Source organism: Hemitrygon akajei, unplaced genomic scaffold (genome assembly GCF_048418815.1).
Source record: "Hemitrygon akajei unplaced genomic scaffold, sHemAka1.3 Scf000197, whole genome shotgun sequence".
In the NCBI taxonomy this organism is placed as follows: Eukaryota; Metazoa; Chordata; class Chondrichthyes; order Myliobatiformes; family Dasyatidae; genus Hemitrygon; species Hemitrygon akajei.
This window is the reverse complement of record NW_027332082.1, coordinates 382,214-510,322: the sequence shown is the minus strand read 5'-3', so window position 1 is coordinate 510,322 and position 128,109 is coordinate 382,214. Positions and strand designations below refer to the sequence as shown.

Sequence of the window (128,109 nt, the reverse complement as noted above, 5' to 3'; positions counted from 1 at the left end):
TTTGGGTTTGGACGCCTGTTACGTACCCCGTAACGGGTTAAAGAGCCAGCAGAAATGGGCCTACACGGAGTCTGAGTCTGCCGTTATAAACTCTATTTTATTAGTAAGTACGTGAATAAAGGAATATAAAACGAGATAAATTAAACATGTTAGCAGAGCTTATGCACATATACAGGTGAGTAAATAAGCTTCCCCAGCTCAGGTGATTGGGTGATACAGTCTCACGGTGGGATGGTAAGTAATCAGTTCATTTCAGGAATTTGGTTTGAGTAGAGTTGGAGAGAGAGAGTTAGGGTGTTGGTTTGTCTTCCAATGCCGATGTCGATCCTCACGTCCTCCTCCTGCTCCCGAAGCTTACAGTCACCGACTGTGACCGCAAGAAAGGGTTGCCGTCTTCTGTGGTGAGTTTATCAACCCCAGACCAGGGTTAAACACACTGATAGCTCCCGACCCGTCACCCCTCTGTCCACACTGCGAGCAAAAACCCCACCCTTGTCGTGGGCACACAAAGCTCACCAGCGTCCTCCTTGCCTCAGGGGTCGTGTGTCTCCTGTGGTGTGTCTTGTGTGTCTCTGGTGTGTGTCTGCTGTGGTGTGTCTTGTGTGTCTCTGGTGTGTGTCTGATTAAAAAGTCAACGACCTTGTATATATCTCCAAGTGCTGAACACGAGCTGTCCATCACATAGTTCCACCTTTCAGTTTCCAAGGCAACTCACAGACTTTCTGTCTCCCTGCTGCTGATTTAGCACACAAGCTGTTCGCTCCCCCCTCTCTCTTTTAAAGGAACAGTCCACTTTACAATAATCTTTCGGATCTCGTCACAATCTAAACATAGCTACAAGATCTGTGATATATTCGCATATTTTTAAGAAAGCTTTATTGATTGAATCTCAGCTGATGGCGGAAATTTCAAAACCTTGCAACATTTCATGGACGTACATGCATGTGTAAGTCACGTGAACCTTTTCCCCGCTCCCATTTTACCGCAGATCTGCCTTGTTTCCGAGGCTCCGCCCCCAGCTCTGATGACATGAATTACAGTCCTGCCTTCCTTCAGTTCTGTGTTGAAGCGGGTCGGCGGCGGCGGCGGATCGTCTGTAGGATCCGGATTGGGAGACGACCATCACCCCCAGAGTCAGGAATCCGGGGGAGGGTTCACCGTCCGGGCGTGAAAACAAGTTCTCATCGGTGAGTCCCGAGTGTGGACGTCTGATGTAAGGTAATGCACCAGGTTAACTTCCCCGATCTGGTGGCCTCCCTGCGCTTGCTGGACAGAACCTGCCGGGGTCGGTCACAACGTACCGACTGAGATGATCCACCGCTCGGCCCCTCTTGCCCTGGTCCTAGGACCGTGATAGGGTGGTGATATCGAGGCTGTACTCATTCATTGAGGTTTATCCCGGGAGCTTTACCTTCATCACCCGGCCCCACATCGGGTCCAAACTTCACCTGGATCGATAGCCAGTGTCTACATTGTTTTACATCATTCCAGGGCGCGGGAAGCGGCCCTTCCACCTGTTGTGTTCTTCCAGACATAGAAGTTAAACCGAGTAATCGCCCCTTCGGAACACTGCTCCATCTGTCTGAGTAGATCCATCTTTCGCCCATTCAGACAAGGCAGTGAGATCCAGATCTCTCACGGCCTCTCGTTTTGGGTGGCCATCGTTGTGTTTATCTTTGTTGAATCCATGCCACTGTTCCGACTTGCTGAAGCGCAGCCAATAATTCCGGTTTTATAACCCCAATAAATGCAAGAAATAAGCCTTTTCCTGTGATCTGGGTTTCTCAAACTTGTACAGCACATTACAACAGCACATTGAGGTGATAACATATTGTTACAAATCCTTATGGTTACAGATAGAGTGCAGTGTATATCGAGTTAGACTGGGAGATCAAGAGTCCAACTTATCACGTGGGGAACATTCAATGTGCTTACAACAGCAGCCTGGAAGGTTTCCTGGAGCCTGGTGCTCTGTGTTTTCAATGTTATTCTAAATCTCCGACCCGGCTGAGAAGAGAGAATAGCGAGGGTTATGAGGATCTTTGATGCTGCCTGCTTTACTGATGCAATGGGAAGTGCAGTCACAGTCCAGGGAGGGGAGTCTGGTTTCTGTCATGTCCTCAGCTGTGCCCACAGTTTTCTGCAGTTCCTTGCAGTCAAGGGTAGAGCGGTAGCCTTATGAAGGCGTTATGTATCCGGATGGGATACTTTCTGTGGCGCTTTGATAAGGTTTGGGGTGGGGCAATGTGCCTAAGCCAAAGTTATTGTTGTTTGATCTAGGCTTGTCATTTTAGAATCTTTTTATAACGTTTTGTTCAGTGCCCGTGTATTGCTGAATGACCACCAGTGACTGTCCTTGATCCCTCACCCACATGGTTCCATCTCCTCATTCACTCACATCTTGTGCAACCTCTCTCCAGCCCGTGTGTACCCACCTCAATGATGTACAGTACATCAGTAAAGTTTCCTTGTAACATTTGACATCATTGTGAGTTTTCCAGGAATCGTTTTTTTTGTTTTTGTTAGTTAGAACTACCAGAGGTTTAGTTGAATGCAGTACCTGGTGAGGTAAGAGTTACAAGCTACGAGCCCAGGGTATGGCGGGAAAGATTCCAGCATGTATAGAGCAGTAGTTGGTGATGGAATGTATACCTGCTTGTATACATTTTTTTTATAACAGTGCACTTGATTGTATCCGTGGAAATTTGGTAAAATGAGGGGGAACTTCGATGAGACATAAAGTATGCCGCGGAGTTTGACAGTTGACAGTTTGATAGTTCCTGTTGTGTGAGGGTCTGAAACCAAGCACCGCCAGCTGAAGAGAGCCGAGATGTTTTTCTCTCTCCCTCTCTGGGTCTCGTGTGTCATGGGAATGATCGTCCTCAATATTCAGCAGAAGGAGAGTCTTTCAGTTAATATTGCAATCCTGCAGTGTAGTGATACATAAATGAGTGAGATTTTACAGGTGAGATGCAGGAGTGATGAGCCGAGATCACAGTCAGATCTGCGTTGGGCACAGTGAATACGGGATGCCAATTAAATTAAATATCCGCGGATACAATCCAGTGCATTGTTATTTAAAAAAAACTGTACTGTATATAAGCAGGTCTCCCCTGTTGTCAAGATCACAACAGATTCCTCATAGAAAAACTTGCAGGGGCAGATATCTGTCTGGTAAACCTTCCTCTGGTTTCCCACCTACCCACTCTTATCTGACAGAAAGGAAACAACACTGCAGACGGTGATCCACAACAGGTCCCACCAACCAACTATATAATGGAACAATCAACTCCTTACACCGCCTTCCCCCACGACCACCCCCCGCCCCGGCTGTAATCTCCAATGTGGGTGGTTCCATACTTCTGACCACCAACCGAAATGCCGTCTAGGATGGACAGATAGTATCAATCCCGCCAGTGAAGGAATAAACAAAGCGAATCCTCAGTTCCCTCGGTCGGGGATCGGTAAAGCCCCGAGTGTGGGCGGATCGGCTTCCTGTTACTGCAAGCAGTAGCCCGGGGACAGTTCCGAGATGCGGGAAGCTCGCACCTCCCGAGCCTTTGCTGATGATTCGGAGCTGGGTTGAAAGTGCGGCGATTCCAATAGCACTATCAGCTGCCCCGGTTCCCCGCGGGACCTGCACAGGAAGTCGATGCGTTCAATTCGATGAAGGGAATTATTAATTCACTTAAAAGCGATTCGCTACAGTTCTAATGTCGATCAACGTTATCAATTCCATTCGTGTTCATAAAAGTGTCTGACTGCCTTTGTGATGTTTATATTTCAGTATATAGAGCTTCTTACCGTGTACCGCGGCTCCAGGTTCTGTTACCACCCTGTCCCAGTAAGGCTGTGTTACGGGTTCTGTAAGTAATGAACACACGCTGGTTAGTGCTCAGTCAGCTCCTGGTGGTAATTATTAACTAAACCCACAGCGTTACCAGCGGGTCACTCCGTGACCTGTTCCTTAGCACAGGGTACGTTCTGACTCCAAACAAACATCACCATGGAGATGAAATGTGATCTCAGTGATTTTGAGAGTGGAATGTTTGTCGGTGCCAGAGGGTGCAGTTTGAATATCGCAGGAACTGCTGAACTCCTGGGATTGTCAAGTTTAACAGTCTCAGTTTATGGAGAATTATGCTGTGATTAAAATCAGATAGCGGCAATTCTGAGAGATAAAAATCGTCTTGGTAATGAGAGAGATCGGTGGGTAAAGGCGGACTGATTCAATCTGCCAGGAAGACGACAGTAACTCAAATAATCACGAACTACTGCACTGTGCAGAGAGGTATCACTGGACGCGAAACATGTCGAACATTGGACTGAATGGGCAACGGCAGTAGAAGACCATGGATATACAATCAGTGGCCGTATTATTAGGTACCGGAGGAGCATAACACAGTGCACATCGACATTTGTTATCAACAATGAGATTTAACTCATAAAGTTTAATTTTCAATATCACTGACACATACTTGTTGTCTTTGCTAAAATAGCACACTCACTCCTGCAAAAAAAAATCAGAGGGATCCGCAAAACCACACAATGTTAAAATCAGTATTGAAATGGTAGAAATGTCATAAGGGGACATGGAATGGACCCAAATGCAGGACGCAGGCACTGAAGTACTAGGGGCAGGACAGGGACAACTAAAGGATAGAACAAGGTGGAGTGACCATGGCGGGAGGAACGTGGCATTCAAAGGTGCTCCTGGGGTTCAGAGATAGTTCAGGCAAAGCAGGGTCTTGGAGTTCATAGCAAGGCAGGGTCCTCCGCCAGGTAACGGCAATCTGGCCTGACTTACCTGACGGAGGCGAGGGGTAGGAAAGGGGCAGAGACCTTCGGACGGGCCGCATGACTCCTTGGCCCTTCCGCCTCCCAGGCGTGAACACAGAGGCCTGGGCAAGACGCGGTAAAACTGGGCAGGTGCGGGGTACCACCCGTCGGGAGCGAGGGGTAGGAAACAGGCAGAGTCCTCCGCCAGGTAACGGCAATCCGGCCTGACCCCGACGAGGGGTGGGAGGGGTAGGAAAAGGGGCAGAGCCCTCCGCCAGGTAACGGCAATCCGGCCTGACCCCGACGAGGGGTGGGAGGGGTAGGAAAAGGGGCAGAGCCCTCCGCCAGGTAACGGCAATCCGGTCTGACCCCGACGAGGGGTGGGAGGGGTAGGAAAAGGGGCAGAGCCCTCCGCCAGGTAACGGCAATCTGGCCTGACCTACCCGACGGAAGCAAGGGATAGGAAGGGGACTAAGTCCAGGATGACTCCGAGACTGACTCACAGAACTAGTTGATTAGCGGTGGGTACTCCAAGACAGGGCGAACAGGAACGAAGATCGGCTGAACAGCACCAGCAGGACAAACATGACGCACGGGTCTGCACAGGGAAAACAGGGCGACCAGCGCAACACAGGACGAGGAAGTCAATACGGGATGGACAGTCGGACAGCGCGACAGCGCCAGCTGGGCAAACCGGACGGAACCGCGGGACCAGCGCCTACCAGGGAAGCAGGACAAAACAGGTTCAGAGCAGGACGACCCCCATCTAAACTCTCCCTCTCGCTCTCTCTCTCTGTCTTCTTTTACGCCGGTTGGCACCCAACTTAATGGTGCATTGCCGCCTCCTTCTGTTCCAGAGTATGCGATGGGCTCCCATTCTAAATCCCTTCACCCAATCGCACACATACACATACCCTAACCTACACTTTATCCTCCCCATCCTAGTACCCTATTTCTGTTTATCCATCATATCCTATAAAAAAAACCCTGTACCCCTTAAGCTAAAATTACCCTGACCTATGTTCTCTCACCCATGCCCAGCAACACTTTAATGTGAATTCCTGCACCCCCAATTCCCTTAGATTAATTCTCATCATCTCTCTCTGTATCCCACCCCAACTAGACTCAGTCTCACAGCCCCTTATATCCACCAACCAGCCGATCGGCATCAGGTGCGCCTCCTTGAGTCCAAACAAGCCACAATGATCCACAGGTGTGACTTATTGACTCAAAGGGTGAAAGGAAGGACGGCTACAAGACCCGGAGTCCGGAGTCCGCGGTCCAGATCAAGACCCGGAATGGGGGGCCCGGACCATAAGAAGAAACACTAGAAAACCTGCCGTCACAAATGGACGTATTAGCTCATCATAACGTCGCCCACCCAGTACAATCTCTGTGTTTACTCTGTGCTGAGCTCCTGATTCTGTTAGCAGCGAATCCGAGCACCGGAATTCCGTGGGACCAAACAGTAAGTGAACACAATCAGAGTAATGTTCAGTTGACAACACACACATAAGCCTGCACTCACACTCATCAGCCCGTAACTCCAGACCCTGCTCCACAGCGCAGGAACTAAACGACACAAAAACTCCTTCGAGCCAATGGTTCTGATGTGCTGTTCGATCCAGTCTTAGTATTGTACCTCAGTAGACGGTGACAATGATTACATACAGTATCTCACGACAAATCGATCTGCTCCAGGGAGCAACCGCGACCTGCATCCTGGTTCAGACCGTGTGATGTCATCGCATGAAATAATTTTTTACTTTGGGACCAATTTACTGTCAGACTATAAACTTCAGTGACAGCTGAGGGCAGAAATCGCTGTGGGCTTATAGGAAAGACACAGTAGCAGGATGGGACATGTGAACTCTGGTGAAAAGTTATGATTTTGGAATAATCTTTTCTTTTGAACACAGGACATTCCCTTTCGCCAGATTTAACTCCACACTGCAATCTTAAATATTTGTCCACAATTGGGCCATTACAATGAAGGACAACAACTATGTGGAGATTACAAACTGGACATAACCACGTCCAAAAGAGTACAACATATTTCACCATCAGATTCGTGTTGACTTATTGGAAATAAATAACCTTATCAATCAGATGACTTTCCTGACTAACGGGTCTATTCACGTTACTCCCGTCGGTGTGTTACTCCGCTATCACCTTTACTTTACAAATACCTGAGCTGTTTAAAGAAGAGGAAGTACTGGCTCTATTAAGGGTTATACAAGTAGATAAGTCTCCGGGAACTGACAGGATATTCGTTAGGACCTTAAGGGAAGTTAGTGTAGAAATAGCAGGGGCTCTGACAGAAATATTTCAAATATCATTAGAATAGGTGGTGGTGCCGGAGGATTGGCGTATATCTCATGTGGTTCCATTGTTGAAAAAAGGTTCTAAGAGTAAACCTAGAAATTATAGGCCTGTAATTGTAACGTCAGTGGTGGGTAAATTAATGGAAAGTAATCTTAGATATGGTATATATAATTATGTGGATAGACAGGGTCTGATTAGGAGCAGTCAACATGGACTTGTGCCTGGAAGCTCATGTTTGACAGAACATTCAATTTTTTGAAGAGGTTAAAGGGAATGTTGACGAGGGTAAAGCAGTGGATGTTGTCTATATGGACTTCAGTGAGGCCTTTGACAAGGTTCCACACGGAAGGTTAGTTAGGAAGGTTCAATCGTCAGGTATTAATATTGAATAGTAAAATGGATTCAACAGTGGCTAGATGGGAAATGCCAGAGTGTAGTGGTGGATAACTGTCAGGGTGGAGGCCGGTGACTAGTGGTGTGCCTCAGGGATCTGTACTTGGTCCAATATTGCTTGTCATATGCATCAATGATCTGGATGATGGGGTGGTAAATTGGATTAGTAAGCATGCAGATGATACGAAGGTAGGTGGTGTTGTGGATAATGAAGTAATGAAGTAGATTTTCAAAGCTTACAGAGAGATTTAGGCCAGTTAGAAGAGTGGGCTGAACGATGGCAGATGGAGTTTAATGCTGATAAGTGTGAGGTGCTACTTTTTGGTAGGACTAATCAAAATAGAACATACATGGTAAATGGTAGGGCATTGAAGAATGCAGTAGAACAGTGTGATCTAGGAATAATGGCGCATAGTTCTCTGACGGTGGAATCTCGTGGATATGGTGGTGAACAAAGCTTTTGGTTTGCTGGCCTTTATAAATCAGAGCATTGAGTATAGGAATTGGGATGTAATGTTTAAATTGTACAAGATATTGTTGAGGCCAAATTTGGAAGACCGTGTACTTTTCTGGTCACCGAATTTTAGGGAAGTTGTCAACAAAATAGAGAGGGTACAGATGAGATTTATTAGAATGTTCCCTGGGTTTCAGCTCCTAAGTTACAGAGAAAAGTTGAACAAGTTAGATTTTTATTCTTTGGAGCTTAGAAGCTTGAGTGGGGACTTAATTGAGGTATTTAAAATTACGAGGGGGATAGATAGGGTTGACGTGGATAGGCTTTTTCCATTGAGAGTATGGGAAATTCAAGGTAAAGGACATGAGTTTAGAGTTAGGGGGTAAAAGCTTAATGGTAGCAGGAGGGGGAACTTCTTTACTCGGAGAGTTGTAGCTGTGTGGAACAAGGTTCCAGTAGAAGTGGTAGAGACAGGTACAACGTTATCATTTAAAGTAAAATTGGATAGGTATATGGGCAGGAAAGGAATGGAGGGTTGTGGGCTGAGTGCGGGCCCGTGGGACTAGGTGAGAGCAAGCATTCGACACGGAGTAGAAGGGCTGAGATGGCTGTTTCCGTGCTGTAATTGTTATATGGTGATATGTGGGATGACAGACATTCAAATGGAGTAGGATTTGTACAGTGAATGGCAAGGCACGAACAAATGCATAGTTCACTGAAAAGCAAGATGGTGAAAAAAGCGTTTAGCATGCTAGCCTTCATCAGTTATGGTGTAGAGTTTAAGGGCGGGGCATTATTTGCAGTTACATAAGTTTTTGTTGAGACCACTTTTGAAATATTATCTTCAATTTTGGTTACCCTGTTATAGGAAAGACGCCGCCAAGTTGGAGAGGGTGCAGACGGGATTTACGAGGATGTTTTTTGGACTAGAGGGCGTGAGTTACAGAGAGGCTGGCCATGCTGGACCTTTATTCCTTGGAGAATGAGAGGTGACCTCAGAAGTTTAAAATCATAAGGGGTATTGATAAGGTGGATTATCATTATTGGAAAGTTGGAGAGTCCAACATGAGAGGTCACAGATAGAAGAGAAGAGGGGAAAAATTGAAAACAGACCTTGGTGATAACTTCTGCACACAGAGGACAGTGAGTACCCGAAAATTGAAAAGAGACCAATGGGTTAACTTCAGTACACAGAGGATTGTGAATACCTGGAAGAAGCTACCAGTGGAAGTGGTTGAAGTGGGTTCAACTGCAACATTTAACAGGCATTTGGTCAGGTACATGGAAGGGAGAGGCTTGAAGAGTTGTGGGCCAAACTAGACAACTGGGACTAGCAGGGAGGATGCTGTGGTTGGTATGGACCAGTTGGGCCGAAGGGCCTGTTTAGATCGCATTACTCTAGGATTCCATAATTCTAAAGTGACACAAGTTGCATCCCAGTGCAAATAGTTTTACTTGTACACATCGTTCTGCTATCAGTCACTGGCGTCTTTTCAGGGCTCCTGGCATCCAAGGTTTTACTCATACACATTGTGGATCATGCTAACTATCTGCCCTGTTCTGCTATCAGTTATCTGTGCTTTCTCTGGGCTCCTGGAGTCCAAGGTTCACTGCTCTTCATGAAGCGTAATTTCCTGCCATCGGTGATGCTGGTGCCATTTTCCTTCAATAGATGTGGGCTTGCGATGGCTTCGCTGTCTTGTCACAATTGCTTACTACTGAATATCTGAGTGGAATTAGCCTTGCCTTTGGAACTAGTTATGCCTTAGTTGCAGCCTTTCATAAAGTGGCTTGACCAATGGATGGCAGGGTGGGTGGGCCACTGCTAATTTAACTTTGAAAACAATTCTCTGGTTAAAATAGAAGCAAAAAGCCAAGGTCCTTGAGTATACTTCACTTTGTTTCTCATATTGTAGGCATACATAGACCAGGTTGAAATGCCATGAAAATCAGATGTTTTCAGTAGCTATGCTAACACGTTACCTTCCCTGCACTGCCATACATTCAGTTACTAATCAATGGTCAATAATACATCATCTTCCATAGTATCAGTAACCTGTGAACTCAACCTGAATGGTGAGCGAGCTGGGACCTTCCTCTTTAGAGCAAAGTTGGGGGTGGGGAGGTGGGGAGAGGTGATTTGATAGAGGCGTATAAGCTGGTAAGAGGCTTAGGAAGAATGGAGAGCCAACAACATTTTCCCAGGGTAGAAATGACTAGTATGAGGGGGCATAATGTTAAGGTGATTAGAGAAAAGTATAGGGGTTTGTCAGAAGTAGTATTTTTTTAAAAAAAGAAAATGGTGGCTGTATGGAATGCACAGCCTGGGTAGAGATAAGGGTAGATGCATCAGTGAGATTTAAGAGGCCTTTAGATAGACACATGGATGAAAGAAAAATGGACAGCTATTTGAGAGAGTAGGAATCAATTGATCTTGGAGCAGGTTAAAAGTTCGGTGCTACATCATGGGCCAAAATGTCTGCATTGTGCTATATTGCTCTTTGTCTCAGTTCAGTTTAAGCCCCGAGAGGAGTGATGAGACCTGTGAAGCGAGGTGGAATAAACCCTTTGAAATCATATACCTTTAAGGCCCAGAAAGAAACTATGCGATTTTCAGTTTAATGACAGAGTTGGTATCCTATAGGTAAATTTGTCTTTCTGCTGGGATGGACTGCTTCAGGTCAATTAAAATTTCAGCAGGGCGACGGGCCCTGCCTATTCCTTACCTCACCACCATTTTGAGGTCAATATTACAAAGCATTAGTGAACCTCATTATAGCTTAACTTCTCATTCTTCTCAAGCATCATGTAAATGTAAAGTTTTCTCTGAATTAATCCATATCTTTCTCTACTTCAGGTGAAAGATGGGAGGACATCGGCGATTCTATGAGAAAGTAGTGCCGGGTGTTCTGATTACTCTGGGATTGTTCTTCATGTTCTGGGATAATGACAAACGTCGAGAGACTGATGATGTTGCAGAAACTGTTCATCGCAAAGATCTGCCCAAGGTTGTTACTGCTGATGCAACTAAATCAGTGCTCAAGCCGAAGTGCCACGCGAACAGGACATTGTTGCACCTGCCCTCATTTCATCAAGAGAAAGAGCACATAAAAAACTTCTTGATGTATAAACACTGTCGAGAATTTAACATGATTCAAAATGTGCCAGACAAATGCGGTGGTCGAGAAGGATCTCAGAATGTCTTCCTGCTCCTGGTGATCAAATCTCACCCTTTCCACCAGGATCGGCGGGAAATGGTAAGGAAGACCTGGGGCAGAGAACGCGAATTCAATGGGATCCTAATTAAGAGAGTCTTTATCTCTGGTGTCTCTCCTGACCAAAAAGAAAGTAGGAAATTGAATCAGCTGTTAGCCATGGAAAACAGAGAACACAGAGATGTCCTACAATGGGATTTCTTGGATACCTTTTTCAACCTCACCCTCAAACAATACAAGTTGCTGCAGTGGGTCAGTGAATTTTGCCCCAGTGCTAAATTCATCTTCAATGGAGATGATGATGTCTTTGCCAACACCGATAACATGGTTGATTACTTGCTAGGCATGAAGGTTCACCAACACCTGTTTGTGGGCCGTCTCATTTATGGGTTTGGGCCCAAACGCCAGAAGTCGAGCAAGTATTATGTGCCAGAAATAGTGACCACCATCAGGTCGTACCCACCATACATTGGTGGAGCGGGCATACTTATGTCTGTGTATACAGCTCATATCATTTACCACATAGCCCAAGACCTTGAACTATACCCCATTGATGATGTATTTTTGGGGATGTGCCTGGCCAAGGCTGGACTAGCCCCACACTCCCATAGCGGATTCAGGACAGCTGGAATCAGTGTTCCTTCAACCCAAGATGACTCTTTCAATCCTTGCTATTACCGTGAGTTGCTGCTAGTGCACCGTTTTCGGCCTTTCGAACTGCTATTGATGTGGGATGCAGTGCATGATGCCAATCTGAAGTGTGCTCGTGCTCCCCAGAAGTCTGCACCCACGAAAAGGACCACATGAGTCATGAGAGAATGTAGCAACTGTTGGCATGCAATGCAGTTTGTAAACATGTGTTAATCAGTTGTTTATGCAATGTAAGAAGCTCAATTCCTAAATTATATTGGAGGATACATTAATTCATAGAGTTGGTGCCTTTCTACCTTCCACAAATGTTTGCAAAGCTGTCAGGTGTCATCACTCAGCCTAATTCTTACTGCACCCATAATGACATTACAATATTGTCAGGAGCATCACAATTTAAGTCAATTGTAAAGTTATTCCAAGTGAGCAGTCCGTGTTGCATTGCGTGCAGATAGGTACAGCATGTTCACTTGGGGCATTTGTATAATAAGCCACCAATAAAATCTTTAGTAACAGTTATATCTGTGTATTTTCTTCTTGCCGTTGCTTACATGTCCCTTGCAAAATGTGGAAGAGACAAATGCATTTATGCGACTGGAACTGTGAGAACAACAAAGAATCTAGATCTAAAATTGTCTCAGGGTTGGAGGAATAGATAAACTTATGGTCATCACTTCTGTACTCAAATGTCAGCCTGCATTGTGTCTGTGTAACTACATATCAAATAGAAGCACACACGCAGGAGATGGCTTTAACTGGTGTATTCACATTGCAGAGAGGGAAAGAGATCAATGAACATGTGGGGACAACAGATCAATATGCATACATAGACGGCAGTCCATATGTAGTGCGAAGGGGAGTGGCATTAGATTTGGCAGGTGTCTTGTCTAAGACAATGTACTCGGTTGCCAGTGTCATGTTGCTGGTATTGACACGGTCATCACTGAGAGGTAAGTCCGGTAGCTTTGACTAGTGGCCAACCTGGACATCGGAGATCTGGAGAGGAGGGGACTTCAATAAGGCTCATTGTCCGAGGGGCAGCTCACGGCAGTGCAATAGAGCAATCGGTGACCAATCAACTAGTGGCCAATCGGCATTTGGGATTGATTAGTAAGAGCAAATTAAAGGAAGGTTGGACAAACCCAGTGGCCGTCTTCTGAGTAGAAACACAGAAACCCTACAGCACAATATGGGCCCCTCGGCCCACAGAGCTGTGCCGAACATGTCCCTACCTTAGAACTACCTAGGCTTTACCCATAGCCCTCTTTTTCTAAGCTCCATGTAACCATCCAGGAGTCTCTTAACAGACCATATCGTGTCCGCCTCCACCACCGCCGCCGGCAGCCCATTCCACGCACTGACATCACACTGCGTAAAAAAAAAAAAACTAGCCCTGACATCTCCTCTGTACTTACTTCCAAGCACCTTAAACTATGCCCTCTCATGCTAGCCATTTCAGCCCTGGGGAAAGCCTCTGACTGTCCACAAGATCAATGCCTCTCATTATCTTGTACACCTCTATCAGGCGACCTCTCATCCTCCATCGCTCCACGGAGAAGAAGGCCGAGGTCACTCAACCTATTTTCATAAGGCATGCTCCCCAATTCAGACAACATCCTTGTAAATGTCCTCTGCACCCTTTCTATGGTTTCCATGTCCTTCCTGTAGTGAGGCAACTATAACTGAGCACAGTACTCCAAGTGGGATCCGATCAGGGTCCTATATAGCTGCAACATTACCTCTCAGCTCTTAAACTCAATCCCACAATTGGTGAAGGCCCATGCACTATATGCCATCTTAACCACAGAGTCAACCTGTGTAGCAGCTTTGTGTGTTCTGTGGACTCGGACCCCAAGATCCCTCTGATCCTCCGCACTGCCAGAAGTTTTGCCTTTAATGCCATATTCTGCCATTATAGTGTAGGGACTGCGGTCTGCAGTCAGGTACTCAGGATCACTCAGCATAATGTTGCACGAACATTATTAGCAAAACACTCCGACACAAGACGGGTTTCATTTTGTTACAGACAGAAATGCCAGTTTGGTACTACAAGTAAACTGCATTTCCACATTGGTGGAGAAGTGTGCTGACACCCCTCGCTATCTGTAAAAACTGTGACGAGATGCTAAGGTGTATTCAATATGGACTGTGCCTTTAAAAAGAGAGAGAGTTGGTGTACAGCGATTCAGAGAGAGAGAGAGAGCACAGAGCAGCTCGTGAGTCACCATGGTTACGGAAGGGCGGAGCTATAAATGGGCAGCTGGCGTTCAGCATGTTTGAGATATATTCAAGGTCAGCTGGCTTTTCAGACAGACACACAGACACGGACAGAAATGCAGAAGAAATAGACACTGGATGAACTTTCAGTGCCCACGAAAGGGTGGGTTTTGATCGCAGTGTGGGAAAGGGGTGACCGGTGGAATGTTATCGGTGTGTTTAACCTTTGATAGCTTTACTGCGTGAAGGCGGTACTCTTTTGTGTGATCACAAAACTTTAACAGGACTTCGGAAGGCAACGGAGAGATCGACGACATCAGCTTACTTGGAAAACAAATCACCTCTCTCTCTCTCTCTCTCTCTCTCTCTCTCTCTCTCTCTCTCTCTCTCTCTCTCTCTCTCTCTCTCTCTCTCTCTCTCTCCTCAATTCTACTCAACTTAATATCACGAACTGAACTGACGTCATTCCTATACCATCGTAAGACTGTATCATTTACCACCTAAGCTGAAGAAGTTTGGGGTTTTATATTTACACATATACATAAACTCTGCTAACCTGTTTGATTTATCTGGTTTTATATTACGAGATTACGTGGATACTGATAAGTAGTGTTTTGTTTGTATCAATACCAGACTCCAGGTGTGTTCCATTTATGCTGATTCTTTTAACCCGTTACGGGGTACGTAACAAAACCGTTCCAACCTCTACATCACACCGCATTTCTGTAAACCCCTTCGACCCCTACAGCACACGGCATCTCTGCAAAACCTCCATCATCCACCCCTGTGCATTCAGACGACAGCAGACCCGAGAAAGATACCGTCGTGTCAGATTGAATGGCTCATAAAACGCTGTTGGCCAGAAGAAACTACAGACTGATCAAGGACAGGGGAAGCAGACAAACCCGTTCTCTCTGTTTTCACCCATTTTGTGGACTATGAATTGATTCTTGCACTGGACAATTTAATCAGAGGAACTGAATGTGGACACAGGAAGCTTCAGGTAATGATCTGCTAAACCTGAGAACATTCTCAAACAAGTCGCCATTTGTCATGTGAAGGGCGTGGACTCTGAACTGATTCTTGACTCTGGGACAATCTAATCAGAGCAATAAACCTGAGACCATGCTCAGTGGAGCAGCTACTTGTTATGTAAAATGCCAGACATATCAAAGAAGCAATCTGTAGTCTCGTTAGACTCTGTCTGGGTTGCCTCATTTAACTGGTTTGGACCGGTCAGGGTGTAAAGATACGAATACTCAAGGCTAGGCTGGGCAGAGTCACGTACAATATGTTGGTTGTAGCTCTGTACAATGATCAGTAACCAGGTGACTCAGGTAGGTCAGGTGACCTTGAGCCAATGGTTCAGAGCTCCAATGGTTCAATTGATGAGGAACAATATAAGATTCCGGAGCTTCAGATATGCAGGGGTGATAACTCTCCAGCGGCCAGACGCCAACCATTGCCGAAAAGTAGGACCACACGGACACGTGGAGATTGGGAACATGAGGATCGGAAGATGTTGAGAGGCATTGATCGTGTGGATATTCAGAGGCTTTTTCCCAGGGCTGAAATGGTTTCCACAAGACGACACAGGCTGAAGGTTCTGGGGAGCCGGTACAGAGGAGATGTCAGAGGTAAGTTTGTTTTTAAACTCAGAGTGGTGAGGGCTTGGAACAGACTGCCGGCAACAGTGGTGGAGGCGGATACGATTGGGTTTTCGTAAGAGACCTTTGGATAGGTACATGGAGTTTAGAAAAATAGAGGGCTATGGGGAAGCCTAGTCATTTCTAAGGCAGGGACATGTTCGGCACAACTTTGTGGGCCGAAGGCCCTGTATTGTGCTGTAGATTTTCTGTGTTTTCTATGTTTCTATGGAATGTCTTGCCAGCGTAGACTCTTTTCCTGGGTAATACCTTTTCCCTTCATTGACTGTTCATGGAGTGTTAGTGTTTCCTGTAAGGTGCGCACAGGAGATAGCGTGTAAATCTACGTGGTTTTAGTATAAATAATAAAATATACTTGTTGGTAAATACAGATTATCTGTATCTCATTGTTCATTGTTACAATGGATGAATCTTGTCACAGTGGCGTCCATCATTAACATTGCCCACTAACAGGACGCGCCCTCTACACAGTGTTACCATCGGGAAGGAGATACAGAAGCCTGAAAGCTCAGGCTCAGCGATTCAGGAACAGTGTTTCCCCGCTGCCACCTGTATCTCAGTTTTGTTTTCTCTATATTTATTTATCCTGTATTTCATTGTACTGCTACCGTAAAGTTAACAATTTCACGACGTATGTCTGTGATATTAAATCTGGCTCTGATTCTTTAAATGCACCTTTGAAACCTTTGATTCTGATTCAGATGCAGGGGGGATGTGTTAGATCGAACTTCCATTAGTTGAAAGCCTGTCAGAACCTCGTGTACTGTGCTGTAATATTCTATGTTCTGTGCTCGGTCGAGTGTACCGTATCTTGCTATAGTTAAGTAAGTCGATTAATTATTTAAAGCTATCACGCCTTGCTTTTCCAGACGACTCTCAATGAGTCGGATAATAAAGTGCAGCAGAATTTTTTAAAAAGACCATAAATATCAGTACTGACCGCTAGATGATCTCGATATCTTTGATCGGAAGGGACTCGCCAAGTATTATGTAATGATGAATTGATCTCGGTGTTCAGACTACGCTGGTCATGGGGTATGAAAAGAAGTATCTGGACAAACAGGAACATTAGCGACAGTCAGTATGGGCCAGTGAGTAGTAGGTCATGTCTAACCAATCTCACAGAGCTTTACGAGGTAGTTACCAGGAATGGTGTGGAAGGCAAGGCAGTGGATGCCGTCTACAGGGACTTCAGCAAGGAATTTCTCAAGGTTCCGTAAGGGAGGATGTTCGAGAAGGTTCAGTCGGTTGGCTTTCACGATGAGGTAGTAAATTGGATTCGTCATTGGGTACGTTGCGGAAGCTAGAGTGTGGTAATGGATGGTTGTCTCTCTGACTGGGGACCTGTGATAAGTGGAGTGTCCCAGGGATCGTTGCTGTGCCCGTTGTTATTCGTAATTTATATCAACTATCTGGATAATAATGTCGTTAACTTTGGCGACGTATAATTTGCCGATGAGAACAACATTACGGGTGTAGTCGACAGCGAGGAAGAGTACCGGAGCATGAAGCGGAATCTGGATCAGCTGGAACAATGTGCTGAAAATATCTGATCGGATTTAACGCAGACAAGTGTTAGATAGATAGATAGATAGATAGAGAGATAGATACTTTATTCATCCCCATGGGGAAATTCAACCTTTTTTCCAATGTCCCATACACTTGTTGTAGCAAAAACTCATTACATACAATACTTAACTCAGTAATAATATGATATGCATCTAAATCACTAACTCAAAAAGCATTAATAATAGCTTTTAAAAAGTTCTTAAGTCCTGGCAGTTGAATTGTAAAGCCTAATGGCATTGGGGAGTATTGACCTCTTCATCCTGTCTGAGGAGCATTGCATCGATAGTAACCTGTCGCTGAAACTGCTTCTCTGTCTCTGGATGGTGCTATGTAGAGGATGTTCAGGGTTTTCCATAATTGACCGTAGCCTACTCAGCGCCCTTCGCTCAGCTACCGATGTTAAACTCTCCAGTACTTTGCCCACGACAGAGCCCGCCTTCCTTATCAGCTTATTAAGACGTGAGGCGTCCTTCTTCTTAATGCTTCCTCCCCAACACGCCACCACAAAGAAGAGGGCGCTCTCAACAACTGACCTATAGTTGCCCTTTGGGCGGACCAGCCAGGGTTTGTCTGACACAATGAGAAATAGGGCACTGAGGAGTACGATAGAACAAGCGAATCTGGGAATGCAGGTCCATAATCCAATGAAAGTTGCGGCACAGTAAGACAGGGTCGTAAAAACAGCTTTTCGCACTTTGGCCTTCATAGAGGAAAGTACTGAGTACTGGAGTTGGGATGTTACGTTGATGCTATTTCCGACTTTATTCAGGCCTAATTTGGAAAACTAAATGTGTACGATTTTGCTCAACTACCGGCTATTGCCGAGACTGGGCGTTTTGAATAAGAAGGAAAGATGACATATGTCAGCCCTTTATTCCCGAGCGTGTAGGGGTCTGAGGGGAGATTTGATAGAGGTATACAACAATATAAGGGGGATGGCGAGTGTAAATGCAAGCAGGCTTTCTCCACTGCTGTTGGGCAAATACAACTAGAGATCTGGGCGAATGGTGAAATGTGAAATATTTAAGGGAGACATGAGGGAAAACATCTTCACTCAGAGAGTCGTCAGAGTGTAGACAGCGTTGCCAAGGCAAATAGCAATTGAGAACGTTTAAGAGATGATTGGATAATTACTTTGGAAAATGCTTTGGAAGGATAGATTACAGAGCTCCTCTAGGGCGGCTATTTGGGTGGAATTGAGGAATGGGAAAGGTGTAGTAACACTGATAGGAGTGTATTATAGGCCACCTAATGGGGAGCGTGAGTTGGAAGAGCAAATGTGTAAGGAGATAGCAGATATTTGTAGTAAACACAAGGTGGTGATTGTGGGAGATTTTAATTTTCCACACAAAGATTGGGAAGCTCATTCTGTAAAAGGGCTGGATGGTTTAGAGTTTGTGAAATGTGTGCAGGATAGTTTTTTGCAACAATACATAGAAGTACCGACTAGAGATGGGGCAGTGTTGGATCTCCTGTTAGGGAATGCGATAGGTCAGCTGACAGATGTATGTGTTGGGGAGCACTTCGGGTCCAGTGATCACAATAGCATTAGCTTCAATATAATTATGGAGAAGGACAGGACTGGACCTAGAGTTGAGATTTTTGATTGGAGAAAGGCTAACTTTGAGGAGATGCCCAGGGATTTAGAGAGAGTGGATTGGGTCAAGTTGTTTTATGGGAAGGATGTAATAGAGAAATGGAGGTCATTTAAGGGTGAAATTATGAGGGTACAGAATCTTTATGTTCCTGTTCGGTTGAAAGGAAAGGTTAAAGGTTTGAAAGCGCCATGGTTTTCAAGGGATATTAAAAACTTGGTTCGAAAAAAGAGGGATGACTACAATAGATATAGGCAGCATGGAGTAAAGGAATTGCTCGAGGAATATAAAGAATGTAAAAGGAAACTTAAGAAAGAGATTAGAAAAGCTAAAAGAAGTTACGAGTTTGGTTTGGCAAATAAGGTGGAAGTAAATCCGAAAGGCTTCTACAGTTATATTAAAAGCAAGAGGATAGCGACGGATAAAATTGGTCCCTTAGAGAATCAGGGTGGTCAGCTATTTGTGGAGCCGAGGGAGATGGGAGAGATTTTGAACGATTTCTTCTCTTCGGTATTCACTAAGTAGAAGGATATTGAATGGTGTAAGGTGTGGGAAACAAGTAAGGAAGTTATGGAACCTATGACAATTAAAGAGGTGGAAGTACTGGCGCTTTTAAGAAATTTAAAAGTGGATAAATCTCCGGGTCCTGACCGGATATTCCCCAGGACATTGAGGGCAGTTTCTGTAGAGATAGCAGGAGCTCTGACGGAGATCTTTCAGATGTCATTAGAAACGGGGATTGTGCCGGAGGATTGGCGTATTGCTCATGTGGTTCCATTGTTTAAAAAGGGTTCTAGAAGTAAGCCTGGCAATTATAGACCTGTCAGTTTGACATCAGTGGTGGGTAAATTAATGGAAAGTATTCTTAGAGATAGTATTTATAATTATCTGGATAGACAGGATCTGATTAGGAGTAGCCAGCATGGATTTGTGCGTGGAAGGTCATGTTTGACAAACCTTATTGAATTTTTTGAAGTAGTTACGAGGAATGTTGACGAGGGTAAGGCAGTGGATTTAGTCTATATGGACTTCAGCAAGGCCTTTGAAAAAGTTCCACATGGAAGGTTAGTTAAGAAGGTTCAGTCGTTAGGTATTAATGCTGGAGTAATAAAATGGATTCAACAGTGGCTAGATGGGAGATGCCAGAGAGTAGTGGTGGATAATTGTTTATCGGGATGGAGGCCGGTGACTAGCGGGGTGCCTCAGGGATCTGTTTTGGGCCCAATGTTGTTTGTAATATACATAAATGATCTGGATGATGGGGTGGTAAATTGGATTAGTAAGTATGCTGGTGATACTAAGGTAGGAGGTGTTGTGGATAATGAGGTAGGTTTTCAAAGCTTGCAGGGAGATTTATGCCGGTTAGAAGAATGGGCTGAACGTTGGCAGATGGAGTTTAATGGTGAGAAGTGTGAGGTTCTACATTTTGGCAGGAATAATCCAAATAGAACATACAGGGTAAATGGTAGGGCATTGAAGAATGCAGTGGAACAGAGAGATCTAGGAATAACAGTGCATAGTTCCCTGAAGGTGGAGTTTCATGCAGATAGGGTGGTGAAGAAGGCTTTTGGAACGCTGGCCTTTATAAATCAGAGCATTGAGTACAGAAGTTGGGATGTAATGTTAAAATTGTACAAGGCATTGGTAAGGCCAAATTTGGAATATTGTGTACAGTTCTGGTCACCGAATTATAGGAAAGATATCAATAAATTAGAGAGAGTGCAGAGACGATTTACTAGGATGTTGCCTGGGTTTCAGCACTTAAGTTACGGAGAAAGGTTGAACAAGTTAGGTCTCTATTCATTGGAGCGTAGAAGGTTGAGGAGGGATTTGATCGAGGTATTTAAAATGTTGAGAGGGATAGATAAAGTTGACGTGAATAGGCTGTTTCCATTGAGAGTAGGGGAGATTCAAACGAGAGGACATGATTTGAGAGTTAGGGGGCAAAAGTTTAAGGGAAACACGAGGGGGTATTTCTTTACTCAGAGAGTGATAGCTGTGTGGAATGAGCTTCCTGTAGAAGTAGTAGAGGCCAGTTCAGTTGTGTCATTTAAGGTAAAATTGGATAGGTATATGGACAGGAAAGGAGTGGAGGGTTATGGGCTGAGTACGGGTAGGTGGGACTAGGTGAGATTAAGAGTTCGGCACGGACTAGGAGGGCCGGAATGGCCTGTTTCCGTGCTGTGATTGTTATATGGTTATTATATATGGATGAAGCGATCGAAGGTAATACTGACCGTGAACCAAACTGAACAGTCCCGCTTCACAGCCGCAAATGCAAGTGTCAGAGCGCATACAGGAGTGATGAGCAGGGATCTGGAATAAATGTAGATATTGTTGGTCTGTTCCACTGAAGCAAAAATGATAACCACCATCAGATCCGCTGTCGCCATTCCAACCAGGTAACGGGTGATGCATTTAGACAGTCCGCATTTTCCCCGAGAGAGGATCACAATCGCCGTGAAGTTAACTGGAAGAAATTTGAAAGCATAAAAGAAATATGGTCAGCAGCATCTCCGTGAATGCCCACATTCTTTCGATGCTATGGAGGGTATGGTCTTTTTGGAAATGGAAAGCGGGAGTACAGTGTGTGCGGTCTCCGTCGCTGCGCTCCAGCTGGACAGTTTAGAGCAAAGAATCTGAGTTCCACGACTCACGGACCGGTGATGGGAAGATCGGAAGCAACACCATTTCCATTATTAGGGGCGAAACGAAGGGATTGTTTGCAGCGGTGACAAAGTGGAATCAAAAGGTACAGAACAATTTATCATTTACTGACTTGTGTCAGAACAAATCTACATATCGAAAATAGACTGGACATTGATTTAAATAAGCTGTCACGTTGTTATAAGTCCGGACTGTCAGCACTGATAGAGACTCGGACCTAGAAAAGCAGGGACAAGCATCACTTCAGAAAGCCCAGCGTGGTGAAACTATGAAGCAACGACAATATCGGCACATACGTAATTGACAAAAGAATAATCACTTCGAGCAAAATACAAAAATGAAAAATCTGTGATTAGTAACAGTGCGGATACCGCAGCAGACTAACTACGGCAACATAAATAAAGTGACCAGCTCCGGCATCTTACCGGGGGCACCAACCACTTCAAGTGTGGGATAGAAAATGGCCGCGATGTAATAAATCGCCGCATATTCCATATTCCGTCAGAAGCAGCTTTCAGTTTTGCGGACCGATTCAGCTGCTCAGATGGACTGGTGGTCAGTTTAGCAGACTTTTATTGAGAAGAGAGCAATTCCACTGAGGCAATTAGCGTGGCTGTCACGTCAGGGACATTAGTGACATCCAACTACACAAACATTTAAAGTTAAAATATTTTTACTCACTCAATCCCCTTGTCATGAATTTGACTCCTCAAGGGATTTTGCAATGTAATTACTTTAAAACAAAATATGATGTGTTTTTTTTCCCCCATGTTATTTTACATGATACCAGGCTTCAGCTATTGAAATGAAGATATATTTTGTCATTGATGCTTTTAAATCAGGCATTCAGCTTGAAGTCGATTTCTTTGGAACATTTGACGGAGCACAGTCGCTTCTGAAATTGAGGAAAGGAATTTGTTCTGGCGGGTGAAACGGAGAACACTTCTTTATTAAAGGGGAACATTCATCATCTTTAAAAGATCCACAGCGATATTCCAGAGACCTGTCGTCAAAAACGAAGAGTGTCCTCGGGAGATTAGCGAGGGCTGTGGACAGTTTGAAGAACAATGTTTTCCAGCGCACACATGGGCCGTTTGGCAGGAACTTGACCTCTGCCAGTGAATGACTTGTCCGCCCCATACCCGTGACTTGCGATGCAGTCTGTTTAACTTTAAAGATATTCTCAGACCTGCCACAATTCTACCACTATTTCTCCATCCATTCTCTGTTTGAACAAATATAGTAAGCAAGATCTATGATCAATCAGCAGGTTCTCAGGCTGTTGTATCATTTGCCGCGAAGTTGTATTTTTTTCCTCTTGATTTACTGTCAGGTATATTGCCTTTCGAGCGTCACTATGAGCATGTGCAGAACAGCGGATGTGTTCAAGCTCACCTGTCAATCACACTTCCTTCTGCTCCTGCAGTGCACCGCTCCGTGCTGATTGTGATACTCGTACCGATAAGCGGCCATCGGCTTATTGGAGAAAGTCTCACCACACTGTTTCCATTGTGGAACTCGTACTAATGTGCGGCCCTCTTTTGACTCAACAGAGTATCACCTCTGACTTCAAATGTATCCGTCCAAAGTGAATCACTTCGTACCTTTCAAGGTTGAGCACCATCTGTAACTTCTCAGCACTGCTCTGCGTCCTGTCACTGTCCTGTTGTAAACTCTGATTATCTTCTATACTATCCATAATTCCTCCAACTTCCACATCATTGCAAATACAATGAACCACTTATTTATTCCACTTCCACTTCCACTTATTTATTCACATCATTTTAAAGCACAAATATCCTGGGGTCTCAGAACAGATCTCTGCAGGACACCACTGGCACCAGCATCCGGGGAGAAATTTCTCCATCCACAACTATCCTCTGCCTCCTGGGGCGTCAGTCCTGAATCCACAAGCCAACATTCCCAGGATGCCAAACCTTCTGAAAGGTCCTGCCATGGTTAACCGTAAGTATAACCGTCACATCCTCACAGAATTGAACCAGGGTCGTGAGACATGATCTGCCCCTCACAAAGCCATACTGACTCTCCAAAAGTAGGTAATGTGTCTCCAAATTCTCGTAAATCCTGTTTCTAAGAAAGTTCTCTGATAATTTGCCCATCACTGAAGTAGGACTCACCGCTTCCCGCAGTCACTCAGGCTTTCTCCCGACCAGACAAGAAGACGTATTTAAACTTCTGGTTTTTTTTTCAAAAGTTCCAGTATATCCTCTCCCTTAACTTCGGTATGTTGTCGCACATCGGCCTGTTTAACGCTTTCCTCACAAATGTCCCTCTCACTGATGAATACTGAACTAAAGTCTTCATTCAGGACCTTCCTTTCTTCCACTGACCTCAGGGGCTTGGTTCATCTTCTATCCCCGACAGGTCCTACACTCATTCCAGTCATATTTTTTTCTTCACATACATCTCGAATGGCTTGGGGTTTTCCTGAAAGCCACTGCAGACCTTCTGCAGACGTTTCTAGCGAACCTAATTCCATTCTTCAGTTTGTCCCCGGCTACTTTGTAAATCTACAATCACGTCTGACCCTTGCTTTCTAATCCTGAGGTCAGCTTCCTGAAACTTCTTTCTTCCTCTTGAGCAGATGTTTCACATCTCTTGTCAACCATGGTTCCTTCACCCTACAGTCCTTCCCCTGTCTGAATGGGACAAAACTCTCCAGAACCCCGTGTAAGTGCAGCCTAAAATATATTCACATTTCCGATGTGCATTTTCCAGGACATATCCGTTCCTGATTTATGCTTTGATGTTCCAGCCTAATATCTCCATAATTTCACTTACACAGTTAATTACCTCGGGAAATGACACAGAGCTGTGGGACGAGAGCGGGTAGAGTGATTAACTTGAACCCTGACAAGGGGCAGTGGGCAGAGAGTGTGGCAATGGGATGGGTATGGGGAATGACACGAGGTTGTGGGGACACAGCGGGGCATTGAGATTACTTGGTGACTGACGCGGGCTTGTGTCATTAATGTATGTAACCGTTTTACGAAAGGAGGGTGCTGAACCCTTTATGATTTCCCTACCGACACAACCGATCGACAGACGGCACAATAGACACTGCTCTACACACCGTCCTTATACATCTGGAGAAGAAGAATGCTTATGTGGGAATGCTATTCTTGGACGACAGTTCGGCATTCAACACCATTATTCCCCCCAGGCCCGACAGGAAGCTTTGAGATCTCGTCCTTGACCCTGCCTCTCACATCGCCAGCAGGTTGTCAGAGTGGGTTCCCTCACCTCCACCCCTCTGACTTTCATCACAGAGGAGCCCCTCAGGACCATGTACTGAGTCCCCTCCCTTACTCCAGGCAATACCCATGACTGTATCGCCACCCACGGCTCTAATCTGTTAATTAAATCTGCCAACGATACTATGTTCATTGGACTAATCTCAAAAACTAACGAAGTGGCCTACAGGGAAGGAGTTATCTCTGTGACACAGTGCCGTCAAGTAAACAACCTCTCCCTCAGTGTCGCAAAAACAAAAGGGGCTGGTTGTTGATTACAGGAGGAATGGAGACGGGCTAACCCTGTTGACATCAATGGATCTGGGGATGAGAGGGTGAACAGCTTTAAGTTCCTATCATCCACATCACCGAGGACCTTACGTGGCCTGTACATACTGGCTGTGTGGTGAAAAAGGCACAAAAGCTCACTTAGAGATTATAAGCTGTTATAGGCCCCTTTTCTTAGAAAGGATGGGCTAACACTTGAGTGAGATTAACAGAGGTTTATGAAAATGATTCCAGGATTGAATACCATGTCATATAAAGGGATTTTGATAGGTAATACAATTTAAACCTATCGAATGTCCCTGATGGGCTGGATGTGGAGGGGCTGTGCCCTATGGGTGGGAGAGTCTAGGACCAGAGGAGACATTTTCTGAATAGCATGTCGTCCATTTGCAACGTTGATGAGTTTAGCCAGAGAGTGGTGAATCTGTGGAATCCGTTGCCACAGGCAGCTGTAGAGGCCACGACTTTGTGCTAATTTAAGACAAAGGTTGATAGATTCTTGACTTGTCAGGACATGAAGCGATACAGGGAGAAAGCTGGAGATTGGGTCTGAGAGGAAAGTTCGATCCGCCATGATGAAATGGCGGAGTAAACTCGATAACCTAACTCTGCTCCCATGTCTTTTGGTCTTATGTTTAATATCCATCTCTCAGTTACATTGTATCTGGCTGATCTGGTTCATACATTGCAACCTCTATTACAACGTTCATAATTTTGCTCTGCACTGATCCGGTCTAAAGTTCATGTCTTTTTCTTTAAAATATAGTTCTACTATTTATTTAATTAATTCTTCTACCTTTAATGATGAAGGAGTGAGCGACTCTCTATACAGGGTTAGTCAACCTCTAATAAGAGTTATTATATTTTACTTGTTTCTCAGCTCAAGCTGGTATAACTTGAGGTACAGCCATCGCGAAGCACACTCATGTCTCAGTTGGCTAGGAACTTGTGTGCTCAAGTTGCTGGGATGTCTTCTATGGACGGACATGAGTGGTTCACTTGATCTTCCATAGTGACCATTTCTTCATGTTTCCGGATTGTGCTCTCATTTGAGTTTAGTGGTGTGTATTTTGTATTAGTTTTACACATGCCGGCATGCAGTGCTCAATTCTGGTTTAGTTAAGAAAAACATATCCTCAGGAGGTTTTTTAATTAACACCCCTTCCCATCTCCCAGTTTCAAGGATGAAGTACCTCCTTGTTATTCTTCCTCCCCTGACCACTCCACTTCTTACTCTTACATATCATCTACTTTTTCAAAAATGCCGATAACTCAAGAGTATCGTGGAGAGAAGTGAGTATAAATGCCATTACTAATGAGAAGCTGGAACGCCTGCTTCTGTATGTAGATAAGACTCCTGGACCTGATGATGTACACCCCAGTGTTCAGAAAGAGGTAGTTGAAGAGTTTGTGAAGGTATTAGAGTCATGGAACATTACAACGCAGGGAATGCCATTCGGCCATTCTAGTCTGTGCCAAGCCATTAATCTGCCATGTTCCAGCATCATCTAACGGGACCATAGTCATCCATTCCTTCCCATCCGTATACCCATTGAAACTTCACTGAAATGTTGAAAATCGACCCTGCCACTTGCTTTGGCAGCATATTTCACATTCCCACCGCCTCTGAGTGAAGACCTTCCCCCACATGTTTCTCTTAAAGCATGAGTAATGATCCTTCAAGAGTGTCTCGATTTTGGAATGTTTCTGGCGAACTAGGAAGTTGCAAATGTCACCCCACTCTTTAAGAAGGAAGGGAGGCAGAAGAAAGGAAATTATAGAACAGTTAGTCTGTCCTCAGTGGTTGGATTCCATTAAGGATGATTTTTCGGGGTACTTGGCGCATGCTAAAGTGGGCCAAATTCAGCATGGTTTTCTTCAGGGTGTATATTGCCTGACAAATCTCTTGGAATTCTTTGACAAAATAACAAGCGGAATAGACAAAGGAGAGACGATGGATGTTTTTCTCTTGGATTTTCAGATGGTTTTAACGACTTGCTGCACATGAGGCTGCCAAACAAGATCACAACTCATGGTATTACAGGAAAGATACTGACACAGATCGAAGATTGGTTTACCGGCATGAGGCAAAGATTTAGAACAATGCGAACCTATTCTGTTTGCTACCAGTAACCAATGGCGTTCCTCTGGAGTCGGTAATGAGATTGCGTCTGTTCATGTTAAAATCAACGATTTGGATGATAGAGTTGGTGGCTTGGTGACAGACTTTGTAGTTGCTACGAAGGTCGATGCCGGATAGGCATCTTAGGGCAAAGTGGGTGTCTGCAGAAGGACTCAGACCGGTTTGAAGAACAGACAATGAAGTGTCAGATGGAATACAGTGTAGGGACTGCGGCCTGCAGTCAGGTACTCAGGTTCACTCAGCGTAATGATGCACGAACAATATTAGCAACACACTCCGACACGATACGGGTTTCATTTTGTTACAGATAAACATGCCAGTTTGTTACTGCAAGTAAACTACATTTCCACATTGGTGGATAAGTGTGCTGACACCCCTAGCTATCTGTAAAAACTGTGATGGGATCCTAATGTATATTTAATATGGACTATGAATTTAAAATGAAAGAAAGTGGGTGTACACCGATTCAGAGTGAGAGCACGGAACAGCTCGTGAGTCTCCATGGTTACGGAAGGGCGGAGCTATATAATGTACAGCTGATGTTCTGCATGCTTGGGATATATACAAGGTCAGCCAGATTTTCAGACAGACACACAGACACACGGAAGACACGGACAGAAATACAGAAGAAATAAACACTGGTTGAGCTTTCAGTGCCCACGAAAGGGTGGGTTTTGCTCGCAGTGTGGTAAGCGGGTGACCGGCGGAAAGTTATCGGAGTGTTTAACCGTTGCCTGGGTTGACAGCTTTACCGCGTGAAAACGGAACTCTCTTTTGTGTGGTCACATTCGGTGACTTTAACGGAGACTTCGAAGAACAACGTGGGAAGAATCGACGGCATCGGCACCTGGAAGACAAAGCACCTCTCTCTCTCCCTCTCTATACACATATACTCTGCTAACCTGTTTGATTTACATGATTTTATATTCAGTATATTTCGTAGATACTAATAAAATAGAGTTTGTAGCAAAAGACTCAGACTCCAGGTGTGTTCCGTTTCTGATGGTCCTTTTAACCAGTTGCGGGGTACAGAACAAAATTAGGGCCTGCGTCCAGGATATGAACAAATTGTTGGGAGCTATTCTGAAAATTTGGGGGCTTGTTGATTGCCTGATTATCAATCTTATTGATCACTCTGCTTTGATTGGCTTGTGTGTGGAAAGCAGCTGAAATGGATGTTGAGCAATTTCTGGAAATTCAGACCCTGAGGCTTTGAAGAAAGCTACAGAGGATGAATTGTGGAAAGCTGTTAATGAATTGAAACTAAGGTAAAGAAGGGTATGACAAATGGAGAACTCCGAAGGTTAATAGCCGAGCACTATATTTCTACGAGAGAATTTAGTGCGGAGGAGTTAAAGGTGTTTCCTTTAGGTAAAGAGGATATCCAGTTGCGACTGGAACAAATGAAGTTAGAGAGACTTAAATTAGATAGAGTTCGAGAGAGACAGAAATGGAAGCGACAGGATCAAACGCCAGGTAGGGGTAATGAGCTGGTGGTGCCGTTTAATGTCAGCCAATAAATTAAGTTAGTACCACCATTTGATGAAACTGACGTCGACAGGTAATTCCTACACTTTGAAAAGGTGGCCCGGAGTCGGAAATGGCCGAGGGATCAGTGGGCTGTCATGGTACAAAGTGTGTTGAAGGGGAAGGCTCAGCAGACCTATTCTACCCTGACTCTTGAACAGTCAGACGATTATGCCACAGTGAAAGATGCTGTGCTTAAGGTTTACGAGTTGCTTCCGGAGGCGCTTAGACAAAATTTCAGAGAATTGAGGAAGTCTTGGAATCAGGCCTATGTGCAGTTTGCCCATTAAATACGGGTGTACTTTGATCGTTGAACTACCTCAAAAAGGGCGAAAGAGAATATTGACAATTTAATAGAGTTGATATTGATCGCAGAATTTAAACCGGTGGAATGCTGTCAGAGTGTTTAACCCTTGCCTGGGTTGATAGCTTTACCACGCGCAGACGGTATCCATTTGTGTGGTCACAATCGGTAACTTTAACAGGACTTCGGAGGACAACGGAAAGATCGACGGCATCGGCTTACTTGGGAAACAAATCACCTCTCTCTCTCTGCTCTATTCTACTCAACTTAATATCACGAACTGAACTGACGTCATTGCTATATCATCGTAAGAATATTATTTTCCACCTAAGATTGAAGAAGTTTGGGGTTTTATATTTACACTCGTATATATGCATAAACTCTGCTAACCTGTTTGATTTATCTGGCTTTATATTACTATATTATATTGATTCTAATAAATAGAGTTTTGTTTGTAGCAATACCAGACTCCAGGTGTGTTCCATTTATGCTGGTTCTTTTAACCTATTACGGGGTACGTAAGAAAACCGTTCCAACCCCTACATCACACCGCATTTCTGTAAACCCCTTGGACCCATACAGCACTCGGCATCTCCGCAAAACCTCCATCATTCACCCTGGAGCATACAGACGACAGCAGACCCGAGAAAGATACCGTCGTGTCAAATTGCATGGCTCATAAAACACTGTTGGCCAGAAGAACCTACAGTCTGATCAAGGACAGGGGAAGCAGAAAAACGAGTTCTCTCTGTTTCCCGCTATTTTGTGGACTATGAACAGATTCTGGCACTGGAATAATTGAATCAGAGGAACTGAATGTGGACACAGGAAGCTTCAGGTCATGATCTGCTAAATCTGAGACCATTCTCAAACAAGTCGCCATTTGTCATGTGAAGGGCGTGGACTCTGAACTGATTCTTGACCCAGGGACAATCTAATCAGAGCAATAAACCTGAGACCATGCTCAGAGGAGTAGTTACTTGTTATGTAAAATGCCAGACATATCAAAGAAGCAATCTGTAGTCTCGTTAGACTCTGTCTGGATTGCCTCATTTAACTGGTTCGGACCAGTCAGGGTATAAAGATACGAATACACAAGGCTGGGGTGGGCAGAGCCACGTAAAATGTTTTGGTTGTAGCTCCGTACAATGATCAGTAACCAGGTGACCCAGGTCTGTCAGGTGACCTTGAGCCAATGGTTTGGGGATCCAATGGTTAAATTGATGAGGAAGAATATAAAATTCTGGAGCTTCAAACATGCCGGGGTGATAACTCTCCAGCGGCCAGAGACCAACCATTGCCGCAAAGTAGGACGACACGGACACGTGGAGATCGGGAACATGAGGATCGGAAGATGATGAGAGGCATTGATCGTGTGGATAGTCAAAGGCTTTTTCCCAGGGCTGAAATGGTTGCCACAAGAGGACACAGGTTGGAAGGTGCTGGGGAGTCGGTACAGAGGAGATGTCAGTGGTAGGATTTTCACTCAGAGAGTGGTGAGTGCGTGAAATAGGCTGCCGGTAACAGTGGTGGAGGCGGATACGATTGGGTCTTTTTAAGAGACTTTTGGATCGGTACATGGAGCTTAGAAAAATAGAGGGATATAGGTAAGCCTAGTCATTTCTAAGGTAGGGACAGGTTCGGCACAACTTTGTGGGCCGAAGGCCCTGTATTGTACTGTAGATTTTCTATGTTTTCTATGTTTCTATGGAATGCCTTGCCAGCGTAGACTCTTTTCCCGGATAATAACTTTTCTCTTCATTGACTGTTCATGGAGTGTTCGGGTTTCAAGTAGGGTGCACACGGGAAGATAGTGTGTAAATCTACGTGCTTTTAGTAGAAATAATAAAAAGATACTTGTTGGTAAATACAGATTCTCTGTATCTCATTGATCATTGTTACAAGGGATGATCCTTGTCACAGTGGCGTCCATCATTAACATTGCCCACTAACAGGACGTGCCCTCTACACAGTGTTACCATCGGGAAGGAGATACAGAAGCCTGAAAGCTCAGGCTCAGCGATTCAGGATCAGTGTTTCCCCGCTGCCACCTGTATCTCAGTTTTGTTTTCTCTATATTTATTTATCCTGTATTTCATTGTACTGCTACCGTAAAGTTAACAATTTCACGACGTACGTCTGTGATATTAACTCTGTTTCTCATTCTTTAAATGTACCTTTGAAAACTTTGATTCTGATTCAGGTGCAAGGGGGGTTATGTGTAAGATCGAACTTGAATTAGTTGAAAGCCTATCAGAACCTCGTGTACTGTGCTGTAATATTCTATGTTCTGTGTTCGACCGAGCGTACCGTGTCTTGCTATAATTAAGTAAGTCTATTAATCATTTAAAGCTACAACGCCTTTCTTTTCCAGACTACTCTCAATGCGTCTGATAATACTGCAGGAGAATTTAAAAAACAATAGGCCACAAATATCAGTGCCGACCGCTGGATGATCTCGATATCTTTGCTCGGAAGGGACTCGCCAAGTATTATAAGTAATGAATTGCCCTCGGTGTTCAGACTACGCCGGTCATGGGGTATGAAGGGAAATATCTGGACAAACAGGAACATTAGCGATAGTCAGTATGGGCCAGTGCGTAGTAGGTCATGTCAAACCTATCTCACAGAGCTTTACGAGGTAGTTACCAGGAATGGTGTAGAAGGCAAGTCAGTGGATGCCGTCTACAGGGACTTCAGCAAGGAATTTCTCAAGGTTCCGTAGGGGAGGATGCTCGAGAAGGTTCAGTCGCTTGGCTTTCATGATGAACTATTAAACCATTGGCTACGTTGGGGAAACTAGAGTGTGGTAATAAATGGTTGTCTCTCTGATTGGGGACCTGTGACGAGTGGAGTGCTGCACGGATCGTTGCTTTCATCATTGTTTGTTGTTTGTCATCTGTATTAACAATCTGGATAATGATGACGTTAACTGGATCAGCAAACTGCCGATGACAGCAGCAATAACTGTGTAGTTGTCAGCGAGGAAGAGTCCCAGAGCATGGTACCAGAAACGGGATCAGGACCAGCCGGAACAATGGGCTGAAAAAAAGCGGATCTGGTTTAACGCAGACAAGTGTTAGATGTTGCACTCCAGGAGGACCAGCCAGGGTTGGTCTGACACAATGAGAACAGGGCACCGAGAAGTACGATAGAACAAACGAATCTGAGAATGCAGGTCCGTAATTCAATGAAAGTTGCCGCTCAGTTAGATAGGGTCGTCAAAACAGCTTTTCGCACATTGGCCTTCCTAGATCAAAGTACTGAGTACAGGAGTTGGGATGTTACGTTGCTGTGGTTTCAGGCTTTATTGCGGCCCAATTTAAAATATTGTGTGCGGTTGGGCTCAACTATCTGCAGGAAAGATGCAAATAAGACTGAAAGAATGCAGATAAAGAATTACACAGCTATTGCCGGGACTGAATGTTTTTAATTAAAAAGAAAGATTACCTGTGTTAGCACTATTCCCGAGGAGGTAGAAGACTGAGTGAAGATTTGATAGAGGTATACAACAATATGAGGCGGATGGAGAGTGTAAATGCAAGCAGGCTTTCTCCACTGATGTCGGGCGAGAATACAACTGGAGATCATGGGCGAAGGGTGAAATGTGAAATGTTTAAGGGAATAATGAGAGGAAACTTCTTCACCCAGAGGGTGATCAGAGTGTAGACAGTGCTGCCAACACAAATGGTAATTGAGATTCCGATTTCAACTTTTAAGAGATGATTGGAGAAGTACACGGATGAGAGGGATACGGATGTCCACGGACCAGGTCCGGGTCGATGGGATTAGGCAGTGTAAATAATTCCTCCCTGACCTGACGGGCTGAAGGCCCTGTTTCTGTGCAGTGGCAGTTTCCTATGGCAGTCTGACTGTATGTCTGGGTTAGAACCTCAGTGTCTCACAGCACCGACCAATCTAGAAAGTCGTTGATACTGTTCGATCCCTCTGTCCTTGCACACACTGAAGCATGGAGACTGAGTGAAATGGATGGTTACAGCATGAGGAGATGGAAGCACAAATGTGAGATGATGAGGGGAGTATCACACCACAGGAATATGCCCTCACTCCTTCAGTTAGGCGGTAAAGACAATAGTTCCGGTCTGGAGGTGGGTGTGACAGTGGTCAAATCTGTTGCTTCATCGGTGGTACAGGGGATCATTAGCCCTGATACTACACAACAAAGGGTTCATTTAATCCGAATCCTGTCCTCGGTCAGAAATTGGAGGTGGGAAACCTCGGAAGTCGTTGGATGCTTGGAGTTGTGGAGACGCCATATTTTTATTGTGTTGAATATTAACTCCTGGACGATATATTACTTTCTGCGTCTCCATGTCTTGGAGTCGAAAGTCTTTACTAAATGTTGTATGATTGCACTTACAGATGTTTGTTAACTATTGAACAAATAAGGACATGTCATTTTCTGCGATATTTTGAAAATATGAATCCATTGCGGATTTAACATATAGCACGAGTTATGGACATAATTGAGTTCAATTGAAAGAGAAATAGAAAGATTACGGCCATGAATAACTTCATGGTAGTCATGTGTTTCTGTAGTTTGTGTGGGATGGATGATTGAAATAATCCTCTTTTTCACTATTCATGAGGCAGAACATTTGTGTCTCCTTGCGAGAAGTGTTTTCCAGGAACTAATGCGATATTCGGAGTCTGCATATCTTGCCGAAATTCTATGAAGTTTTAATGTATGTGAGACTCAGGTCTCCACATCTCACTCTCCTATGTTCTTTAGAATACGTGCTGAGGCCTTTTACTTTGGAGATTGTTTATTCTGTATTCTCCAATTGCCTGCGATGGTTTTGCAGGAAGACAAGTCTGAGTCCGGATGTTTGGTTTGCTTTCGCCGCGTATTTAGTTTGTGTAATTATGTATGATTCATTTATTATGGATTTCTGATGGAGACGCGGACTCCACACCGGCCGTGTGGATTCAGGGTTAAAGGGATCGCAATTTGACCGTTTCTACACCCGACACGATAAATTCACGATTCAGAGGAAATTTGCATTAGGATAAAATGATGTCTACTTGAATTGGCAATTTGGAATTGGCATTTTGGAAGGCTGGTCTTTTAATGAGCAGCAAAAGCTGCTGCTGAACACTTCGAAATGCTAGTTTTAAGTTGTAGGTCTCATTGGAAAAGATTGTTTTGAGGTCATTGTAGCATCTGCCCTGTAATATGTAAATGGAAGGTCAGTTTAGATAACGTGGCGGTGTAATCATTAGCTCAACGGTTTGCTTACATCATCAACCCTAATTCCATTAATTATCCAGCTGCTGCTGGGTGGTCAGATTAAATCGGTTATTTCCCTCTATAACTGCGAAGTCCAAATATAGTTGTAAAGTGTACCGAAATTTCGGCCCACTACTGACATAATACTCACCCGTTTGTAATTCGAAGGAGTCTCCCTATTATCTTTCGTCAACAAAGGAATAACACTTGCCAACCCACCGCCCCAACCCCCCAGTCTTCTTGTTCTACTTCCATGGCCAGCGAAGACACAAATATCCCGTCCAAAAGTACAGCAATATCTTCGCTCGCCTTCCACAATAACCTAGACTATATCCCTTCCGGCATAGGGGAATCATCTATCATAATGTTTTCCAAGTTTCCGGCGCATCCTCTTTCTTAGCGTCGGCATGTTCTAGCCTTTTGACTCTGTGTTCATATTCATCAATGTATTCAGTAAGGACCCTTCACCACTTCCTTGACTCCAAACACAATTTTCCTCTGATCTGCCCACACTCGATCTAGTCATCCTCCTGTTCTTCCCTTACTTCAGTGCAACTCGCTAAGGCATTCACAACTCCCCTTATACCTTTTCTAAGTCCATTGTTAAATTCTTTGTTGTCTGCATAGTGACTTGCCATAACCCTACCCGATCCTTTCTTCCTAAACCTAAACTATCTTTTTTCTTCTTCTTGATTCGTACATAATTCTGCTCAGCTTGGGTTACCTTACGCTGTCATCCTTTCCCTGTGTCAATGAGACAAGCCCTTACTGAACCCCATGTCGGTGCTCCCTGAACAATCTCCACAGATCTGCTGCGCATTACCCAGAGTGCATCATTTCCCAATGTACGTTCCCAAGTTCCTGCCAGGTAACACCATACATTGCAGACCTCAAATTCCAGGCTCCCTTCTCCTATCCCTGTGCAAGGTAAATGTTGGGGAGTTCTTCCTGTTGTTTTGAAATGCTGACCCGCAGAGAGATCTGTCACCGGACCGGTTTGTTTTTCTAATAGTTGATCCGGTATCGACTGTTTGCGAGTCCGCCTTTCTTCTTATAGTGGCATGAATCCATCCTGGACACAACTGAGAAATTATGCCATACCTGAACCTGTTACCCGACCCTGTCCATTTTGAAATATCTTAAACCAGGAAAGTCCTGAAGCCATCCCTGCCCTTGTGACAATCGAGTGTCTGTGATGACTTGAACCAATTTAACACTAACTCCAGCAGCATTGAACGTTTGCATTGCTACCTTTCAGAACTGTATGAAGTAATCAATATTCCGCCAATTCTGCAATTTCCGGAATATGATTGTTTGAATTAATGGCATATTTGGCAAAATATTTAATTGTAAAACGCCTTTAATTGAAAACTCCGCTGACTTACCATTAGACAGTTGCGTTATCTACACAGATGGCCATTTAATGTAAACACATACTTCATTCCATTCCTCAGCTCTTCTCTGAATTTCCTCTGTGTCAGTGTATAGATACAAGTATTGGTGCACATGCTGAGCATTTGCAACATGAACCCAAATTGCTGTAGGATGTATACCGGGGAACTCAAATATCTGTCCTCGTAGAAATAGTTTTCCAATCGCCATTTCAGGGAATGGGCTACATTGGGCATCCACAATAATATGAAATTAGCTGATATAGAAAATAACAAAATCATCGATTTTCTGCGATTTTCCACCTCGGCATCTTTCTGATTGTCGCTGCTATGCCGAAGCTTTCTGCGGACCCTATTTGCCACAATGATATGTCTTACGGTTAACCCGTTAAACACCAGGATTAAGCCGATTGGTAGCAATGGTGTTAAAATACAGTCCAGTATTGCGTATCCTCTCCACACGGGTGAAGTAGCGTATTCATATGTGCCGGTGCACCGCCACGGAATGTTGTCAATGATGTCATAAGGTTCAATGGCAAAATAAATCGGGACACATCTCCCGCAGCTCACTATAACCACGGTCACCATAACCACCGTTGCTGTTCTCTCGGTGCAGTATCGCTCCCGCAGCTTTCGGCAACATATTGCGATGAAGCGATCGAAGGTAAAACTGACCGTCAACCAAACAGAACAGTCCGTCGTTACAGTCACAAATACAATTGTCAGAGCGCATACAGGAGTGATGAGCAGGGATCTGGAATAAATGTAGATATTGTTGGTCTGTTCCACTAAAGCAACAACGATAACCACCATCAGATCCGCTGTCGCCATTTCAACCAGGTAACGGGTGATGCATTTGGAGAGTCCGCATTTTCCCCGAGATAGGATCACAATCGCCGTTAAATTAACTGCAAGAAATTGAAAAAAAAATAGAAATATAATTAGATTAAATGGAGATAAAGTTGGTCTGTTCCACTAAAGTAACATCGATAACCACCATCAGATCCGCTGTTGCCATTCCAACCAGGTAACGGGTGATGCATTTTCCCCGAGAGAGGATCACAGTCGCTGTTAAATTAACTACAAGATAATTGGAAATAAAATCGAAATATTGTTAGCAGCATCTCCGTGAATGCCCCCATTCTTCCGATGCTGTGCAGGGTTTGGTAGTTTGGAAGTGGAAAGCGGGAATCCAGTGTGTGCGGTCTCCGTCGCTGCACCCCGGCTGCAGGACAATGACGGATGTGAGTGTCAGTGGATTGGCGACATTCCCACACTTTAGAGCGAGGCATCTGAGTTCCCCGACTCACGTACCGGAGAGCAGTCGATCGCTCCTGTAAACAACATCATGTCCATTATTAGAGGTGAAATAGCTGAAGGGATTGTTTGTAGCCGTGACAAAGTGGAGTCAATGAGATATAAAGCACGAGTTCTCATTTACTGACTTACAGAGGAACAGACCTACGTGTCATTTAAATAAGCTGCCACGTTGTTATAAGGTCGAACTGTCTGCACTGATAGAGACTCGGGCTTGGAAAAGCAGTGACCAGCATCACTTCAGAAAGCTTAGCGATGTGAAATTGTGAAACAACGACAATATCGGCACCAACTTAATTGACAAAAGAAAGAAAACACTGCTATCAAAGTACGGATAATGAAAATAAAACCATTAGATGCCTGAATCCTCCGTTCCGGGAACACGTTTCAGCCGATGGTAGAATCTGTGCTCAGTAACAGTGCGGATACCGCAGTAGAGTAACGACGGCACCATACATAAAGTGAGCAACTCCAGCATCTTACCGGGGACGCCAACCGCTACGAGTGTGGGATAGAAAATGGCCGCGATGTAGTAAATCGCCGCATATCCCATATTCCGTCAGACGCAGCGTTCAGTTGCACGGAGCGTTTCAGCTGCTCAGATGGACTGGCGATCGGTTTAGCAGACTTTTATTGAGGAGAGAGCAATTCCACTGAGGCAATTAGCGTGGTTATCACGTCAGGGGCATTAGTGACTACCAACTGCACAAACACTTACGTTAAACTATTTTTACTCACTCTGTCACCGTGTCACGAATTTGACTCCTCAAGGGACATTGCAATCTTCTTACTTTAAACCAAAGTATAATGTGAATTTGCCAATTTATGTTCCATGACAACTGACCTCAGCTATTGAAACAGGACATTTTTGTATCAGTGTTTATGGAGGCGTTCATAATGAAGTCGATTTATTTTGTAGCATTCAACGGAGCACATTTTCTTCCAAAATTGAGGGAAGGAGTTTGTTCTGGCGGGTGAAATGGAGAACGCTTCTTCATTCTTTTCTTTCGTTCGTTACAGTCATTCCGGGCGGTTTGAGTGTTGGAAATCACAGTGAGAGCTGACACGTGTTACAATAAAATATACTGCACATGTATTCCACGACACAATTTAAAAGATCCACAGCGATATTCCAGAGATCTGTGATCAAAAAGGGAACGTGTTTTCGGGAGATTAGCGAGGGCTGCGGATAGTTTGAAGAACAATGTTTTCCAGCGCACACATGGGCCGTTTGGCAGGAACCTGACCTCTGCCAGTGAATGACTTGACCACCACATACCCGTGACCTGCGATGCAGTCTATTTAACTTTAAACATATTCTCAAACCTGCCACAATTTTACCACTATTTCTCCATCCATTCTCTCTTTGAACAAAAGTAGCAAGTGAAATCTGGGAATCTTCCGTAGGTTTCAAAGCTGTTCTATTATTTGTTACGAAGCTGTATTTCTTTTCTCCTGATTTACTGTCAGGTATATTGCACTTCGAGCGTCACTCTAAGTATGTGCAGAACAGCGGATGTGTTCAAGCTCACCTGTCAATCACACTTCCTTCTGCTCCTGCAGTGCAGCGCTACATGCCGATTGTGGTTCTCATACTGATGAGCGGCCCTCGGCTTATTGGAGAACGTATCATCACTCTGTTTCCATTGTGGAACTCGCACTAACGTGAGACCCTCGGTTGACTCGAGAAAGTATCACCTCTCTGACTTCAAATTCATCCTCTCAAAGTGAATCACTTCGTACTTTTCTGGGTTGAACTCCATCTGTAACTTCTCAGCGCTGCTCTGGGTCCTGTCACTGTCCTGTTGTAAACTCTGATTATCTTCTATACTCTCCGTAATTCCACCAAATTCCACATCATTGAAAATACAATAATTCACCGTTCCACTTCCTTATTCACATCATTTTTAAAGCACAGAAATCCGGGGTGTCTCAGAACAGATCTGTGCAGGGCACCACAGGCACCAGCATCCAAAGGGAAAACGCTCCATCCACAACTATTCTCTGCCTTCTTAGGCGTCAGTCCTGAATCCACAAGTCACCTTTACCAGGATGCCAAGTCTTCTAACGTTCTGAAAGGTCCTACCATGTTTAACCGAAGGCTGACCGCCTCATCCTCACAGAATTGAACCAGACCCGTGAGAAATGATCTGCCCCTCACAGAGCCATACCGATTCTCCCAAATCAGGTAATGCTTCTCCAAATTCTCCTAACTCCTGTGTCTAAGAATGTTCTCCAATAATTTGCCCGTCACTGAAGTAGGACTCACCGCTTCCAGCAGTCACCCAGGGATTTCCCTGACCACACAAGAGGACTTACCTATCCTAATGTTTTTTATTAAAGTTCCAGCACATCCTCTCTCTTAAATTCGATATGTTGTCACACATCACCCGTTTAACGCTCTCCTCACAAACGTTCCTGTGACTGATGAATACTGTACTGAAGACTTCATTCAGGACCTGCCTTTCTTCCCCCGACCTCAGGGGCCTGTTTCATCTTCTATCCCCAACAGGTCCTACACTCACTCCAGTTATCCTTTTCTTCACATACATCAAGAATGGCTTGGGATTTTCCTTAAATTTACTGCAGACTTTTTGTAGATGTTTCTAGTTATCATAATTCCATTCTTCGGTTTGTCCCCGGCAAATTTGTAAATCTACAGCCATGTCTGATCCTTGCTTTCAAATCCTGAGGTCAGTTTCCTGAAGCTTCTTTCTTCCTCTTGAACAGATGTTTCACATCTCTTGTCAACCATGGTTCCTTCACCCTACCGTCCTTCCCCTGTCTGAATGGGGCAAACCTATCCAGAACCCCCTTGTAAGTGCAGCCTAAAACACACTGACATTTCCGTTATGCATTTTCCAGGACATCTCCGTCCCCGACTGATACTTTGATGTTTCAGCCTAATATCATCATAATTCCACTTACAAGGTTAATTCCTTTGGGAACTGACACAGGGCTCTGGGACGTGAGCGGGTGGTGTGATTAATTTGGACCCTGACACGGGGCAGTGGACAATGGGATGGGTATGCGGAATGACACGAGGTTGTGGGGACACAGCGGGGCGTGGAGATTACTTGGTGACTGACGCGGGCCTGTGTCAGTAGTGTATGAAACCCTTTTACGAAAGGAGGGCGCTGGACCACTTATGATATGCCTACCACACCACCGACGCCTTACACATCTGGAGAAGAGGGATGCTTATGTGAAAATGCTATTATTGGACTACAGTTCAGTATTCAACACCATAATTGCCCCCAGGCTCGACAGGAAGCTCAGAGATCTCGTCCTTGACCCTGCCTCTCAGATCGCCAGCAGGTTGTAAGAGTGGGCTCCCTCACCTCCACGCCTCTGACCTTCAACTCAGGAACCCCTCAGGGCCATGTAATGAGTCACCTCCCTTACTCCCTGTATACCCAGTACTGTATCGCAATCCACAGCTCCAATCTGTTAATTACATTTGGCGACGATACTACATTGATTGGACTAATCTCAAAAAAATAACGAAGTGGCCTACAGGGAAAAAGTTATCTCTCTGACACAGTGACGTCAAGTAAAAGAAGCTACTCCCTCAATGTCGCAAATCAAAGGAGCTGGTTGTGGATTACAGGAGGAATGGAGACGTGCTAACCCCTATTGACATCAATGGATCTGGGGTTGAGACGGTGAACAGTTTTAAGTTCCTGCCATCCACATCACCGAGGACCTCACGTGGTCTGTACATCCCAGCCGTGAACTGAAAAAGCACAACAGCTCATTTCGAGAGTGTATGCTGTTTTGGGCAGCTGATCTTAGAAAGGATGGGCTAACACTTGAGCGAGTTTAACAGAGGTCTATGGAAATGATTCCAGAGCTGAATATCTTGTCATATGAAGAGAATGTGATGGGTGATTCAATTTAAATCTATTCAATGTCCCCGATGGGCTGGATGATGTCCGAATGCGTCCTATGGTGGGAGAGTCTAGGACCAGAGGAGGCAGTTTCTGAATAGAGGGTCATCCATTTGCAACGTTGATGAGATTAGCCAGAGTGTGGTGAATCTGTGGAATTCGTTGCCACAGGCAGATGTAGAGGCCAAGACTTTGTGCTTATTTAAGACAGAGACTGATAGACTCTTGACTAGACAGGACATGAAGGGATACAGGGAGAAAGCCGGCGATTGGGTCTGAGAGGAAAATTGGATCAGCCAGGATGAAATGGCGGAGCAGACTCGATATCCTAACTCTGCTCCCACGTCTTTTGGTCTTATGTTTAATATCCGTCTCTCAGTTGTATTGTATCTGGCTGATCTGGTTCATACACTGTCAGCCCTATTGCAACTTTCATAATTTTGCTCTGCACTTATCCTGTCTAATGTTCATGCTTATATCTTTAGAATACAGGTCTACTATTTAATTAATTCTTCTACCTTTGATGATGAAGGGACGATCGACTGTCTATAAAGGGTTTGTTAACCTAGAATAATAATTATTATGTTTTACTTGTTTCTTAGCTCCACCCAGTATAACTTGAGACACAGCGGTCGCGAAGCACACTCACTTCTCAGTTGGCTAAGAAACTGTGTGCTCAGATCGCTGGGATGTCTTCTGTGGACGGACATGAGTGGGTCACTTGATCTTCCACAGTGACCATTTCTTCATGTTTCTGGATTATGCTCTCATTTAAGTTTAGTGGTGTGTATTTTGCATTAGTTTTACACATGCCGGCATGCAGTGCTCAATTCTGGTTTCGTTAAGAAAAACACCTGAAGAAGATTTTTTAAAAAATTAACACCCGTCCCCTTCTCCGAGTTTCACCGATGAAGAACCTCCTCGTTATTCTTCCTCTCCTGCACCACTACACTTCTTACTCTGACTTATCATCTTTTTTTTAAAAAAACAATAATTCAATAGTATCGTGGACAGAAGTGAGTATAGATGGCATTACTAATGAGAAAATGTGCTTTGGAAGTTGGAACGCCTGGAGGTAGATAAGACTCCTGGACCAGATGATGTACACCTCAGGGTTCAGAAAGAGGTAGTCGAAGAGTTTGTGAAGTCATTAGAGTCACGGAACATGACAACACAGGAAAATGCCATTCAGCCATTCTAGTCTGTGCCAAGCCATTAATCTACCTAGTTCCAGCAACCTCTAACGGGACCATAGTCATCCATTCCCTCCCATCCATATACTCATCCGAACTTCTCTGAAATATTGAAAATCGAGCCTGCCACTTGCTCTGGCGGCGCATTCCACATTCTCACCGCCTCCGAGTGAAGACCTTCCCACACATGTTTCTCTTAAAGAATGAGTAATGATCTTTCAAGAGTGTCTCGATTTTGAAGTGTTTCTGGCGAACTAGGAAGTTGCAAATGTCACCCCACTCTTTAAGAAGGAAGGGAGGCGGAAGAAAGGAAATTATAGAACAGTTAGTCAGTGGTTGGATTCCATTAAGGATGATTTTTCAGGGTACTTTGCGCATGCTAAAGTGGGGCAAATTAAGGTTTTCTTCAGGATGTATATTGCCTGACAAATCTCTTGGAATTCTTTGACAAAATAACAAGCAGAATAGACAAAGGAGAGGCAGTGGATGTTTTCCTCTTGGATTTTCAGATGGTTCTTAACGCCTTGTCGCACATGAGGCGGCCAAACAACATCCCAGGTCATGGTATCACAGCAAAGATACTGGCACGGATCGAAGATTGGTTTACTGCCATGAGGCAAATAGTTAGAACAATGCGAGCCTATTCTGTTTGCTACCGGTAACCAATGGCGTTCCTCTGGAGTCGGTAATGAGATTGCTTCTGTTCATGTTAGCGTCGACGATTTGGATGACAGAGTTGGTGGCTTGGTGACCGACTTTGTAGTTGCTACGAAGGTAGGTGCCGTATAGGCAGCTTAGAGCAAAGTGGGTGTCTGCAGAAGGATTCAGACAGGTTTGAAGAACACACAATGAAGTGGCAGATGGAATACAGTGTAGGGACTGCGGTCTGCAGTCAGGTACACAGGATCACTCAGTATAATGTTGCACGAAATTTTTTACCAAAACACTCCGACACAAGACGGGCTTCATTTTGTTACAGACAAAAATGCCAGTTTGTTACTGCAAGTAAACTACATTTCCACATTGGTGGATAAGTGTGCTGACACCCCTAGCTATCTGTAAAAACTGTGACGAGATCCTAAGGTGTATTCAATATGGATTGTGGAGAGAGAGAGAGGGAGAGGGAGAGGGGGAGGGGGAGGGGGAGGGGGAGGGGGAGGGGGAGGGGGAGGGGGAGGGGGAGGGGGAGGGGGAGGGGGAGGGGGAGGGGGAGAGGGAGAGGGAGAGGGAGAGGGAGAGGGAGAGGGAGAGGGAGAGGGAGAGGGAGAGGGAGAGGGAGAGGAGAGAGAGAGAGAGAGAGAGAGAGAGAGAGAGAGAGAGAGAGAGAGAGAGAGAGAGAGAGAGAGAGAGAGAGAGAGAGAGAGAGCACCGAACAGCTCGTGAGTCGCCACGGTTACGGAAGGGCGGAGCTATATAATGGGCAGTTGGCGTTCAGCATATTTGGGATATATACAAGTTCAGCTGGATTTTCAGACAGACACACAGACTCACGGAGGACACGGACAGAAATACAGAAGAAATAGACACTGGATGAGCTTTCAGTGCCCACGAAAGGGTGGGTTTTGCTCGCAGTGTGGAAAAGGGGGGACCAGTGGAAGGCTATCGGTGTGTTTAACCATTGTTTTGAGGGTAGAGTGAAATCTTTCTAAAGCCCCTTGTAATTCCGGATGGTATGTAGACGATGTAATTTGTTTTGCTCCCAGTTCATAAAATACCTGTTGGAATAATCCAGATATAAAATTACTTCCTTGATCAGACGGGATTTCTTGAGGCAAATCGAATAAAGTAAAAAAAAACTCGGTAAGCGCCTTCGACACATTTTTAGCTTTAATATTTCTGAGAGGCATTGCCTCTGGGAATCTGGATGCAGTAACATAATAGTTAGCAGATACTGATGGCCAGCTTTAGTCTTTGGCAATGGGCCAACACAATCCACTATAACTTTGGAAAAGGTTTCACCGAATGCAGGTATAGGCCGGAGTGGGGTCACTGGGATGACCTGATTACGTTTAGCCAAAACTTGACAAGTGTGACAAATCCCAGCATTAATTTCTGGTTTACCCTGGTTATCCCTGCTACTGTTACGTACCCCGTAACTGGGTCACTTACAAGGAAAGATAGAGAGGTCCGTTGAGGTCTGATGGTACTATTTTTAACAGTATTTATTGATGAAATACACAAAAATAATATTAATGCAAACATACAGATAATACACGTCGTCAATACTAAATCTAAAAGCGCGGGTATAATAATAATCAATAAGAAATAGCTCTATTGTTGTCTAGGGGATAATGTATTGTCCGATGGAAATATAAAAGTCACTCAAGTTCATTCAAGCACCATCCAGAGACAGAGAAGCAGTTTCAGCGACAGGTTACTATCGATGCAATGCTCCTCAGACAGGATGAAGAGGTAAATACTCCCCAATGCCATTAGGCTTTACAATTCAACCGCCAGGACTTAAGAACTTTTTAAAAGCTATTATTAATGCTTTTTGAGATAGTGATTTAGATGCATATCATATTTTTTACTGAGTTAAGTATTGTATGTAATTAGTTTTGCTACAACAAGTGTATGGGACATTGGAAAAAAAGTTGAATTTCCCCATGGGGATGAATAAAGTATCTATCTATCTATCTATCTATCTAAAAGTCACTCAAGTTCATTCAAGCTGCAGCTTTTGGTTGGAGAGAGAGACGGAGGCTTAGCACTTGCGCGGTTTTCCGTTTTATGATGTCGATCCTTCGAAATGGCGTCGGTGGTGATCTCTTCCTTAGCTAAGCCGCCTTCCGTGGTAGGGCCTCAATCCCGGGGCAACGGGAAAGGACACACGTGGGCCCTCCACCGGCTATTGCTATTAAACGCTGTCACGGAACTTCTAGCGTTTCTCCTGGTGCGTGTGTGTCAAGGGCTGTTCCCCAGACCCTCTTTTATCCTGACTCACAGGGTCTCAGAAGTCAAACAGGTTGGGATGATGCAATCCCTCCACCAACCCCCTCTGTTCATTGACTGGGGCTTCGATGAATCGTACAGTATTCAATACACAATTCCGTCTCCAAGAGAAAATGGCCGTTATCCGTGGCTTTGTCTCTCGGAGGCCCAGGACACATTCCAAACATTGAGGAATCTAGTGCAGAACACTACTCTTTTCGAAACTCTTATTCAGGGTAAACATAACTTTGAGTTAAATCAAACTGATCTGCTAATCTAGCAGACTCTTGCATAGTGGCAGAGTCATTTCCATCTAAATACGTCTTTATGTCATCAGGGACGCACTTTTTGAATTCTGCAATTAAAACCAACTCTTTCAAGCTGTTAAAATCATCATTTACATTTTTATATGTGCACCAGCGGGCAATACACACAAATTTCTCATAAGCAAATTCCATATAAGTCTGGTTCACAGATTTCTTCAAATTTCTAAACTTTTGCCTGTATGCTTCTGGGAAAAACTCGTAAGCTTCGAGCACAGCCTGTTTCACTATGTCATAATGTGTGGTGCGTGGCCATGTGGTTAAGGTGTTGAACTAGCGATCTGAAGGTCATGATTTCGAGCCTCAGCCAAGGCAGCATGTGTGTCCTTGAGCAAAGCACTGAACCACACACAGCTCCTGCACATTTATAGCCCAGTGGTGCTGATTGGTGCAGTATAAATAATCAGCTGCTTCATTAACTGTCAAAGCAGAATAGGCTTGCTGAGCCTTCCCCTTTGTTATACTTTATGAGACAATTTTCTGTCTGTTTTTCTGCCTCTCCAGCCTCAATCTGCCTCTGCCTTTCCGCAGCCTCCATCTTTAATTTTTCTCACTTGTACTGGAGCTCAAGCTCACTAGGTTTACTTTCAGGAAACACCTCCAACTCCTCCACTTTAAACACACTCTCAGATACATAATGTTCAGCTATTATCCTCTGCATCAGTGCCCTCCTCATTGTCGATTTCACTTTAGCAAGTTTTAACCTTTCAGCAATACTCAACAACTCAACCCTTCTGGCGTCCCCTAATGTCTCAGAGGTTGGCACTTCCTGACATCGATCAACATCCATTGCTGCAAATTTTCCACACAGAAATAAATCAAAAGAGATTTCCCCAATGAAATCGATAATTAATCAATCCTCAAATTTGATCATATCCCAGATGCAGGCCCCATTTTGTTACGAACCGTAACGCTTCAGAAATGAACCAGCAGCAACAGACTACTACTGGAGTCTGTTTTTGATGTGAAAACCACAATGCTTATTAGTATCCACTTATAATATAGTAACTTAAACAAGTTAAACAAAGATTAACAGTGTTATGTGTATATATGTGTGTAAATATAACTCCCAAACTATTGAGCTCGGGGGAAACAAGGCTTGGAGTCTTCAGATGGTAAAGTATGAAAGTTCAGTTCATCCACAAAATAGGTGATGAGAGAGATATTTGTAATTCAGGGTAAATGTCGAGAGAAGGCAGTTATGTCGAACAGCAAGGGAGATGAGGCTGAGTACAGAGCTATGGTGTAAATCTTTGTCACATGGTACGAGCAGAATCATCTGCAGCTTAATGTGAAAAAGACTAAGGAGCTGGTGGTGGACCTGAGGAGGGCTAAGGCACCGGTGACCCCTGTTTCCATCCAAGGGTCAGTGCGGACATGGTGGAAGATTACAAATACCTGGGGATACAAATTGACAATAAACTGGACTAGTCAAAGAACACTCAGGCTGTTTACAAGAAGGGTCAGAGCCGTCTCTATTTCCTGAGGAGACTGAGGTCCTTTGACATCTACCAGACGATGGTGAGGATGTTCTATGAGGCTGTGGTGACCAGTGCTATCATGTTTGCTGTTGTGTGCTGGGGCAGCAGGCTGAGGGTAGCAGACACCAACAGAATCAACAAACTCATTCGTAATGACAGTGATGTTCTGGGGGTGGAACTGCACTCTCTGGCGGTGGTGTCTGAAAAGAGGATGCTGTCCAAGTTGCATGCCATCTTGGACAATGAATCCCATCCACTCCATAATGTACTGGTTAGGCACAGGAGTACATTCAGCCAGAGACTCATTCCACCGAGATGTAACACTAAGCGTCACAGGAAGTCACTCCTGCCTGTGGCCATCAAACTTTTCTAATCTTCCCTCAGAGTGTCAGACACCCTGAGCCAATAGGCTGGTCCTGGACCTACTTCCACTTGCAAAGATTAACTTATTATTATTTAATTATTGATGGTTTTATATTGCTATATTTCTACACTATTCTTGGTTGGTGCGGCTGTAACGAAACTCAATTTCCCTCAGGATCAATAAAGTACGTCTGTCTGTCTGTTCTACAGGTTACACAGTGTTAAAATGAGAGAACAGTAGCTGTAGATTTTATCCGTCATCTTTACAAATCTACATACGAATTATCACCAAAAGTGACTTGTCATGAGGGGTATCATCTTCAAATGAATGACCACATCACACCCAGGCAAGGGTTAACACATAAGTGGTCTCCACAGGATATCCCAAATCAGATCCACTCCTATGGATCAAATGAGGTGACAACCACACATTCGATGTACGGTGAATGGATAATTAACCCACCCTTGCGGGCATAGGAAAGTTCTAAACAGTGACCTTTGGCCACTAGTTCCCTGGTTTCAATCCTTCCATTTTTCATCCGTCTCCATCTGACTCTCAGTGTCTGTGTCCTCAGTTAAAACTAAACAAGCTGCGAGCGATGTAAACAAGCTGCAAGTCAGACTGATTCACCTTCTTAATCTCTCTTAAAATGACAGTCCATATCAAACGAAACCTTGGGATTCATAACAATGGCCACTCCCCACTATGAACTGACTTGTGTTCCAGTATTTGGGATGACTGAGTGAATCCTTTCCCACAGACTGAGCAGGTGAACGGCTTCTCCCCAGTGTGAACTTGCTGATGTCTCTGTAAGTTAGCTAACCGAGTGAATCTCTTCCCACAGACTGAGCAGGTGAACGGCTTCTCCCCAGTGTGAACTCGCTGATGACTATGTAGGTTGGATGAGTGAGCGAATCTCTTCCCACATTCTGAGCAGGTGAACGGCTTCTTCCCAATGTGAACTCGATGATGTCTCTGTAGATTGGATGACTGAGTGAATCTCATCCCACATTCTGAGCAGGTGAACGGCTTCTCCCCAGTGTGAACTCGCTGATGTACCAGTAAGGTGTATGACTCAGTGAATCCTTTCCCACATTCTGAGCAGGTGAAAGGCCACTCCCCAGTGTGAACTTGCTGGTGTGCCAGTAGTTGAGATGACCGAGTGAATCCCTTCCCACACTCTGAGCAGGTGAATGGCCTCTCTCCACTGTGAACTCGCTGATGACTATGTAGGTTGGATGAGTGAGCGAATCTCTTCCCACATTCTGAGCAGGTGAATGGCTTCTCCCCAGTGTGAACTCGCTGATGACTCTGTAGATGGGATATCTGTCTGAATCCCTTCCCACATTCTGAGCAGGTGAACGGCTTCTCCCCAGTGTGAACTCGCTGATGACTCTGTAAGGTGGATGACTCAGTGAATCTCTTCCCACAGACTGAGCAGGTGAACGGCTTCTCCCCAGTGTGAACTCGCTGATGTACCAGTAAGGTGGATGACCGAGTGAATCCCTTCCCACATTCTGAGCAGGTGAACAGCCTCTCCCCAGTGTGAACTCGCTGGTGAGCCATTAGGTCAGATGACAGAGTGAATCCTTTCCCAGATATTCAGCAGATGACAGCCACTGCCCGGTGTGAACTGACTGTTGTGTCCACAGGTGGGAAGACTGACTGAATCCTTTCTCACACACAGAACAGGTGAATGGCCTTGCCCAGTGTGAACTTGCTGATGTACCTTCAATTGTGATAACCGAGTGAATCCATTCCCACTGTTTGAGCAGGTGAACAGCCTTTCTCCTGTGTAAAATGACGGGTTGCCAGTTGGTCAAATGACAGAGTGAATCCCTCCCCACAGTCTGAGCAGGAAGGATGGTCGATTGAATCCCTCGCTCCACTTCTTAAATATCTGGACAGAGACAACCAAACTGGTGTGCCGTGTTTGAACTTCCTGGAGACAAATTCCTTCTTGTTTTTAACCTGTAAAAAGATTTACAAAATCCATCAATGGGTGTAGGACAACATTTCAGATGAGATTACTTGAGTTACCAAGGTTTGATCTGATATCATACTGTTACAGTGAAGTTCTACCCAGGTTGGACAGAGAAATCATCTCCTGACTGGGCAGAGTGCTGGTATCTGGAATGACCATCAATTCCCTGATGCTGTTCCTGTTTCTATAAGAATGGGGCATTTCTGCCATCTCCAATTTGTACCTTGGCTGAGTTGGACTCTCTCCATTGGTATTATTCCCTGTTCCTGCTGAGCTGCATGGGTGCCTGGCCCCACAGTAACAAAAACAGTCTCACGCAATTCGCCTTTCTTGATGTGCATCTGGGATTTTCATTTATGTATTATTAACTTAAAGTGCCACAGTTTTAATGCCATATAAAAAATTCCTGTTGAGGTGAATGGTTGGTCCGCACAGCTGTTAAAAAGACAGAGTGAACTTTTGTAATATTTCACATTCTTGTAGAAAATTACAACACAGGAACATGCCCTTTGGGCCATCTGGTCTTGTGCTGAACTATTTAATCTGCCCACTCCCATACCCCTACCATGCAGGTACCTACATGAACCTCTGAAATGTTGAAATCGAGCTTGCATGCACCACTTGAGCTGGCTGCTCATTCCACACCCGGCTGACTGTCTGTGTGAAGAAGTTTCCCCTCATGTTCACCTTAACATTTCACCTTTCACCCTTAACTCATGGCCTCTGGTTGTAGTCCCACCCCATCTCAGTGGTAAAAGCGAGCTTGCATTTACACTATCTATGCCCCTCTATCACAATCAAATCTCCCCTCAATCTCCTACAGTCCAAGGAATAAAGTCCTGACCTGTTCAATCTTTCCTTTTAACCCAAGTACTCCAGACCTGGCAACATCCTTGTGAATTTTCTCTGAACTCTTTCAAAGTCCTTACATCTTTCCTGTAGGTTGGTGACCAAAACTGCACTCAGTACTCCAAATTAGGCCTCACCAATGTCTTCTACAAGTCAACATAACATCCATCTATTGTTGTCAGTACTTTTGTTCATGAAGGCCATTGGGCTAAAATCTTCCCTTCCGTCTCTATCTAACTGTGATACCACTTCCAGTAAATTAAGGACTTTCTTCTTCAAGAGGTCCCTTTCTTCTACAACACTCCTCTGTGCCCGACCAGTCACTGTGAAAGCCCTCCCTTGGTAGGTCAGACCAAAGTGCAACAACTCACACTCGTCTGCATTAAATTCCATTTTCCATTTCTCAAACCATTTTGCCAGCTGGTCCAGATCGCACTGCAAGTTTAAATGCTTTTTTGGCATTGACTTGATGGGACAAATAGCCTGTTTCTTTACTGAACTTCTCCATGTTTCTATGGCAGAGAAGCTGGCCAAACTTGTTTGGAAGGGGAAGGGTAGGAGTGACAATTGAGCAGCAGTGGCTGGAGTTTCTGGAGCAATTCGGGGCCTGAGTGATTCCACAGAAGTGGAAGCATTAGAAAGACAGGAGGACACAACTGTGGTTAAAATGAGAAGCCAAAGCCAACATAAATGTCAAAGAGAGGGTAAACAAAAGAACAAAAACTATTCGGAAGCTTTGAGAAACCAAAAGAAGACAACAAAAAAATTCAGATGAGCTCAGTGCGTGGAATCATGACTTGTAGTCATTAATGGGTCTCAGTAGCACCCAACAGTCTGAGGCATTTAGAGGAACAAAATATATGAGGCTTCAATTTCTCTTCAAAAGCAAGGTTCCCTGGACCAGTTCCCTTTCAACTTTCATTTTGGCAGGCACATACAAACTCTGCATCCTCAAAAATTCACATCTGAAGGCCTCCCACTTACATGTACTCCTTTGCCAGGAAACAACCTGTCCCAAACCACACTTGTCAGATCCTTTCTGATACCATCAAAATTGACCTTTCTCCAATTTAGAATCTCAACCCGTGTTCCAGACCTCTCTTTTTCCATATTTACTTTGAATCTCATGGCATTATGATCACTAATTTCTGTCACGAGCCCTGATCAATTCCTAACAGCTTATTGCACACTTCTACATAGGAATTCTACGTATTGATTAAGGGCACATTTGACAAAATCTACCTCATCTAGTCCTTTACAGTTTAGGAGTCCCAGTCAATAAATGGAAAGTTAAAATCATTTACTGAATCAACCTTTTTGTTTATTGGCATGGTCTGCAATCTCTCTACAAATTTGTTCCTCTAAATCCCTCAGGCTGTTGGCTGCAACCAAGTCCGAATATTGGTTACAATATCATAATTCCCTGTCCTGAGCTCATCTAGCTTTCCTACGATGCTTCTTGCATTGTGATATACACAGCTCAGCACATTCATTGCACCAGTCTCAACCATCTAACTGCTGAATCTATCTATGATCTGAACATCTGACTGGTGTCAAGGAAACAAACCCTCCATCATTGTCACAAAAACAAAGGAGCTGATTGTGGACGACAGGAGGAATGGAGACAGGATAACCCCTATTGACATCAATGGATCTGGGGTTAAGAAGGTGAACAGCTTTAAGTTCCTCGGCATAAACATCACCAAGCACCTTACATTGTCTGTACATACCGGCTGTGTTGTGAAAAGAGCACAGCAGTACCTCTGTCACCTCAGATAGTTGAAAAAGTTGGGGATGGGGACCAAAATCCTGAGGACTTTCTACAGGGACACAATTGAGAGCATCCTGACAGGCTGCATCACTGCCTGGTATGGGAATTGTACTTCCCTTAATTGCAGGAAACTGCAGAGAGTGTTGCGAACAGCCCAGCACATCCGTAGTGGTGAACTTTCCACTATTCAGTACATTTACACAGACAGGTGTATAAAAAGGGCCCAAAGGATATCATGGACCAAATTCACCACAACCACAAACTGTTCCTGCTGCCACCATCCAGGAAATGGTACCACAGCAAAAGGACCAACAGGCTCCGGGACATCATCTTCCACCAGGCCATCAGACTGATTAATTCATGCTGATACAATTGCATTTCAATGTTATATTGACTGTCCTATGTACAAACGATCTATTATAAATTACCATAAATTACACATTGTACATTTAGATGGAGACATAACATAAAGATTTCTACTCCTCATGTTTATGAAGTATGTATCTAATAAAGTCAATTCAATTCAATTCACCCTCTCCATTATCTGTTTGCTCATTCTGGCTCCCATTCCCCTTGCAGCTTATTTTAACCACATCACCCGTTCAACCCACGCTAGCACTAGCATGCCTTACCACTTGGATATCAGTCCCCTCTTGTTCTGTTCCCCTAACTAATGAATCCCCTATCACCCCTTTGACTTTTCTCTGTCAGATAATCCCCTTCACCACCAGTTTCTAAAGTGGTCTACCTTTTGTTATGTTTCATGGGCACAAGAGTACTCTGCAATGTCTATTTAACCTCATTCCCCTTCCTGACTCTCTCACAGTTTCCTGTGTCCTGCACCTTGGGTGTAACTCACCTCTCTTCATGTCATATCTATCACCCCCAACTCCTGAATGATCCGGAAATCATCCATTTCAGGTTCCAACTCCTTAACGTGCAGGGTGCACATCTTGTATGTGAGGACATCAGGGAAACTGGAGGTCTCACCACCTTCCCACCAATGTCCCCTCTAATTTGTAATGACCAGTGTGCACATAAATCATGTACTGTGCACTTTTTTGAACTCAGTGACATGTGCACAGTGAATTTTATACAGAGAGGTAATCGTTTTCACAGCTAGCAAATCACTGTTGATAAGTACTTTGATCTCCCCTGGGTTTGATCGAGTTCATCTGCACTCTCACACAACCTATGTAGCAGGCCTGTAACGGGTAATGAAGGATTTTCTCACCAAAGCTTTTTCATATTGTCCATATGTGGTGTGCTTGCTAAATTATGTTTTAAAAAGTCAGATTTGCAAATATTACTCCACTTCTTCCAACTTACAAATTCTCCAGCACCTCTTGCATTGCCACAATACACACAGGTAACACCAGTTTCTATATTGGGCATAAATATTTCCCCTGAACCCTCCTGACGAATTGAGGGTATACAAAAAATTCATTTTGAACCTGTGTAACCTCTGGCTAAAAGAATAATTGGGAGTGAATAGGAATTTTGAACTGAAGTGAACTCAGTCTTCAGCGTTTAGCTAAGACAGACTCATTACCAGTTCTCTGTGGCTTGCAGAGAGACACATTGAGAGCTGATAATATTATACATTGTATCCTCGTTTGAGTAAGGGGAGGAGGACTCACTGATAAGGACAGGAATGAACATCTGTTTGCAATTAAGTCAGGGCCTTGCAAAGGTAATAACTGATAAGGACTGGACAGTACATCCATCTATAATTAAAACCATTTAGCAAACTCTGTTATCTAAGTAATTAAGTTTTGCATCAACACACAGTTTTGCCAGTTCAAATAACATCTTGCAATATTAATGTATGGGATGTACTATGTATAAATATACGGCTGTAACCTAAGTCATTCGACTTGTCAGAAGGTGGCAGTGCTTATGTGCCTTCCCTTTGACAACTGGGTCTCAAACTCCTGCAGGCATTTGAATGCACAATAAACCGTGGTGTCGATAAGAAGCTGGTCTCCTGAGTTTTATTCAGATTCAACTTTAACATTTGGCATCACGGACATGATCCCAATATAGGGAGTGCCAAGCAGACGGGCTGAGTAAGCAGTTGGACCACTCTGGGGACTGCGGAGACCGAACGGGAGCCCAATATAGGGAGTGCCAAGCAGACAGGCTGAGTAAGCAGCTGGACCACTCTGGGGACTGCGGACACTGAACGGGAGTCCAATGGGTATTTTAAATTTGTCACTCACCGTTAAGTTCCTTTGGACGTATGGTGCCTCACCCAAGGCTGATCACATACCTTGACAGGATCGGGAAAGAATTTGTTGGGAGATTTGTATAAGGTAGGCAAAATTTTACTAAGTGGCCAGGAGGCAGACATGCCAGGTAAATTGATCAATTAAGCAGGAGGTGCCAGCCGGGTAAATTTATCTCATTGTTAATTGAGAAGGAGGCTTTGTGCCCAATAAATTACTTAGAGACCATTGGTCAATTGCAGTCAATTGATACGATTGGGCCAGCAGCAGCCCGACACAATTTGTGTGAGAGTTCTCCAGACAAGGAAAAATGTTTGTGAATGTTGACTGCAGTGCTGAATAAGAAATTGGGGAACAAAATGTGGCCACGGATGGGGGAGGGTGCAGGAGCCTGGGTTATTACCTCATGAGAACAAGCAGTAAATTTGATTTGGAAAAAGAACTGAGCAAAGAAGTGGAAATTGTTGTAAAGGGAATGGAAGGAAAAGGCAGATGTAAAGTGGAACTTTGCCGGCTATGCCACTGGTGGCCTAGTGGCTTCAGCGTTGGACTTCGAGGCGAGAGGTCCCAAGTTCGAATCCAGCTGACTCCCCTGCACACATTCATCCGTGCTGGGGTTAGAGCTGGTGAACAAAACAACTCACTCAACAGAAGGCAATGGCAAACTACTGCTGTAACTTGCCTTGTACATGATTTCACAACACCACACAGCAGCGTGGAAGGAAATCCTCGGCTGACTGGAAAAATTCCAGATGTGACATACCTTTAAAGTGGAACAGTATATTATCAGCAAGTTGGAGGAATAATGCATGAGATAAAGGGATAGAGTAGTGGTCACCAACCATTTTAAGCCCAAGAACCCCTACCTTGGCCTTAGTAAAATGCCCGCCCCCCTTGTAGGACCTATCAGCCGACAAAAGTTTGTTTCAGTAGATCACAGCACGGTAGCTGCTCTGATACCTATGAAACGCTGAGCCCGAATTAGGTCGTCTGCGAATATTTTAGCACCGGATTCCTCACGAACATTCAGTGTGCTAAACAGGTTTAGAGGCAGCACTCCAGGCCAGTAGTGACGGCACTTCCCACCGGCCGCCCGAGGCCAACTGGTGATCTCTGGCGTGAGGGTGTCACTGCGGTTAGGCGACTGATGACCTCGCGTGCACTCAAGTTCAACAGTGGGCTGACAGGGAATGAGGAAAGGTGCAGCTGACTCATGTTGTTTCCTCGCGGCCCAGTGGTTGGGTGCACTGTGTAGTTACACGGATGTAGAAAGAATGGAACTAAAACCCCACAACCTGGAAACAATCTTTCAACAGTATTTGTGTATTTATTTTTCTTTTTTTTTCGGGATCTACTGGGAAAGTCTCCAAGATAGACTAGTCGATTGCAATCGACAGGTTGGCGACCACCAGGATAGAGGTAAGTACTGCAGAAGGAACACCAAAGGTTGGGAGATGTTAAAAACAGAGCGTGAGTGGATGGATGGGTGCCGAAAACAACAGCAGGAAAAACAACGTAAGCAAACCAAGGCCGGTCTACATTGGAGAGAAGGGCAGGAATGTCAGTCTAAAGTTAGAACTGATAGGGAAACACGGGATCCCGAACCCGTGTCTGGCATATCAACCCTGTATGAGTTTTGTGGCCTGCTACAGCACTTTCGCAGGAGACCAAGCCTTTAATGATGGGAATCTGTCCCCCCAATTTAATGCCCTACTGCTCCAATGCTTACCAACTAAGTTAGCCAACATCATTAACAAATAATATGGATTGGCCTGACAATGACCAAAATCGAATGCAACGAGCTTTGACATATCATTGGAACAGGGCTTTCGAATGCCAATCAACCCCGAAGGGAACTAATATTACAGGTGAATTTGAATGGAGACTCCCTCTGTCTGTCGATGGAGTAGCACTAATTCTGTGCTGCTCTTCATCTTCTCTCCCGCTCACAGCTTAAATTTTGAATTTCAAATTTTTAATTGCTGATTCTTGAAGGGGAGTGATATGTCTATGTCTACAAGAAGTGGGAAGAATCTGCATGAACCTACTGACAAAGGTAATGAAAAAGGAAAGACGCCGAAGGAAAGATCTGATGAAATGCCATCATGGCCTGAAGATATCGTTCGGACACTGAAATCAATTCAAGATCAGAATAAGGCAATTAAAGATCAACTGGAAAAGAATGTAATGAAATGAACTTATTTCTGGGAAAACTTAAAGATATGGAAACTCAAGTTACTAATTATGAAGAGGAATTGAAGTCAACTAAGCAAAAACTGTCTGAAACTACAACCCGTTTGGAAAAATAACGTTAATAAGATTATTGATTTGGAAACTAAGTCTCGCAGAAACAACATACGAATCGTTGGATTGCAGTAAGGAGCTGAAAATGGAGACTTAATGGTTTACTTTGGTAAGCTCTTTCATGATCTATTTCTGACTATTTCATCACAGCTACCTGCTATTGAAAGAGCAGACAGGCTGTCCACTTCGAAATTTAAAGACTCAACCAGACCAAGATTTATTTTGGCTTGTTTTCATCACTTTAAAATTAAAGATCAAATAATGCGACAGACAAGAAAACAGAGTTTTCAGATTCAATGAGTCTGAGCTCCGTTTTTATGAAGATTATCCAAAAGAAGTAATGGAACAAAGAGCAAGATTTGCTTTGGTAATGAAACAAGCATATGATAAGAAATGATTCCCCTCTTTGAGTTACCCGACAAGAATGAAAGTTTTTCCTCCTAATTCTTCCCCATGTACTTTCTTTGACCCAAAAGTCGAGCTGGATTTTGTCCAGGCAATACCTGTCACTGCCACTGACGTTACTACCGAATGAACTATCTGAAAATCTGTTTGATTATCTGTATATTACTCACACTACGAAAAGAAGATATATGAAGGCTATTTGGATATTTCATTGACAAATTAATAAAAGAAGAAAAGAAAACCTGCTCATCATTACATCCTATTGGATTTTTTTTTTGGAAAGAAGATTTACGGATCAAGTTTGACTGTTTAAATGGTTAATTACATATTTGACTGAGAAAAGAGGATAAAAGGATTTGTTCCTTTTATCTAATATTTGTTTTTTTTTGTTGTTTCTTAAATTACTAACTGGTAGTTGTTTTTTCTACCAACAGGGTTTCTTTTTATATATTTATTTTGGAGGGTTAAGTTACTATGATTTTACTAATTAATATTTCCATCAATTTAGTTCAGTTAAGTATACTATTAACTTTTTTAAATCTGTTTCATTATAGTGCCCTATAACTGATTTTAAAGTTTTCTTAGGGATTTAAAGCTAAACTTAAGATGGGGCTGGTTTTTCTCTCTAAGAGATTATATTATTTTGCTTCTTTTTCTGTTTAACACATGATAGAATGTAAACACTCTCCTTTGTTGAGACTTTACTGTCTTTCTTGCAAGGTCATTTTATTTATTTTATGTCGTGGCTGGGGGGAGGCAGAGACGAGACCAACAGAGTGGCCCATGTCTTCGCATCGATCTTAGTTCACTTGCCGTTTTTTCAGGCTTTTGGGAGGGTGGGTGGGTTTAGAGTTAGGAGTTTTTTCCCATTGGGTGGTTCCAGAGCATGCGTGTTTTCTATATGGCTTTATTCTTCATCACTGCCATCTTTGATAATCCCGTATTGGTATGTGTTCTGCGCATGTATAAAGTAAATTAGAATAAAATTATAGTATGGCAGTTAAATGGATTAATGTAATAATTTGGAATATACGTGGTTGGAATTATCCTATTAAACAAAAAAGACTTCAAATTATTAATCGATTCCAACCTGATATAATTTTTGCTCAGGAGACGCATATCAAGGCAGGAGATCAAAATAGATTTTTTTGGATGGTGGAATGGAAAACAACTCCATGCTACTTCTCAGAGCAAAACTAAGGGTGTGTCTATCTTTATTAAATCTAATATATTTACTCAAGAGGATATTGAGTCAGATTCTAATGGTAGATTTTTAATAGTTAAAGGAGTGATTTGTAATAGAAAGGTTGTTTTGGTTAATTTGTATGGTCCTAATTTAGATGATCCTGCTTTTTAAAAAAAATATTTGCTTTACTGCCAGATTTAAATGAGTATATGTTGTTAATGGGTGGGGATTTTAACTGTTGCTTAAATCCTATGATTGATAAGAGCTCAACTAATCAACAACTTCCAAATCATTTTGCATCAGTTATTAACTCTTTTTTGACCAATTTTGGGTTGATCAAATTATGGAGGCATTTACACCCTGATAACAGAGAATATTCTTTTTCTTTCCATGTTTATAAAATATATTCAAGGATTGATTATATTATAGTTGATCCCTGTCTTTTGCCTAATGTTAAAAACTGTGAATATGATGCTATTGCTATACCTGATCATGCGCCTTTGAGTTTGTCCTTTGAATTTGACAATGACATTTTTGGCCGTCCACCATGGCACATGTCTCAGACTTTATTGCAAAGCTCTGACTTTATCAGTTTTATTGAAAGCCAGAGAAAAGAATTTTTTTACTTTTTAATGATATAGGAGGATTGTCTAAATTAATTATATTGGATACATTCAAAGCATTTTTATGTGGTCAGATTATTTCTTATTCAACTAAACTTAAAAAACAGACTAAAGCAAAAATTAGATAAAATTTTTAAACAAATTAAAGACTTAGATAATGTCTATGTGACTTCCCCTAATATTGACATTTAAAAAAGGGTGGAACTTCAATCATATTATAACCTATTATTAACTCATTCAATTGAAGGTTATCTACTTAAGCTAAAGACCCAATTTTATATGTTTGGAGATAAAAATAATAAACTACTTGCATCTCAATTAATATCAGCTGGAGCCAAGAGGCAAATTTTGAAAATTCGTAGAAAAGATGGAACCCTGGCTCGGGATTATGAAGAAATTAATAAGATTTTTCCAGACTTTTATACTGAACTTTATAAATCTCAATGTCCAGTAGACTCTTCTGAAATGAATGTTGTTGCTTTTTTTTTACAAACGATTGCTTTTCCTAAAATTTCTGTTGAGGATCAAAAAACTCTGGATGCCTAAATTACTGAATCCAAAATTCATAAAGCTATTTTCTCAATGCAATCTGGTAAGGCCTCGAGACTTGCTGGTTATCCTGTATAATTTTATTAAAAAATTGGAAAATTGCTTTCTCCATATATGTTGGAGATGTTTAAAGAATCTTTTGTGAAAAGTGATTTACCCTCTACTTTTTATGAAGCTTCTATTTCATTAATTCTGAAAAAGGATAAAGATCCTTCTGATTGTGCCTGATACAGACCTATTTCATTATTGAATGTTGATGCTAAGATTCACTTAAAGATAATGGCCAATCTGTTGGAGAGTATTTTGGGTAAAATCATTTTTAAAGTTCAAACAGGCTTTATAAAGGGTCATTGTTCTTTCTCAAATGTTCGGAGATTATTTAACATTATATATTCACCTTCTTCTAAAACTCCACAAAATGCCTTATATCTTTGGATGCTGAAAAAGTATTTGATTGAATCGAATGGAAATATTTATTTAATACTTTAGAAAAATTTGGTTTTGGTATTAATTTTAATAATTGGATTAAAATGATATATAAAGCTCCTATTGCTGCTGTTGTCACTAATAACTGTAGGTCTCCTTTTTTCAGCTATCACGGGGGACAAGCCAAGGTTGTCCATTAAGTCCTTTGTTATGTGACTTAAGACTAGAGCCCCTTGCTATTGCTCTTTGTGAAACCGAAAATATTCATGGAATTTTTGTGAATGAGATCATGCACAAGATCTCTCTTTACACTGATGATTTATTGGTATATATATCCAAGCCTGAATAATCTATTCCTGCTTTGCTAAAATTAAATGACAAATTTGGAGACCTTTCAGGATATAAAATAAATTTTAGTAAAAGTGAATTACTTCCTTTAAATGAATCTGACTCTATATATGATAATATTCCTTTTAAAGTTATGGATTCTTTTAGATATTTAGGTGTTATAATTACTAAAAAATATCAGGATCTTTATAAAGCCAATTTTACTCCTTCAGTGGACTTCTTTAGATTTGTTTTTACAAGACTGTTTAATGTCTTTTACACAGTTAATGGACAAATATGATATCTCTAATACACATTTTTCAGATATTTACAGGTTGGGAATTTTTTACGTGATTTTTTACCAATTTACCCCTCGGCCTGCTCTTTAAATTTGGCTTATGCTATTTTTCAGTTTAAACCTTTTCAAAAACAATTAATAGCAATCCTTTATAAACAGTTAATGAATGCTTGCATGTCGCCTAATGATAGGGTTCAACGCACCTGGGAAGTACAACTTCAACATTCACTTTCAGATAATCAGTGGAGTAAAATTTATTATTTAGTCAATAATTCACCTATCTGCACACGCCATATCTAAATTCAGTTTAAGATAGTACACAGGGCCCATATATCCAAAGATAAATTGACGCATATTTTTACTAATATAAGCCCTATTTGTGACAGATGTAACACAGAAATGGCTACTTTAACTCATATGTTTTGGTCATGTGTAAGTTTAAACAATTTTTGGAGGGATGTGTTTGGAATATTATCTAAAGTTATAGATGTAGATGTTCAACCTAATCCATTTACAGCAATTTTTGGGATTATTCCAGAAGAAGTAAGCAAAATGCCTGCTTCCGCCCAACAAAATTTTTATATTTATTTCAGAATATTCCTGTTTTTTGTTTACTAAGAAGTTTTTTGATTGGATTGATTCTATTATTCTAGCTTTTATTTGGGATAATAAAAGACCAAGAATTGGTAAATGTCATTTGCAAAAGTTGAAAAAGGATGGTGGTCTCACTTTGCCTAATCTATGAATGTATTATTGGGCTGTTAACGCAGTGTATGTCCTTCTGGTTATATTGGGTTGATAGGAATGAACAGCCAATCTGGGTAGACCAGGAACTGAGAGCTGTGAAACAGTTTTATTTTACTTCCTTATTAGGAGTTACTCTACCTATACAATTAGCTAAAGTTCCTAATTTAAACCTATATCCTGTGGTTAAGCACTCTTTACAAATTTGGATCCAGTTCCGCAATTTTTTTAATCTTAAAAAAATTAAACTTTGTAGTATAATTTATCATAATTACTTTTTTAAACCTTCTTGGAGTGTTCCACTTTTTTTTACTTTGGAAAAATAAAGGTATTAATTCTTTTTTGGATTTATTTAAAGAAGGCAGATTGATGTCTTTTGAACAATTTGTCGATAAGTATTCTCTCTTATATTCACATTTTTTACAATATCTTCAAGTTAGACATTGTTTACAAAAATATTTAAGTAACTTTCCTTACATATTGGAGGCTGATTTGTTAGATACTATTATGAATATGAACCCCTCATTGAAAGGTTCTATGGAAGAATTTATAATTTATTATTACAAAGGGATAAGCGTCCTTTACTTAAGATTAAACAGGATTGGGAGAAGGAACTCAATTTCCCTTTTATATGGGAGGATTGGACATGGATTCTGAAGCTGGTTAACTCTTCTTCGATCTGTGCTAGTCATTCACTGATTCAATTTAAAATTGTACATTATTACCATTTGATGAAGGAGAGACTTCCAAAAATATTTCCCAATGTTGACAAGTATTGTGACAGATGTAAAAATGAGATAGCCACACTGACACATGTGTTCTGGTCATGTTCTATATTAAAACAGTTTTGGAAGTCAATCTTTTCGACAATTTCTAAAGCACAGAATCAATTTACAACCTAATAAATTGACTATGCTTTTTGGAATAATTCCTCAAAATATCCATGGTATCCATCATTCCCGTTAAGCAACCCTCCATGACTAAAGCAGAACGGGTTTGCCGGACATCTGAGAGGTACATAATTTTCGGGGGACGCCTCTGAGGAGGAGCACAAACTGTGGTCCCAGATGGGGTGCCAGAAAGACCCTGACCTAGGTTTTTGGATCACCCCAGCGGGACAGGTTTGTGTTCCTACACAGTTTTTACCAATATTGGCCGATTATATAGATAATTGTACACACCTGGGAAAGGAGGGAATGGTTGGTAACCTGAACCCTGCACACCGGGTACAACTCCCTTGACAGGTGGATCCTTTTCTGTGTCTACAAGTTGATTTTATTGAATTGCCTAGAGTACATTGCTATAGATTCTGCTTAGTTATTATAGATGCGTTTAGTAGATGGATTGAAGCTGTTCCAACTACCATTAATACTGCTGTGACTGTTGTGAAGGTATTATTATGGGATATAATTCCCAGGTACGGCCTGCCAGAGATGCTGAGCTCTGACAATGGCCCACACTTTGTGGTGAAAGTAAATGAAGGGGTATGTAACGAACTAGCTATCCAGCAACAATTCCACTGTGTACACCACCCACAGGCCGCTGGCAGAGTGGAAAGAGCCAATGGCACTCTGAAGAGTAAACTGGCCAGACTAACAGCGGAGACTGGACTCACTTGGTTGAAGGTCCTACCGTTAGCCCTATTCCACGAAGGTTACCCCATAGGGGAAAGCGGGGTTGTCACCAGTTTAAAACATTTATGGATGGCCCATGAGAATACCCTGGCGACCAAGACCTTGTGCACCGTTGCTCCCAGAAAGCCTACCAGCAAAATTAGATATTGGAAGAGATGGGGAAATAAATATGCCAACTAACCAAAATTTTCCAAGCGTTACATTCATAGGTATGACAGGCTTACAAGGAAGAGAACTACCCTGCAGAGAGGAGTGACTATCCCACCATAGAACCTGGGAATTTATCCTGATCAGGAACTGGGATTGAGGGAAACTCAGACCTCGGTGGAGAGGACCATATCAGGTGTTACTGACCACTCCGACGGCTGTGAAACTGAAAGGGCAATCTCGGTGAATACATCAAACAGACTACAAACGTGTTACTGAGTAGAAGGACTCTCTCGGACTAAAGGAAATTGTATTGGTTGATAGTAGAGAGTGATGAACCTCTAGGTTTCTTGCCGTGGACTGTCATTTTAAGAGATAGTGCCTGAGTGAGGTCAGCCACCAGCTTTCTCGGCTCCTGTTTGATTCTTACAAAGAGAGAGAGAGAGAGGGCTGGAACTATTTGACCATGGAGCATGTTTATACTTGCTGGCAGCTTGTGTTCACATAGCTCAAAGTTTGTTTTATTTAAGCAAGGACACACAGTCAGCCGAAGAGAAAGAAAGAAGATGGAAGGTTCGAAACAAAGGACCTAGTGGCCAAAGGTCACTGTTTGGACTCTCCTATGCCCACAAGGGTGGGTTGACTATTGATCCAGCCTATACCGAATGTGTGATTGTCACTTTGTTTGATCCATTGGAGTGGATCTGTTGGTTTGGGAATATCCTGTGAGGACCACTTGTGCTAACCCTTGCCTAGGGGTGGTAATTCACTTGAAGAGGTACCCCTGTGACCAATCACTGTTGGTGATAATTCGTATAATCCATATGGGGATATGTTGGAGTATCTCATGGCTACCACTTTTGTTAACTTTTAGCCGGATTCGGGTGTGTTATATGGTAAACACTTGTGAGAAGGGATACTCTGTGGAAATCACTGTCAGTAATACTTTGTGTGTTGGATCTGGATTGGGAATACCTTGCAGAATCTACCTGTGTGTTAACCCTTGCCTGGGTGGTAGTTCCTTCTGAAGACAGTACTCCTGTGATAAGCTACTTCTGGTGATAATTCGTATGTGGATTTAGAACAACGACGGATAAGACCTACGGCGACTGTTATCCCGTTTTACCACCGTGGAATTTGTGGAATTCAACGTAATTGTCTTCTCTCGACATTCACCTTGGATTACAAATATCTCTCTTGTCATTTATTCCATGGCTGAACTGAATTTTCATACTTCACCATCTCAAGACTTTAAGCTCGGTATTCCCTGAGCTCAGTGGTTTGGGAGTTATATTTACACATATGTGTACTCATAACACCTTTAACTTTAGATTATTTTGCTTAAGTTGTTATACAAGTAGATACTAATAAAGACAGTACTTTTAATATCAAAACCAGACTCCAGGTGTGGTCTATTGCTGCTGGTTCATTTAAACCATTACAGTGGTGTTTGTGTTTATGTCTTTGAGAGGGCTCACCCCAGCATCCAGTTACGATCTTTCTGTCTCTGTCACACTTATGCCAAACGGGTAGAACTAGGGGCCCTGACAGACACAGTGTTTTGACAGATGTATCTCAGGCCCCCACCAAACGGAACTTCCTACACTGGGAAACATGCATCGTGGCCATACTTGCAGGTGCCCAGCAGCGGAGAGGAATAACTGTGACTGAGCGATCTTTGATGATAGTTTTTCTCTCCTATGGAGTAGCCGGGAATTCACGAGAGATAATCAATTTGGCTACAGCACTTGAGGAGCTGGCCACAATACTGCAGGGGCCCTGACAGAAACACAGGCCCAAGTAACAGAAAAATCCACTGAAATGATTGCAATCTGGCAAACAGTCCTATAGAATCTTACGGCTTTATATTTTATCCTAGCTGAGAAGGGGGAACCTGTGCTATTATTGACACAGAATGCTGCACCTATATCCCTGATGAGTCCACTAACGTTACATCCCTCTCCGAGCACACTGCCAGGGATATTGACAGCATCAAGAAAGTAGGGCAGGATTTACACGGGTTCACCGAAGGGTCGAAATGGTGATCTTCGAAGGCCTGTTTGGTAATATGTGGGGCTTGATATTGTATTATGTCCTAATAGTTGTACATATCATTGTTATAGTTACTGTTGTATGCCGTTTTTGCCCACTGATAGGTCAAAGCTGTACTCGATTGCTTTCTCTGTAAAAAAATACTGTTTTGTTGCTCATGTAACAATCAAAAAGCAGGGAATGATGAAGTATGGTTTAACACTTCGTTAAATAATAGCTGCCTGTTTTTCTGAAAGAAACTGATGATGATCAATAGATGTACTAAGCCATGCTGAGCCATATTTCTTCTTGAGGGTAGCTAGCTAGGGTTTCAGGACGCTCATTGCCTTGTGTGTTCATGCATACAGATAGGACAGCTTCAGTCTGTTCTGTGTGTGTAAGCCATTATGACTATTTTGTAATTTGTCTTTAGGGGCTCCAGCCTGTCATGTAGTAAATATCTTTGGCTCCAGCCTGTCTTGTGTGGGGGTATCTGGACTGATATATCTGTGGTGAAGGGGAATTGTTAGTCAGTTAGTGGATTGGGTGGGAACAATCATTGACTGTTCCTGTTTGAGCGACTAACTGAGTAAGCCCCGGGTGCTTGGAATACAGAGTTTGTACCGTACGGTCTCTGAGTGACTTTATCCAGATTCGACTTCCACAGAATGGGAGTGGTTTTAAAGGGCTGGGCTGCTGGAAGCACAGTACCAGACCTGGACTGATTGCAACTGGGTCTGACAGAGGCATAACTGGTTCTTCTGGGCACATTCAGTCTCACTCGAGCTGTTTCCTACCAGTGTTTGTGTAAATGAGACTCACCAAACTTTCTCCTGACTGAATCAATGGAATCTCCGAGTCAGAAGGGTTCGCTCCAGTTGATGCTTTCAATCCTCGGGCTGGTTCACTTGTTGCTGTTCCCTCGTCTTCAGTCGCGCTTTGCTTCCAGTTGTGGTTTTTCTTCCAATAAATCTCCCACCACAGGTCTAACTTTAACATGAAAGATAATGAAGCACATTAACAATAAAAAGGAGAACCAAACATTTCTGCTTAATGTCACTAAGAACAAAACTCACTGAAATTTAAACGTTGAAGGCAGATATAATGATCTCAGTGAACATCTTTTATTGTCTCTAACATGACACAAAAGAATATGGGAGCCATCATTCAGTCATGGTAAGACATAAGTAACAGAATTAGGTGATTTGATCCATCTGATCTGCTCCAACATACAAACATGGCTGATTTTTATTCCAACACCATATTCCTGCCTTCCTCCTGTAACCCTGAAGCTACTTAGCAATTAGTATATTAATCTCTGCCATAAATATACCCAAATGGCAGCCTCAACCAACCTCTGTCGCAACAAATTCCACAGATCAGCCATCTTTTAGCTGAAGAAATTTCTCTCATCTCAGTTTTAAAGGGAAGCATTCTAAGACAGTGCTGTCAGATCACAGACTCCCTGTCTAATGGAAACATCCCCTCCACGTCCACTGCATTCAGGCTTTTCAGCATTCGGTAGGTTTACTTAACCACCCCGTCCCCTTTCACCCCCATCTGAACTCCATTGAGCACAGCCCCATAACCATCAAATGTTCCTCATACATAAAGCCGATCATTCCTGAGATTATTCACGTGAACCTTGTTACTAATCCCTCCACCACCCCCACCGTCCCTCTGAACTCCATTGAGCACAGCCCCAGAACCATCAAATGCTCCTCATACATAAAGCCGATCATCCCTGAGATTATTCACGTGAACCTTGTTACTAATCCCTCCACCACCCCCACCGTCCCTCTGAACTCCATTGAGCACAGCCCCATGACCATCAAATGCTCCTCATACATAAAGCCGATCATTCCTGAGATTATTCACGTGAACCTTGTTACTAATCCCTCCACCACCCCCACCGTCCCTCTGAACTCCATTGAGCACAGCCCCATAACCATCAAATGCTCCTCATACATAAAGCCGATCATCCCTGAGATTATTCATGTGAACCTTGTTACTAATCCCTCCACCACCCCCACCGTCCCTCTGAACTCCATTGAGCACAGCCCCAGAACCATCAAATGCTCCTCATACATAAAGCCGATCATTCCTGAGATTATTCATGTGAACCTTGTTACTAATCCCTCCACCACCCCCACCGTCCCTCTGAACTCCATTGAGCACAGCCCCAGAACCATCAAATACTCCTCATACATAAAGCCGATCATTCCTGAGATTATTCACGTGAACCTTGCTACTAATCCCTCCACCACCCCCACCGTCCCTCTGAACTCCATTGAGCACAGCCCCATAACCATCAAATGCTCCTCATACATAAAGCCGATCATTCCTGAGATTATTCATGTGAACCTTGTTACTAATCCCTCCACCACCCACACCGTCCCTCTGAACTCCATTGAGCACAGCCCCATAACCATCAAATGCTCCTCATACATAAAGCCGATCATCCCTGAGATTATTCATGTGAACCTTGTTACTAATCCCTCCACCACCCCCACCGTCCCTCTGAACTCCATTGAGCACAACCCCATAACCATCAAATGCTCCTCATACATAAAGCCGATCATTCCTGAGATTATTCACGTAAACCTTGTTACTAATCCCTCCACCACCCCCACCGTCCCTCTGAACTCCATTGAGCACAGCCCCAGAACCATCAAATGCTCCTCATACATAAAGCCGATCATTCCTGAGATTATTCACGTGAACCTTGTTACTAATCCCTCCACCACCCCCACCGTCCCTCTGAACTCCATTGAGCACAGCCCCAGAACCATCAAATGCTCCTCATACATAAAGCCGATCATTCCTGAGATTATTCATGTGAACCTTGTTACTAATCCCTCCACCACCCCCACCGTCCCTCTGAACTCCATTGAGCACAGCCCCATAACCATCAAATACTCCTCAAACATAAAGCCGATCATTCCTGAGATTATTCATGTGAACCTTGTTACTAATCCCTCCACCACCCCCACCGTCCCTCTGAACTCCATTGAGCACAGCCCCATAACCATCAAATGCTCCTCATACATAAAGCCGATCATTCCTGAGATTATTCACGTGAACCTTGTTACTAATCCCTCCACCACCCCCACCGTCCCTCTGAACTCCATTGAGCACAGCCCCAGAACCATCAAATGCTCCTCATACATAAAGCCGATCATTCCTGAGATTATTCACGTGAACCTTGTTACTAATCCCTCCACCACCCCCACCGTCCCTCTGAACTCCATTGAGCACAGCCCCAGAACCATCAAATGCTCCTCATACATAAAGCCGATCATTCCTGAGATTATTCACGTGAACCTTGTTACTAATCCCTCCACCACCCCCACCGTCCCTCTGAACTCCATTGAGCACAGCCCCAGAACCATCAAATGCTCCTCATACATAAAGCCGATCATTCCTGAGATTATTCATGTGAACCTTGTTACTAATCCCTCCACCACCCCCACCGTCCCTCTGAACTCCATTGAGCACAGCCCCAGAACCATCAAATACTCCTCATACATAAAGCCGATCATTCCTGAGATTATTCACGTGAACCTTGCTACTAATCCCTCCACCACCCCCACCGTCCCTCTGAACTCCATTGAGCACAGCCCCATAACCATCAAATGCTCCTCATACATAAAGCCGATCATTCCTGAGATTATTCATGTGAACCTTGTTACTAATCCCTCCACCACCCCCACCGTCCCTCTGAACTCCATTGAGCACAGCCCCATAACCATCAAATGCTCCTCATACATAAAGCCGATCATCCCTGAGATTATTCATGTGAACCTTGTTACTAATCCCTCCACCACCCCCACCGTCCCTCTGAACTCCATTGAGCACAACCCCATAACCATCAAATGCTCCTCATACATAAAGCCGATCATTCCTGAGATTATTCACGTAAACCTTGTTACTAATCCCTCCACCACCCCCACCGTCCCTCTGAACTCCATTGAGCACAGCCCCAGAACCATCAAATGCTCCTCATACATAAAGCCGATCATTCCTGAGATTATTCACGTGAACCTTGTTACTAATCCCTCCACCACCCCCACCGTCCCTCTGAACTCCATTGAGCACAGGTCCATAACCATCAAATACTCCTCATACATAAAGCCGATCACTCCTGAGATTATTCATGTGAACCTTGTTAGCAACAACTGCACTGAACACATTCCCAAGTATAACAGACCATCAGGAAATTTAAACCATTCCAGAGTGAATGTGATAAAAAGAAACTGGAATCACCAGAATCGCTCAACAGGTAAGGAACTGCTGTGGGGAGAGCAACAAATTTAAGGATTCAGGTTCACAACCTTTTGTCAGAATGGATTCAGAATTTCTCATTTTTAGTGCAGATCTCCAGCCACTTGAGTTTCTGTTTGATTTCCACTGTCTGACAGACAGGTGACAGTGAGGAGGAATTTCCAAACACAGTCCGAACACTGAACACCCACCCCCCCCAGGTTTATTTCTACTGGTTCAAACACAGAACAGCCCATTTACTCACAGCCTCTCCCTGTGAGGGATGGAATGGGAACTAATTCTCTCCTCAGACTGGCAGTCATTGCTTCCAAAGGAACTCCAGAAACAAACATCTGATCCCAAACCAGAAATACTCACTCAACACTTCATACACCTGGGCAGCTTGATCCCCGGGTCCATTTTACTTGGATCTAACAGGGGTGCAGTGCTGCCGGTGCTCACCGGAACGCCACTCCAGCACCTCCGTAAAAAACAGTCAAAATAAACAAGCGGGGAATTTAACAGCGGCCGCATATTAAATAGAGGGAAACTTACAGAAGTGGGGGTTGGGGAGAGGGGTTGGTGGCTGGTGGGGAAAATACCACTAATAACATTAGGATATTTGATTGTTTTTGGTGAAATCCAGGAGCTGTGACTGTGGTGATCCGTGGATTACTTGCTAATACAAAACTAAATTTATCTCACAAACAACCCTATGGCTTCTAAGCAAACAACGTTAACTTGCTTGATAATTATATTTTGTGATAATTAGTGAATGTAACCATGTGCTACTTTGTCATATTATTAAATTAAGTATTATATGTTTTATTGTACCAGTTATATACTTAAATGTTGTGATTGGCTATAATCTTAACTTATGTCTTAACTATCACTATATTTCTGTGGAGCTCTGGAAATCATATATATTTCTTTCATCTTGGTATAGTGCTCGATATTATAAAAAGGCATATTCTCATATATTTGTATATATACACACACACATATACGTGTGTGTGTGCGTGCGTGACACCCAATTTGTGTACCTGCTCATTACATATATGTTACGTGAATGGGGCAAGGAAGTTGTTCAGTACATGAAATGAGCAGGTACAAAAATTGGGTGTGACATACAAGGAGTGATTGATAAGTTCGTGGCCGAAGGTGGAAGAGGTCAATTTTACAAAACCTTTCCAGCATCTGCAGATTTCCTCGTGTTTACAAAACCTAGCTATTTTCAATTATCTGAAACAGAAAGACCACAAAAGTTATTAATTTCAAACTTTCTGCATAATCACTCAAAGAGTTGAACTACACGTGCAGCTACCGAGAGCTGTGTAACTTCAGGCCGTCTAACTTAGGCCACGAACTTATCAATCACCCCTCGTACAGTTCCAGCAGCAAAAAATCACCCCTCGTACAGCTCTAGCCGTAGGGCTCAATGCAACCGGCCCAGATTCACACAATCTCGGGATCAACTACGACTCACCCCCGCTCGAATCGGAGAAACGCCAACAACAGATGCAGTGAGCAAACCGCATGCCTTTAGCAGGAGGGTCTCCCCAGCACCACCGGTGTCCGGAGGTCTTCACATCGTCGCCGGTGGCCGGAGGTACATGCAGCGCCACCAGTCTCTGGAGGCCCATGCAGCGCCACCACTGGTCGGAGGCGGGAGGGACAACGGAGAGGTAAATCACAAACACGACGAAGTCCGCAGATAGATAGATAGATAGATAGATAGATAAATAGATAGATAGATAGATAGATAGATAGATACTTTATTCATCCCCATGGGGAAATTCAACATTTTTTTTCCAATGTCCCATACACTTGTTGTAGCAAAACTAATTACATACAATAATTAACTCAGTAAAAGTATGATATGCATCTAAATCACTCTCTCAAAAAGCATTAATAATAGCTTTTAAAAAGTTCTTAAGTAGTTTACTTAAATACATTAAATACAATCAACCCCGGCACTTTAACATATCTTACTCCTGGCGGTTGAATTGTAAAGCCTAATGGCATTGGGGAGTATTGACCTCTTCATCCTGTCTGAGGAGCATTGCATCGATAGCAACCTGTCGCTGAAACTGCTTCTCTGTCTCTGGATGCTGCTATGTAGAGGATGTTCGGGGTTTTCCATAATTGACCGTAGCCTACTCAGCGCCCTTCGCTCAGCTACCGATGTTATACTCTCCAGTACTTTGCCCACGACAGAGCCCGCCTTCTTTACCAGCTTATTAAGACGTGAGGCATCCCTCTTCTTAATGCTGCCTCCCCAACACGCCACCACAAAGAAGAGGGCGCTCTCCACAACTGACCTATAGAACATCTTCAGCATCTCACTACAGACATTGAATGACGCCAACCTTCTAAGGAAGTACAGTCGACTCTGTGCCTTCCTGCACAAGGCATCTGTGTTGGCAGTCCAGTCTAACTTCTCGTCTAACTGTACTCCCAGATACTTGTAGGTCTTAACCTGCTCCACACATTCTCCATTAATGATCACTGGCTCCATATGAGGTCCTAAAGTCCACCACCATCTCCTTGGTCTTGGTGATATTGAGACGCAGGTAGCTTGAGTTGCACCATATCACAAAGTCCTGTATCAGTTTCCTATACTCTTCCTCCTGTCCATTCCTGACACACCCCACTAAGGCCGTGTCATCAGCGAACTTCTGCACATGGCAGGACTCCGAGTTATATTGGAAGTCTGATGTGTACAGGGTGAACAGGACCGGAGAGAGCACGGAAATTCAGAGCAATACAAACAAAATGCTGACGGAACTCAGCAGGCCGGGCAGCATCTATCGGAAAGAATCAACAGTCGACGTTTCCAGTTGAACCCTGCTTCAGGATTGAGATGGAATGGGGGGAAAATCTGAATTAAATCGGGCAGGGCGTGAAATGTCTCGCTGGAAGGTGATAGGTGAAACCAGGTAGGTGGGAAAGCTCAAGAGCAGAAGAAAATAGAGTCTAATAGGAGAGGGGAGTGGAGAATAGGAGAAAGGGATGGAGCACTGGACCCAGAGAGAAGTGATACGCAGGTGAGAGGACGTGAAAAGTCACAGAGGGAGTGAGAGGGAGGGGTGTGAGGGAAATTTGTTCACAGGAAGGAGAAATAGATAGATAGATAGATAGATATATAGATAGATAGATACTTTATTCATCCCCATGGGGAAATTCAACTTTTTTTCCAATGTCCCATACACTTGTTGTAGCAAAACTAATTACATACAATACTTAACTCAGTAAAAAATATGATATGCATCTAAATCACTATCTCAAAAAGCATTAATAATAGCTTTTAAAAAGTTCTTAAGTCCTGGCGGTTGAATTGTAAAGCCTAATGGCATTGGGGAGTATTGACCTCTTCATCCTGTCTGAGGAGCATTGCATCGATAGTAACCTGTCGCTGAAACTGCTTCTCTGTCTCTGGATGGTGCTATGTAGAGGATGTTCAGAGTTTTCCATAATTGACCGTAGCCTACTCAGCGCCCTTCGCTCAGCTACCGATGTTAAACTCTCCAATTTAATCGATACTTATGCTATCAAGTTGAGGAAGGGTGTACCCAGACGGAATATGAGGTGCTGATCCTGGACCCTGAGGGTGGCCTCATCTTGGCACAAGAGGACGCGATGGGTTGACATGTCAGAACTGGAATGGGCATCGGAATGAAAATGCTTGGACACCGGGAAGTCCTGCTCGGAGCGGAGAGTTCAACGGTTAATTTATTATCAAATCAGGTATCCATAAACAACTGCAAGTTTTTTTTCTTCTCCAGAGTGCCACGAAAGAAATAAAAAGAATGAAAGTCGTTCAGAGAAAATAATCAAACTCTCACCTTACCCCCCGCATCAAGAAGAACAGCATCCCAATCATCAACCCCCAAAAAACACTCCTACCCCGCACAACTGCGGAGGAGCCGGTGTCACCAGTGTAGAGGCGGCCGCATCGGGAGCAGCGGACACAACATGCGACCCCGGAAGATTCACAGGTGAAGTGTCGCCTCACCTGGAAGGATGTTTGGACAACGGAGAGAGTTCGGCCGTCCGACCCTTTCACTGTGACACCCCGAACTCCACATCAAATCCGTCCAAACGAATCTGGGTGAACTTTAATGACCAATAAATATAATTCCTCTCAGCGATCAGCTGTCTGAATGATTCCCTGACTCTGAGAGGAAGGGGTATCTATGGTCCACACTGTCAGGGTGTTGAGTTGACCAGGAGACAAAGACTGCAGGGACGAGAGGTTTTCTGTTGACTAATACACTGTGTGTGGACCCCGCTGGCAATTCTGGTGTTGTGACCCGAATCGAGACAATCACCACGCTGCCCACTCCACCAACAACACGCCACAGCCGGACACATAACAGGGGACTTTACATCCCACAACACTGGATTCAGTGATGAAACCCGTCATTAATGTTGTTGTCCCACTGAAAAGTCCATTAAGGTGCTTTTAAATGCCAGCGCTCTCCCACAGGTGACGTCAGACACAGCTCCTCCCCCCACGCGCGACTGAAGTCACACATGGGCTCCCGACACCGGGATCTGCCCTCACGTGCGCGGTGTCTTACGTCACCCACGCGCTGCTGTGCTCGAGCTTTATCAGTTTAACGGCTGGGCTAATAATCACGTGACCAGCCCCTCCCCCACCGCTGTCAACACAGGATTCGGGAGCTGCGCTATTCCCATTGGTGCGAAGCGATGCCAATCACCGGTTACAACCAGTCGCGGAGGCGGACAAGCCGAGTGGGCGTTACCCCGCTGAGTCCGTCTCCCGCTCAAGCGCCGACCGCCTCCTCAGAGCGGAGAAAACCTCAAAGTAAATGTCCGCTTTCTGATTTATTTCCATTTCCCTCCGAGGGAAGTTGGGGCGTTTGTGAAGCGTCTCCTGCGGCCGGAGTCTGATGTATCGCTGAGAGGTAGGAGGAGACCGCTCGGCCCGTCGGTGTGATGCCGGCTCCCCGGGGAGGGAGGGAGAGGGGGGATTTTATTGAAAGGATGAAGATGGTGAGAGAGGGGGCGGACAGGATGTTTGTCCCGGTGGGGACAGGAGGGGCTCATCTGTGGAAATGTCTGGGCCCACGGTGGTGTCCAGCAGAGGGATTCACCACATTGGGGGGCAAACACCGGCAGTCTGTTGCCCTGCAAGCGGGGCCAGTGGTCCGGGCAAAGTGACCATTATTTGTGCTTTGTTGAGATTGTACCTGGAATATGGTGTAAAATCCCGCTCCCCATACTAACACGGGTTATACAGACCAAAGAACAAACTGCCGGAGGAACTCAGTGGGTCGGGCAGCATCTGTGGAGGGAAATGGACCGTCAACATTTCGGGCTGAGACCCTCCCTCTGGACTGAGAGTGGACGGGAAATAGTCAGAGAAAAGAGGTGAGGGGTGGGGATGGGGCAAGAGCTGGGGAGTGAGAGGTGGATCCAGGTGAGAGGGGAGGTGGGAGGGTGGAAATAGTGATAGGAGTGGGAGGTGAGTGGTTGGGGCAACACGGGGCTGCAGAAGATGGAAATTAATTGCATAGAGGATTAACAAAGAGGTTAGAGAGTATTTGTTATAGAGAGTGCAATGAAGATTCACCAGACTGATCCCTGGAGTGGTGGGGTCATCATATGAAGAAAGATCAAATGCGATAACCCTTTCATTTAGAGAATCGAGGACTGAGAGGTGAACACATTGAAATGCAGAACATCATTACCGGTTGAACCAGGGATCCCAGTCTCTGAAACAGGGATGGACTGTCCGGGACTTAGATGAGGGTTAATGTCTCCATTCCGAGGGTGGTGAATGTCTTTAAATCCCCACCACAGAGGGCGGTGAAGACTCGGTGATCGTCCTCACGTAAAACAGAGGGCGGCAGATGTGTGGAGACCGAAGGGATCGAGGAAATGAGGATCGGGCAGAAACATGTGGCTGAGATGGGAGAGCATCCGCCACCTTGCTGATGGTTAGAGGGGCTGAATGGCCTCCTGCTGTTTCTCACTTGATGTTTCAGTGTTCCTGTCCACTGAGTCCGGAGGAATGTGAATAGAAATGAGTGTTTATAAACACAGAACTGATTTAAATGAAATGAGAACATTTCCTGTTTGGGTCTGAATTATGTTTTGGACCGGGATGGGAATTAAGCCGGTGACTCTGTGACCTGGAGGTGGAGTGAAAGGGATCGGGGAAGATATGGTGTGGAAAAATAAACATGTATCTGGGGTAAATATGGAATAATGTGGGGAATGCGGTGGATGGGTCGGGCAGCGTGTGAGGGGCAAGGAGCAGAGTCACCGGTTCAGGAGGGAAACCCTCCACCCGTCACCTGATCCCGTTTCCCATTCATGTTATTTTGCAGATCTGCAGCATCTGCGGGTCACTGCTCTCCGTGTACGTGTAGCTTCATCTTTCGCCCGTTCAGACAAGTCAGTGAGATCCGGATCTGTCACGTCCTCTCGTTGTGGGTGGACAATTTTTTTTTCTCTGCAATACTTTCTGCATGTTTCACTCCACTGTTTTGAGGTGCTGAAGTGCAGCCGATGTTTCTGGGTGTCTGACCCGTTCATGTGAGAATTTAGCCATTTGTATTTATCTGAGCTTCTCATAAATGTGTAAAGTTCAATTCAGCTTCACCTCAGAATTTCCAAAGCAACAACCCAGTCAGTCAAATTGCTCCACACAATTAAAATAGCTTATTACATTTTTTTTTCTATTTTTGTACTATATATATGTATATTGTTATTTTAAATCACAATTGTTAATAACTATTGTTATGAATTGGGTTCTACTGCTACCGCAGGGACAACGAATTTCATGACATATGCCGGTGCTATTAAACCTGATTCTGATATTGATATGGGAGACCCACCACCGGTCACCTGATCCCAGTTACCGCAGACCGTAATGTGAGATTGAAGCATTTTCCATATATTTGCTTTCCACAGAAATGACAACAGTTCAGTTTCCTTCTGAGCTTCTGGAGCAGAAGCTCAGTCTGTCTAATATTTCCACACAATTAAAATGGGAAATTTGTTTATTATCATCATGTACTGAGCTACAGTGAAAATCTTGCCTGATGTACCATCCACACAGATGGATACATTTCAACAGTGCATTGAGCTGATATACAACAAAATAATCACTGTAACAAAGCATTATGGCTGCAGAGAAAGTGCAGTGCAGTTAGACATATGGTGCAGGGTCACGTCGAGTTACATTGTGAGGTTGAGTCCATTTTATCATTCATTTGGCTTATAACTGCAGACAGGAAGCCATCCTTTAGCCTGGTGTTACGCACTTTAAGGCTTTTGTATCTCTTCCCCGATGGGGGAGCGGGTTTGCAGCAAGAATGTCTAGGTAATGAGGTTCTTTGGCCAGCTTTTCCAAGGGAGGGGAAGTGTAGGAAGAGTCCATGGAGTGGAGGCTTGTTTCTCTGATGTTCTCTGCTCTCCAAAGTTACCTGCAGTTCCTTGCAGTCATGGGCAGAGAAGTAGCCATACAAAGGCGTGAAGTATCGACAAGGAGCTCAGAGACCTCGGCCTTCACCCTGCCTTGTGTAGCTGGATCCTGGACTTCCTATCAGATCGCCAGCAGGAAGTAAGAGTGGGCTCCATCTCCTCTGTCTCTCTGACCCTCAGCACACATACCCCACAGGGTTGTCACTTTGGCCCCCTTCTTTACTCTCTGTGCACCCATGACTTGTGTTGCCACCCATAGCTCCAATCTGCTAATTAAATTTTGCTGACAGCACTACATTGATTGGCCTAATCTCAAATACTGATAACAATCAATCAAATGCCTTCTGACCAGGCTCGGTCCAAACAAACTTTTCACCCTTCTTCAGGAGATTGGTCAGAGGAAGAGTGATAGCAGCAAAGTTCTTACAGAACTTACGATAATATCCATCCATTCCCAGAAACCTTCTAAGAGCCTTCTTAGCAGTCAGAATAGGAACTTGAGAAATTGCCTGGACTTTTGCCCGAACAGAAGCTAACTTGCTTTGACCTACAACATAGCCAAGACAGGTCACACTGGCATGGCCAAATTCACTCTTAGCCAAGTTAACTGTAAGGTTGTCCTAGGATAGCCTGCCAAATAGCTTTTCTACTGCAGAGTTATGCTCTTCCCAAGTGCCACTCCCTGTAACTAAGTCATCAATATAGGTATCTGTGTGTTCTAACCCTCGAATTACAAAATCAATCATTCTCTGGGATGTTCCTGGAGCATTTTTCCTTCCAAAAGGCAAAACATTGTATTCATACAACCCAGATGGTGTCACAAATGCAGAAATTTCTCTACCTCTGTCCGTCAATGGAACACACCAATACCCTTTCAACAGATCAATCTTTGTAAGAAATTAGCTTATCCAGCCTTATCGATGCAATCATCCACCCTAGGGATAGGATAGGCATCTGTTTTTGTTACTGCATTTATCTTTCTATAATCAGTGCAAAATCTAACACTACAATCAGGTTTGGGCACAATAATGCAGGGTGACTCCAATCTCATTTTGAAGGCCTAATAATACCATTCTCCAGCATATACTCAATTCCCTGGTCAGCCAATTTACACTTTTCTACATTAATGCGCTTTGGGAGTTGTTTAATCGGTTTGGCTTGACCAACATCTACATCATGTTCTGCGACCGTGGTTTGCTTGGGAACATCAGGAAATAAATCTTTAAACTTCAGAATTAATTCCTTCAGCTGTTGTTGTTGCTTTGGCTGCAGATGAGACAACTTGTTAGCAATGTTTTCTGGAACAACCGAGTTCATTAGCCTAACTGGGACCATGTTTGGCTTGTGAAAAGTCTCAGACGAGTCAATTGTTTCATTCTCAGGGTTGACAGTTTCATTTGTTTTGATAACAACACACACAGATGGTACCTGCTTGCCAAAAAAGGTTTTATCATATTTATGTGTACCACTTGTGTTAGTTCAAGTCAGTTGGGTGTTTTAATAACATAATTCACATCATTAATTTGGGAGACTACTTCATATGGTCTATTGAATTTCGCCTGAAGTGGATTCGTCAACGTAAGGCAAGCACCTTATCTCACACCTGGTATTTTCTTTCGCGAGCCCTGTTATCAAACCAACACTTCATTTTGTTTTGAGAAATCTCACTAGACTACAGGCTTGGTGTAGTTTATTTTTGAACTTTAAAACAGTCTAACGAGTTAACATGTACATCCCCATCAATCCACCGTTCCTTTTAACAAGGTGAAAGGTCACTCTGTGACCAAATACAAGTTCAAATGGAGTAAAGCCCAGTGATTCCTGTACTGACACTCTTTCTGTGGACAAAAGCAAATGTATTCCTTCATCCCAGTCTTTTCCATTTTCAACACAATATGTCTTAATCATTGTTTTGAGGGTAGAATGAAATCTATCTAAAGCCCCTTGTGATTCTGTATGGTACACAGATGATGCAATTTGTTTGGCTCCCAGTTCAGAAACTACCTGCTGGAATAATCCAGATGTAAAATTACATCCTTGATCAGACTGGATTTCTTAAGGCAAATCGAATAAAGTGAAAATCTTGGTAAGAGCCTTTGCCACAGTTTTAGCTTTAATATTTCTGAGAGGTATTGCCTCTGGGAATCTGGATGCAGTACACATAATAATTAGCAGGTACTGATGGCCAGCTTTAGTTTTTGGCAATGGGCCAACACAATCCACTATAACTTTGGAAAAGGGTTCACCGAATGCAGGTACAGGCCACTGGGGTGAGCTCATTAGGTTTACCCACAACTTGACAAGTGCCTTTTGGAAACTCTTATTCAGGGTAAACATAACTTTATGAGTTAAAGCAAACTGATCTGCTAATCCAGCAGATTCCTGCATAGTGGCAGCATCATTTCCATCTAAATACGTCTTTATGTCATCAGGGACGCACCTTCTGAATTCTTCAATTAAAACCAACTCTTTCAAGCTGTTAAAATCATCATTTACATGTTCAGATGTGCACCAGCGGTCAATGCACACAAATTTCTCATAAGCAAATTCCGTATGTCTGGTTCACAGATTTCTTCAAATTTCTAAACTCTTGCCTGTCTGCTTCTGGGACCAACTCGTAAGCTTTGAGCACAGCCTGTTTCACTATGTCATAATGTGTGGTGCGTGGCCATGTGGTTAAGGTGTTGAACATGCAATCTGAAAGTCATGAGTTCGAGCCTCAGCCGAGGCAGCGTGTGTGTCCTTGAGCAAAGCACTGAACCACACACAGCTCCTGCACATTTATAGCCCAGTGGCGATGATTGAGGCAGCATAAATAAATAAATAATAAGCTGCTTCAGCAACTGTCAAAGCAGAATAGGCTTGCTAAGCCTTCCCCTTAATTACAGATTGTAAGAGAATTTTCTTTCTGCTTTTCTGCCTCTCCAGCCTGAAACTGCCTCTGCCTTTCCAGAGCCTCCATCTTTAATTTTTCTAACTTGTACTGGAGCTCAAGCTCACTAGGTTTACTTTCAGGAAACACCTCCAATTCCTCCACTTTAAATACACCCTCAGATACATAATGTTCATCTATTATCCTCTGCATCTGTGCCCTCCTCATCGTCAATTTCACCTTAGCAAGTATTAACGTTTTAGCAATACTCAATAACTCAATCCTTCTGGTGTCCTCTAATGCCTGAGAGGTTCACACTTCCAGATATTTATCAACATCCATTGCTGCTGGTTTTCCACACACAAATAAATCAAAAGGGATTTCCCCAATGAAATGGATAATAAATCAATCCTTAAATTTGTTCATATCCCAGACGCAGGCCCCATTTTGCTACAAACCGTAACGCTTTAGAAACGAACCAGCAACAACAGACTACTCCCAGTGGCCACACATTTTAATTCCACGTCCCATTCCCATTCTGATATGTCTATCCATGGCCTCTTCTACTGTCAAAATTAATCCAAACTCAGGTTGGAGGAACAACACCTTATATACCGGCTGGGTAGCCTCCGACCTGATGGGATGAACATTGACTTCACCAACTTCCGTTAATGCCCCTCTTCCCCTTCTTATCCCATCACCAACATATTTAATTGTTTGCTTGTTTTCCATGTCTCTCTGGTGCTTCCCCCCGCCACCTTTCTTTCTCCTGAGGCCTCCTGTCCCATGATCCTTTCCCTTCTCCAGCTCTGTATCACTTTCACCAATCACCTTTCCAGCTCTTAGCTTCATCCCACCTCCTCCGGTCTTCTCCTATCATTTCGCATTTCCCCCTTCCCCCCACTACTTTCAAATCTCTTAGTATCTTTCCTTTCAGTTAGTCCTGACGAAGGGTCTCAGCCTGAAACATCAGCAGTTCTTCTCCTTATAGATGCTGCCTGGCTTGCTGTGTTCCACAAGCATTTTGTGTGTGTTGTTTGAATTTCCAGCATCTGCAGATTTCCTCGTGAGTGTTATGTGTATAAATATAACTCCCAAACTATTGAGCTCGGGGGAAACAAGGCTTGGAGTCTTGAGATGGTAAAGTATGAAAGTTCAGTTCAACCACAGAATAGGTGATGAGAGAGATAATTGTAATCCAGGGTAAATGTTGAGAGGTTCCATGGTGGTAAAACGAGACAACAGTCACTGTAGATTTTATCTGTCATACTTCCAAATCCACATACTAATTATCACCCGAAGTGACTTGTCATAAGGGGTATCATCTTAAAATGAATTACCACACCACAGCCAGGCAAGGGTTAACACATAAGTGGCCTCCGCAGGATACCCCAAATCAGATCCACTCCTATGGGTCAAATGAGGTGACAACCACACATTTGATGTACGGTGAATCGATAATTAGCCCACCCTTGTGGGCAAAGGAAAGTACCAAACAGTGACCCTTGGCCAATATTTCCCTAGTTTCAAAGCTTCCATTTTTCCTCCTTTGTCTCCGTCTTACTCTGAGTGTCTGTGTCCTCGGTTAAAACTAAACAAGCTGCACGTGATGTAAACAAGCTGCAAGTCAGACTGATTTGCCTTCTTAATCTCTCTCTCACTCTCTTAAAATGACAGTCCACAGCAAACAAAACCTAGGGATTCATAACAATGGCCACTCCACATTGTGAGCTGACAGGTGTGCCAGTAGGTGGGATGACTGAGTGAATCCTTTCCCACATTCTCAGCAGGTGAACAGCCTCTCTCTAGTGTGAACTCGTTGATGTCTCTGTAGGGTGAATGACTGAGTGAATCTCTTCCCACAGACTGAGCAGGTGAACAGCTTCTTCCCAGTGTGAACTCGCAGATGACTCTGGAGGTTGGATGACTGAGTGAATCCCTTACCACAGACTGAGCAGGTGAATGGCTTCTCCCCAGTGTGAACACGCAGATGACTCTGGAGGTTGGATGACTGAGTGAATCCCTTCCCACAGACTGAGCAGGTGAATGGCTTCTCCCCAGTGTGAACTCGCAAATGACTCTGGAGGTTGGATGACTGAGTGAATCCCTTCCCACATTCTGAGCAGGTGAACAGTTTCTCCCCAGTGTGAACTCGCTGATGACTCTGTAGGGTGGATGACTGAGTGAATCCTTTCCCACAGACTGAGCAGGTGAATGGCTTCTCCCCAGTGTGAACTCGCTGATGTCTCAGTAGGTGGGATGAATGAGTGAATCTCTTTCCACATTCTGAACAGCTGAACGGCCTCTCCCCAGTGTGAACTCGCTGATGATTCTGTAGGTGGTATGAATGAGTGAATCTCTTCCCACAGACTGAGCAGGTGAAAGGCTTCTCCCCAGTGTGAACTCGTTGATGTCTCTGTAGGGTGGAAGAGTCTGTGAATCTCTTCCCACATTCTGAGCAGGTGAACAGTTTCTCTCCAGTGTGAACTCGCTGATGACTCTGTAGGTGGTATGATTGAGTGAATCTCTTCCCACAGACTGAGCAGGTGAACGGCTTCTCCCCAGTGTGAACTCGCTGATGTACCAATAGGGTAGATGACAGAGTGAATCCTTTCCCACATTCTGAGCAGGTGAACGTCCTCTCCCCAGTGTGAACTCGCTGATGATTCTGTAGGTGGTATGAATGAGTGAATCTCTTCCCACAGACTGAGCAGGTGAACGGCTTCTCCCCAGTGTGAACTCGCTGGTGCCTCTGTAGGTTGGATGACTGAGTGAATCCTTTCCCACATTCTGAGCAGGTGAACGGCTTCTCCCCAGTGTGAACTCGCTGATGACTCTGTAATTGGGATGACCGAGTGAATCCCTTCCCACAGACTGAGCAGGTGAACGGCTTCTCCCCAGTGTGAACTCGCTGATGTCTCTGTAGGGTGGAAGATTCAGTGTATCTCTTCCCACATTCTGAGCAGGTGAACAGCTTCTCCCCAGTGTGAACTCGCTGATGTCTCTGTAGGGTGGAAGATTCAGTGTATCTCTTCCCACATTCTGAGCAGGTGAACGGCTTCTCCCCAGTGTGAACTCGCTGATGTCTCTGTAGGTGGGATGAATCAGTGAATCTCTTTCCACAGACTGAGCAGGTGAACGGCTTCTCCCCAGTGTGAACTCGCTGATGTACCAGTAGGCGGGATGACAGTGTGAATCCCTTCCCACAGACTGAGCAGGTGAATGGCTTCTCCCCAGTGTGAACTTGCTGATGTACCAGTAGGTGGGATGACAGTGTGAATCCCTTCCCACAGACTGAGCAGGTGAATGGCTTCTCCCCAGTGTGAACTCGCTGATGTACCAGTAGGGTAGATGACTGAGTGAATCCTTTCCCACAGACTGAGCAGGTGAATGGCTTTTCCCCAGTGTGAACTCGCTGATGTACCAGTAGGGTAGTTGACTGAGTGAATCCTTTCCGACAGACTGAGCAGGTGAATGGCTTCTCCCCAGTGTGAACTCGCTGGTGAGCCATTAGGTCAGATGACTGAGTGAATCCTTTCCCAGAAATTCAGCAGATGACAAGCCTCTGCCCGGTGTGGTGTGAACTGATTGGTGTGTCCACAGGTGGGAAGACCGACTGAACCCCTTCTCACACACAGAACAGATGAATGGCCTTGCCCAGTATGAACTTGCTGATGTACCTTCAATTGTAATAAGCGAGTGAATCCATTCCCACTGTTTGAGCAGGCAAAAGGCCTTTCTCCTGTGTAAATTACAGGCATGCCAGTTGGTCAAATGAGCGAGTGAATTCCTCCCCACTGTCTGTGCACGAAGGGTGGTCAATTGGATCCCTTGTTCCACTTCTTAAATATCTAGACAGAGACAACAAAACTGCTGTGCCGTGTTTGAGCTTCCTGGAGACGAATTCCTTCTCATTTTTAACCTGTAAAAAGATTTACAAAATCCATCAATGGGTGTAGGACAACATTTCAGATGAGATTACTTGAGTTGCCAAGGTTTGATCTGGTATCACACTGTTACAGTGAGGTTCAACGAAAGTTGGACAGAGAAATCATCTCCTGACTGGGCAGAGTGCTGGTATCTGGAATGACCATCAATTCCCTGATGCTCTTCCTGTCTCTATAAGAATGGGGCATTTCTGTCATCTCCAATCTGTGCCTTGGCTCAGTCTGACTCTCTCCATTGGTATTATTCCCTGTTCCTGCTGAGCTGCATGGGTGCCTGGCCTCAAAGTAAGTGAAACACTCTCACGCAAATAGTCTTTCTTGACGTGCAGCTGGGATCTTCTTTTATGTATTATTAACTTAAAGTGCCACAGTTTTAATGCCATATAAAACATTCCTGCTGAAATGACTGGTTGGTTCGCACAGCTGTCAAAAGGGGTTAGAGTGAATTTTTGTATTATTTCAGGTTCTTGTCACGATCAAAGAAAATTTCAACACAGAAACAGGCCCTTTGGGCCATCTAGTTTGTGCTGAACTATTTAAACAGCCCACTCCCATACCTCCATCATCCAGGTACCTACACAAACCTCTTAAATGTTGAAATCGAGCTCACATGCACCACTTGCTCTGGCTGCTCATTCCACACCCAGATGACCATCTGTGTGAAGAAGTTTCCCCTCATGTTCCCCTTAACATTTCACCTTTCACCCTTAACCCATGGCCTCTGGTTGTCCCCCCCCCCCCCAATCTTCGTGGAAAAAGCCAGCTTGCATTAACACTATCTGTGCCTCTCTATCACAATCAAATCTCCCCTCAATCTTCTACATTCTAAGGAATAAAGTCCTGATTTGTTCAATCTTTCCTTCTAACCCAAGTCCTCCAGACCTGGCAACATCATTGTGAATTTTCTCTGAACTCTCTGAACTTCTTTTACAGCTTTCCTGTAGGCAGGTGACCACAACTGCACAGAATTCTCCAAATTAGGCCTCACCAATGTCTTCTAGAAGTCAGCATAACATCCATCTATTGTCAGTATATGGTTCATGAAGGCCAATGAACTAAAATCTTTCCTTCCATCTCTATCTAACTGTGAGACCACTTTCAGTGAACTAAGGACTTGTATTCCCAGGTCCCTTTCTTCTACAACACTCCTCCGTGCCCGACCAGTCACTGTGAAGCACCTCCCTTGGTAGGTCATACCAAAGTGCAACAACTCACACTGGTCTGCATTAAATTCCATTTTCCATTTCTAAAACCATTTTCCCAGTGGGTCCAGATCGCACTGCAAGCCATGATAGTTTTCCTCACTGTCCACTACCCCCAGTCTTGCTGTCACCCACAAATTTGCTGATCCAGTTAACCACACTATCATCCAGATTACTGATATAGACGACAAATAACAGCAGATCCAGCACTGATCCCTGTGGCAACCACTAGTCACAGGCTTCCAGTCAGAGAGGCAACCATCTGCTACCACACTCTGGCTTCTCCCAAAGACAGTATCTCATCCAATTTACTATCTCATCTTGAATGCTGAGTGACTGAACCTTCTTGACCAACCTCCCATATGAGACTTTGTCAAGTGCCTTGCTAAAGTCCATGTAGACAACATCCACTGCCTTGCCTTCATCCACTTCCCTGATAACTTCCTCGAGAGACTCTCTAAGATTGGTGAGAGCCATGCTGTCTATCCTTTATCAGTCCACACCTATCCAAATACATACAGTATATACTTGGTTCCTGCACACACATTCCAATAACTTTCCCAGTACTGATGTCAAGCTCACCAACGTATAATTTCCTAGTTTATTTTTACAGCCTTTCTTGAACAGCAGAACAACATTGTCTGTCCTCCAATCCTCCAGTACCTCACCTGTCACTAAGGATGATTTAAATATCTGTGCTAAGGCCCCAATAATTTCTGCCCTTGTCTTCCGCAGGGTCCTAGTGAACAACTTGTCAGGCCCTGGGGATTGGTCCACACTAATTTGCCTCAAGACAGCAAATCCCTCCACCTCTGTAATCTGTACAGGGTCCATGAAGTTGATGTGGCTTTGCCTCACTTCTATAGACTCTGTGTCCATCTCCTGAGTAAATTCGGATGCAAAAAAAATCTCCCCAAGTCTCTATTATACCTTCATATAGATTACCATTCTGATCTTCCAGAGAATTAATTTTTTCCCTTACAATCGTTTTGCTCTTAACATATCTGCACAATCCCTGAGGATTCTCCTTCACCTTGTCTGCTGGGGCAACCTCATGCCTTCTTTTATTTCTTTCATCAGTGTTCACTTGAATTTCCTGTATTTCATAACTACCCCATTTATTCCTATCTGCCTGCACCTGGTATGCACCTCCTTTTTATTGATCTGGGAGAGGAAAGCCAAAGGGGTGATAGATCTGCATGGTGGGAGGTGGGGGTAAGGGGGGGGGGGTTAAACTAAAGTTGCAGGGGGAATGGGAGCCTGAATAACAGAACAGGTAGTGGAGAGATTGTGGAGACAGATGTTATTCAGTCCTCAGACAGTCAGGAATGAAAAAGTTGAGCATGGTGCAGTGAATATGCTGAGCCCTGTATATTTCAATACAAGGAGCAGCATAGGAAAGGTGGATGTGTTCAGGACATGGATCAACACCTGGAATCAACACTAGGATCTGGCAACTGTGGACTGGGACAGGCTGCTTTATGGCAAAGGTGTGCTTGGTAAATGGGAGGCCTTCAAAGCGAAATTTTGAAAGTAGTAAGCGGAAATGTCCGAATAAAAGATAGAAAGATAGAAAGATAGAAACTGTAGGGAAACTTGGATTGCCAGAGATATTGAGACCCTGGTAAAGCACAAAATGGAATTGTGTAACAGGGATAGGCAGTCAGTTTCTTATGGAGTATAAGAAATGCAAGAGAACACATAAGAAATCAATCAGGATGGCTAAAAGATGGCATGAGGTTGCTGTCACAGAAAAGGTGAAGGATAATCCTCAGGGATTCTAGTGATAGATTAAGAGCAAAAGGATTGCAAGGCACAAAGTTGGTCCTCTGGAAGACCGGAGTGGCAATCCACGTGTGGAAACAAAGCAGATGGGGGAGATCTTAAATATTTTTCCATCTCTGTTTACTCAGGAGATGGACAAAGGGTCTATGGGAGTGTGGAAAAGCGGCATTAACCATTTCAACCCTGGGAAAAAAAAACACTCCTCTGGCCACTCACACGCTCAATACCACTCATCATTTTATACACCAAAAAATGTCTCTAAATATAAACAAGGGAATTAAACATTGCACAATCTACTTTCCACGATTCAGTACGTTTACACAGACAGGTGTATAAAAAGGGCCCAAAGAATATCAGGGACAAACAGGCCCAATTCACCACAACCACAAACTGTTCCTGCTGCTACCATCCAGGAAACGGTACCACAGCAAAAGGGCCAACAGGCTCCTGGACATCATCTTCTACCAGGCCATCAGAATGATTAATTCATGCTGATACAATTGCATTTCGATGTTATATTGACTGTCCTATGTACAAACTATCTATTATAAATTACTATAAATTACACATTGCACATTTAGATGGAGATGTAAGTGCAGGGTTACAAGCTGCAGCTGGATGCACATCTTGTAGGTGAGGGCATCAGGGATACTGGAGGTCTGCCCTCCTTCCCTACAATACCCCTCTAATTTGTAATAACCAGTGTGCAGATAAATCTTGTACTGTGTATTTTTTACCCAGTGACAAGATGTGCACAGTGAATTTTATATAGAGAGGTATTCATTTTCACAGCTAGCAAATCACTGTCAATAGGAACTTTCATCTCCTCTGGGTTTGATCGAGTTCATCTGCACTCTCACACAACCTATGTAGCAGGCCTGTAACAGGAAATGGGGGATTTTCTCACCAAAGCTTTTGCACATTGTCCATATGTGGTTTGCTTGCTAAATTATGCTTTAAAATGTCAGATTTCCAAATATCACTCCACTTCTTCCCACTTGCAAATTCTCCAGCAACTCTTGCATCACCAAAATGCAAACAGGCATCACTAGTTTCTGTATTCTACATAAATATTTCCTCTGAACCCTCCCCCAATGACTGACAGTGGTGAACTCAGTGAATGCAATCCCAATGAATATGAAGGGAAGGGCAGTAGTCTGTTTCACTGGAGTCTGGCACATTTGTGATGTGAAAGCTACTTGTTGCCCAGGTCAAAGGTGTTTGATATCATTACGTACCCAGAGAGAATGGGACAAAACATGTTCTCACCGGTAGAAAAGTCCAGAGCAAGAGGAGGTAGAGGAAGCAACACACACAAAATACTGGAGGAGCTCAGCAGGCCAGGCAGCATCTACGGAAAAGAGTACTAATGCTGATTTTCTCAACTGCTGATGTAAAAGATTTTGTTCCCTTCCTCTGGGTTCCTAATCCTTGCATTTAGATAGCTGGAGCTCAGCTCTGTCTGAGAGATCCATCGGTTCCCATTCCCTCATCTGCCGTAAGCTCCCCGGAGGCCATGTACGGATCGTGGGGCTGAGAGACAGGGACGAGAGCAGGACTGTCTCGGGATTGCTGGTCACGGTGACCAGGTTTCACAGGAATCAGCCTGAAGTCGGTGAATAAGATAAAAACACAGAGAATCGCTCTTTCCTGCAGCCGACATTTTCAAGGCCTTCTGGGTACTGCGCGCATGCGTGAAACTCAGGGACGTCCTCAGCCTGACGCCTGCGCATTTCGTTGGCGCTTCAGCGCCGGCGAAATTCTTAACGCATCTCCCTATGGGTAATCACGGTGCCATTAAACATTTCTGCAAGCACCAGTCCAATGTCCATACCTCATTTTTTTTTATAGTGTGTATAGAAAATCTGCAGCTGCTTTAACGCAGAAAGCGGCTCCCATAAACAGTATACTCAATACCAACGTGTATCTAACGCCAAAGTAAAATGTAGATATAAAACACAGGAGATTCTGCAGTTGCTGGAAATACAGAGACGCACACACACAAAAAGCTGGAGGAACTCTGCAATTCAGAGAGCAACTAAGCAGAGGAGTACACAGGCTAGGCACACCGAAGGGGCTCGGCCTAAACGTTTTCTATTTATTCCTCTCTCCACAATTGCTGCCTGAAATTAACCTTTTTTTCCGGTCAACCAGTTTACAAATGTTTCTGATCTTTCTTTTGTAGCCACATCCTGCTGGTCTGATTCCTCCTCCTCCTGGTAAACTCTAGACCCCATCTCTCTCTGGAGCCCCAAAGCCCTGACTCAGGCTGGCAACTCTTCAGTTTCTGACTCTGCACCATCGAAGATTCAGTCGCTAGTCTGCTGTCAGACTTTAGATGCGCATTGTGTTACGAGACCGCAGGTTCATTTACTGTGAGTGTCACTTTAAGTGCCTGAGTGAGGCGGGACTGTGACGTCAGACACAAGGAGAGAGAGAGAGAACGTCAAAACCACAGTGAGCTCATCGCCTTATTCACCCTGGAGAAATTCATGCAGGTGTATAGGATGATGAGAGGCATTGGTCGTGTGGATAGCCAGAGGCTTTTTCCCCAGGGCTGAAACAGCTAACATGAGGGGGAATAGGTTTAAGCTGCTTGGAAGTAGGTACAGAGGAGATGTCAGAGCTAAGTTTTTTAAGCAAAGAGTGGTGAGTGTGTGGAATGCACCGCCAGCGACGGTGGTAGAGGTGGATACAATAGGGTCTTTTAAGAGACTCTCAGATAGGTACATGGAGCTTAGGAAAATAGGTGGCTATGTGGTAGAGTAATTCTAAGCAGCTTCTAGAGTAAGATACATGGTTGGCACAGCAATGTGGGACAAAGCATCTGTAATGAGTTGTGAATTTATATGTTTCCATGAAATTCACGGGAAATCTCCTATCCCACGGAGTGGTGACTAGTTGCAACCTGTCATCTCAGGGAGAGTGAGAGGGGAATGGCAGGGATAGATTTTGATATACTGTTATGGAACAGAAACATGGGCAGGGACCAGATGGGCCGAGTGGCCTTTCTAGTGTACATTGTGAGTGTGGTAGAGACAGTGAGTACCTGAGACATGGGATTTGATACAGAACTGATTTATCGTTCACAGATACACAATATTAAACACCAGTCCAGATTAAGACTAACATCAGCAGAACGGACTCCTCCAGTGCTCAGTGACCAGGGTTCAGTCCTGGGTGCGATGAGCAGCCACAAGAGCTGCAGAATCTGACAGTAACAGTCCCTCATGAACCTGCAGCTGCCTCCAGTCACCTTGATGGCTGAACTTTTAACACAGAGATCATTTGAACTTCCTCCCTGATGTAGGAGCACTCAGACCGAAGATGTAGGGGAGAAGTGAAAAAAAGAGATAATAAAGTTGTTTGCACCGTTCGGGATAAACAGAGAGGAAGAGGTGGAAAGTTTCTTGAATGCATCTATTTTAATGCTAGGAGCATTTTAAGAAAGGTGGATGAGCTTAGAGTATGGATTGATAATTGGAAATATGATGTTGTATCTATTAGTGAAACATGGTTGCAGGAGGGGTGTGATTGGCAACTAAATATTCCTGTATTTTGTTGCTTCTGGTGTGATAGAATCAGAAGGGCAAGAGGGGGAGGTATTGCAATGCTTGTCCGAGAAAATATTACAGCAGTGCTTTGACAGGATAGATTACAGGGCTCATTTCGGGAGCCTATTTGGGTGGAATTGAGGAATGGGAAAGGTATAGTAACACTTATAGGGGTGTATTATAAACCACCTAATTGGGAGCGAGAATTGGAGGAGCAAATTTGTAAGGAGATAGCCGATATTTGTAGTAAGCACAATGTTGTGATTGTGGGAGATTTTAATTTTCCACACATAGAAACATAGAAAATAGGTGCAGGAGTAGGCCATTAGGCCCTTCAAGCCTGCACCGCCATTCAGTATGATCATGCCTGATCATCCAACTCAGAACCCTGTACCTGCTTTCTCTCCATACCTCTGATCCCTTTAGCCACAAGGGCCATATCTAACTCCCTCTTAAATGTAGCCAATCAACTGGCCTCAACTGTTTCCTGTAGCAGAGAATTCCACAGATTCACCACTCTGTGTGTGAAGAAGCTTTTCCTCATCTTGGTCCTAAAAGGCTTCCATTTTATCCTAAAACTGTGACCCCTCGTTCTGGACTCCCCCAACATCGGAAACAATCTTCCTGCATCTAGTCTGTCCAATCCCTTTAGAAATTTACACATTTCAATAAGATCCCCCCTCAATCTTCTAAATTCCAGCGAGTATAAACCTAGTCAACCTTCGTCTCAATATCACCAAGACCAAGGAGATGGTGGTGGACTTTAGGAGATCTGGGCCTCATATGGAGCCAGTGATCATTAATGGAGAATGTGTGGAGCAGGTTAAGACCTACAAGTATCTGGGAGTACAGTTAGACGAAAAGCTAGACTGGACTGCCAACACAGATGCCTTGTGCAGGAAGGCACAGAGTCGACTGTACTTCCTTAGAAGGTTGGCGTCATTCAATGTCTGTAGTGAGATGCTGAAGATGTTCTATAGGTCAGTTGTGGAGAGCGCCCTCTTCTTTGTGGTGGCGTGTTGGGGAGGAAGCATTAAGAAGAGGGACGCCTCACGTCTTAATAAGCTGGTAAGGAAGGCGGGCTCTGTTGTGGGCAAAGTACTGGAGAGTTTAACATCTGTAGCTGAGCGAAGGGCGCTGAGTAGGCTACGGTCAATTATGGATAACTCTGAACATCCTCTACATAGCACAATCCAGAGACAGAGAAGCAGTTTCAGCGACAGGTTACTATCGATGCAATGCTCCTCAGACAGGATGAAGAGGTCAATACTCCCCAATGCCATTAGGCTTTACAATTCTACCACCAAGACTTAAGAACTTTTTAAAAGCTATTATTAATGCTTTTTGAGATAGTGATTTAGATGCATATCATATTTTTTTTTACTGAGTTAAGTATTGTATGTAATTAGTTTTGCTACAACAAGTGTATGGGACATTGGAAAAAAAGTTGAATTTCCCCATGGGGATGAATAAAGTATCTATCAATCTATATGAAAGTCCTGCCATCCCAGGAATCAATCTGTTGAACCTTCTTTGTACTCCCTCTATGGCAAGAATGTCTTTACTCAGATTAGGGGACCAAAACTGCATACAGTACTCCGGCTGTGGTCTCACCAGGGCCTTGTACAACAGCAGTAGAACCTCCCTGCTCCCGTACTCAAATCCTCTTGCTACGAATGCCAACATACCATTTGCCTTTTTCACCGCCTGCTGTACCTGCATGCCCACTTTCAATGACTGGTGTACAATGTCTCCCAGGTCTCATTGCACCTCCCCTTTTCCTAATCGGCCATTCAGATAATAATCTGTTTTCCTGTTCTTGCAACCAAACCTCATATTTATCCACATTAAATTGCATCTGCCATGAACTTGCCTACTCACCTAAACTATCCAAGTCACTCTGCATCCTCTTAGCATCCTCAAAGCTAACACTGCCGCCCAGCTTCGTGTCATCCGCAAACTTGGAGATGCTGCATTTAATTCCCTCGTCTAAATCATTAATATATATTGTAAACAACTGGGGCCCCAGCACTGAGCCTTGGAGTACCCCACTAGTGACTGCCTGTCAATCTGAAAAGGTCCCGTTTATTCCCACTCTTTGCTTCCTGTTTACCAACCAATTCTCTATCCACATCAATAACATACCCCCAATACTGTGTGCTTTAAGTTTCCACACTAATCTCCTGTGTGGGACCTTGTCAAAAGAGTTTTGAAAATCCAAATATACCACATCCACTTGTTCTTCCCTATCCATTCTACAAGTTACATCCTCAAAAAATTCTATAAGATTCGCCAGACATGATTTTCCTTTCACAAATCCATGCTGACGTTGTCCGATTATTTCACCTCTTTCCAAATGTGTTGTTATCACATTTTCACAACCAACTCTTGCAGTTTCCCCACCACCGATGTCAGGCAAACTTTCCCGGTTTCTCTCTCCCTCATTTTTAAAAAAACTGAGGTCACATTAGCCACCCTCCAATCCTCAGGAACTAATCCAGAATCTAAGGAGTTTTGAAAAATTATCACTAATGCATCCACTATTTCTTGGGCTAATTTCTTAAGCACTTTGGGATGCAGACCATCTTGCCCTGGGGATTTATCTGCCTTTAATCCCTTCAATTTACCTAACACCACTTCCCTACTAACATGTATTTCCCTCAGTTCCTCCATCGCACTAGACCCTCGGTCCTCTACTATTTCCAGATTATTTATGTCCTCCTTAGTGAAGACAGAACTAAAGTAGTTATTGAATTGGTCTGCCATGTCCTTGTTCCCTATGACCAATTCACCTGTTTCTAACTGTAAGGGACCTACATTTGTCTTAACCAATCTTTTTCTTTTCACTTATCTATAAAAGCTTTTACAGTCAGTTTTTATGTCCCCTGCCAGCTTTCTCTCATAACCTTTTTTCCCTTTCCTAATTAATCCCATTGTCCTCCTCTGCTGGACTCTGAATTTCTCCCAGTCCTCAGGTGTGCCACTTTTTCTGGCTAATTTGTATGTTTCTTCTTTGGACTTGATACTATCCCTAGTTTCCCCTGTCAGCCACGGGTGCACTACCTTCCCTGGTTTATTCTTTTGCCAAACTGGGATGAACACTTGTTGTAGTTCATCCATGCAATCTGTAAATGCTTGCCATTGCATATGAATGTTGAGGAACCAGCTAGAGAGCAGGCCATTCCACATTGGGTATTGAGCAAAGAGGAAGGGTTAGTTAGCAATCTGGTCATGCGAGGCCCCTTGTGTAAGAGTGACCATAATATGGTGGAATTCTTCATTAAGATGGAGAGTGACATAGTTAATTCAGAAACAAAGGTTCTGAACTTAAAGAAGGGTAACTTTGAAAGTATGAGACGTGAATTAGCTAAGATAGACTGGCAAATGATACTTAAAGGGTTGACGGTGGATATGCAATGGCAAGCATTTAAAGATCGCATGGATGAACTACAACAATTGTTCATCCCAGTTTGGCAAAAGAATAAACCAGGGAAGGTAGTGCACCTGTGGCTGACAAGGGAAATTAGGGATAGTATCAAGTCCAAAGAAGAAACATATAAATTAGCAAAAAAAAAAGCGGCACACCTGAGGACTGGGAGAAATTCAGAGACCAGCAGAGGAGGACAAAGGGCTGAATTAGGAAAGGGAAAAAAGATTATGAGAGAAAGCTGGCAGGGAACATAAAAACTGACTCTAAGAGCTTTTACAGACATGTGTAAAGAAAAAGATTGGTCAAGACAAATGTAAGGACCTTTACAGCCAGAAACAGGTGAATTGATCATAGGGAACAAAGACATGGCAGACCAATTGAATAACTACTTTGGTTCTGTCTTCACGAAGGAGGACATAAATAACCCTCCAGAAATAGTAAGGGACTGAGGGTCTAGTGCAGGCATGGGCAAACTACAGCCCGTTAAGCTTTTTAATCCGGCCCGCAGAACTTGATGAAATTATATTAATATACCTTGTTAACACCTCAGATCCATCTTGAGAATCGCCACAACAAAACTAAATCCAGACTTTGATGCGCTGGCTAAAAAGGGAGACCAACAACACTGTTCCCACTGAAATTAAAAATAAGTTTCTTCGTTGTGTTATGTAAAAAATGCATTTGAATTTTTTTTTTCAATAAGCCTTACATGTTACATGTCATTTCTGTTAAGTGATGGACATGCCTTTATAAATCAGAGCATTGAGTACAGAAGTTGGGATGTAATGTTAAAATTGTACAAGGCATTGGTAAGGCCAAATTTGGAATATTGTGTACAGTTCTGGTCACCGAATTATAGGAAGATATCAATAAATTAGGGAGAGTGCAGAGACGATTTACTAGGATGTTACCTGGGTTTCAGCACTTAAGTTACAGAGAAAGGTTGAACAAGATAGGTCTCTATTCATTGGAGCGTAGAAGGTTGAGGGGGGATTTGATCGAGGTATTTAAAATGTTGAGAGGGATAGATAGAGTTGACGTGAATAGGCTGTTTCCATTGAGAGTAGGGGAGATTCAAACGAGAGGACATGATTTGAGAGTTAGGGGGCAAAAGTTTAAGGGAAACACGAGGGGGTATTTCTTTACTCAGAGAGTGATAGCTGTGTGGAATGAGCTTCCTGTAGAAGTAGTAGAGGCCAGTTCAGTTGTGTCATTTAAGGTAAAATTGGATAGGTATATGGACAGGAAAGGAGTGGAGGGTTATGGGCTGAGTGCGGGTAGGTGGGACTAGGTGAGATTAAGAGTTCGGCACGGACTAGGAGGGCCGGAATGGCCTGTTTCCGTGCTGTGATTGTTATATGGTTATATGGTTATATGAGTAGTGCGCAGGTGCACGTACGTTCTCAAAATAAAAAATGCGCTCCAGATCAAATAACGCGCTCCGCATACTGGCGCGCTGTCACTGTTCTGTCCTTCTGCTGGTCGTCGTTGAGTTTTGGCACAGGGGACAATTGAATAAGAAGGAGCAGGACAAGTAGACCTGCATCTCCTACCGTTTTTGAAATAAAGACAGTCAGGAGGAGAGTGATGATGATAATATCTTGAAGGATAACAGAATTTTCAGTGCTTTAAAATATTAACTGTTACTATTAAAAAAAGCTGTATTTTATTCATTTAATTTTCAGTGTTTTATAAGTCATTTCAATAAATAGCTAAATACCATGGGACTTCAAAGACAGATATTTTGTTGTAATGCATTTGTTCATTTTTAATTGAAATTAAAGCACATGTTTTCTACATAACCCATGATATTTTATTTTCTCTTATGAGGTGTATTACCAAAACACTCCGTCCATCTGCTCCTGATCCAGCCCCACTGTCAAATTTTAGAACCCTTTGTGGCCTACAAGTCAAAAAGTTTGCCCACCCCTGGTCTAGTGAGATGGAGGAACTGAGGGTAATACATGTTAGTAGGGAAGTGGTGTTAGGTAAATTGAAGGGATTAAAGGCAGATAAATTCCCAGGGCCAGATGTTCTGCATCTCAGAGTAGCCCAAGAAATAGTGGATGCATTAGTGATAATTTTTCAAAGCTCCTTAGATTTTGGATTAGTTCCTGAGGATTGGAGGGTGGCTAATGTAACCCCACTTTTTAAAAAAGGAGGGAGAGAAAAACCGGGGAGTTATAGACCGGTTAGTCTGTCGTCAGTGGTGGGGAAAATGCGAGAGTCGGTTATCAAAGATGTGATAACAGCACATTTGGAAAGAGGTGAAATCATCGGACAAAGTCAGCATGGATTTGTGAAAGGAAAGTCATGTCTGACGAATCTTATAGAATTTTTTGAAGATGTAACCAGTAGAGTGGATAGGGGAGAGCCAGTAGATGTGGTATATTTAGATTTTCAAAAGGCTTTTGACAAGGTCCCACACAGGAGATTAGTGTGTAAACTTAAAGCACACAGTATTGGGGGTATGGTATTGATGTGGATAGAGAATTGTTGGCAGACAGGAAGCAAAGAGTGGGAGAAAATGGGACCTTTTCAGAATGGCAGGCAGTGACTAGTGGGGTACCGCAAGACTCAGTGCTGGGACCCCAGTTGTTTACAATATATATTAATGATTTAGATGAGGGAATTAAATGCAGCATCTCCAAGTTTGCGGATGACACGAAGCTGGGCGGCGGTGTTAGCTGTGAGGAGGATGCTAAGAGGATGCAGGGTGACTTGGATAGGTTAGGTGAGTGGGCAAATTCATGGCAGATGCAATTTAATGTGGATAAATATGAGGTTATTCATTTTGGTTGCAAGAACAGGAAGACAGATTATTATCTGAACGGTGGCCGATTAGGAAAAGGGGAGGTGCAATGAGACCTGGGTGTCATTGTACACCAGTCATTGAAGGGAGGCATGCAGTTACAGCAGGCGGTGAAAAAGGCGAAAGGTATGCCAGCATTCATAGCAAAAGGGTTTGAGTACAGGAGCAGGGAGGTTCTACTGCAGTTTGTTAGGGTTAATTCAAGACTGCCACTACAGGTCAGGAGTGGCTCACGTGATATTAGGAGACAGGAATGCAAGGGAGGGGGGAAGCGAAACTGGGGATTCCGCTACACTGAAACTGCTAGTGTCACGCGATTCAGTAAACAAAAGAAACAGGTAACTCGTGAGTGAATGGCATCGGGCCAATAAGGAGGACACAAGTGCCCGATATTACCTAATTTGTACAACAAAGTTCGGCCTTACCAAATATGTGTAGTGAGGGGATGGAATGGGGAAAAGGTGTATAAATAAGCGTAGAATGTAAGGGGAGGGCAGAACGCGCCTTCTCCAGCGACTCCGTGTATTCGCTGTGCCAGTTACGATTCTCCATTAAAGTCAAGTTTTGTAATATTCCGGTGTTGGTTGTCTCTCTTCCTAAACGAACACAGGGCAGAATTTCAAGCCCAACAAGTTGTACAAGGCCTTGGTGAGACCGCACCTAGAGTATTGTGTGCAGTTTTGGTCCCCTAATCTGAGGAAAGACATTCTTGCCATAGAGGGAGTACAAAGAAGGTTCAACAGATTGATTCCTGGGATGGCAGGACTTTCATATGAAGAAAGACTGGATCGACTAGGCTTATACTCACTGGAATTTAGAAGATTGATGGGGGATCTTATTGAAACGTATAACATTCTAAAGGGATTGGACAAGCTCGATGCAGGAAGATTGTTTCCGATGTTGGGAGAGTCCAGAATGAGGGGTCACAGTTTAAGGATAAAGGGGAAGACTTTTAGGACCAAGATGAGGAAAAACTTCTTCACACAGAGAGTGGAGAATCTGTGGAATTCTCTGCCACAGGAAACAGTTGAGGCCAGTTCACTGGCTATATTTAAGAGGGAGTTAGTTATGGCCCTTGTGGCTAACGGGATCGGGGGTATGGAGAGAAAGCAGGTACAGGGTTCTGAGTTGGATGATCAGCTATGATCATACTGAATGGCGGTGCAGGCTCGAAGGACCGAGTCGCCTACTCCTGCACCTATTTTCTATGTTTCTATGTTTTTGTCCACCGTCAACCCTTTAAATATCATTTGCCAGTCTGTCTTAGCTAATTCACGTCTCATATCTTCAAAGTTGCCCTTCTTTAAGTTCAGAACGTTTGGTTCTGAATTAACTATGTCACTCTCCATCTTAATGAAGAATTCCACCATATTATGGTCACTCTTACACAAGGGGCCTTGCATGACAAGATTGATAGATAGATAGATAGACAATTTATTCATCCCCATGGGGAAATTCAACCTTTTTTCCAATGTCCCATACACTTATTGTAGCAAAACTAATTACATACAATACTTAACTCAGTAAAAATATGATATGCATCTAAAATCACCCTCTCAAAGAGCATTAATAATAGCTTTTAAAAAGTTCTTAAGTAGTTTACTTAAATACATTAAATACAATCAACCCCGGCACTTTAACATATCTTACTCCTGGCGGTTGAATTGTAAAGCCGAATGGCATTGGGGAGTATTGATCTCTTCATCCTGTCTGAGGAGCATTGTATCGATAGCAACCTGTCACTGAAACTGCTTCTCTGTCTCTGGATGGTGCTATGTAGAGGATGTTCAGGGTTTTCCATAATTGACCGTAGCCTACTCAGCGCCCTTCACTCTGCTACCGATGTTATACTCTCCAGTACTTTGCCCACGACAGAGCCCGCCTTCCTTACCAGCTTATTAAGACGTGAGGCGTCCCTCTTCTTCATGCTGCCTCCCCAACACGCCACCACAAAGAAGAGGGCGCTCTCCACAACTGACCTATAGAACATCTTCAGCATCTCACTAACCCTTCCTCATTGCTCAATACCCAGTCTAAAATGGCCTGCTCTCTAGTTGGTTCCTCGACATGTTGGTTCAGAAAACCATCCCGCACACATTCTAAGAAATCCTCTTCCTCAGCACCCTTACCAATTTGGTTCACCCAATCTATATGTAGATTGAAATCACCCATTATAACTGCTGTTCCTTTTTTGCACGCATTTCTAATTTCCTGTTTAATGCCATCCCCAACTTCACTACTACTGTTAGGTGGCCTGTACACAAATCCCACCAGCATTTTATGCCCCTTAGTGTTACACAGCTCTACCCGTATCGATTCCACATCTTCCAGGCTAATGTCCTTCCTTTCTATTGCGTTAATCTCTTCTCTAACCACCAACGCTACCCCACCTTCTTTTCTTTCCTGTCTGTCCCTCCTGAATAATGAATATCCCTGGATGTTGAGCTCCTATCCTTGGTCACCCTGGAGCCATGTCTGTGTGATTCCAACTATATCATATTCATTAATAATTATCTGCACATTCAATTCATCCACCTTATTACGAATGCTCCTTGCATTGACACAAAGCCTTCAGGCTTGTTTTTACAACACTCTTAGCCCTTATGCAATTATGTTGAAAAGTGGCCCTTTTTGATTTTTGCTCTGGATTTGACAGCCTGCCACTTTTACTTTTCACCTTACTACTTTTTGCTTCTACTCTCATTTTACACCCCTCTGTCTCTCTGCACTTGTTCCTATCCCCCTGCCACATTAGTTTAAATCCTCCTGAACAGCAGTAGCAAATGCTCCCCCTAGGACTAGGAGGAGGGACAGCCCTCAGTGATTCCTGTGTTTGCACCCTGGAAGCCTCAAGAAATGATAATGATCATGAATGAGGCCCCAGATAGAAAGGAAAAACGAGCACAGTTTACTCAGTGTGTCCATAGTACTACACAAATGTTTAATGTGACTCCGCAAGTTTGATTCGGTCTCTGCTGCATGATTCTCTCAGCTGATGAGGGGTGGAAATGGAAGGCAGAATTGAGATACCAAACCTATCAGCAGTCACAGGCGAGAAAACATAATGAGAATGAACAGATGGACCAGATCATTCAAGCTTTGGAAAGGACTCTCCAGCAACCTGTAAACATCACTAAAGTACCTGAATGCAAACATAAGGCTGGGAAATCAGGACCAGACTATTGAGAGCAATTTGTGGCCTGCTACGGCACCTTTGCAGGAGACCAAGACTTTAATGATGGGAATCTGTCCTCCCAGTTCAATGCCCTACTGCTCCAATGCTTACCAAGTTAGCCAACATGATTAAAACAAATAATATGGATTGGACTGACAATGACCGAAATCAAATGTGACGAGCTTTGACATATCATTAGGACCCAACTTTCGAATCTCGATCAACCCAGAAGGGAACTAATATTAAAGCTGAATATGCTCAGCGGGAAGAAGGACGCGAGCGGGCTATATCTGAGGAACAGAAATGGGAGAAAAAACCTAGCACGGGACAGGTAGGGACAACAACCCGTTTAGAAACTGACAAGAAGATGCTTCCAACCATGAGTGCCAACCCTCAGGAAGAGCCCAATGTAATATTGCAATTTGCTGGAAATCCAGTTCCGTTTATGATTGATATGAGGCAACCACAACCACTCTCGATCAGGAAATAGTATTGGAAAAGGGATTCCAGCTATCAGACATTATCATCACTCTGTCAGGGTTTGAAGGCACGGAACGTACATATTCACGTACCCAGCCACTGCAGGTGGAATTCCAGGGGAGCCAGTGTGAGGTTTCATTTACAGCCACCACCAGATGGGGGGGTGTAATCTAGCAGGGAGAGACTTGCTCTGTCTGTTAGAAGTCGAGATTCTTTGCACAGACAATGCTGTCACCCTTGACAGGTGAACAACCGGCAGCTTCCCCAGTTTCCGACCCCCAAGTGGAGGGCACTTAATTTGGACTCCACTCCTTCTGCCAGCAGCCGACCCTCATGTGACTCTGTGCTTTGACCCTACAGGGTGCGCCACTGAGGAAAGCCAATATTATGCACCCCTTGATGGACAGAAGTTCCCAGTCACGGTGATTAGACAGGTTAAAGGAAGAGACGGTATTGCATTACTGGCCGAATTTCCAGATTTCCTTTGGCGACAGACAGAACTGGTAGTTCCCCATACCACCACTAGGGTTTGCACTGGGTTCAAGGCAAAGAGCCCAGGGTTCCTGGCCTACACCCTAACGAAACAAGCCTCCAGCACCGAGGGAGACTGGCAAGACTTGGCCGCGGGTCTAGTCCAATACGGGAAGGAGTCTGAGGTGAAGACGGGATATCTGGTAAGACAACCTTTTAATAGTGTCCAATCCCAAGATGCTGTATCCCATCTCTGTGTAATTTCAGGCCAAGAAATCTGTCGCACCAACTGTCCCCCTGTCTGGATCACCATGAAAGAAGGACAGACTCTCCCATCCATTTAGCAATATCCCCTCAATCCCGAGGCAATGTTTTATGAGGATGGAAGCTCTTTTGTGGATCCAGCAGGATAACAATATTCTGACTATGCAATAGTGACAGACAGTGAAGTAATTGAACAGCCCTCTTTTGAAGCAGCTATCTCCGCCTAGAAGGCTGAACTGTTTGTTCTGACTCATGCCTGTATCCCAGCAACAGACTAACGTGGGAACGTTTGTACACAGACTCCCGTTATGCATTTGGAATTGTACATGACTACAGGGATCTCTGGGAACATGGGGATTCCTGACTTCCTCTGGCCACCCCATTAGTAATGCCACCTTTGTAAACAACTTACTCACCGCTCTACAGCTACCTCGAGTTTTGTTCTTCTCAGGGGGACGCCTCTGAGGAGGAGTGAAAACTGTGGTCCCAGATGGGGTGCCAGAAAGACCCCGACCTAGGTTTTTGGATCACCCCAGTGGGACAGATTTGTGTTCCTACAGAGTTTTTACCAATATTGGTCGATTATATACATAATTGTACACACCTGGGAAAGGAGGGAATAGTTGGTAACCTGTACCCTGCACACCGGGTACGAGTCCCTTGCCAGGTGGACCTTTTTGTGTATACAAATTGATTTTATTGAATTGCCTAGAGTACATTGCTATAGATACTGCTTAGATATTATAGATGTGTTTAGTAGATGGGTTGAAGCTGTTCCAACTACCAATAATACTGCTGTGACTGTTGTGAAGGTATTATTACGGGAAATACTTCCCAGGTACGGCCTGGCAGAGATGCTGAGCTCTGACAATGACCCACACTTCGTGATGAAAGTAAACAAAGGCATACGTAATGAACTAGCTATCAAGCAACAATTCCACTGTGTACACCACCCATGGGCCGCTGGCACAGTGGAGAGAGCCAATGGCACTCTGAAGAGTAAACTGGCCAGACTAACAGTGGAGACTGGACTCACTTGGTTGAAGGTCCTACCGTTATCCAGTTCCACATGAGGGTTACCCCACAGGGGAAAACAGGGTTGTCACCAGCTGAAATCATTTATGGATGGCCCATGAAGACACCCTGGGGACTAAGGCCTTGTGTACCATTGCTCCCAGAAAGTCTACCAGCAAAATTGGATATTCATCCATGAGGGGAAGACATGGGGAAATATATATACCAACTAACCAAAATTTTCCAAGCATACATTCACAGGTATGACAGGCTTACAAGGAAGAGAACTACTCCGCACCATGGAACCTGGGATTTTTTTTCCTGATGAAGAACTGGGATTAAGGGAATTTCGGACCTTGGTGGAGAGGACCATATCAGGTGTTGCCGACCACTCCCACGGCTGTGAAACTGAAGGGGCAATCTCGGTGGATACATCATTAGGTGCCAAACATGTTACTGAAGGAACTGAGTAGAAGGTCTCTCTCGGACTAATGGAAAATGTATTGGTTGTTAGTGGTGTTCATGTTTATGTCTTTGAGAGGGCTCACCCCAGCATCCGGGGGCCCCCATGTTAACACATTTCCGTCTTTCTGTCATACCTATGCCAAACAGGTAGAACTAGGGGCCTGCTGGGTTTGTGCTGAAATTCCACAGCATGGTAAAACTAAGGTTCCAATGTCAGTAATCCTGCTCAACCAGAGTGAGGAACTCTCAGCCTGGGCTTTCTCAAATAACATCCGGGGAAGTGAGATGAGGACCTGTGGTCCAGACAGAGATGACTGTGGCTGTCAGTGTTTTGAGGGATGGTGTCTCAGGCGCCCATCAAACGGAACTTCCTGTACTGGGAAACATGCATCCTAGCCAGAACCGCAGGTGCCCAGCAGCTGAGAGGAACAACTGAGACTGATTGATTTTGGATGATTACTTTTCTCTCCTATGGAGTAGCCAGGAATTCACGAGAGATCATCAATTTGGCTACAGCACTTGAGGAGCTGGCCACAACACTGCAAGGGCCCAGGGTTCACCGAAGGGTCAAAATGGTGATCTTTGAAGGCCTGTTTGGTAATATGTGGGGCATGATACTGCATTATGTCCTGATAGTTGTACATATCTTTGTTACAATTACTGTTGTACACTGTCTTTACCCACTGATAAGTCAAAAGTAAAAAGTTACTGCGTTGTTGATAATGTAATTATCAAAAGGAGGGAAGGATAAAGTCTGTAAAATGGTTAACACTTCGTTAAACAATAGCAGCCTGTTTTTCTGAAAGAAACTGCTGATGATCAACCGATGTGCTGAGCCATGTTTCTTCTTGCGGGTAGCTAGCTAGGGTTTCAAGATGCCTATCTCGTTGCGCATTCACATGTAGAGATAGGACAGCTTCAGTCTGTTCTGTTTGTGTAAACCATTATGACTATTTTGTAGTTTGTCTTTAGGGGCTCCAGCCTGTCATGTAGTAAATATCTTTGGCTCCAGCCTGTCTTGTGTGGGGGTGTCTGGATGGATATATCTGTGGTGCAAGGGGAATTGTTAGTCAGTTAGTGGATTGGGTGGGAACAGTCACAGACTGGTCCTGTTTGAGCAACTAACTAAATAAGCCCCGGGTGCTTGGAATAAAGAGTTTGTACTGTACAGTCTCTGAGTAACTTTATCCAGATTCGACTTCCACAGAATGGGAGTGGTTTTAAAGGGCTGGGTTGCTGGAAGCTCATTACCAGACCTGGAGTGATTGCAACTGGGTCTGACAGAGGCATAACTGGTTGTTCTAGGCACATTCAGTCTCACTGCAACTATATCCCACCTTCCCTTATACAGGTATGTAATGTCTAAAGGACCAATGTTTGAGTAAATGAGACTCACCAAACTTTCTCCTGACTGAATCAATGGAATCTCCGAGTCTCTTGAGGCAGAGCTGTTCTCTCCAGTTAATGCTCTCAGTCCTCAGGCTGGTTCAATTGTTGCTGTTCCCTCGTCTTCAGCCGTGGTTTGCTTCTAGTTGGGGTTTTTCTTCCAATAAACCTCTAACTTTAACCAGAGAGACAATGAAGCACAATAACAATAAAAAGGAGAACCAAACATTTCTAGTTAATGTTACTACGAACAAAACATTAAAGGCTGATATAATGATCTCAGTAAACATTTTTTTATTGTCACTCACACATCAGAAAACAATATGGGATAAGGAGGAGCCATCATTCAGTCAGGAACAGAATTAGGTGATTCGATCCAGCTGGTCTGCACCACCATTTAACCACAGCTGATTTTCATTCCAACACCATATTCCTGCCTTCCTCCTGTAACCCTGAACTACTCAGCAATCAGGAATATGTTAATCTCTGTCATAAATATACCCAAATGGCTGCTTCAACCAACCTCTGTGGCAACAAATTCCACAGATCAGACATCTTCTGGCCAAATTTTTTTCTCCACTCAGTTTTAAAGGGAAACTTCTTTATTCTGAGACTGTGCTGTCAGATCACAGTCTAATGGAAACATCCTCTCCATGTCCACTGCATCCAGGCTTTTCAGCATTTGGTAGGTTTACTTAACCAAACATCCCCCACCACCCCCACCGTCCCTCTGAACTCCATTGAGCACAGGTCCAAAACACCGAACATTCCTGAGATTATTCTTGTAAACCTTGTTCACAACAACTGTACTGAACACATTTCTAGGAATAACAAACTAATTGGCACCAGGGTAATTTTCAGGGAAAAGTTGTGGTTACTTTATTGTTCAACTATCACAGAGTGAGCCATTTCCACTTCCACATTAAAACCGGTACATTTCAGGAAACATAAACCAATCCAGAGTGAATGTAATAAAAAGAAATTGGAATTACCAAACTGCTCAGCATGTAAGGAACAGCTGTGGGGAGAGGAACAATCTGTACAATTCAGGTTAATAACATTTTGTCAGGATGACTTCAAACATTTTCAGTTTTTAGTGCAGATCTCCAGCAACTTGAGATTCTGCCCGATTTCCACCACTTTATCCAGATTTGACTTCCACAAAATGCAAGTGATTTTAAAGGGCTGGGCTGCTGGAAGCACATTACCAGACCTGGAGTACTTGCAACTGTGCCTGACAGAGGCATAAATGGTTCTTCTGGGCACATTCAGTCTCACCAACTATTTCCCACCTTCTATTGTACAGGTATGTAATGTATAAACGACCAGTGTTTGAGTAAATGAGACTCACCAAACTTCCTCCTCACTGACTCACTGGGAACTCCAAGTCAGCTAATTCAGAGTTCTTCTCTCCAGTTGATGCTCTCAGTCCTCGGGCCAGTTCACTTCTTGCTGTTCCCACATCTTAAGTCATGGTTTGCTTCCAGTTGGGGTTTTTCTTTCAATAAACCTCTCACCACAGGTCTAACATTAACCAGAGAGATAATGAAGCACATTAACAATGAAAAGGAGAACCAAACATTTCTGCTTAATGTTACTAAGAACAAAACTCACTGAAATTTAATCGTTGAAGCCAAATATAATAATCTCAGTGAACAATCTTTTATTGTCCCTCACACATCACAAAACAATATGGGATAAGAAGGAGCCATCATTCTGTCATGGTAATACATAAGACACAGGAACAGGATTAGGTGATTTGATCCATCTGGGCTTAAAACGTGCAGGAGCAATGTGTGGTTAAGTGCCATGCTCAAGGCTACAACAGACTGCCTGGCCTGAGGCTCAAACTCATGACCTTCAGATTGCTTAACCACTCGGCCACATGCACATCACAGAAACCAGTCTCCCCCCTGGACTTCCCAGTCCCTCGGTAAAGCAGGCAGTGAAATCAAAGATCCCCAAAACCTGGGATGTTCTCATTACTCACCCACCCCAATCCGGGAGAAGACACAACAGCCAGAAAGCTCAACTGCAAATGTGAGCAGCCTCAGGAAACGAGGCGAGTTGCGGGAAGTTAACGAGACTCAGTGACCAACATCAGATTCCCCAACACAACATAGAGGAAGCATCCTGACCCAGCCAGGGACTCTGAGCACACACCACGTCATCTTGCATCACAAAGTGAAGGGTAGGGAAGATTGACAGTAAACTGCCTCACGTGATCTGTTGGTGGGTCTCCCATTTCAACTCTGCAGAAATAGACAGCCCAGGCTCCAGGTTTGGATCATTCAATGCAGATTAAGTGAAGTCTACACATTTTTGACCAGCCCGGATAATCGGAAAATAAATGAGTAATTGGTTCTCAGTTCGGGGCTCATGGCCAACATCGGATCTCCCCGCTGGGGATCGGTCTCAATACTCACCGATGGGAAAGCAATATCTTCAGCCTAGAGACAGTGATCCTGACCCCTGGCTCCCCCACCCAGGAGGTGAGGACCCTTCCCTCGATCCCACGGATGATGCACTTCAGCACTGAGCGGAAAAGAAAACACCGCCCGGCCGGAGACAGTGAACATGCGCAAAGTGAGTGTCACATCATCCGGAGAGCAGGGCCTCGGAAACAGATGCACAGGTGCTGCCCATCTGCTGTTAAATGGGAGGGGCAAACGGGATCACGTGACCAGTCGGGTCTCCCACCCCAGGCAGAGTTTTCAAGCTACCCACCACTCTGTGTAAAGAAACAAACTTCCTGCTTACATCTCCTCTCACCGTAAATATATTAGACATTTCAACCCCCAGGAAAAATAGATTGTCTGTCCACTCAGTATCAGAATCAGGTTTATTATCACCGGTGTGTGTCATGAAATTTGAAAACTGTGCAGCAGCAGTTCAATGCAATACATATTATAGAAGGAAAAAAAAACAAAATAAAATAATAAAAATAAACAACTAAATCATTTACAGTATATCTGGGACCCTTACTCTTTGTGATTTTGATGAATGACCTGGATGAGGAAGTGGAGGGATGGGTTAGCAAGTTTGCTGATGACACAAAGGTTGGGGGAGTTGTGGATAGTGTGGAGGGCTGTCAGAGGTTTCAGTGGGACATTGATAGGATGCAAAACTGGGCTGAAAAGTGGCAGATGGAGTTCAACCAAGATAAGTGTGAAGTGGCTCATTTTGTTAGGTCAAACATGATGGCAGAATATAACATTAATGGTAAGACTCTTGGCAGTGTGGAGGATCAGAGGGATCCTGGGGTCCCAGTCCATAGGACACTCAAAGTTGCTACGCAGGTTGACTCTGTGGTTAAGAAGGCATATGATATATTGACCTTCAACAATCGTGGGATTGAATTTAGGAGCCGAGAGGTAATGTTGCAGCTATATGTGATGCTGGTCACACCCCACTGTGCACAATTCTGGTTGCCTCACTACACGAAGCATGTGGAAACCACAGAAATGGTGCAGAGGATATTTACACAGATGTTGCCTGGATTGGGGAGCATGCCTTATTAGAATAGTTTGAGTGAACTCGGCCTTTTCTACTTGGAGCAACGGAGGATGAGAGGTGACCTGATAGAGGTGTATAAGATGATGAGAGGCATTGATTGTGTGGATGGTCAGAGACTTTTTCCCAGGTCTGAAATGGTTATGAAAAGACAGCACAGGTTTAAGGTGCTGGGGAGCAGTTGCAGAGGAAATGTTAGGGATAAGTTTTTTTACTCAGAGAGTGGTGAGTGTGTGGAATTGGCTACCAGCAACGGTGGTGGAGGAGGGTAGAATATGGTCTTTTGGATAGGTACCTGGAGACACTGGAGAAAAATAAAGAAATACTAGCTTAGAAAAATAGAAGGCTATGGGTAACCATAGTAATTCCTAAGGTAGGGACATGTTGGCACAACTTTGTGGGCCGAAGGGCTTGTATTGTGCTGTAGGTTTTCTTTGTTTCTGTGAATAAATTAAAAATCGTGCAACAAACAGAAATACTATATATTTTAAATGTGAGGTAGTGTTCAAGGGTTCAATATCCATTTAGCAATCGGATGGCAGAGGGGAAGAAACTGTTCCTGAATCACTGAGTGTGAGCCTTCAGACTTCTGTACCTCCTTACCTGTTGGTAACATTGAGAAAACCACATGCCCTGGGTGCTGGAGGACCTTGATAATGGAGGCTGCCTTTCTGAGACACTGCTTCTAATCCTCTGGTAATCTTATAAACGTCTATCCAGTCTCACCCCAGCTGGCACGGCTCCAGAGAAAACAACACAATTTTGTCCAACCTCCCGTTAAAGCTCAGGCCCTCTAATCCAGGCAATATCCTGGTAAACCTTTTCTGCGCCCACTCCAAAGCCCCGACATCCTTCCGAGAATGGGAGCGACCAGAACTGTATGAAACACTCCAGATGTGGTCTAACTAGTTGTATAAAGCTGCAACACAACTTCCCGACTTTTGAACTCAATGCTTCAACTGATAAAGACAACCATGCCCTTTGCTTCCTTAACCACCCGATCAATCTGTGCAGTCTCTCTCAGGGAGCGATGAACTTGGAGTCTAAGATCCCTCTGATCATCAACACTGTTCTGGGTTTTGCATTTAACAGTGTACTGTCTCATACATTCGACCTACCGAGCTGCCAAGATGATCATCACTAATCAAATCTCACCGAGATTTCTCAGGTCCTGTTGAATTTATTGCCAAGTGCACAAGTACGGGAAGGTACAGGTACAGAGAAACACTGACTTGTGGCAGCATCACAGGCAAGTACATTCAGATAACACACAGAACAGCAATTATAAAATTCTCTGTCAGTAACAGTATAGAAACGTGTTTTACGTCATCCTGCTAATAGGACCAGAACAACAGGGGCTGAGCGGCGGCTCATCTCAGACGGTTCGGTGTGAAGGTCTCACAACCCGGACCGACCCCGGCAGATTCTGTGAAGAAAGCGAGGCGAGGCCGCCAGTTCGGGAAACTTCATCCCCTCCCCCTTCAGGTTTCACCGATCACCTTGTGTTTCTCTCTCCCCTCCCCACCCCCACCTTTTATTCTCCAGTCCTGCCGAAGGGTTTCGGCCGGTAATGTCGACTGTATTCTTCCCCTAGATGCTGCCCGGACTGCTGAGTTCCTCCAGCATTTTGTGCGCGTTGCTCGCATTTCCAGCATCTGCAGATTTTCTCTTGTTTGAGTTCGGGAAAGTTAACTCACCACTCAACGTCAGACCTCCCCGCTCGGAACCGGCTTCAATACTCACCGAAGGGAAATTGTTGGTGTTGCCCCGCAGAGAATAATCCGTCTCCGGCTCCCCGTCCAAGGGGGCGAGGACCCCCTCCCGATCCCGAACCCGAACCCGAACCCGAACCCGGATCCACCGCTGACCCACTTACACAAAGAACGAAAAAAACATCACTGCCTGGCTCGGGCCTGTGAGCATGCGCAATGTGCTTCTTTTGCGTCACAGGTGGTGGGCGGGGCCACGGAAACAAACCCGCAAATGCTGCCGATCTGCGGTAAAACATGATCACGTTTCGCTGGAGGGTCTCCCATGTGACCGGTGACTGTTCCTCGCCCTTCACATACTGCCCTACCCACCGCCGCATTTCCCACATTATTTCATTATTTCCCTATATCATTTCCATACGTATTTAGATTTTTCCTTCCATATCTTCCCCGATCCCTTTCCCTCCAGCCCCAGATCACAGAGTTCTCAGAGTTATAGTTTTGATTCACTTCCCATCCCGACACACAATTCAGACCCACACAGAAAATGAGCTGGTTTCTTTTAAATCAGTCAACACACACAAAATGCTGGTGGAACGCAGCAGGTCAGGCAGCATCTATAGGGAGAAGCGCTGTCGACGCTTCGGGCCGAGACCCTTCGTCAGTCCTGAAACGTTCCTAAACGTGGACAGCGCTTCTCCCTATAGATGCTGCCTAACCTGCTGCGTTCCACCGGCATTTTGTGTGTGTTGCTTGAATTTCCAGCATCTGCTAATTTCCTCGTGTTTGTCATTTAAATCAGTCTATGTTTATAAACACTCATTTCTATTCACATTCCTCTGGCCTCACTGGACAGGAACACTGAAGCATTAAGTGAGAAACAACAGGAGGAGGCCATTCGGCCCCTTTAACCATCAGCAAATGGAGGCTACTCTCCCATCTCAGCCGCTTGCTTCTACCGATCCTCATTTTCTCGATCCCTTGGGTCTCCACACATCTGCCAGCCTCTGTTTTATGTGAGGATGATCACCGAGTTTTCAACACCCTCTGTGGTGGGGATTTACAGACATTCACCACCCTCGGCGTGGAGACATTTCCCCTCATCTCAGTCCCAACATTTTCACTGCCATCATATTTGACCTACTAAAATGAACCACTTCACACTTACCTGGGCTGACCTCCATCTGCCACTTCTCAGCCCTGTTCTGCATCCTATCAATGTCCCGCTGTAAACTCTGACAGCCATCCACACTATGCACAAAACATCCAACCTTTGTGTCATCAGCAAACTTACCAACCCATCCCTCCACTTCCTCATCCAGGTCATTTATAAAAAACACAAAGATTAAGGGTCCCAGAACAGATCCCTGAGGCACTCCACTGGTCACCGGCCTCCATGCAGAATATGACCCATCTACAACCACTCTTTGCCTTCAGTGGGCAAGCCAGTTCTGGATCCACAAATAATGTCCCCTTGGATCCCATGCCTCCTTACTTTCTCAATAAGCCTTACATGGGTTACCTTATCAATTGCCTTGCTGAAATCCATATACACTACATCTACTGCTCTTTCTTCATCAATTTGTTTAGTCACATCATCAAAAAATTCAATCGGGCTCGTAAGGCACGACCTGTCCTTCACAAAGTCATGCTGACTATTACTAATCATATTATACCTCTCCAAATGTTCATATCCATAGCGACTTATCCAACTTGATGCTTTCCAAAAGCTGCAGCACATCCTCTTTCTCAATATCTCCATGCTCAAGCTTTTCAGTCTGCTGCAAGTCATCAGTACAATCACTAAGATCCTTTTCCATAGTGAATACTGAAGTATTCATTAAGTACCTCTGCTATTTCCTCCGGTTCAATACACACTTTCCCACTGTCACAATTGATATTTCAGGGTGAAAGGTGAATTATTTTGGGGGAATCTGAAGGGGGATTCTTCACTCAGAGGTTGATAAGAGTGTGGAATGAGCTGCCAGTGGAAGTGGTGGATGTGGGTTCGAGTTAGACACTAAAGAGAAATTTGGGTGAGGGCATGGATGGGAAGTGTATGCAGGTAGTTGGCAGTAAAAACAAAAACGGGTCCGTATTGACTAGAAGGGCCGAAAAGCCTGTTCCAGTGCTGCTGGGCTCTGTGACTCTAATAATATTCTGATTTGTAATTTCCACAGTCAGTGCTTTGCTGCTAATTACCGAACCCAGTAATTTACAGAATGGGTGCAGAGGCTGCCCAGTGACTGTTCCTCTGATCAAAATCACTGGGACATTTCATCACTGAGCAGATAATGTCTTCTCCATTCTCTTTCACTCAACACCTTCCATGTTTACAGGAAATCACAAAACTCACAGAGAAGGAAACCATATCGAACAACACTCTTTTTTGTTACTTCCAAATAAGGGCTTATTTAAGAGAAAAATTAGGTCAAACAATGTTATTGCCGAAATCTAATAAAATAGAAACTTTAATTCAAAAAGGAAAAACCTAAAAATTATTTCTTGTATGTATAGATTCATTCAAAAACAGGCAATTAAACAAGGAATCCATGAGTCAAGACAAAAATGGGAAATTGACTTGAATATTAAAATTGAAGAAACAAATTGGTCAAGACTATGTCTTGATAGTATGACAAATACAATAAATGTTCGGTTAAGATTAGTGCAATATAATTTTTTACATCAATTATATATTACACCACAAAAAATAAATTAATTAAACCCAAATTTATCTGATCAGTGTTTCCCATGTAACCAAGAAATTGGTACTTTTTTACATTCTACTTGGTCTTGTTCTAAAATTCAACCTTTTTGGACAAATTTAAGAGTTGTTTTGGAAGAAATTATTGGAACACAACTTCCACATAATCCAATATTATTTTTATTAGGCGATATTGAAGGGATAAAATCGAATAAATATCAGAAAGAATTTATAAATATTGCCCTGGCAGTAGCCAAAAAGGTTATTCCATTTACTTGGAAATCGGATGCATACTTAAGTATAGATCGTTGAAAGAATGAAATTTCCAGCTGTATTGCAGTTGAAAAAATTACTTATAATCTAAGAGATAAATATGAATCATTTTTGAAAATTTGGCGCCCTTAGTTACAAAAGGCAGGATTAAATATATAGGTGCTCTGAAGATAAAATAATTGGTTATTTGGGGAAAGAAAGAAATATATATACTAAAGTTATTACGAACTCCGTGGAGCATGTGGGGATCTTCCGATATCCAAGCACTCTTTCTTTCTTTCTTTCTTTCTTTCTTTCTTTCTTTTTCTATAGGGATGTTAGGGGGAGGGGCTAAGGGGAGGTGGAAGGTTTTTTTTTCTTCTTTCTGTAATTATCTGAAAACTCAATAAAAAAGTTTTTTTAAAAAACAGTTATTTTGGCACTAACCTTCGTCAGTTTCCTTCGCCTGCTACCTTGCCTGTAACCTCGACTGCGTCCTTGCCTGTATCGCCGTCAAGTTCAACCGCCGGAGTGAGACTGGAGCCTCGCCATGCCAAGATATGGAGGTACCTATTGCTGAGTTTGGATCTGTCTCTTTGTGCCCCTGTGTTTAGTGTCCGTCAAGGAAAGAGTCCCGGCCTTAGGAGGGTCCTGACTCTGTATAGATCCCCGGCCCTAAGTCCTGTTCCCAAGGAGGGGTCCTGGTTCAGTGTTCTGTGTAGAACCCCGACTCTCAGACCTGTTCCAAAGGAGGGGTCCCGGCTCTGTGACCCTGTACTCCAACACCAAGGCTCTGTGTTCCAAGATCAAGTCAGGGCGCCGTGTTCCAGCCCCGTCCAGGTCTGAGCTTTGTGTCCTCATCCAGTTCTGGTGCCTCACTGAGCCCAGGAGTAGCTCGCCCAGCCTGGTGCTGGAGATTCCTCGTCCAGCCCTAGCCACGTCCAAGATCCTGGTCTAGTCCAAGCCACGTCCCTGTGATCCCAGTGCTATCTTGTGTCTAGTCTGTTCCTAGTCCCGAGTCCTCGACTGGATCCGGGTTCCGAGCCCGAGTCAAGACCCATGTTCCGGGTCCCTGTCCAGACTCTGGCTCGGAGTCCTAGTGCAGACATCTAGTTCCAAGTTCCTCATCCAGGTCCCGCTTTCACAGTCTGAGTCCTAGACCAGGCTCGGTCTGCTTGTCTCGTCCAGGGCCTGTGTCCATGTCCAGCGTCCTTTCCTCCTGACTTCCGTTCCATACTGGATAATCTTAGCCCTGCTCCCAGTACTTCAGTGTCTGTGTCTTGCATTTGGATCCACTACCAGCGCCCCCCCCCCCCGCTTGCAACATACATAAACCAGCCCGTGGCGTTCCTAACAGTGATTTCCTCAATATAACGAACATTACCGAGAATCTGGAATCTGCAGCGTTCGCGGTTACAGAGCTACTGACTTGTTAAGTGATCTTTATATGAGAGTGGAGGTAGATGTAGAACGCTACCTCCCTCCATTGCTGAGAAATGGGAGGAGAGTGAGGTGTTGAGAAAGTTGTGTGTGGAAAGTGGAGAGCGGGTAGCTGCAGATGAAAGTGAGTGTGTGTAGAGATGGTGGGGAAAAGAGAGGAGGAGAAAGAGAGACCATAAGACATGGGAGTAGAATGAGGCCATCTGGCCTATCGAGTCTGTTCCGCTATTTAATCATGACTAAACCTTTTCCCCTCCTCCTCAATCCCAGTTCCCGCTCTTCTCCCCGTAATGTTCATTGTCATGTCTAAACAAGAACTTGTCAATCTCTGCCTTAAACATACCCAATGATCTGGCCACCACCGCTGCATGTGGCAACGAATTCCACACATTCAACATACTTTGGCTCGGGACATTTTTCCGGATCTGTTTTGAAAGGGCGCCCCTCCATCCTGAGGCTGTGCTCTCTTGTCCTAGACTGTTCCACGATGGAAAACATCCTTTCCACACCCACTCTGTCCAGGCCTTTCGACATTTGAAAGGTTTCAATGAGATTCCCCCTCATCCTTCTGAATTCCAGCGATACAGACCCAGAGCCATGTAACGCTCCTCGTGTGATAACCCTTTCATTCCTGGAATCATCCTTGTGAACCTCCTCTGAACCCTCTCCAATGGCAGCACATCTTTTCTAAGATGACGGGCTCGAAGCTGTTCAAAATACTCAAGGTGAGGCCTCACCAATGCCTTATAAGGCCTCAGCATCACATCCTTGCTCTTGTATGCTAGACCTCTTGAAATGAATGCTAACATGGCATTTGCCTTCCTCACCACCGACTGAGCCTGTAAGTTAACCTTCATGGTGTTCTGCACAAGGACTCCCATCTCCCCCTGCATCTTAGATTCCTGGAATTTCTCACAGTTTAAAAAATAGTCCGCACATTTGTTTCTGCTACCAAATTGCATGACCCTGCATTTGCACGTGCTGGGGTTTGGGTCCTACGCGACAGTGACGCGTTTTAAGGTTTCATGGAATTTAAACGGTAAATTAATGGATTAACGTGCAAACGTGTACCTTTAGGTCTTTCAGTATTTTGAGCACCTTCTCTCTTGTAATAGTAACTGCACCCACTTCTCTTCCTTCACACACCACAACATCAGGCGTGTTGTTAGTGTCTTCCACAGTGAAGAATGATGCAAAATACTCAATTAGTTTCATCAGCCATCTCATTGTACCCGGTTATTATTTCTCCTGCCTCGTTTTCTAGCGGTCCTTGATCCACTCCAATTTCTCTTTTATTTTTAATATACACTTGGGGAAAAACTTCTATATTCCACTTTGATATTATTTGTTAGCTTGCTTTCATATTTCATCTTTTCCCTTCTAATGATTTTAGTTGCTCGCACTCGTGTTGTGATCACATTTTCCAAAGGTTCTACTTTAAGCTCCCTAATCGCCTCCCGTTCATTGTATAGCACCCAATCCAGTACAGCTGATTCCGTAGTAGGCTCAACGACAAACTGCTCTGAAAGGCTATCCCTCGGGCATTCAACAAACTCATTCCCTTGAGATCCATTACTAACTTGATTTTCCCAGTTGACCTTCATGCTACCATGTCCCATGACTGCCATAACATTGCCCTTTTGACTCGCCTTTTCTATTACCTGTTGTAACCTGTGGTCCACCTCCCAGCCACTGTTAGAGGCCTCTATATAACTGCCATCAGCGTCTTTTTACACTGGCTGTTTCTTAACTCAATCCACAAGGATTCAACATCTTCCGGTCCTATGTAACATCACCCTACCTTTACCAGTAGAGCCGCACTACCCACTCTGCCTGCCTTCCTATCCCTCTTGTATAACCTGTAACCTTGGGCATTCAGCTCCCAACTGCAATCATCCTTCAGCCACGATTCAGTGATGGCCACATCATCACACCTGGCAATGTATGATGTTGAGAGTGGACAGTCACGGGGGATATAGAGAGGGGGATTCAGAGATGGTTGGAGCCAGGGGAGAGAGCTGGAGAGTGAGGAGAGCGAGGTAGAGAGAAAGGGATAGAGGGCTAAAAGAAAGGGAGTGGGAGGTTTTTTTTACGGAGACTGGGATGGAAAGGTGGAATTGGTGGGGGGGGGGAGGCGGCGTGGTGGGCTACAGAAAGGGGTGAGGAAGGATGGGTGTGCAGGACCGAGGTGGTGGGGGTGAGCTATAGGGGTGGCGAGGAAGGAGATGTGAGTGAAAATGGCGTCAAGAGAAAGGAGAGGGGGAGACGAGTTTGCAGCGTGAATGAGTGCAGTGTGGAAGGTGTGGTAAACTGACCGGGTTCATAGAAAGAAGGGTTCAGTGTTTTGGATGGCGAGGAGAGTGGAGCGATTTGGAAGGGAAGAGGGAGAGGCTGGAAGAAGAGTCCACTGCGAAGGGGAGCGGCAGTGAGGAGTCATGGATGAGTGAGAGGCGGTGCGTCTGGTCAGAATGATTAAACTAACCAGTTATTTATCCACAGTGGCGAATATGTTAGTCATGGTTGAGATTGTGGCCCTCGTCTCGGAATCCCACAGCGAAACTTTTACCGCACATGGCTCCGGTTCTGCAACCCGACGCTAGGGTGGGGTAGGGGGTGTTGTGGGGTGAGGCGGCGGTTGGGGGTATTGCGATTTCCACGCACTGCTTCCGATCACTGTGTCGAACTGTAAATCCGTCAGATCATGCCCTCCCATCCATGTACTTAACCAAGTTTCTGTATGTACACCAAGTGAGTGTATATTGGACAGCGAAGGAGGCCATCATATCTTGCAGAGGGATTTGGATCGGCTGGATAAATAGCAAATGGACCTTCGGTAGGAACCAGAGGCTAGGGTTTACAGATTAAAAGTAGGACACTGATGAGTGTGTACAACAATGGGTTCGGGGAATACAAGGTCACAATGCGTTGGAAATGGCGTCCTATGTGGATAGGGTCGTAAGGAAATGTTTTGACGCATTGGACTTCATGTACTGGGTGCAGGAGATGGGATGTTATATTGAAGTTGGTGAGGCCTAATGTAGAGTATTGTCTGCAGTTTTGGTCACTTAACTGCATGAAAAATGTAAATAGGTTTGTAAGAATACTTTGAAAATTTACAAGGATGATGCCGCGATTGGAGGACCTACGATATAAGGAAAGATTGAATAGGTTAGGACTTTATTCCTTGGAATGTAGATTTCCGTGACATTTGATAGAGATTATACAAATTATGAGGCTTACAGGTAGGGTTAATGGAGCGGAGGGATGGGAAGAGAGGGATAGACCGGGGGAAAGGGGAATGAAAGACGAAGGATGTGCAGAGGAGAGTATAGTGGTGGTGAGGGGGGTGCTGACGGAGCGGTGCAGAGCTAGAGGCGAGAGTGTGGGCGGAGAGCGAGGGGGTTGAGAGAGTGCAGAGTGAGTGGAAAGACTGGTGGAGAGAGGGACAGAAATGTGAAGGGTAAGTGGAGATGGAGGACACGGGTGATGATGGTTTCACTCATCTTTCCTCCTCTTCTCCACTTCGCTTTCCCCACTCTCTTCCCCAATCTCTTCCCATCACCCTCTCCCGCTCTCCATGTCCCCTGCAGAAGGTGGTTTTGATTGACGCTAACCAACTCGCACCTTTAAACCTCGCCTCCAGTTGGCACAGAAATCCATTGAAGACACCTTCCCCGCTCTACAGCCTGAAGAGGTCAGTGCATTTCATCACGGGTGGCCATTTTCAATCCGCGGCTCACTCCTTCGCTGATTGTCAATCAGGTCGCAATACCCTCCCTTCGGGCATTTTAACGTAGGTGAAGATTTTCAGTGAATGCATCTCTCCCTCCCAGACGACATTCTGACAACAATTCTTACTGAAGTTCTTGCCTCACTGCCTCCATGGTTCCCAGTTTTGATCAGCCCATCACTCTTTCCCGTGTTAAATCATTTGGCCCTTTGGAATAAGCGACATTCCGAGAGGACATCGAAAGTTTCTTTCGAAACATACAGTCGGAAGAAAAATGCGAGACTAGGTGTCGGACGCTGGGAAAAGACGCTGGAGAGATAGTAATGGGGAAAGGAAATGGCGGACGAACTGATTGAGTGTTTTGCATCAGTCTTCACTGTGACGACACGAGCAATATGGTGGAATTTCCGGTTGTCATGGTTCATGAAGTGTGTGAAGTTACCATCATTAGAGCGAAGGTTGTTGGGGAACTAAAAGGTCTGAAGGAAGATAAGTCACCTGGACCAGATGGTGTAGATCCCAGGATTCTGAAAGAGGTGTCTGAAGAGATTGTGGAAGCATTAGTAATGATCATTCAAGAAGCACTAGGATCTGGAAAGTTTCCGGAACACTGGAATTTTGCATGTGTCACTCCACTCTTCCAGAAGGGAAAGAGTCAGAAGAAAGGAAATTGTAGGCCAGTTAGGCTGATCTCGGGTTGGAAAGGTGTTGGAGTCTATTATTAAGTAGCTCTGACGGTACTTGGAGTCACATGATAAGGTAAACCGTCGTCAGCATGGTTTCCTCAAAGGACAATCTCGACTGATAAATCTGTTGGAATTATCTGGAGACATAACAAGCAGGAGAGGCAAAGGAGAATCGATCGAAACTGTGTACTCGGATTTTCAGAAGGCCTTTGACAAGATTCCATACATAGAACATAGAATAGTACAGCACATTACAGGCCCTTCGGCCCAGAATGTTGTGTCGACCCTGCCTTCCATATAACTCCACACCTTAAATTCCTCCATATACCTGTCTAGTAGTCTCCTAAACTTCACTAGTGTATCTGCCTCCACCACTGACTCAGGCAGTGCATTCCACGCACCAACCACTCTCTGAGTAGAAAACCTTCCTCTAATATCCCCCTTGAACTTCCCTCCCCTTACCTTAAAGCCATGTCCTCTTGTATTGAGCAGTGGTGCACTGGGGTAGAGGCGCTAGCTATACACTCTGTCTATTCCTCTTAATATCTTCTACACCTCTGTCATGTCTCCTCTCATCCTCATTCTCTCCAAAGAATAAAGCCCTAGCTCCTTTAATCTTTGATCATAATCCATACTCTCTAAACCGGGCAGCATCCTGGTACATCTCCTCGGTACATCTCCTCTGCACTCTTTCGAATGCTTCCACATCCTTCCTATAGTGAGGCTGCTTAACAATTTGCGAACTCGTGGTATTACAAGAAAGATTCTGGCATAGATAAATCAGTGGCTGATTGGCAGGCGGCAAAGACCGGGAATAAACCGAGCCTGTTCTGGTTAGCTGGCGATGGCTAGTGGTGTTCCACAGGGACAGGTGTTGCGACTGCTTCTTTTTGCGTTGTACGCCAGAATTTGGATGATGCAACTGATTACCTTGTTGAAAATTTTCAGGTGATATGAAGAAGGGTGGAGGGACAGGTAGTTTTGAGGAAGTTGAGGAGGTACAGGGGGACGGACAGCCAGATTAGGAGAGTGGACAAAGAAATGGCAGTTGGAACACAGTGTCTGCAAATGTACTGTCAGGCAGTTTGGTTGAAAAGGTGGAAGGATTGAGTATTTTCGAAACGGAAGTTACGATAAAACACGAGGGCGCCAATGCACTTGGGAGTCTTTGTGCAGGATTCCCTAAAGGTGAGATTTCCGGGTGAGTCCGTGGTGAGGAAGGCAGGTGCAATATTAGCATTCATTTCAAGAGGAATAGAATATAAAAGCAAAGATGTCCTGTTGAGACTTTGTAAAGCACTGGTGAGGCCGCATTGTCAGCAGTTCAGGCCATTACCTTAGAAAAAGTGCTGTGAACCTGGAAGGAGTTCAGACGAAGTTGACGAAAACGATTCTGCGATTGAACGGCTTGTCATATGAAAAGTGTTTGACTCTGGGCCTGTATTCACTAGATTTCAGAAGGATAAGAGGTGACGTCATTGAAGCCTGACCGAAGAGTTTGACGGAGTGGATGTGGAGAGGATGTTTCCTCTGGTGGGAGAGTCTGAGACAAGAGGGCACAACCTCACAATGGAGAGGCGTCCTTCTGGAAGGCATTTATTTTGCCAGGAAGTGGTGAATGTGTGGAATTCTTTGTTACAGGCTACTGTGGAGGCCAAATCTTTATCTATATTTAAGGAAGAGTTTGATCGACTCTTGATTGGTCAGGGCATGAATGGATGCACGGAGAAGGCAGGAGACTGGGACTCAGACGGAAACTGAATCAGTCATGATGAAATGGCGGCGCAGACTCGATGGATCTGATGGGCTGATTCTGCACCGATGTCTTATGGACATTTTGTCTTGTGGACTTTCAGGGAGACAAATTCCACAAATGATTCCGGTTGGGTGGGGTCAACAACCCCTGCTTGTGAAATGAAACCCGCTGTTTACCATGGAGGAGGGGGTTTCTTGTGACAGCAGTTGTCCGGATGGTATGGCTATAATCGCTTAATGTTTGTGTTAAATAATGAACGTGAATAGACTCCTTTAGTTCTAGAATCACTGAGAAAATAATTGCCAACGTTTGTTCCTGTTGAGTGGGAGTAAATTGTCGAACGTGTTTTCTCTAATTTCAGCAGAGATTCTAACTCCCCATCTTCCCGATTTATTAATCTGATACAAAATACACATGGACGGGAGGGATATGAAGGACTCTCCATTTCCAGTTCTAGCTTCAGAGGACCATAAGATCAGAAGACGAAATGTCAGAATTGGGCCATTCAGCCCATCGAGTCTGCTCCGCCAGTTCATGGCTGATCCCGGATTCCACGCAACCCCATACACCTGTCTTCACACTATATCCTTTGATGCCCTGACCGGTCAGGAAACGATAGACTTGCGCTTGAGATGTAAGCAAGACTTGTCCTCCACCGCAGACTGTAGCAGAGCGTTCCACAGATTTACCGCTCTCATGCTCCATGATAGGTAATTGTAATATGGCAAGCGGCTGCGGATTGTAACATTAACTCCGTGGTCACACTGGCACTGCTCAGAATTCTGCATTCTGAGAGACATAACTACCTCTCAAAACTTCAGGAGCTTCACCGCACTGTCGGCGGTGACGTCACATGAAGCGGCTGCTGTGCAGAACGACTTTGAGGAACCTGCTGACAATCATGGGCACAGTATATCCCTCGGTGACTGACATAGGTAAACAGACAGGGCTCTCCATTACTTTAACCTCAGTAACACCTGCTCTCTAAGCTCCGGCAAACATGGAACATTATTCACTGCATTACTAAAATGAATATTTTAAATATCTGGCAAATTGACTTATAAATAAATAACTTCAGACCGTCGTTATATCTGTTTCTGTGCTCCATATTCACTGTCCCTGACGACACTGAAACATTCTTTAATCTCACCGAAGAGCACATCGCGGAAATTGCGAAATTTCGACGTTGAAGCGGTCGATTGAAGTGGAATATGGACAGAAACTTCACAGAAAGGCCCTGTCCTGTGTTCACATAATCTGTCGCATTGCGCTGTCTATAGTCAGCACTTAGAATTGATTGGGCAGAAATAGTTTCTGATTGTAACAATATCTGGCACCAATAGAATCTGCTGCTGAACCTAGGTTTTGTCTGAAATCGAGATGGTATGTTGTTTCTGTAATCGGTACTATTGAATGGAAATTAATGCAATGAGCTACCTGCACAATCACAGTTAATTTGCAGGTGGATCCCTGCGCTGTCGCGGTTGTAGCCATTGCTCACGGTCCATTTATATTTTTCCTGTCATTTTTGTACAGATGTACATCTACAACCTGGCCTCGGTTCCGTCACCCAGCTTACAGCATCGCGTCCTCTCTCCCTCATCCCCTCGGGCCGACTCCCCAAAAGCCCGCCAAAACTAGCTTACAGACCCAGAAGAGAGAATAACATTAATCCCAATTGGTTAACAAATGAATGCAATTCTCGCTATCAGTAAATTTTAACCCAAACAAGCTTCCAGATAAAAGTCATGTCCTCATGACTTCTAAATAACTCCCCAACCATTCCTGCCAATACACATCCTAACCCAGGCACAAACAGTGACATTGCTCCCCAAACAGTAGACCTCACGCCCTGTTCCTCAGGCGCTATATAGGTCAACTTATCTGGGAGTTCCTTAACCCTCCGAGACCTCGTAACCCCTCCCCGAAACCATCCAGGCTCGGACACAACCGGGGATACCTCGGGTTCGCTTGCCAACTCCTCTCTCAATCTCTCACTCATGCCCCCACTGCAACTCTGAGCCCCCTGCTGTCCACGGCTAACCCTCCCCACTACACCTGACTCAGTGGTAGAAGGGCTAACGTTATCTTCCTCAATCGAGGAGAAGTTAGCAAAAGGCAGAATGTACCACACATCCAGAGCATCATCCTTCGAATCTGTATTCTTCCTCACTTCTGCGATCGGTAGCTGCTGTTTGATCTTCTCCAAACGGAAGCACGTGGCCTGCACTGCTCCCCCAGCCTCTTCAGCCTCCCGCAATCGAGACATCAGCTTCCCCTCTGGCTCCTCCAACTCCCGCCACAGTCTCAACAATTCTGTATTCACTGCACTTATCTCCAGCTTTTCCTTCCTGATGACTTCTTCAAGGTCAACCTTCAGGGTTTCCACTTCATTTGGACTGTCGATGGTCATCTTCAGGTTCCCTTCAAGCTTCCGCTTCCCTCTTCCAAGATCTGTCCGCAATTGCTTCACCTCCTCAAACTCCCCTCTCCGGGCTCTCGGTTTGCTGTTACTCTGAATCAGATAACTTTCTTGGTCTTCCAACTGATTCCGGATCACTTTCTCCGGTTTCTGCTGAGAATACGGCCTCTCCATCTCCACATCAAACTTGATTCCGTAGAGACAGTCACTCACGAGCTGCGACCTTCGCCAGACCTGACACGTGTCCAGAGAAAGCTTTAGCTCTTTAGTTCTCAGTCGCTCCTGCAACAGTCTCGCTTCAGATTCTCCCGAGGCAAATCCAAATACCAGGAGAACATCCACATACGCCAAAACTCCAAACACCTCCACATCCCCCATGGTATTCCACATGCCCCGCGGGAAGTTTGCAAGGGCTCCGGATATGCCCTCTGGCATCTTTCCGGACGGGAAGAATCCTAGGGGACCTATAAAGGCCGTCTTCTCCTTGTCGGCCTCACTAATCTGGATCTGGCAACATCCACTCCTCAGATCCAGCACCTTAAACCACTTCGCACCACTCAGACAGGCTATCGCCTCTTCGACCCTCAGGGCCCTATTCTGGTCACTATACTCCACACACACGCTGCCTACGTCTCCCACGGCTTCAGGGCCCAGTCGCCGCAACCTCTCCCTCTCACTGAGGTGTCTTCAGCGGTCAACTCCCCTCCCTCGTGGTTTTTCGCAGCGTCCACTAAGAGGGTCTCACCCTGAGATACTTGCCCCAGGCCGTACCACCACCGGCTCTCGTTTGAATTCGGTACCGGCCCGTGGCTATTACATAAGTCCTCCCAAGCAGCTCGAAACTCTGGGTGCATCGACAATGCCTCCAAACAGCCCTCACCCCCCTCCTCCGGGCAGGCCCCCAGGCGCATCCACACCAGCAGGGTGTTGGTCCCCTCCAGAATCGAAACGCTGCCCGTCTCAACAATGTCCGGATACATCAGCATTAACGATTCACGAACCTCAGTCACCCCGCATTGGCCTCTAAGAACTCCATTTTCACTGACCCATAATCGTCGTTGGATAATCACCGGCACTGGTACCCCAAATGTCCAGTGCCCTCATCGTCGTCAAGGGTAAATGCTTCCAATACCGGTTGTAAAACGAACTGTAGAGCAACTTGACCTGCGCCCCGGTGTCGAGGATGGCTTTAACTTGGCTTCCATCCATCCGTAACGACACCTGAGTGCGTGGTCCCTCTAAGCCTTCAGGAATAGGGTCTGTTCCTTTCGGGAGTTCCTTGGTACATTGCTGGGAACGTGCTCCCCCAGAGACCCCAAGCCGTTCCCCCACTGGGCCTCTAAGTTTCTCGACAATCTAGGATCAACTGAACAATTGAGGGAGGAGCTGATCCCCTTGACAGATCCCCCTGGCACCGCAAGCAATTTATCTGCCCCCCCCCCCCAGCCAAAGAAGGTACCCTGGAAACTTTCCACCAATCTCCCGCCACAGATATGGTAAGCCCCCCAGCTGTGGCATTTGAATTCTAGTCGAACCAAACGCATATCCCCCCGCTTTCCCATAACTGGCAGCTGTCACCTCCAGGTAATTGGAACAGACAGTTCTAACAACGTCACAAGCCCGCCTACTCAAACTCTCAACCAATCCCTGTCGCTTTCCCTCAGCCAAGCACTGCCATTCGCCTAACATCTGAGAGGTCCGCTCCACCCACGCCTCCGCCATTTTAGGGCTGGATATTATTCCAACAACCGGGCGGAGCCTACCACAGCTGAAACATCCCAACCTGTCATTCCTCACTCTCCTAACAGTATGGACAGCCCATGGTCCCACCACCATTTCGTCAGCGCTAGTCTGAACTCGAACAGTGATCTCCAGGCTACAAAAAGCCACCCCACCCAACATGCACACAGTGATAACCAGCAATCGCACACCAGCAGAGGCACAACAGCATTCCATCCCCGCAGCACGCATAGGTTAAAGAAGGGGGAACACACAGCTCCCGCTTAATTTCAGTCCCGGAGGAGCCCCCACAATGTAGTCCCCTGGCAGGCCTTAGGCTCGTTCAGTTCGCTTCCGTCTAGGGGGAGCAGCCTTCGGCCCCGCCAAACTGGGTAGCCAACCTGTGTGGATGCTGTGCGATGTCCCCACCCCGCCAAATAACAGACAGTACACCATATGCGATTAAATGATTACAGTTTATAGATATTACTATAACTAAGTGATTTATAACGATACAGTATACATGAAGGAAAAGAAAATAAAGAAAAGGCGCCAAACTTATCAAAGTCCAAACCACTTCGTGCACAACTGTTGGAGCTCAATTAACAAAATCTTCTGGTCACCATTTGATCCCCTCCGAACTCCTCGACTCGTAGCTCGGGACCACCCGAAGTGATCAACCAAGCACATCTGTCCTCGTCTCTTCTCCTCGCCGAACATCCTGGCCTCGGACCCCCACTCGGGGTCCGTTCCTCACCCAGTTTACAGCATCGCGTCCTCTCTCTCTCAGCCCCTCTCGCCGACTCCCCAAAAGCCCGCCAACAATAGCTTATAGACCCAGAAGAGAGAATAACATTAATTCCAATTGGTTAACAAATGAATACAATTCTCGTTATCAGTAAATTTAACCCAAACAAGCTTCCAGCACTCTTTTGCAACAAAGAAGCAATTCCTACTTTTAACAAAACAAAGAAGCCATTTTGATTAACATATAGAGTAACAAAAAAGAAAAGAAACCTCACAAAGAAGAAACCCCTTTCCCTTAATAAGAAACCCCCTCTACGCAACATTTCCATGGATGCTGCCCGACCTGCTGAGTTCCTCCAGTGTGTTGTACGTGTTGCCTTTACCAGCGTTTGAAAGCCGCCAATCCTTCAATGTGGGGGCGAAGATGCTGGAGAAGACAGCGCCTCACTCGCTACAAGGAGAGCCCGAACACGTGACAATGTCCGTGATCTGATTGGATACATCGCCATGACGTTCAGAGCACTGTGACGTCATTCACTGGCTCGCATTTTGGAAAGGATTCCATCGGTCATCGCAGATACACCAACAGCTTCGCACTGGGAAGCGGCCGTTCACCTGCTCCGTGTGTGCGAAGAGACTCATTCAGTTAACCCACCTTGTGATGCTCCGGTGAGTTCACAATAAATAGAGGCCACATTTCTGTCCGGAGTGAGCAAAGAGTTTTACTCAATCATCCCAGCTGCTGCAACACCAACAACTTCACATCAGGGAGGAAGTTCAAATCAGCTCCGTGTTAAATATTTCACCATCACCGTGACTGAAGGCAGCTGCAGGTTCATGAGGGACTGTTACTGTCAGATTCTGCAGTTCTTGCGGCTGCTCATCGCACCCAGGACTGAACCCTGGTCACTGAGCATTGGAGGAGTCTGTTCTGCTGATGTTAGCCTTAAACTAGACTGGTGTTTAATATTGTGGGGCTGTGAAAGATAAATCAGTTCTGTATGAAATCCCATGTGTCAGGTACTTACTGTCTCTACCACACTCACAATGTACACTAGAGAGGCCACTCGGCCCAGCTGGTCCCTGCCCATGTTTCTGTTCCATATCAGTATATGAAAATCTATCCCTGCCATTCCCCTCTCATCCTCCCTGAGATGACAGGTTGCAACTAGTCACCACTCCGTGGGATAGGAGATTCCCCTTGAATTTCATAGAATCACAGAAATCTACAACATATTACCGATGCTTTGGCCCACAATGTTGTACCAACCATGTAACTTACTCAAGAAACTGCTTAGAATTACCCTACCGCAAAGCCCTCTATTTTCCTAAGCTCCATGTACCTATCTAAGAGTCTCTTAAAAGACCCTATTGTATCCGCCTCTACCACCGTCGCTGGCAGTGCATTCCACACACACACACCACTCTTTGCTTAAAAAAAAATAGCTCTGACATCTCCTCTGTACCTACTTCCTAGCAGCTTAAACCTATTCCCCCTCGTGTTAACCGTTTCAGCCCTGGGAAAAAGCCTCCGGCTATCCACACGACCAATGTCTCTCATCATATTATACACCTGCATGAATTTCCTGCATGATTTTCTCCGGGCTGAATAAGACAATGAGCTCACTGTGGTTGTGTCTTTCTTCAGGGCTCTGGATGAAGTTGGTTAAACTCCTTCTTCCCTGCTCTTTTCAACGTTTTGGGTCATTTTCACCAATTTTAACGGACTGTGTCTCAGACAGCTGGGTTGTTGCAATTGTTACGTACCAGTACATTAGATCACTAATGGAGTCTGGTTTCGATGTGAAAACGACTATCTTCATTAGTATTGTAACGGGGTCCTGAATTACCCCTATGAACTGTGTTTCTGAAAAGAGAGAGGGAGTTGTTGTTCAACACCGAACACCTTGTTGGAGAGAGGGGGGGGGAGAGGGAGAGAGAGAGAGAGAGAGAGAGATGGTTTCTCTGCAAGCTTGTTTACACTTTTACAAGGACACTGTCAGCTTCTGTGTTACAGAGAGAGAAGGGAGGAACTGTTTGATGGACAGCTGGGGCTCAGCACGGTGAGATAAGTAGGAGGTCCGCTGATAGACCTCCAGACACATGGTTTTGGACACTGAATGATCTTTGTCGTGTCCACAGAAAAAGGTGGGTTTTGGAAGATCGATCAGGAGCATCGATCAGTGGCTCTCGCAGTGTGAAAAGGCTGTGACCGGTGGGGAGTTATTCGTATGCCCATCCCTCGCCTGGGTTAATAACTCCACCACAGAAGAACGGTCCCGTTTGTAGTGTCACAGTCGGTGACTTCCAAAGGATTTCGGAGGAGGACGGGACTATCGACGGCGTCAGCTTACCTGAAGACTCAAACCTCTCCCTCTCTCTCTCTCCATCACTACTCGACTCAATCCCACGAACTGAACTGAACTTCACTCATCTCCGTAAGACGGTATCCATTCACCCCGAGGCGTGAAGAAGCTTGGCTTTCCTATTTCCCCACACACATACACACACACACACACACACACACACACACACACACACACACACACACACACACACACACACACACACACACACACACACACACACACACACACACACACACACACACACACACACACACAAATTGCTAACCTGTTTGATATATCTGCATTTATCTTGCTGTATCGCGTAGTTACTAATAAATAGCATTAGTTTATAGCAATACCAGACTCCACGATGTTTTCTATTTCTGCTGGTTCTTTGACCCGTCACGGGGTACGTAACAGTATCTACTCCAAATATAAAAGATTAAACGAAATAAACAGAAGTTAACAGTGTATTGCCTATATATAGCTCCCAAACTATCAAGCTTGGGAAACAATGCTTAAAGTCTTCAGATGGTAAAGTGGAAAAGTTCAGTAATCCACGGAATAAGTGAGTGAGAGGAGAGATTTGTAAATCCACACGAACATGTAGAGAGAAGGCAATTACGAAGAATTCCACACACATTCCACGCTGGGTAAACGAAATAACTGTCGCCGAAGATCTTATCCGTCGATTAGTTCCGAAATCCACTTAGAAATATCACCAGGTGACGGTAACAGGAATATCGTCTTCAAGTGGTTACCACAGAAGACCCCGATTCCAGGTAAGGGCCAACAAAAGTGATACCACAGGATACTCCAGCAAATCCACACACATGGATTATCCGAAGTGACAGTCACACATCCGTTGTGCACTGCGTGCCGATGATCAGATCAACCCAACCTTTTGGGCATGGAAGAGTTGCAGCCTATAGCAGTCACACGCTGAAGTTCCAACAGCTTGTCTCCCTCTCCCTCTCCCGCTCCCTCAGGCTGCCGCAGCTTGTGTCTGACGTCAGAGCCCCGCCTTACTCAGGCACTTAAAGTGACACTCACAGTAAACGAACCTGCGGTCTCGTAACACAAAGCACCTCTAAAGTCTGACAGCAGACTAGCGAGTGAATCTTCGATAGTGCAGAGTCAGAAACCGAAGATTTGCCAGCCTGGGTCAGGGGTTCCAGAGAGAGATGGGGTTCAGAGCAGGAGGACGAATAAGATAGATAGATAGATAGATAGATAGATAGATAGATAGATAGATAGATAGATACTTTATTCATCCCCATGGGGAAATTCAACATTTTTTCCAATGTCCCATACACTTATTGTAGCAAAGCTAATTACATACAATACTTAACTATTTAAATACATTGAATGGTAACTTAAGCTCAGTCCTAACCCCGGCACTTTAACATATCCTACTCCTGGCGGTTGAATTGTAAAGCCGAATGGCATTGGGGAGTAGTGATCTCTTCATCCTGTCTGAGGAGCATTGCATCGATAGCAACCTGTGTAGACCAGCAGGATGTGGTCAAAAGTGAAAGATTAAAAGCATTTGGAAACTGGTTGATCGAAAAAAAGGTGGTTAATTTCTGCAAAACACAGGTGGAAATAAACAGATCAGGAAGAAATTTTGGAGAGGAATAAATAGAAAACGTTTAGGCAGAGCCCCTTCAGCATGCTTAGCCTGTGTACTTCGCTGCTTAGTTGTTCTCTGAATTGCAGAGTTCCTCCAGCGTTTTGTGTGTGTGCGTCTCTGTATTTCCAGTAACTGCAGAATCTCCTGTGTTTTATATCTGCATTTTACTTTGGCATTAGA

The 128,109-nt window shown here is 44.4% G+C and overlaps 1 protein-coding gene, 1 long non-coding RNA gene and 1 pseudogene across 3 annotated transcripts in view; 1 reads left to right on the top strand and 2 right to left on the bottom strand.

Annotated features, from left to right (window-relative positions):
- LOC140724362 (uncharacterized) overlaps nt 1–3,867 on the bottom strand; it is a 9,389-nt gene extending 5,522 nt beyond the window's left edge. Inside the window, exon 1 of the long non-coding RNA XR_012098111.1 lies at nt 3,805–3,867. This is a non-coding gene — a long non-coding RNA (uncharacterized lncRNA). The remainder of the gene's footprint in view (nt 1–3,804) is intronic.
- Nucleotides 3,868–10,815: 6,948 nt separating this feature from the next.
- Nucleotides 10,816–12,315, top strand: LOC140724368 (N-acetyllactosaminide beta-1,3-N-acetylglucosaminyltransferase 3 pseudogene; annotated as a pseudogene).
- Nucleotides 12,316–35,680: 23,365 nt separating this feature from the next.
- LOC140724364 (uncharacterized) lies at nt 35,681–108,650 on the bottom strand. 2 transcript variants are annotated; one of them, XR_012098112.1, is made up of 5 exons: nt 108,527–108,650; nt 104,622–104,794; nt 103,281–103,445; nt 65,515–65,682; nt 35,681–36,595 (listed from the first exon to the last, which is right to left on the bottom strand). XR_012098112.1 is itself a non-coding variant. In XM_073038811.1 (5 exons), exons 4-5 carry the CDS (start codon nt 82,794–82,796, stop codon nt 47,868–47,870), a joined length of 2,568 nt encoding a protein of 855 aa, XP_072894912.1. In that variant the 5' UTR covers nt 82,797–83,207; nt 103,281–103,445; nt 104,622–104,794; nt 108,527–108,650; the 3' UTR covers nt 44,232–47,867. The 2 variants fall into 2 exon arrangements, 1 of the variants encoding a protein (XP_072894912.1); XM_073038811.1 differs by lacking the exons at nt 35,681–36,595; nt 65,515–65,682 and adding exons at nt 44,232–48,740; nt 81,102–83,207.
- Nucleotides 108,651–128,109: the final 19,459 nt, after the last annotated feature.

Bases quoted from the DNA above. Each gene is read 5' to 3' on its own strand.
- LOC140724364 (XM_073038811.1), bottom strand. From the start codon at position 82,796: ATGGCTCACCAGCGAGTTCACACTGGGGAGAAGCCATTCACCTGCTCA. The intron at 48,741-81,101 runs GTTCACACTAGA...ATGGCTCACCAG, and splicing joins CCCTACAGAGACATCAACGA to CGAGTTCACACTGGGGAGAG.